Here is a 121,896-nt window from a genome sequence, read left to right on the forward strand (position 1 = left end):
AATGTTTCACACAATTTTCTATTTCTGCTTTGATTGGTGCTTTTTTTAAAAATACAAATGTTTTTAGGTCTCAGAGGACTCCAGTCAAACAATTCCACCTTTACAGTTTTAATAAATGGGACTTATTAACTGTATTCTGAATTTATTCAGTTGCAGCTGGTCCTAAATTAAAGTAACACACAGTATCTAGTATCTGTCAGTGTTTATAAAGAAGAAAGACTCAGATGCCATCACTGCCTTCATCGTCTGGATGGGGAACTTTCCAGACTAGAAGTTATCAGAATGTTGGAGACGTAGCTGCATCTACTGTACCTGAGAGAGCTGGAGTTCTCTGGTCACGCAACCCATATCAAGGAAGCATGTAACAGACACGCATGTGCAGCACGCTTTGGAGAGACCAAGCGCTTCATGGAGTTGGTAAAGGGTGGAGTGCTCACTCCAGGTCACGGACGAGTTCCCCCATTTGGAGGACTTTAAGTATCTAAGGGTGTCGTTTACAGGGGAAGGGAGAGTGGAGCAGAAGATTGACAGATAGATTAGTGCTGTGTTTGCAGTGATGTGGATGCTCTGCTGATCTGCCCTGGTGAGGAGAGAGCGGGCCCTGATGTTTTAGATTTGTAGGTGGAGCTATGTTCCTGCCCATGCATATGGTCACAAGCTCTGAGGAGTGACTGAAAGAATGAGATTATGGATACAAACAGAAATGAGTTTCCTTTAAGTCTATCTGGGAATGTCCTACCAGGAGGAGGCTGCTGGACAGATCTAGACATGTCTGGCTGATCCTCTGAGTCTTATCCAGTAGATAATGCAGGGTTCTGGAGCCGATGTAGGTGGGGGGACTGGTCCAGCCTCACTGCCTTGACATGCAAGTGTCTGCCCTACTTTCCCTGATATGAAGAAACCTGAGTAGCCTTGCAGGTCAAATCGCTCTAATCTCTGGTCCAAAGGGCCAGCTCTGTCCAGGACTGTCCGCTGAAGTCCATCGAGGATGTTTTGAGGAGAGGATGTTGTCTAACCTAACTGTAACACCTCTTTCAACACTTGGGATACAGATTTAAATGGTTACCTGTGTGTTGAGCCAATAGCTGAGGTTCGACTACTGGAGCAGAGTGGATGACTAATTAAATGCTCTGAGAACTTGGTTTGATCAATTTGTATTCACAATTAAAGAATCTCACATACATACAATGAAAACAATAACAATACATGAAAGGAAAAATTGGGCCCAAGTCACGGAAAATAATAAACAAAACACACACACCCCCGGGGGATTTGACTCAGTCTCTCTCTCGTGTCAGCCGACACCCTTAAGTGTGAGTCCAGCAATGAGGATTCTCCTTGCAGGATGTGCAAAGGAGGAATGAAGTGCAAATCTGTCCTACCACTTAAGTAGAGTTTGTACAGTTCACGGTTCGTCCAAAGAATTTAGTTCTCTTCTTAAAACAATCATCTCAAGGATCCTGGAGGGGTGGCTCGCCATCTTTGGACTGGATCATCACTGAACTGTACTCCCAAGTAAAAAAAACCTGACCTGTATAACACAGTCAGAATAACATTCAAAAATCTATATTTAGTCATTTATACATATATCCTTTCTTATGTGTTGTTCATACATACTAACAAATCATACATACTCCTTGGTTTGAGAGTTCTACTGCTTAGGTTTGGGTCCCTGTACCCCCATGTTCTGTGTAGTTCACTTCTGTCCTCGTGTTTGCCTTCTCGTTCCCCAGTCAGTAGTGTCTCATGTTGCTCTTGTCCCTGTACTCAGTGTTCCCTCTGTTCAGTGTCTAGTCTGGGTCTCTGTGTCTGTCGTGTACTTCCTGTTTTACTTTGACAGTCTCTCGTCAGTGTACGTCATGTTGTGTTTGCTCTTTCCCTGTCTCATTGTTACTATTAGTGTCAGCTGTGTTCCCTGTGTGCTCCTACGTCCCTCGTTAGCTTTCTATGTATTTATGTCAGAGTCTCCCTTAGATCTGTGTCGCGTCGTCACTCATGGTTGTGTGGAATTCTCCGAGTGTTCGGCTAACTAGTTTTTCCCAGGTTAGTTTTGTATTGTTTATTTCCCCTTTCTGTAAACAAAGCCATTTTTTGAGTTACGTCTTGTTTCTGTGAGTCTGCATCTGGGTCCTCTCCTGCCAGCACACAGCCGCTCCTTGACACCCACCCCCTGCATGAGACTGTAGGAGCACTTTTACACTCACAGCGTAGGAAGGAGTGCTACGGCAGGTCATTCTCAGCAGGTTATCTTACTCATCAGCTTGTTTGTTCACTGTGCATTTCACCAGCATCACACACACACGCAACACACACACACACACACACACACACACACACACACACACACACACACACACACACACACACACACACACAGTTTTGGAGTTTTAATCTTTTAAAAGGTTATTTATTGTTTTTGAGGAGGACTCAAGCGCAGGACTCCGGTTCTGATGCTCACAAGAAGGGTTTATTTACAATTCACCAGGTGTATATACAAGAATGTGCGGGAGGTGCTATATACAGCTGAGTGGGGGGAAGTGGTCTCCAGGGAAGTCCAGGGGAAAGCACACGTTCTTCAGATTATCCACTCACACGATCACAGGCTCACACTCCGACACTGCCACAGGGGAATCACACGGGGGAAAATCCAGGAAGCTCTGTAGACAGGGAGACAGGGTTAAGTACGACGCACAAAGGAAAACACTCTTAACTAAACTTGCTGTAGCTTGACTTCACTAACGCGTGGTAGACAACAATCCAGTGACGAACAGCAGTCACCTCCTGGCTTAAATGCTGCTCACCTTAATGAGACCCAGGTGTCTCATCTCCCGAGGGCGTGAACCCACAGTGAGTTCCGCCCCGGCGAGAGAGAAGAGGAAGAGAGAGAGAAACAGAGAGAGTGCTGATCATCGTGCAGCTGATCCGCCTGGCCGTGAAACTTATATTTTATACAGGGCTGGACTGGGACAAAAAAAATTGGCCCAGGTATTGACTAGAGACCGGCCCACCAGGTATTATAGGAAAAACCATAAAGCCTTTGAATGAAAACAAACACTGTTGTGACAGTGATGTACACAGTCTTGTTGGTATATGTATGATTTCTATACAGTTTACATCAGATGACCACTTAAAGAGATCTCCTGGTTTCATCTTCATGTTGCCCTCTCACCAGGATATCCAAACCGACATCATGACCAGCAGCTTTTACAGCTGTGGCTCCAGCAAACATCAGCTGATACTAGAAATTAATATTAAATAAATTCGAACAACAGCTGATCAAGCTTAAACGTGTTGCTGTTGTTTAGCGCGACATCCGCTGGTTTCTTCTTTCTGGCTCAAAGTGGGCAATAAACAAACGAGAGAGATGGGACTTGCGTCAGAAAAGCCGATTAGCTGATCATTGATCAGTTTAATGATTGTAGTAGCAACAGGACACGGAGGGGGAGAGAATGAGAGGAGAAGAGGCAGAATAACTCCAGCTTTGTGGTTTTTTTCATTCTAGCTGAAGTACGGGACAAACTATGTTCCTTTTCACCTCAATATGGATGTATTATTGTAATAAGTCCAGCCCAGAATCAATCATGACCAATTGGCCAATCCACCACCTTTCATTGTTTATACCGTTACAAAAACAAACAAACAAATATAAAAATAAAAAATTACTCAGCTGTTATTTTATAGTAAAATAAATATAAAACGTCAAAGGTTGATGTTACAGAATGATACTGTTCATTTTCACAGCATCACTGATCTTTAAATGTTTCTCACCTTCTCTCTGATGTTCTCAATAGTTTCATTATGAAATGATACATTTGTTGATTCAGCCTACACAGTTGGTTCTTATGTCTGGGGTCGTTTGGTTATCCAGAGGCAGGAGTGTTTCACCTCTGACCCGGTCCTTGACACAATAATGTTTCAATGTCTGGATGAAAAAAGTGAAAGACATCATTTATGTTCTGAAAGCTGAGAAAAAAGTAAATACAAATTTCACGTGATAAACAACCCTAAACTTTTATTGTATTTCTTTCCCTTTTTTTCTCCAGGAGAGGATTTTGTGGACAAACACAGAGTCCAGCTGATCAAGAGAGTGAGCAACATCGCACCTATTTTGGATGAGCTCCTAGACAAGAAAGTTATTGACCAAGAACAATATGACAAAATTAGAGCTCTGCCTACCACTCAGGACAAGATGAGGGAGCTCTACAGTGGTCCCCTGAAAGCCAGTGCAGCCTGCAAAAAGATCTTCTATGACAGCCTTTTGGCACATGAGAAATTTCTCATTGAAAACCTTTCAAAGGAAAGGAGCCCTGCAAGGGACAGTGGAGAAAAAAATAATAAAGCTCAAGTTTTGCAAGATCTAGCAAAACTTTTGGAAAGATTTTTTCAAGGTATCGCAAATGTTTTGAGAGCTCTCTCAAATGTTTTGAAAGCTCTCTCAAAACTTTTCACAAATCTTTTGGAAAATCTCGCAAAAGTTTTTGAAAGTATTGCAGCATTCTTTCGCCCGAAGTGCCAGAGGTACGTTGTTTCCCCCGGCTGTAGTGGGCTTTGGCCTCCGGTTAGCTTTGAGATTGCAGGCAACAGTTTGAGATTGTAGGTAACAGATATCTCCAAAAATATCCATAGTGTTTCCATTTTACAGGAAACACTATGGATATTTGACATTTTTATATTAATAATGTACATGTGTATCAGTTAAAAATGAATCAGCAGGAGGGCGTGGTTATGGGAGGGCGTGGTTATGGCGCTGAACTAGGCACACGTATTTTTGTGAGCTCCTGGCGATATTTTAGTAAGTTCCTGAAAACTGTCCTTTAACTGCGTGAACAGTGAAAACTATTGCTTGTAACGAGTTATTATCGTATATCCGCGACATTATGCCGGCTAAGAAAGCACAAAATAAATCTAAGGCACACTCTTCTCTGAGTGAGGAAGACGACATCTCTGATGCTAGCAGTCAAGCTAACTCTGCAGGTGATGCTAGCCCTGGGAGTCTCCTGGACGTGAGTACTGGAATGGTCCATAACATGGATGTTATTCAAATACTCGACGGAATCAGAAATGACTTTTCCACAAAACTTGATGTGGTCCTGTCAGCGATCCAAGATGTTAAAAGAGACGTGCAGGACTTTTCGGTGCGCATGGATGGGGCAGAGATGCGCATTAGCAGCGTGGAGGACGCCGTTAACTCAGAGAAAGGCAAGACAGATGCGCTAGTTAAACAAGTGGCTCTCCTCACAAACAAACTCGAGGACCTCGAAAATCGCTCTCGTCATTCCAACCTACGACTAGTTAAAGTACCGGAGAAAATAGAAGGAAATGACGCGGTGGCTTTCCTAGAGAAGTGGCTCCTCGAAGCGCTGGGACCAGCAACTTTCCCGAGACAACCTCTCATCGAAAGAGCTCACCGGTTGCCCGGCCGGACGCAACCCAACCGACCACCCTCACCGAGAGTCCTCATCGTGAAGTTTTTAAACTTCCAAGACAAGGTTCGGGTGATGCGGGCGGCTATGGCCAAAGGGAAAGTTATTTGCGGGGGTCAAGAGGTCATGTTCTTCCCGGATCTTTCTACAGATCTCCACCGACGGAGGAGGGGCTTCGACCGGGTGAAACAGCAGTTCAGGGCGATGAACGTACGTTACGGATTAATTTACCCGGCGAAGCTACGAGTGTCATCTGGTGGACATACGCATGTCTTTGAGACCCCAGCAGATGCGGAAAAGTTCATCCGAGGTTTGCAGAATACAGAGGACTAACAGATTATCTAATGGGAACTGCCGAATCCTTCACTATCTGCCCATAACAACTGTAGTTTGAAATTGTTGGATTTAATGGTCAATATCACTCATCCTTACTGTTGAATTTTTGGGGGAGAGTATTTTTCTTTTTTGTGTTTAATTTGGTTTACCGTTCCTTCATTCTCCTCAGTTGTATTGGGCATTTTATTTATCCCTTATAGATAACTAGCCACGCCCACTCGTTGATTGGGCTTTCATTTGTGTCTTGGAGTGCTGGTTGTTCGACATACAGTCGGCTCTCCGGGATGAGAGTTATGCTACAAGAAAGTTTGTAATGATCATTGTATACATACTTGTTCATGTAGGATATACATTTTTGTCAGGAGACGCAATTGTCCAGGTGGTTTGGTTTTGTTTGACCATAATGTCAGCTCGGTTTGGTCTAGCTGCTCCCTTGTTTACATTGGATCAGCGTGTGCACTTAACTGCACCCCAAGGTCAGGGGGAGGGCGGGGAAGGGCAAGGGGCTGTCCGGTTCAGGTTGACAGCTAAGGGGGTTCATTTATGGCAGATTTTGTGTTATTTGTTTGTGTTTTTGTATTTTTCACAACGTGTTGCTTTTTACTGGTTTACTCCCAGCACAACAGTTAGAGATACTGAAAGGTTTACCAACAACCAAATGAAGATACTATGTTGCACAATCTGTTGTATTAATAAGAATAGATGACTTCATATAAGAATTTTAAATTTACTTTTTGGAATGTGAGAGGAATGGTAAAAGTGGTTAAACTAAAACAGGTTATTACCAGGCTTAAACAACTTGAGTCATCAATAGCGTTTATCCAAGAGACCCATTTACTCAGAGAGGATCTGGTGAAAGTACGTAGGAGATGGCCAGGCAAAGTGCTAGCATCCTGTTGCCCTTCGCACGCGAGAGGGGTTATGGTGTTAATTCATAATTCAGTGCCTTTCCAACTAAATAACACTATTTATGATAAAGCTGGCAGATTTTTGGTGGTTCAAGGAACTCTCTTGAAAGAGAATTTCAATTTAGTTAATGTTTATGGCCCTAATGATGATAACCCTTCCTTTTTTGAGAATTTATTTCTATTGATAGCTACCCTTCCTGGTAGGATAATATTGGCAGGTGACTTAAATTGTACTCTGGACCCGAAGCTTGACCACTCATCAGGGATAGACACTTCACACTCTCAAACAAGAAAAAAAATACAACAATATTTGAAAGATTTGAACCTCTGTGATCCATGGAGAATTCAAAACCCCAATAAAAGGGAATTCTCATGCTATTCAGCAGTATTTAAATCCCACTCCCGAATAGATTATTTTTTAATTTCCTCATCTTTGCTACTCAATATAACTAAGTGTATATATGACAGCATTGTGTTGTCAGATCATGCCCCAACCTCACTATTTTATGAGGTGGAACAAGTGAATAGCCGCTCAAACAAGTGGCGCTTGCACCCTAAATGGATACATGATTCTGACTTTATGAAATTTGTAGGAGAACACATTGATCTCTACTTCTCAATTAATACAATTCAAACAACTGCAGCCGTTAGGTGGAAAGCTTTTAAAGCATATATTAGAGGACAAATGATAAGTTTCACCAGCTCTAAATTTAACAAATTCAAACAGACAATGAACGAATTAGACAATAAAATTAGAGAATTAGAGAGAGAAGTTAACATAGATGATTCAACACAGAAAAAACAGGAATTATTGACCCTTAAAGCTAAATACGAGGAGCTGTCTATGCTTAAAGCTGAAGATGGTTTAATAAGATTGAAACAGACGTTTTATGATCAGGGTGAAAAGCCAGGTAGACTACTAGCTTGGCAGATAAAGAAACTTGAATCTGACAGAGCCATTAATATAATTAGGAACGATCAAGGGGAATTATCTACAGATCCCACAGAAATTAATAACACCTTTGTCTCGTATTATAAAACCCTATAAACAGCCCACTGGACCTGGTAAGCCAAAATACTTTCTTGGATAGATTGATCTTTCCCTGTATTTCTGAGGATATGAAAAATGAATTGGAGAGAGAAATAAATTTCAATGACGTTTCTGATGCCATTACGAACATGAGAGGTGGTAAGGCTTCGGGTCCTGACGGGCTTCCGATAGATATTTACAAGCTATTTAAAGCAAAATTAATTCCCCCATTATTAGATGTTTATTTGGAATCCTATGAAACAGGTCGCCTCCCTGCTACATTTCGTAGTGCCCTGATCACTCTCATTCTAAAACCGAGCAAAGCGCCAGCCGAAAGCGGTTCTTACAGACCCATATCGCTGTTAAATTCTGACTCCAAAATCATAGCTAAGGCTCTGGCTATGAGGCTGGAGAGGGCTCTTCCAGCCATTATACACGGAGATCAAAATGGTTTCGTTCAAAATCGCCAGGGGTTCCACAACGTGAGGAGAGTTCTCAATATAATCCACGAATGTGAAGAGTCACCTGATACTGCAATACTATCACTCGACGCGGAGAAGGCGTTCGATCGAGTTGAATGGCCCTATCTAATTGAGGTGCTTAAGCGTTTTGGATTTGGTGATCACTTCCGCCGATGGATTGAAATTTTACTTGCTGATTCGGTTGCAATGGTTTCTACCAATAATCTCATCTCTAGTCCTTTTGAGCTATCTCGAGGCACCAGGCAAGGGTCTCCGATTTCACCTCTGCTTTTTGTACTAGCCATGGAACCTTTAGCAATAGCAATTAGATCACATCCCTCGATCCATGGTATTAAAATCGGGGAGATGCTACACAAAATTGCAATGTACGCTGACGATACTATTGTGTTTCTATCACACCTTGCAGAATCAATACCATCTCTCCTGAAGCTATTCGATCAATTTAGCAGTTTCTCTGGGTTCAAAGTGAACGAAGAAAAATCATCCATTATGTTTTTAAATATGAACGAGAGGTTGAAACCAGTTGTATCCCACCCATTTGTGAATGCCGCAGAGGGATTTAAATATTTAGGCATCAGAGTAACCCCAACGATAAGCAATCTTAGTTCAGCCAATTATGAGCCCTTGGTGGTAGGGTTGTCGGATGAGATCACTTGATTAATATCATTGCCTCTTTCTTTACTGGGAAGAATAAACATAGTAAAGATGACTATATTACCTAAATTCCTATATATCTTTCAGTCAATTCCACTGGCCCCTCCTCCTTCTTTTTTTTCCAAGACCAGAAAGCTTCTTTCTAATTTCATCTGGAACAATAGGAAGCCAAGACTCAGACTCTCCCTCTTGTATTTACCATATGATAGGGGAGGACTGCAGTTTCCAAATTTAAAATGGTACTATTGGGCTGCTCAGCTGAGGACAACTATGTTTTGGTTTTCAAACGATATCTCCCTTCCCTGGTTAGCAACTGAAAGAATGTCCTCAAAGGGTCTGTCGTTAAATAGCTATTTATACTCAGCACCCTTTAAAACTTTAAAGAAAATTACTACTAATCCCTTTGTAAAAAACACTGTTGTTGTTTGGCATGAAGTACAAAAAATGTTGAATGACTCTCCTGGGTTGTCCTGTTTCTCCCCAATTTGGGGTAATGAACTCTTTGCCCCGGCTAAGAATGACATGGGCTTTAAAGCTTGGCTGAACAAGGGCATTGCGAAACTACAGGACATATATGAGGAATATTCTCTAATGTCATTCAGTGAATTAAGGGCAAAGTTTGATTTACCGCAGAAACACTTTTTTAAGTATCTACAACTTAAAAGTTTTATTCTGGCACACTTAAACAATTCAGTGCACCAACCCCCACTCTCCATCCTAGAAACTCATGTTACAAAAAACTGTGAGTGAATAAGACAACTAGATAATGAATAATGTCTGACTTGCTGTTGGGAATATACTGTGTAACCTATATTATGATTTATTTTATTTTTTTTAAATTGTATTTCTTTATTTATATGGTTTGCTATCTTAATTTATTTAACTATGCATTTATTTGGAATATTTTAGGATTAACACTTCAATTATCGTTATTACTATTAATATTATTATTATTATTATTATTAATATTATTATTAGTGTTGTTGTTATTATTATTTTAATGACTGCCATACGTTCATTTTATGTTGGTGTTGATACTGTTGAAAAAACAAATAAACATACGTTTTAAAAAAAAAAAAAAAAAAAAAAAAAAAAGAATCAGCAATGTCATCAGCCATGTTTTTATCCATTAATTATCCAAACTTTAAATTTTTTTCTTGTTCTAAGAATTTGTTTTGGTGATTAAGTAAAGGTGTTTTATCATTTTACCTTTGAAGTAAGATCTTGGTTTTGATCAAAATATTTATTGAATTAATAATGCATTATGTACATTATGGTGTAACGGTGAGGTAGAAGATCAGAATATTTATTCAGAAATAAATATAGTAACATAAATCAAAAGTAATCTACATAACTTCACCTAAAGTGGCTAAAATGAAATACTGATGATTCAGAATCATAACATGATGTCACTGGCCTTAATTACTGATTCATTGATGTGTGCAGCTGATTTGAATTTGTTAAATACTGTTAGGTGACTATATCTATATTCAAACTGTACATATTTTTTAATTTGCATTTTTAAAATGTACCAACCCTCAGGACTATTCTCTGCCATCAAGTAAAATATCAGATTTTAAATTCTAGTGTATTGAGTATTGCACTGTGCCTGTTTGCAGTAAAATGTGTGTGAATGATGAGCTGATAATACACCTACCTGAGCTTCCCAAAACAAGATATCAAACATGGTTTAGAAATTAAACATAACTCTACTTTTCCTCAGTTCTCCTTCCTCTTCTTTGAACCTGTTTTCAAGCTTTTCTAGAAGAAAAGTCTTTTATTATATCAGTACAAGAAATATGATGACCACTCAGCGTCTCCTGTGTGTAAGACTGCTTTCTTCCATTTGTGCAACATCTCTAAAGTTAGAAATATCCTGTCTCAGAGAGACGCTGAAAAACTAGTTCATGCATTTATTACTTCCAGGCTGGACGACTGTAATTCATTATTATCAGGAAGTCCTAAAAACTCCCTGAAAAGCCTTCAGCTAATCCAAAATGCTGCAGCAAGAGTCCTGACAGGGACTAGAAAGAGAGAGCAGATTTCTCCTGTTTTGGCTTCCCTTCATTGGCTTCCTGTTAAATCCAGAATTCAAAATCCTGCTCCTCACATACAAGGTCTTAAATAATCAGGCCCCATCTTATCTTAATGACCTTGTAGTACCATATCACCCTATTAGAGCACTTCGCTCTCGCTCTGCAGGCCTACTTGTTGTTCCTAGAGTATTTAAAAGTAGAATGGGAGGCAGAGCCTTCAGTTTTCAGGCCCCTCTTCTGTGGAACCAGATTCCAGTTTGGATTCGGGAGACAGACACTATCTCTACTTTCAAGATTAGGCTTCAAACTTTCCTTTTTGCTAAAGCATATAGTTAGGGCTGGACCAGGTGACCCTGAATCCTCCCTTAGTTATGCTGCAATAGACGTAGGCTGCTGGGGGATTCCCATGATGCATTGAGTTTTTCCTTTCCAGTCACCTTTCTCACTCACTATGTGTTAATAGACCTCTCTGCATTGAATCATATCTGTTATTAACCTCTGTCTCTCTTCCACAGCATGTCTTTATCCTGTCTTCCTTCTCTCACCCCAACCAATCACAGCAGATGGCCCCGCCCCTCCCTCAGCCTGGTTCTGCCGGAGGTTTCTTCCTGTTAAAAGGGAGTTTTTCCTTCCCACTGTCGCCAAAGTGCTTGGTCATAGGGGTTCATATGATTGTTGGGTTTTTCTCTGTATCTATTATTGTGCGATCTACTGTACATTATGAAGCGCCTTGAGGCGACTTTTGTTGTGATTTGGCGCTATATAAATAAAATTGAATTGAATTGAATTGATGGAAGATATCAAGTAGTTATTTATTTATTCGAGCTTGGAACTCTGTTATGTGGATACAATGGAGTCATAATTGCTTTGGGGAATTCTGGAAGGGTCTCCATCTCTGTAGCCAGTGCATTTCCATCAATATCAGCCTCTTCTAAAAGGTGAGTTTGGCTTTGAGAAGTTAACACTGGTCCCTACTTGTCTGTGCATCAAGTTGACCAAAGTTTAAAGGCATCCCAAAATTGCTTCCAACTTCCCTTATAGGGACCAAAATATTACCAAAGTATTAAAAAATGCCACATCCAGCCTCTCAGCAGATTGCCCTTCGCATCGAGGGACAATTTCGAGGATCTCTGCAAGGCCATATCAGATCAACCGGGGCTCTCCCCTGAGGAGCAACCAACTGTTGCTGGTTCTGGGGTGGCTGCATGGAAGGCAGAGGATCAGCCCTCCACTTTTGCCTAGCAGCCTGGGATGGGGCACAGAGGTGGCTGCATCGCAAATCAATATAGGGGGAAGCGTGGCTGCTGGACATTATTGTCCTGGAGCAATTTTCAGAGGGGCTCCTGGAAGGAACAGCAGATTTGGTCAGATGTCACCGGCCAGCAAATTTGGAGGTGGCAGTGGCTCTGGCTGAGGACCACCAGGCAGCTAGAGGCCCTGGGGGAAAGTCAGCCAGTCCCTGCCCCAAGGAGGAGGCTTCTCGGCTTTGTCCCAGCCACACTAACAATTGCAGAACGCCAGCTGCGATCTAATAGCCAGCCCACTGGGGGCTGCACAGGCTTTGGGGCAGGAGTTCCGTGTTACCTGGGCTTCAATGATCAACCCTGGTCTGGGAGAAATGTACAGCGTTCCAATGAGAGGGAATACACCAGGCTATGGCTGGTGACCAGGGTCTGCATGTAGAATCTTCGTGCTGCTGGATTAAAATGGAGGTGATGGAGTCGACGCTGGATCAGCCTTTGTAGAGCTGAACGCTCCAGAAAGGCTGGAGTTTAAATGAACGAACGAACCAGAAAACAAGGGTAAAAAGGAGTCTTTAATAGCAATTAAACCATATAAAAATTTCTATGTACAAGTAAAAATATAAGGACACATTTAGGAACAGTTTGAGTTTCTTCCTTAGACGAATAAAGTCCTCAGAGTCAGGAAACATCCAGTTCTGTGTAAATAAAGCCGTCCGATCCCGGTCTGACATTTCTGATGTTTGTAATGTTTCTTATTGACTGCTTCCATCATTTCATTCATTTAACTATTCCTCATTCTTACTGTTATTTATGTGTTGATCTTTCTCATTTTGTGATATTTCAGTTTTACTGACTGATGCTGATAATCAAAATGATCCTGTAGGAAAATAAAGACTGACCTGAACATCTCATCTCTTAAAATACAAAAGCACAGTAATCATCTTACTGAGTGATCTTCATTGTACATTGTTTCATTGTTTTTAGGCTGCTTCATTCCAGCAAAAGTTTCAACGTGCGTATAAACATGAAAGACGTGTCTTTACAGATTTTAAAATTTTAAAAAATGAACGAGTTTTTGACAGTAAATAGTTAATAGACACAAATGTTGCTCCCTGATGTATCCGAAAAAATATTTAATTGATAAAGAACAATTGTATTTATGTGGCTATATTTAGTAGAAAGCCAATATAAAATGTTTAGTGACGTGCTTAAAAGGGAATTTAAAAAAAACAAAACACAAAACAATGATTAAAGCAGGACATTAAAGATTAAAAAGTATAAAATTCTCCAGTTTATCTTCAAAGCAGTCGTCAAAACTTCTTAAAATGTGAGAAACATGGCAGTAATAGATCCAGGTCATGATGTTCCTCAGTAACTTCTAACCTTGGAAACTTTTCTCATTCAGGCTTCACTCCAAACCAGACTGAGCATCGACCACAAGAACAAAAGACAGAAGATAACAGAGTTCATATGGTGTTAATGTAAAATTATTCTGGAAGACTTTTCTTTATGTGGCACATTTATACTGTGATATGGATTTATCGTCTTCAACAAAATGAGAATCATAAAGCTGTTCATGATATTTTTGTATGTAATTATACATATAATGCTCATTTTCAGGTTAATATTTTTAATTCTGGACTGTACTCGAGTAGCTTTGTCTGAGTCACAGTTCAAAATCATCCTCATTTGTCTTATACTTGGTTTGGTTGTAGCTCCTCATCCTCTCTGAAACAAGCTTCTTTTTTCACTCCTCTCCCTTTAAGGCAACTTTGTTCTTATTGGCTGTTCCCCACAAACAGAAGGTTTGAGGGACAAGTGGGTGGAGCTTCTGTGATAAGGGCCAGAATTGGAGATCACCAATATTAGGATATCCCCCCTCAATGACATCACACATTACACAAGTTTAAAAAAAAAAACATAAACCTGAGTGTTTGTCTCACAGTGAATATCTGTAAACATGATGATCTCATTATCGTAAAAGTGTATAAATGAAAGCAAAGAAAAGCACAACAAATGCAGTCTTTTTACAAACTGTGCTGCTAGAAACAAACAGAATGTGTTTCTATGAAAGAAGGAAATGAAATCACTGTCAGATCATTTCTACACGTTTAAACCTGAAATAATTCTGCAGAAAATAAAAACATAACAGAAAATTAAAAAGAAAAAGTTAAAATACAATGACAAGATTAAATATTAAAATAAAAAAATGCTTCAAAAATCTTGATCTCATCCTCATGTTTGCATCAACCTGAGAACACACATAAACACACACACACACACACACACACACACACACACACACACACACACACAGTAATTTTCAAATAGATGTTATTTCCTGTATTTTAACCTCAAATCTGCTCCTACATTATAAACTCTCCCTCATGTCAGAGTCAATTGGACAGTCAGTCAGACTCTCTGCTACTTTCCATACTACAATCATGTAGTGCACTGAAAAGAAATTCAGAAGCTACAAATCTGCACCAGATCATTCCTGTTAATTTTCTTTAAAACCTTCGTGGTCACCTCCACAGACTTTTCTGTGTAGATCTGCACCATCAGGTCCACCAGGTCACAGGTGCTGGCCTTCTCCAGTCGGCTCTTTGGGATGGGTTGGAGCTCCACCAAAACATCACGGTCCTGCAGGAACCACTTGAACTTTTCAAGTTCCTCCTTTTTCAGATCTTCCAACATTCCCAAAAGCTTCTGTCTGTCTGATTGGACTGTTAATGCCTGAGAACAAATGAGGAGATATAATTTGATATCAATCAGTTATCCAAAAATAAAATCATGCATAACAACCATCAGTAGTAATACAATGGCACTTTTTTTGCCCCCCCCCCCCCCCCCCCCCCCCCCCCCCGTTTGGTCGGATTCGTGCGTATGCGCATGCGCGTTCAGGGGTGCTCGGCGCATGCGCGTTCAGGTGTGAAAACACACCCTCTGGGCGGTAACGACTCCTCCTAGTGGGATGGCTTAGGTTATATAGGTATAAAAGTGATCCTTTCACATTCTAAGACCATCACCGCCACGGCCTAAGGAGCACACACACATCGCGCTAAGGACCCCACCGACTCATTGACCTAAGGAGCACAGAATACCATCTGTATCAACCATGACACCCAGCCAGGACATCGCCCATGCCACAGGCGTTCTAGGTATGTCTACAGGAGTATGCAGCCGGGGTCCTCAACGTAAAAAGCAACGCAGTGAAAACGCCGTAGATGGGACTGTATTTAAGTTAGAATATCGCGGCGCTGAAGGGTATGTGTATACCCTTAAATATACCGAAGGGACAGTTGTGCTTGGTGTAGATTGTGGCGAGGGATTGTTTTGGGGGGAACCCCAAAGCATCTCTACCAAAAACTGGAAGCTCTTCCGGACCGTAGTGTGTGCGGACCTGGACAATGTGGGCTTCCCAGAGGTGCTGTATGTTTCCCAGTGGAACAGTGCATCAGGCCCTGAGCTTTACAGGGTTGAGGCTGATCGTTTCAATCGCAGCCCTGAAGACTTTATTTTTCTCAGTGTATGTGATGACAGGGATAGTCTTATTGCTTCCAGAGGGCTTGAAAACTGGAGGTTAAATCCTTACCCTCTAAACCTTGAAGAGCGCACAAGATGGTTTAAGGACTTGTTTTTTATACAGTGGTGCGACTGGAGAGGTTTGTCGCGTCTGTTTAGCCAGATTGACGACGCGATCAAGAGGGACAGACTCAACACTGCGTACGAGAGTATTAGAAAACGCCTTGTTTTTGACGATCTGGCGAGTTGTCCGAAGACTGGTTTGCCTGCTACCCTGTGCAAACCTAAAATCATAAGGCCTTCCGACAACTAAACAATAAACTGGTAGGTTTAATGTGCGGGGTGTGTGTGGGGTTGCGTGTGTATCTATGTGACAAATTAAGAGCTTGTGGTTTTCATTTTACAGAGAATGACACGCCGTCGTGGGACCTGTCAGAGTCACCATCAATAGGGCTGCTAATCCCGACCCCCCAGACTCCACCACCCTCACCATCATGCTCGCAGGACCCCCTCATATCAGACCTGTGGGAGGAAACTGTAATCGACATCAAACTCGCAACTCTCCACCTGTTGATGTTGGCGCTGAATGAGTTTCTACAAGAGACATGTTACGGATGCCAAACAGGCCACCCCAGTCAGGTGCAACACAGCTGCTTGCAGGAATTGTCTGAGTATTTCTTCGACACCTACTATGACGATGTGATGATAAGGCTCAAGACTGACCGATTCATCCCAGCCATCCGGCTGTTTGTACGCTCAAACACCACAGATGGGACTGGAACACAAATCCGCAGAGTTGCAGAACACCTCATGTGTGAACTGAGATCAGAGCGAAATATAGTATGCGCCATTAATGACAACATTGTGGACCTGCTAGAAGCAAGTACTTGCGCCCGACGTGTTAAACCTGCCATGCTCCGCATGATTGGAAACTACTGGGGTGGGAGACACCTGGTTTAATGTGTGGTGTTCAAGTATCCATCGTCTGTGATTGTGTCTGTGTGAAAATTAAATAAAAAGACGTGTTAACACTAACTTCTTAGTCATTTGTGGTTTGCACAGTCATGGAAAGCACATTGCATAAAATATATCATGATCCAGCCCATCCTGCGGGGTTGGCCAGTTTAAATAAGCTACGTATAGCGGCAGGGGAGGCATCAGGTGTAACACCTCCAATATCTCAGGTCAAACATTATTTAGAACAAGACGACACTTACACACTCCATAAACCTGTGAGGATCCATTTCCCCAGAAATAGAGTATTGGTGACAGGGATCGACAAACAGTTTCAAGCCGATCTGGTTGACATGTGTGAATATGTGGCAGATAATGATAATGTGAGATATCTGCTAACATGTATAGATGTATTCTCAAAATACGCATGGGTTAGATGCCTAACAAACAAGACAGCGAATGTTGTATCAGCTGCTTTTGAGGATATACTTAGTGAGGGTAGGATCCCTGTGAAACTACAAACAGATGAAGGCAAAGAGTTTTATAATACAACCTTTAAACAGCTAATGAAGCGATATAATATCAAGCATTTCTCAACAGCTAGCGAGGTTAAATGCAGTATTGTCGAGAGATTCAATCGTAGCTTCAAGGGTAGAATGTGGAAGTACTTAACATCAGCCAACTCCCGGAGATATGTAGATGTCATACCAGATCTCACACAAGCATATAACAATGCTTATCACAGATCTATCCAAATGGCTCCGGCAGAGGTGAATAAGGATAATGAGAAGTTGGTCTTTAACGCGCTGTACAAAACGAGGCCTCAGAGGGAACTGCGCTTTAAATTTAATATTGGCGACACTGTACGAATATCAAAACTGAGAGGAAAGTTTCGAAAAGGATACGAGCAGACCTACACCGATGAGATTTTCACAGTCAAGGAACGTATAGGGAGACAGCCCCCAGTGTACAGACTAGCGGATCTAGCAGGAGAGGTATTGAAAGGGTCATTTTATGAGCCTGAGATACAACGTGTGGTTGTTGATGAAAACAAAACATTTAAAATTGAAAACATATTGGCTAGAAAAAAAGTGGGTCGGAAAAAGCATGTGCTAGTGAAATGGCTAGGATGGCCCGACAGCTTTAATTCGTGGATTCCAGAAAAAGACATCGTTGAGGCGTAATTAACTCAGATGACGCAGCTCTACACACATTCATTTAACACTGAGCATAGACTGAGAAAGCATGAATAAAAAGAACAACAACAATGCAGGCTTCTATGTAAGCCTCTTCTCGAATGCTTCGGCGCATGTTTACCCGGGTAATAAGATATCTAATTTTAGAACAAAGTTAGCAAAACCTATTGTTTTGGATCAGCCGTATGAGGTTGCTGTTATAGAGATACAGTACCCACGCATATGGATGTCTTTTCCACAATCAGATTCGCAAGTGGAAATTCATGACCCAGTCAAAGATGGAACCATCGCCGTAACCATGATCGAACTGTCTGTGGGTCATTATGCATCTGTGGAACAGATAATAAAAGAATTTAATTTTAAATGTCAGCAGTACCAAACCACTGGAGACCTTAAAATGCAATACAACACAGTTACTAACCATGCCTGTGTTATGGGACCTAGGGGCACTATTCTCACATTTAGAGGGAGACTGGCGGAAATCCTAGGATTCGAAACAGGAGAGCCGTTTGTACTTCATTATAAAAACACATATGCCCCGCACCCCGCAGACATATACGGGGGAAAATATAACATCTTTATTTATGCAGATATCGTTGATTACCAGCTTGTGGGTGACGCCCACGCGAGGCTATTAAGAGCTATAAATATCACGGACGATGACCGCCGCCTGCCTATTCTACAATTTGACAGCCCACACTACACACCTGTGTCAAAGACACTGATCGACGACATAGAAATTGATTTGAAAGACGATCGAAATCAACACATACCCTTTTTATACGGCAAGGTGTTTGTCAAGTTACACTTCCGACCGATAACCCACCATTTTTGAAAAAAAAGGATGGCCGTCTACAGCACTGATGACTCAAAATATGTAAAATACTACTTATCACAGGCTGGTGGAGAGCTCGGAGGGTATGTTGGGACCAGTACGCAATATGGGTCAGGGCTGGGTGGGTTGTTCCGCAGCTTGTTTAGATTTGCTGTACCACTGTTTAAAAAAGGAGTTAGCATAGTCAAACCACACCTAAAAACAGCCGCATCGGGCATAGTGTCTGATGTCATAACCAACATAACCAGACCCTCAACCACTAAGCAGGACGGTAGCGGATTGTATGTGTATACGCCCAGACCATCTAAGACCCCACCCCCAGGGCAGCTGTTGTCTAAAAAGCGTAAAACCACAAAACCTAACAGGAGAGCTAACAAACGGACACCGCCACGCAGAGTGAAAAGACCCAGAACCAGTCGTTCTAAAACTGCAGCGTTTGACATATTCTAAATGGCACTGTTACACAGTCATTCTGGAGAATGTGTAAAAACAGAGCTGGACCTGTTTACTGTTCCCTACACACAGACTAGCATTGAGAAAAGTACATTTATCGAAATCCCACCTGTATCTGCAATCACTGATGGAGGGCCGATCGAGTTTTACATCTCATCGTCCGGTGAAGATTACCTGGATCTAAATGACTCATATATCTACACACGTGTGAGAATCACAAACGCTGATGGCTCAAACCTGGCTAGGGACGCTAATGTAGGATTTATTAATTATCCTGGATGCAGCATATTTAGTCAAGTTGATGTTAATTTGGGAGACCGACTCATTAGTCAATCATCCAACACATATCCATACAGAGGTGTGATAGAATGTCTTATCAATTATAATAAGGACACTTTAGACACACAGTTCAGCACCGGGTTATTCTGTAAGGATACATCATCACACATGAATGACACATCTATAGAAGGAGAGAACCAGGGCCTGGTGACCAGAGGCGGCTACACAGCAAATAGCAGTATTGTTGAATTGATTGCACCAGTACATGCAGACCTGTTTTTTCAAGAAAAACTGTTACTTAATGGAATCGACCTGTCACTGAAATTTGTGCGCTCTAAAGACGAATTTGCTCTCATGACAGCGGATGCCAATGCATACAGAGTTAAAATTGTCTCAGCCAGTCTCTTTGTCAAGAAAGTTAGTGTATCACCGACCGTCAGACTTGCACACAGCAAGGCATTGCACCATGCAAACGCAAAATACACGGTAGACAGAGTGTCTTTAAAGACCTTCTCCATACCTGCAGGGGCTAGAATATCAACAAATGACAATTTATTTATGGGTAGGATACCTAAATTTGTGATCATTGCATTTATAGACAATGAAGCATACACTGGCTCCTACCAGCGTAATCCATTTCATTTTGAAAACTGTGATATAGAATTTATGTCTTTATATGCTGATAGTCAGGCTTATCCTGCTAAACCATTCCAGCCAAATTTCCAGAGAAAACACTATACCAGAGAATTTTACCAGCTGATACAAACCACAGGAAGACATTTAAAGGACAGATCCTTAGCTATTACACGTGCTGACTTTGGTAACGGCTACACTTTATTCTGTTTCAATCTGGAAGCTGACGAAGGACATTCAGGGAATGTGTCGTTAATTAAAACTGGGAACGTGAGATTGGAAACCCGTTTCAGAAATCCACTACCCTGTACAGTGAACCTCTTGTGTTATTCGGTATTTGATTCAGTCATTGAAATATCCAACATGAGACAGGTGCTCTTGGACTACTATTGAGACAAAAACGGTCATGAACACTATAGAACTATCAGCCGTGATCGGCAGCATTATCAATAAAAACACACATTTCCTAGGCGTGTTAGCCTATGATCAGCTAACCACTGAACGGCTTCAAAGACTCCCTGCTATGGGTATTGTAAACACCCACCCTTCTACGATGCCCGGGGAACATTGGCTTGCTGTTTATATTTCGAGAGACAGACGCGGTTATTTTTTTGATAGTTTTGGTCACTCGTTAGACAGTTTTCCCCCAGCAATAAAGATGTTTCTTCTAAAAAACTGTTCCACTGTTTTATATTCAGGAAAACAAGTGCAGAACGACTTCTCCATCACATGCGGTCAACATTGTGTATTTTTTTTATATCATGTGCAAAATGGTGTATCTTATGAGCGTCTGCTTAACATGTATGGGTCTGATTTAATTTGTAATGATGCTATGGTGTGTCGATTTGTCAACAACATACAACCTGTTGCTGTATGCAGTGATTACGTGTGTGTGCAATGCGGATACTGACATGTACTAATGAGAATAATAAAAACAACATGAGAGCATGATAATCGAGTCAATGGTATTTATTATCAAATCTCGTATATATATATATATATATATATATATAGATTCACAACATACATTGTTTAAACATAAATAAAAGAAATCAAACATTAAACAGTAATAAAAAAGAAAAACATATATTTAACAGTAATAAAGACATAATATATTTAACAGTAATAAAATAAAACAAAACAAAACAATTTAGCAGCAATAAGTGAAAAAAAAACATTACAGTAGAAAAACATCAAACAGCAAATATTTTTAGCAGAAAAACAATTTCAGGTGCAATAAGAAAAAACCTGAATTCAAAAATCCAACCACTCTACAGGACCCCCCTTTAATTTGTTTTTTTTATTCTTTATTTTTTTTAGTGTACTATGTCGCAGCGGTCCACCAGGGGTGATCTTTTTTGGTGTGTGTTTTAAAAAACCAGGGTCTTCAGACAGTGTGTGATCGGTTTTATACATGGCGACGGTCTTACGTATGCCTGTGTTAGATATGGCTGATAACGGTACGTTTAAATCTGAGACAGCTTTTAAAAACTCTGTCCAGCCGATAGGTCTCAAACCCTCAGAGGGTGTGTGTGTGGTTGTGACGCCTTTAATTAGATCATAAATGTGTGAACCAGGGATGGTGTGTTTATCAACAACAATTTCGCCTTTGTCGTTGTAAGAGATCAAGTGTGGCGAACGGCTCACCGCTGATAGAATAAGTTCTGCATTCCTCCTACTCCTTTTAGGTATGTGTGTTAAAACATTCTCCGCAACAAGATCCCTCACCCCTGCATCACCATGAACAGGCGATGTGTCCGCCGACTGGGGTTGCACATCCCTGTTAAATTGTTCAGGTAATGATAAAGACAATACATTCTTTTCACGGGCACCTTGTCTCACAAGGGTAAGGTATCTTTGGAGAATATCGCTGTATTTTTTAGCCTTCTCATACACATCTATGTCAGAATCTTGTAACACTTGTAACATCTCCTTGTCCAACTCGTTCTGAGACTGTTGTCTGATGCTGCCTGTTTGCTGCTGCTGCTGCTGCTGCTGTTGCTTTATTAAGTCCAACTGGTGTTGGGGTACCAAAAACATCTTTTGCACATGTTCCATTTTCACCTGTTTGCTATCAGACTGGTTATGAAAGGGATTGCAGCCCCTAATAGCGGTAGTAAAAACCCTCCAGATTGGTTGATTGTCTTTCTCTTTTTCAAAGTTTTTATTTTTTTGTCTGCAATCAGTCTGATTATTGATTTTTTCTTTTTCAGCTGTCTGTACTGCTGATTGGTCAGTGGAATGTTACCATGCAAAGTTTGAATTACTAATAATAACTCTGCGTAGAGTAGGAGGAGCCCTGTATATCATCTCCAACAGAGACAGATTCCTCCGCATGCGTGATGACATCCTTTCACCTCTTTGCTGATTTTTGTTTTGGAATGTAAACAACCGGACGCTCTGATAGTAAATTTGTTCTGAGTCTTAAATAGTCCGGGGTCTTAGCTTTATAGTCTATTAAAAGATACCCGTATGTTGTGGATGTGGCATCATTAAATGCTTCTATAAAATATTTAGTATTACCCGGAAACATTTGCCTACCTAAAAGCATAACCTGATATTTATCTCTCGGATTTTTAAACAATATTAGGTAGTTAGTGTTCAAGGAAATGGTTCTACTGGATTTTCCTTGAATAAACAAATTCTGAACCAGATATATACAACTCAAATTCCTATGATGCACATACTTTGTGAACACATTTTGTACTTCTAAATTGTTGGCTGCATCGTTCATTACATCGTCTATAATTAACAAATTGTTCTTTTCTGCAGGAAGAAGGGTGTCATCAGCAAGAGATTCGGGTATACCGTTAACAAAGTTTATGTCTCTTATCTTAAGAAGCTGGTCATATAATGGCTGCCAGCATGAGTATATATATACAATATTGTCAATGCTGCATGATATAATCCTGGAAGAATTTTCAATTATGCTTTTAACAAAAAAAGTCTTGCCGCAGTTACTGGGACCGCTGACCACCATACTGAACGGGTGCTGCAACCGCGCGTCAAACCCCTGTTCTAATTTAAAATCCATAAGGTACGGTTGTATAGTCTGGGAGCACACGGCGCTTATTGTAAACAACTTTAACTTTTTTCACAATGGTTTTATTCTTCAAATGAAGTTTCTTTTTATCGCGTCTGATGCTATCAGACACGGCAACTAGGTGTGCGTCTGATGTCTGATTGGTTACAAACTTGTGGACTAAACCTTTCAAGGAGTCGTGGGTGACAACTTTTGAGTTTAATGCATTCAGTGTCACGCCTTTACATTTGACCTGGGTCTTGCCCAGCGATGTGTGATACGCGTAGCATTTTGGCCCACCAGAAACAAATTCCGCTATGTAATCCTCCACACCACCCTCTCCACAGGCTAATTCGCTTGTGAGATCCCCCAGAAACGGACCTAGAAGAGGCATCCACTCGCCAGGGCGTGCCGTGAAAATGACACTGTCCGTGTCACAATACAGCACGCGCTGCTGCAAGTTGTCTAGCAAATCATACAGCATGAGTCTGGCGTGTGCAGTGGTCATGGCCCCGACAAAGACATTAACGTCCTTCACACGGGAAGCTCTACCATCAGCATGCCGCCACTGCACCATTGCGACGTCGTCAGAGATGAAACAAAACTGACGCACGTCGTACTGGTCGCTAAACATTAGCTGGCTAAATCTGGAAGGGTCTGTAATGAGCTCAGATGATGCCATATTTGACCTCATGCTGAAACGACCCCATAACGAGTTTAGCAACAGCTTGTTACAGTTACGAACAGCTTTATTTACACAAATCTTGGATGGGTCTAGCATTATTCCCTCCTTCTCATAATACTCGTCTATGTACTTCTTCTGTTCGTCAGGTGTCTTGACGTGTTCAGGATACCCCGAGGCCTCCTGTTTGAGTTTTAGGAAGGCTTTCACATAATCTTTAAACAATGTGTCGGTCTTATTGGGGAAATGCCACACCTCATCAATAGCAAGAACCTTGTATCCCTTCTCAACAGCTTTTTCAAGCTCAAATGAGACCCAAGTGCCTTTCAACACCCGCTCACTGTCCCTGTGCCCACATGCAGTATGCTGGTTTTGGTCTTCAGCACACATGCTGCAGAGTGGAAACATCAGTTTTCCGTGGCACCTGTAGGGAAGGACGGGGTGAAAAAGACCCTTAGGGGGGAGCACTGTGCATTTAACAAAGCCGAAATAATTTTCTAGCTTGTCAAAGTTGGTGTAAATGACTTGAGGGTGTCCTACAGGATAGTCTTTTTTAGACTGTACTGTGGGATAGAGACTGGTGAAGTCGTAGTAAAATATTTTTTCATCACAACCAGCCTTGTGGTACAGCTTTATAGCATTTGTGCGACCTCCAAAAAGGGCGTCTCGGGGATTCATGCATTCTGGCTTTCTGTATGTGTGCATGAAAGCCACAACTGCAGGGTCTGTCTGCTTCAAGGCAGCCCATTCACATTCCCACATCACTATTACGCTCACACTGTGTTGTGATCTCAGTGCATCAACTTTGTCACAAAACATGCGATGCAGCAGTCCATAGGATGCTTTGCTGACAGGATTAACTTCACTCTCGGGGTAACATTTAACACAGCCGTGGTGAAAACATCCTGCAAATTCATAAGCTGTATTACTTGTGGGGTCAAAACCGTCCACAAAATACGGTCCAACCCTCTGTTCGCCTCCTCTGAGAGCATGTTTTACCACTTTGTTGGTGGTGTGGGACACGTATTGAAGCCATTCGATAGAGACGTTAGAAAACGTCTTATTCTGCTCAACGTATGCCCCGTCATACGTGAGAGCGAGCGTGTCTCTAGGCAGAAACAGCGTTTTATACACACCCATACTAAATGCAGCCAAGGTGGTATACATGAATGGATCAACTTGTGTACAACCCAGTAACGTGTCACGATAAATGCTGCATGCTTTACGCAGGACATCAACATCGTTAACACAGTAACGCCTGAGTTCAGCCTGAAAATCAAAGGGATTCTGTGAGGCAACCTGGTACCATTCCATGAATCGCACCTTATCGCTTTCAGACATGTGCTCATAGCCGTAGAAGGAGGGGTCTGGGTACGGTCCCACATAATGCTCATTATCCCTCGTATTAAACCTGTGTGGGAAATGGCCCTTCTGCAGGTCTTGAAAACCTAAAGCAGAGGGTATTTTGGCAAGGCCCATGGGCAAAAAGCTGAACGAATCAATCCATCGCTGGTCATAGTCCCTGTCATACATCAAAATCACACGGCTGCCGCTCATTATGACACTAGGTGTTATGCACTGTCTGACAAAGTACTCGAGGAGTATGTAGTTGTCAAAGCCAGATGCATTATGTGCTATGAAAGTGTACCCACGAAACCTTGGGCGTCTGTAATGTTGCACAAACGCCTCCACACACTTTAATGTGTTAAATGTGAACTTATTGCCCTTCAGATCAGACGCACACACAAAGTTAGCCTCGTGTTTACCATTGTGGTACCTAGTCTCGAAATCATATAAAATGTATTTATCGCTAGGCTTCTGTTTTTCAACAGGCTGTATGAAACACTGATGGTCGGAGTCTCCGGGTAATTTAGGCTCGCGGCAGTGTTCGCATCTAGGCTGGGCACATCTGTGTGGCGATTTCTTGGATTCTCTATATGGGGTGCCACAGTGCATGCAATGTTTCATATTATCACAGGGGATCATGTTGTGTTTTAATTCAGGTAATTTGTGTTGCTGGTAACAGTGTTGTGATTTGCAGATGCGGTTACAGTCGCTGCATTTCACTGTGGGACCCCTGTGGTGTTGACAGAGTGTATAACATGTGTTACATCTATGTTTACAGCTATGGTGTAATGCTGTATTATATGTACTGTAACAGAAATTACACACATAGGATGCACCAAGAAAAGCGGTTGGGTTTAAAATCATGTGGTAATGTTGATTATGGAGATACATCATCAACGTGTTTGTGTTTGGCGCTTCATGTGTGAAAAAACATTCCAGGCGTTTACGCCCTTCTGTGTGGTAATAGATTACAATCTTAATGTTGAAGCGCTTCTCAAATTTACTGACGTCGGTGAATGATACTTGCTGTGTGTCACATAGACCTACTTCAGCATGCATCCGTTTAGCTGTAGCGAGTTTTTCTAACTCAGAGGCTGATGAGTTTAATGAATGTGCTATACATAGGGAGAAGCACAAATTGTTGTGTGTGTTGTTTGGTGTGTATAAATGTCTGCCTTTCTTTGAGAGAATCTCATCATAAGGGATTTGTGCCAGTCTTAAGCGAGCCCCACCACTACTGTTCTGAGCTACCGTGACAATAAACTCTAATTCATCATCACCGATAGATTCATCATTACTCTGCATAACTTGTGCAATTCGATCGAGAAACAGCTCTGGATCATACCGATCATCAGCGTTTAAAACAGCCTGAACATCTGAAGCCAGCGAGGGGCCACGCAGGACCACGTTTAGAACACTGCCCTGTTGAGATCCAGCCACAGCTCGGTCTACCACATTGGCTAAGCACTCGCGCACTCGCTCAGGTACTTGTTCTGGATGATCAAGACTTATACCCCTAAAATCAAGGCGCTCACGCAATTCGCGAGCATTAAAATTAGGTATCTCTCTAATGTGTGGCTGGGAGCGCCTGCCAGATCCAGATTGCACAACGGGCTCAATCACGATAGTATCACTTTGTGAGAAATTTACAATGACTGAGGGGGTGTGTGGTGTTGCAGCGGTGCCCGGACACGCATGTGTGTCTGTAGTACTAGTAGAAGTGGTAACAGACTCAATAACACCAGCAGCAGCAGCAGCAATACGGTTAGCATCAGTAACAACAGTGGTCCGAGCAACACCTGATGTACTATCACTATTATTAACAACAACAATAGCCCCATCATCAATAGCAGGCGTAGGAACAGTCTGACGAGGATGTGCATCAGATGAGGCTGATGCAGGCACACTATTAAGTCTAGCTATAATATCGTCTAATTTGTTATCTGTTTCTTCAACCCACTGCATAAAAGTCTCTAAGTCAAAACATCTAACAGGAGTGGAGGTTCCGTTATTATGCTTAAATAATTTATTTGGAGGGTCCATGGTCTGGAGTTTAAAAGTCAGGGACTTGAAATTTTGCTGCAGATGATGTCTAATGTACTACACACTTTTTTTATGAATTTGATAAACTGTTGGTTTTGTATCTGTGCTTCTTGGTGATATTGATTGAGTCTAGCTTCAATCAAACATAATTTATCAACTAATGAAGCTATATGACTCTGTTCAACAGGTTGAGCGTCTGAAACCTTCATGTAAGCATCATACGCCGCTGATATTTGAGAGTCTGTTATACCGTCGTCTTCAAAATCTACGTGTGAATCAATGCTATTTCTGACACATTCTGGTGGGGTGAGTATATGAACAAGATCGAAATCTGATATACTGTATTCAAAAACATCAGAGAAATCACGAGGCAAGCACTCACTCGGGGGTGTTGCAGGACCGCTGATGAAGATCGCTTCTGACTCTCCACTGTTGCACAAAGCTCCAGGTTTTTGTTGTTCTGGGAGGTCGATACTGTTTAAACATTCCAAAAACGTCTGGAGTACGGTGTCCTGATCATTATGAGGAGGGGTACTGTGCTGCAGTCTGTGAAGATAGATATGTGTTAAAACATTTATACATGTACCCATTTCAAACAGAATAAGCGTGTCTCCCTCTCTATCTCTTTTTATCTAATTTATATATACCTATGCTTACCTTGTAGTGTGTGCTATTCCTGACGGCCCTGGTTCTCCGCACATAAGGTTCTCTGGCGTGGCTCTGTATGTGTAAAACGGTCGGTTTTAGAACATTTGGAATTGTTTAAACCCATTTGCTGTTTTTTTAAAAATACACAATTATACACCCCGTTGTATACATACCTTTTGTAAGGATGGGCTCTGTGGTCACGGTGTCTGAATGTTTTCCTGCTCAGTTTGTTAACCCTGGAACAAATCAAAGAAAAACTCTGTCATTATATAATTTAAAAGAATCGCAAGCTTAAAACATACATACATACGCTTAAAAATCGCGTAATTCTGTACACACCTTGTGCCTGTTAGAGTAGTTGTTCCATCTGTGAAAGCCCCCGTTTCTAAAGAAAAGGGTGCTGTGCCGTTCTCCCGAACTCCTGAAAATTAAGCTTTTGTTTTAGGAAAAAGATAGTTTGAATATCCTATAATATGTTAACATAACACTTTTAAAAATACAATAATAGGTTTTGTTTTACTTACCGTTTAAGATGTCCATGTTATAAAGAACGATGATAGTTTTGATGATCTCAAAGAAAGTGGTGTTGTCGCGACGAATGCAGAGTTCACCCTGAGCCTAGCATAGGTCTCAGTTAAATACCTTCTCCAGGAACAATGCCAGTACACAACTGTTTCACACCTTAAGGTTCACACTCCCTTGCTACTTCCCAGAGTTCTCGAAGAGACAAAAGACACATGCTCTGGAGGTCCTGTTTCCTGCCATCAACCTTACTACACCCCCCTACCTTTATAAAATTAGTCTAGCCTCAGTACACAACTGTTTCACACCTTAAGGTTCACACTCCCTTGCTACTTCCCAGAGTTCTCGAAGAGACAAAAGACACATGCTCTGGAGGTCCTGTTTCCCACCATCAACATCCTTTCTACCATTTGCCTAAGTGGCTTTGCCTCATTCTTAGTTCAACATTGCGAAATCCCGATTTTTAAATAAAATGATCGCATCAACCCTGGAAAGAAACCCAGTATATGTGTGAAAAAACTAGTTAAATTAAAACTAGGGGGCAAAAAAAGTGCATTTGTATTACTACTACCATCCAATTCAATCACGAGGGGGTTTTATTCAGTTTTACATTCTGAATTATGTTTAACCTGCATTTTAATGACTTAAAGCTTTTGTGTGTAAAGTCAGGCGTTACTCACCTTTGGCATCTGTGCTGCAGCATCACTGTCCCACTGTAACTTTAGCTTTTTAAGCTCTTCTTCTTCTTCTGGATCCTCATCGTACCTCTTTTTGTTGGATTTGACCAATGACTGGTAAAGTTAAAGCAAAGAAAGGAATATGATTAGATCAGTGATTAGTTAGTTAAGTGTAAGAACCATCACATTTAAACATTTTTAACACAGCATTTAAAATATTGCTTTTAAAAATTTAAATCTTATGAATGAAGCTGTGTTGTGTAAAGTCAGAATAAGTTTATCTTACTCACTTTCCTTCCCCGTGCAGGAGGATGTTTATCCACCGAGTGTTTCTCTGAGAGAGAAGAAAGATGAAACATAAATATTGATTGATTTGATTCATGAAGAGTTTTCCGATGGAGTGGAGTGTGTTTAATGTGCCAGGTTAAATATGCTATGAAAACATCAGAATCAGACTAGCAGCAGATATCTAACATTAATGGACTCATATAAAGTGACCAGGCTTTAAATTAAGGATTAAAGGATGAATCGTGGTCAGCAGGTTCCTCTGTCTTTGGCTGCATCCACACATGCAAGGATCATTATTGTAAACTTTGCATATCGTTTCTTAATGGTTTGTTTTATATCACCACCTTTTGTTATGGCAATGCTCTTTTAAAATGCATTTGATGCACATTTTAGTGTGGAGGGAGATATTTTTTGAAATGAACTCAGAAAAATCCCCGTTTTGGAAAACAAAGGGTAAATGGGCGGTTCTTATTTAGTACTTTTCTACCAGATGTCTCATTCATCCATTCATACAAACACTTTTTCTGGGCTTTCTATCTCAAATTCACACTCCAGTGAGCCGGGTTCAGTGTCCTGCCAAAGGATACTGAATCCAGACTGCAGCAGCCCTGAATTAAACCACCAACCTTCTTGATAACCATGTGCACATCCTTTGTCCCATTTTCAGTTAACTTCCTGTTTTATTTTCAAAGCTGGGTTGTTCCTTTTCCTGCCTGCATTCATGTCTATGATTAAGTTACAAGTGCTTTAGTATCCTTCTCCACGGCGTGCATTTAGTCTGTGCATTTTCACTCTCCCTGGTCATTTTCTCATTGGCTTTAACTCCTGTTGTCTCCCTGTATCAGCTTTTCCTTCTTGTTTTGGATTCTGTGGTCACTTTTTTTTTTTGCTTCTTTCGCAGTGGTTTTCATTCCAGTTTCACTCTATTTTTAGTTTTGAGTAAAGTCTAAGTGTGTGCAGTTCATCTTCAGTAAGGCAACAACTATGACAGTTTTTTCTTGAATACTAAAAGTAATTTACTGAAAAGATAGAACAGTTAATATCCGTGAACCTACCAGCTGCCAACGTGCCGACACCAGCTGCTCCCCTTGAGGATCCTGCAGCTGTGAAACATTGAGGAAATTTTACTGTAAGAAGTTAATTGGTCTGATTATCTGCCATCATAACAGGAAACTAATATAAATGTTTAATAGAAACACAGACTGTAGTTCCTCTGCTTTCCTACATTTTTACTTTTTAATGATTGCACTAGTGATAATTTCATTTGTTGGGCTAGTCAGTTAGTTATATTGCCAGAGACAGAAAGGCAGGCACTCAGACAAAGGCAGTTACAGGGAGGCGAGTCTCCCCACCAGCAGCTTAAACTGATTTCTGGTGATTACTACTAGGGTAATACTCTACAGTAAAAGAGAGCCCAAACCTTTCAACCAGTCCAGTATCTCCTGTATAAGGGTTCATCTCAGCTCTAACACAACATAAATACTTTTATATATATATATATATATATATATATATATATATATATATATATATATATATATATATATATATATATACACATATGTATGTGTGTGTGTGTGTGTGTGTAATATATGTAATTCTCTAACCTGCAGCGTGGCCAGAAACTGGATGACCACGTTTAATGTAAGGAAAAAATTGGAATATGGACGCTTGATGTCATTGTTTAATGTATCAGAGTTTAATAATGAAGGTTATGGTCAAACCATAATCATGTAAAAAGCAACATATCCAGTAATAGGTCATATGAGAGGGCATGGAAAGAGATGTACAACACACTTTGACATCATCACAATGATGCCATAAAGTTTTGACAGCTTATAGAAGCCAAAGTTTTCAGCCAATTCTGCTCCAATCACATGGGTAAAGATAATTGAATACACCATCTTAGTATGTAATACCTCAAGGTCAAAGGTCAGGGTCCCACGATATAGGAAAAAGCTTTAGTTTCTATTTAATCATCTCAAAAATTTAAAGCAACATATTAGTCATTGTGGAACATCAGCACTTTCTTCGTTTGAGCTCTTTAACACATTATGTTTTCATGACTTCACAAAGACACAAAAAGGTTAATAAACTAGACTAGATTTCCATATTAACAATGCTGACATAAGCATGTTGTAATAACAGCCAGCTAAAGTAGATATGTTTAATAAAAACAGGCTGATGTCATCATGTTGTGATAAAAACATCATAAACATCAAACTTTTAGTACAGCCCTTGCTCTTAGGGGGAGTTGTGCTCTCTGAGTGCGCCTGCTTACTGTGCAGTGTCTACACTTGGGTCCTCTTGTCAACAACAGCAACAAAATCCTCTAATAAGAAAATATGTTGATATATGTTACCATTACCTGAAGTACTGACACCAGTTGCTCCCCTTGAAGTTCCTGAAGCTGTAAAGACATTTTTTAATTGTGTATTAAATGCACCAATTTAATTAATTTTCATTACAAACAAAGAAACAGATAAAATTGTCTAATATAGACACATTTGTCCTTAACTCACTCTTCTTCGTTTTAAATGACTCACTGCTGATCTGTTTAATTCACTCAGTGTCTGAAAAGTCTGTTTATCATTACAGATGAGCTTCTAAAGTGAACAGTCACTGATGCCAGGAATGTTTTAGCAGTACCAACACAGTACAAACTATTATGTTAAACAGCATTCGACTTAACTCTACTAGTTAAAGGTACAGCAACACATTTTATCTTATAATATGAGTGAAAGTAAAGAATTAGTTTGAATACTCTTTAAGTGTATTTTCTTACCTTCAACATAACCAGACATGGGATAGTCATCTGAAATTTAAGGAAAATCAAAGTATGAATGTTTGATATTGGGGTTTGATGTGCTTCATTCAGGGACCAAAAATTATGAAATAGCAGAGAAATAACACGTTCACATTGCTGTTGCTCTTCAATATGCAGTCGTCAAATAAAAGGATGAAAGTTTATATTGGAAGGAACAGACTTTATCTCGTTTGACAGACTAGTTACACAATATGGGATCAACAAGAAACGATTTTTGGAATATCAACAAATTAAATCCATAGTAAAAAAGAAATTTAATCCCAGTGAAGCTGAATTACAAACACCACCAAGTGTGGTACTATTTTTTAGTCTAAAACGCCCCAAATTATTGTCTAAAATATACAGAACACTTTCTAAAATTGATGAATCAATATCCCTTCCTATTGCAAAATGGGAAGCAGATTTATCGATCAGCTTAGACCAAAACCTTTGGTCTCAGATATGCTTAAAAACCTTTCAATGGATCAGAAATCCCAGTTTGCAATTAATACAATACAAAATATTGCATAGAGTGCACTATACTAGTCATAGGATGTTCAAGATGGGCTATACGCCTTCCAACAACTGCTCACACTGCACAGCAAATACGCCGGACAATTACATCCACACTCTTTGGTTCTGTCCACCAGTTCAGAAGTTTTGGCGTGAGATATGTGAAGACTTATCAAAGAGTCTGAAATGTAACATTCCAGCCTCCCCTTTAGTATGCTTGCTGGGCAACTTGGATGAGGTCACTGCAGAAATAAACACAGCCCACGTTGTTTTTACGGCCCTATGCATTGCCATGAAAATGGTCCTCATTAACTGGAAAAATAAAAATAATCTTAATTCTAACCAATATAAAAACCATATAATAGATCACATTAGTCTTGATACAGCCTCTGCCATCACATTTGATCAATCCCTTTGGGCTCCTTTGATCGGCTTCATCACCTAGTGTGTGTGTGTGGGGGGGGGGGGGGGGGGGGGGGTCATGGTTTGGTCCTGCCTTTGCTATTCTGGTTGATATGGGGGTAGGGACGGCCTTAGGGCGTCTGGGGAGTCCCTAGGGACGTTTTCCCTGGAGGGCCTAACCCGGGGGATGTGGCCATGACCTGGTTAGGGGCTCTGGTGGCTCTTAGATGGTGTTTTCCTTGTGGCTGCGTACAGTGGAGATGGGGGAGGGTCTGTGCTGGCGGACGTTGGTTACTGGCCTGGTAGCCTGGCTGCCCCTGGGTGGGTCCGGGACGGGCGTGGAGGCTTGGGGGTCTGGGGGTGCTCCGCCCCCGGTCTGGGGTGCTGGCTGGGCCTTGGGGGCTTGGGTCCTGGCTGTTGTGTCACCGGAGCTGTGGGCGGGTGGGTGCAGGGGGGCTCAGCCCCGGGGACCTCTGGTGCATCGGCCCAACTAGGGGGCTCTCTAACTGGTGGGGAGGTTGTTATATCTTTGCAGGTGGTCTCCTCTCTACAGGAGCTCACTCTGCAGGTGGGGGAGAGATATAGGAGAGGTAGAGAATGAACTCAACCTGGGTGTCTATTGTCTTGTGTAGTTTGGGAGATGATTGGATGATGGGGTGGGTGCAGTTTTCTCTGGGGTGGACTCTGTGGGGCTGGGCGGTGCTGCTGCTGCGGGCCCCGGTCCGGATGGGCCTGGGCCCCCTTGCCCTGGTGGGTTCCAGAGTGTGGGGATGCCTACTGGGGTCAGCGGGGGAGCTGGCCCCAGGGAGGGGCCGCTTGCCCCTCCCTTTCTTCCCTCCCCATCCTCAGCTGCTTCCCTCTTCCTGCTCTACCACACCCACCCACACACGCAGGGCTTGGGGTGCAGGTATGTCACCAGGGTGCAGGGGAGGCACTCCCCCTGTCCCCTTCTGGCCGCATGTGCCTCAATTTTATTCTGCAACCTAGACATCCACATTACTCACACTCTCACATAACACATACATATAGGGCCTTGGGGGTGGGCACGTTCTACAGCATCCAGAAGATGGTCGGTGTATTCCAACCCACCTCTGGCGCTGGTGCCCTACCCTCAATTTTAAATGCATATAGACACTAAGGGTTTTTGGGAGGAGCCGTGCTGCTCTCTGATGTTTTAAATGCACTTTAGAACAGCACACAGCAACACTACATATGAGCGGGTGGAGGGAGGTTTGGGGTCTTCACTCACCCCGGTTCTGTTAGCCGTCAGGGCTCAGGTGCTGGGAGGAGGTGCTGGCCGTCAGATTCGGGTCTGGGATGCGGGGCCTCCCTGCTACTGCAGATAAGGAGGTGGTCCGCTTGCCTCCACCCCAGAGAGAAGGGTAACTCCTGGGTCTAGGTGCGGCTTGCCCCTCTGGGGGCGGGGGTACCTGGACCTGGGATATAGAGTATGTTTGGGGAGTGTGACTGTCTGTGCAGTGTCTATTTGTGTCTGTCTACACGTTGGGTGAGTGCTTGGTATAGTATTTGGTTGTGTATATGGGGGTGGGAATGCACGTTTGTGTCTGCGTGCACCTGTTCGTCTGTGTCTATATGTCAGGTTGGGTCTTAGACTCGACCTCTCTGGGAACATCTCAGGCCCTCCAAAGTACGGAGGCCTATCTCCCCTCACCACACTCCCTGCCGGTGGCTGATGCCCTCAGACGTTGGTGTGTTGGTGGTCCTTGTCGACTGGGGCTGGGCACTCATGTATGTACCGGCTCACTCCTGGTGGCCGATTGGCGGAGCCTGACGCCTGTGGCCCGGCTGGGCCCCTTCTGGGGGATGGGATGCCCTCAGGCCTCTGGCCTCTGGCACAGCTGGCTGCCAGCAGAGCCCGCGGGCACGCCACTGCAACCCCCTCTGGCCTCTGCTCCGTAGCTGCTGGGTGACCTCTCGTTTGGGGCTCTACTCAGCTCTTCCCAGGAGGGTGGCACGGTTCCCCCCCTTTTGGTGGTCCTCCTCGGGTCCTCGTACTCTGGGGCCTCTGGATGTCTGGGGCCTGGATCTCCTCCATACCTGCTTCATGCCCTGGGGGACGGGGCTATGGCCCCCCACACTCCCTAGCAGATTGTTACATGGAGAAACCTTTGGAATACAAACATGCTGATCCACACAGGTGTGCACACAGGTGTACACACGGGTGTTCACAGACGCGGACTACACCTTTCTTGGCTGCTGCCTCAAAGCACATTGTGCGCTGTCTATCTTGCGTGCTGCACAATAGCGTTTAATATTTAGTATCTACTGTTATCTACTGCTAGCTAGTTTATTGTGATGGTGCTGTATTTATTATGTTGCTCTTTTTTTGTTTGCTTTCTCTTCTGTTTTTTTTTCTCCATACAGGTGATCCAGGTGTTTTGTTTGTTTTTCTTTCTTTCTTCCCCCCTTTCTCACCATCTCTTCTCCCCTCTGGTTTTCTTTCTCTCCCTCTCTTTCTTTCATTCTTTCTCCCTGTCCTATCCCCCAGTCATGTCTGTCCTGTTTGTAGCAACCGAAAATAAAATAAATGCATAATTATAATAAAGGTCAATCAAATGGACCAATATGGCAAGGCCATGATGATCCACTTGGTAAAATAAATCCGCTTGGCATCTTTCTTGGCCTTAAGACAACAATTCTGATGCTAAAGATCCAAACGGGACAAAAAAAAAAAAAAGGAAGAAAGTTTTCCATTACACTTTGCGTACATTGTATTATTTAACAGAATAACTAACCTTGATAAACATCACATGTCCAGACTGGTTCATCATTACTTGAGTGCAGGAGTGTAAGCCTGAGTTTTCTGTCTGGATTCTCAATGAACACTTCATAGAAGTTTATCCTGTTATATCTGAAGGTTAACTCCTGTGGGGAAAAGTGTAAAACACACACACACAAACACACACACACACACACACACACACACACACACACACACACGTAAGTAAGGAGTAATTTCAAACATTATGTTCAAAGGTTTGCAATATTTCAAACAGCTCAACAAACACGTCCATATTGTTTCTGTGCAGAGTGAATTACAATCTGTCTGCTCGTCCTTTTTAGATTTTTATTCATCACTGACTCTGTACATGATGTGTTGCTGAAGCTATCCAGTTATTTCATATTCCAGAAAGCTCATCACTGTTCATCACACTGCTGCCCTTCTGACCCGGCCCCAGATAAGTAGAAGAAAAAGCATGGATAGATAGATGTATGTAAAATACATATTTTGTGCAGCTTTTAACCCACTAAACAATTTTCTATGGTTTAGTGGGTTAAAAATACATGCTTTGGTTATAAAAGTGTTTGAAGATTGTGGTGATAATGTTAGAAAAGCAGAGAGCAGAAAGTGTTCTTAAAAACAAGCTTCAGACATGACTGAAATGTTTCTGAGTAGAGGTATATCTACACATACAATGAGGGGCTAGATCTCCTCAGCAGAGCTTTTTACAAACTGTACCTGTGGTTGAATTTCTGCTGTTTCCATGTCGGCTCTGAGGCTGAAAGTACGCTCAGTTTGCAGGTACTTGTCTGGGTGTGGTTTTTTGATTCTTTTGTATCCATCTGAGGATTCTTCCTTGTCTATTCCCTGTTATCAGATGATATCAGTCATCAGCAGCTGAAGATTTTAAAATTCAGTTTGGATTTAAAATCGCAAAATAAATTCATGATGAACTCTTAGGATAATGATCATTTTAGCTTATTACACTTTTATCATTGAGTTTGCAGTCAGTATGATGTCATATTTAAAAAATAATGGTCAGTGTGCCCAGATAATATTTTTCACCTTGTGTCTAGTATAAAATATAAAAGCAATCGTACTGTGACTTTCTTTGCCTGCACTGATCCTAATACATTGAATCTATTCAGTTACCTGTTCCAGAGCAGGATCCTGTCGGATTGGATAGACGTGGAGTTTGAGGAATGACGTGTTGGGTTTATAGTACATCAATGTGTAACAGCTGATTTTTGGACAAAATATGGAAGGTATATACGTAAATAAACGTATCAGAGCCGCTTTTAATGAGAAATGTGGTTCGGTTAACTTGACATGTGTTGGTGTGACCTCAGACACTTTTTCCACAACATCTCCACAGTCATCTATGTGAACGACTGCAAACTTGTCCAATATGTCAGGGATGTCATCTGCAGGAGAACACAACAACACAAACATGGTGAGAAGAACAGTTTATAACAGTTTGTGCGCTCACTGTCAGAAATGTCAAACATCTGAAATTCTTCCTTCATGTCCTCTTACCGATGCAGATCCAGTGTGGCAGGTGAACTTCATTTAACTTCCCAGCAGTGACTGTGACGTCCATCAGAGGACCTGCAGGCATGTATTGTCTGCTCTCCATCCTCTCCATGTGTCCCTCCCAAGATCTGAACTGGTACTGAAAGCTGGTCTTTCCCTTACAGACCCAGCGCAAGCCCGAGACTCTGCATTCAAAGTGTCCTGCTGCAGACTGAAGGCTGAAACAGGAATTAAATACACACTCATGAAGGAACAACAGAGTGAATGGAAACACAGAGAGTAGTCGTGTGAATTGGATGCAAAATGAAGAATTTCCTCTGGGAATAAATCCAAAGCTGAACTGTTTCCTGTAGTTCCAGTTTGCTGTGCTGCAGCATTCAGGAAGTTGATTTACCTGTAAGTTGGAGCCTCGTCTGCATCTGTACTGTTCACCTCAGGTTCAAGTTTAGTCCAATCACTGCAGTCCTGCTGCAGAGGACAGTCACTTTAGTCAATAAGTACACATGTTTCTAAAGAAAGAAACTTTAGGAATAAATGGATGAATGGAAGGGATTACCATCAGGCTCTGACAACCTCCAAGCTCTGAACTTCTTTCAGTTTTTCGTCCTTGTTGAGACACAAAGAATTCAAATGAATGATGTTATGCTGACATATAAAATCATCCTCTAACTGTCCACATGTTTGCTGTTTGATCACTTTATGCTGTGCAGTGCTGCTTCAACATCAGAACAACATGTTCAGCAGGACGTGCAGCTGAGTGACGTCTAAGATGATCAAAAGCTGATGAATTCAAATATTCTCACCAGTGATGTCAGAACAAGACAGAGACAGAGAGAAAGGTTGGATTCAGCTCTGATGATTTATGCAAAGTTATTTTTGTACGTCTGTTGTGTTTCCTCTTTATTTTAATGTTTGTTGATTAGAAGTTGTTTAAACAAGTTTATTGTAAATTATGAAAATCTATTTATTCAACTTTGTTTGGTCTCACCTGAGCTGCTCTCTGACAGCCTCAGCATCAGATCAGGTCTGTTCATGTCTGTTAAAACCTCCATGGTCACCTCCAAAGACTGATGACCAAGTTCATCCACCATCAGATTCACAAGTCTCTCTGTACTCTTTGTATACCAGTAACTCTCCATTTGTGGCAGGCCCATCTTAAAACACGTGAACGGCAGCAACTGCTTGAATTTCTTTAGATCCTTTTGACTGAATTCATTCAGCGTTTCCTGAATCTGTGTAACAGCTTCCTGTTCTTTTTCCTGTAAAACCAAAATAATGTATCACGTTACTGTATAATATCTCTGTTGGACGATTTAAAGATATCTTTTTATTTAATTTCCAGAGAAACTGTAGTAGAAATGTCAAATATTAATTAAAAAAAAGATGTCTTCATTAATATTTATATGTTTTAGAATAATCAGTGAAGAGACGGCTGGCGGTTTTGATATTTACTTCACTCTCTTTATGACCTGCAAAACTTCAAGTTTCATAAGAAAACATTATTTCATTTCTATCAATACTAAAAACTATTTTTTTTGTAAAAGCTGAGTTAAAGTCACACTCACTCTCTTCAACAGTGCAGCTCCATGTTCATCCACAGAGTGTTTCTCTGAGGAGGAAAGACATTTACAATCAACTCTGAGGATTCAAACATCATCACACATCCAAATAGAATCAGCCTTCAGACGACACAGATGATTTAAAAGAGAAAATCATGTGAAACTAAATAAAATGACACAAGAACCCAACAAAGAAACCCTCCATCCTGTCCAACCAAAGTAACTGGGGGTTCCCAGCTGTGATAATGAGAGAGGGTACACCTGTCCACCTCAGGTTTTAAACAGACAGACAACCTTTCACACCCACATTTAATTTAGAACCAGCAATAAAGCCAACAAGCATGTGTTTGGACTGGAAACCAGAGCACTCTGAGGAAAAGCATGCAGGCACAGGGAGAACATGCAAACTCCACACAGAAAGGTTCCAGCCAACCAGGAGGCTCAAACACACAACCTTCATGCTGTGAGGACACAGTGCTAACCACTGCACCACCATGACACCACCAACACAAAAACCTGTTGATGACACAGAGTTTACACTCATGCATGTTGGTCTCACCTCTGGATGCTGAGCTGCTCTCTGGTAACTTCTGCACCAGATCAGTTCTGTTCATGCGCATGAAAACTTCTCTGGTCACCTCCACAGACTGATGGCCAAGTTCATCCATCATCAGATTCACTACATCTGCTCTGTTTGATGATCGACTCAACCTACATGAGAAATATGACCGATTCCTCCCAGGAATGATCATCTGCAGGAGCCTCTTGAACTCCTCGAGCTCCTCATCACTCAAATCATTCAAAGTTTCTAAAAGCAGATGTTTAACAGCTGCCATTGTTGCCACCTGGAACAATAAACACAATCACGGGGTCACATATTTATTTAGCCAAACACAAGCGTCTATTTACTAATTGCGGTACATTTATCAAAAAAATGAAGAAAATATAAAACTGTGATCCACTTTTATGGGTTTGAATAGTTTTTCTTTACAGGCTGCAGTTCTTCTCTCACTGTGCAGATAAAAACTGAAATATATCCATCAAGAATCTTTCCCTGATTTCACATTATCTTTCATTCTTTATTAATATTTGTAAGTAGAATAAAGTTTCCTGTTTAATCTGAAAGTGTTTGATGTTTTCAGATTTCTCTGTCCTGTTGAAGAGTCAGGACAAATGTACATGCTGACACTTCCTCAGCTCATCCTCAGTGGTAAAGACATCCTGGTCTAAGGAGCTTGGAAAGAAAAGCGTCTGGACTTCTTTAAGTTGCTTGAAGATGTTTCACCTCTCATCCGAGAAGCTTCTTCAGTTCTAAGGTCAAATGGTGGAGAGTCCCAGATTTAAACCTAGTGGGAGTTTCCCCCCAAAGAGAGACAAAAGGACCCCCTGATGATCCTCTAATCACATGAGCCAAGGTGCGAAACTGGGTGTGGGTCCCAATCAGCCAGAGTTTCGAGGATGCCAGTGTTCACATTTTGGACAGACAGGACAGATGGTTTGAAAGAGGAGTGAAAGAAGCATCTATGTCCACTGTGAGCGACCATCTTTGAACAGAGGCGGTGGTTTACAACAGCAACTTTCTGCCATCTATAATCCAGTTTTGAGATTCCTCCCCAGACGCCTTAACGCCCACTCACATCCTGGGCCATCTGACCTCAGGAAATCACATGATAAGGTGGGGCCAGGTTTCACAATGAGCTCACCCAAAACCCTGGCTGATTGTGACCCACACCCATTTTCACACCTTGGCTCATGTGATTAGAGGATCATCAGGGGGTCCTTTTGTCCCTCTTTGGAGGGAAACTCCCACTAGGTTTAAATCTGGGACTCTCCACCATTTGACTTTAGAACTGAAGAAGCTTCTCGGATGAGAGGTGAAACGTCTTCAAGCAACTTAAAGAAGTCCAGACGCTTTTCTTTGCAAGCTCCTTAGACTACGATGACCTGGATGACTGAGAACCTTCACAGTCAAACTGAATGAAGCTTCAGTTTGTCACAAACATCCAGCAGAAATCATGAGAAAAATGACTCAACATGAGAACTGATGATACTTTAGTCCTCTGACTTTCAGCCTGCTGTCTTGTACTGAATCAGAGATGTGACATGACTCACTTTGTGGATCAGTGCAGAGCGTCGTTCATCCACAGAGTGTTTCTCTGAGGAGAAAAGTGCTCAAGGTCACTCATGACAAACACATTTAACAACTAACTGACAATTATTCAGGAAATATGACTTTGGAAAAATGGACAATATGCAGAATTACACTGAAACCTCCTCAGCAATAATAAACAGTATGAAGGAGTCATTTTTACTCCTCCTCACAAAGTATTTTTATTTAATCTGGTCTCATTTTTATGTATTTATTGAAGTATAATTTTCCAGAACAGCCATAAAATATGTTTTAAAGATGTGTTTTTTTTGTCTTTATTACAAATATTATTTATAAAGTCAAAGAAGACTTTAGTCAGACGTTTATCAGACATAAAAACAGTTTTATGATGTTAATGAGTTTTGATTTTGTTGTCTTACTTCGAGGCAGTGAGCTGCAGTCTGACAGCCTCTGAGCCAGATCAGTCCTCTTCATCTCCTTTAAGACCTCCATGATCTTCTCCACTGACTGTTGGCCGTAAGTCTGCACCATCAGAAACACTGTGTCCTGCAGGTCTGTCCCCATGTACCACATCCATGAGAAGTCTGATGAATATTTGTGAAGATGAATTTGTCGCAGGTTCAACTTGAACTCATGTAGCTCTCGATCATTGAGACCATCCAGAGTTTCCAGTAGCAGCTCAATAACAGACTCCATCGTTTCTACCTGGAAAATTCAAAGAAAATGTTCATGAGATAAATGTGACATTTCTCACTTTCAGGTTTGTTTGTTTGTTTGTCAAAGAGCGATTCAGAAGACCTTTATGAAAAAAACACCGAGGGAACAGTTTACCCTGCCCGGGATAGGGTTACCGGGGCCCCGCCCTGGAGCCAGGCCCGGGGAGGGTACCCGAGGGCGAGCGTCCGGTGGCCGGGCCTTAGTCCATGGGGCCCGGCCGGGCACAGCCCGAAGAGGAGACATGGGCCCATTCTCCCGCAGGCCCACCACCCGCAGGAGGCGCCATAGGGGTCGGGTGCATTGTGTGCCGGGTGGCGGCCAGGAGCGGAGGCCCTGGCAGACTGACCCCCGGCTGCCAAGACTGGCAATAGGGACATGGAATGTCACCTCTCTGGTGGGGAAGGAGCCTGAGTTAGTGCGTGAGGTTGAGAGGTACCGGCTAGATATAGTCGGGCTCACCTCTACGCATGGCTTGGGCTCTGGAACCAGTCTCCTGGAGAGGGGCTGGACTCTGTCTCAGTCTGGAGTTGCCCCTGGTGAGAGGTGGCGGGCTGGGGTGGGTATTCTAATATCCCCTCGGCTTGCTGCCAGTACGTTGGGGTTTTTCCCGGTGGACGAGAGGGTTTGTTCCCTGCGCCTTAGGGTCGGGGAATGGGTCCTGACTGTCATCTGCGCTTATGCGCCGAGTGGCAGTTCGGAGTACCCAGCCTTCTTGGAGTCCCGGTGGGGGGGGGGGGGGGGGGGGGGGGGGGGTGCTGGAAGGTGCTCCACCTGGAGACTCTGTTATCCTGCTAGGAGACTTCAATGCTCATGTGGGTAACGACAGCGAGACCTGGAGGGGCGTGATTGGGAGGAACGGCCTCCCTGATCTGAACCCGAGCGGTGCTTTGTTATTGGACTTCTGTGCTAATCACAGTTTGGCCATAACGAACACCTTGTTCGAACATAAGAGTGTCCATAAGTGCACGTGGCACCAGGACGCTCTAGGCCGTAGGTCGATGATCGATTTTGTAGTCGTATCACCAGACCTGCGACCATATGTTCTGGACACTCGGGTAAAGAGAGGGGCTGAGCGGTCAACTGATCACCACCTGGTGGTGAGTTGGATCAGGTGGCGGGGGAGGACGCTGGACAGACCTGGTGCACCTAAACGCGTAGTGAGGGTGTGCTAGGAACGACTAGCAGAGGCCCCAGTCCGCGAGATCTTCAACGCACACCTCCGGCAGAGCTTCAACAGCATTCCGAGGGAGGCGGGGGACATTGAGTCCGAATGGACCATGTTCAGCGCCTCCATTGCCGAAGCTGCTGCATTGAGCTGCGGCCGCAAGGTGGTTGGTGCCTGCCGTGGTGGTAATCCCCGAACCAAATGGTGGACACCAGAGGTGAAGGGAGCCACCAGGCTGAAGAAGGAGTCCTATCGGGCTTGGTTAGCCTGTGGGACTCCGGAGGCAGCCGACAGGTATCGACAGGCCAAGCAGAATGCGGCTCGGGCAGTGGCTGAAGCAAAAACTCGGGTGTGGGAGGAGTTCGGAGAGGCCATGGAAAAAGACTTTCGGACTGCATCGAAGAGGTTCTGGCAAACCGTCAGGCGTCTCAGGAGGGGAAAGTGGTGCTCTACCTACACTGTGTATAGTGCTGGCGGAGCGCTGCTGACGTCGACTGAGAAAATTGTCAGGCGGTGGAAGGAATACTTCGAGGACCTCCTTAATCCCACTGACGCGTCTTCCGAGGAGGAAGCAGAGTCTGGGGATGAGGGGAATGACCCGCCAATTTCCAGGGGCGAGGTCACTGAGGCAGTTAAACAACTCCTTGGTGGCAGAGCCCCTGGTGTTGATGAGGTCCGCCCCGAGTTCCTGAAGGCTCTGGACGTTGTAGGGCTGTCCTGGTTGACACGCCTCTGCAATGTTGCGTGGAGATCAGGGGCAGTACCCGTGGATTGGCAGACCGGGGTGGTGGTCCCCATCTTTAAGAAGGGGGACCGGAGGGTGTGTTCCAACTACAGGGGGATCACACTCCTCAGCCTCCCCGGGAAAGTCTATGCCAGGGTGCTGGAAAGGAGAGTTCGTCCGCTAGTCGAACCTCGGATGCAGGAGGAACAATGCGGTTTTCGTCCTGGTCGCGGAACACTGGACCAGCTCTTCATCCTCTCGAGGATACTTGAGGGTGCATGGGAGTTTGCCCAACCAGTCTACATGTGTTTTGTGGACTTGGAGAAGGCATTCGACCGTGTCCCTCGGGGTGTCCTGTGGGAGGTGTTGCGGGAGTATGGGGTGTCTGGCCCATTGCTACGGGCCATTTGATCCCTATACAACCGTTGCAAGAGCTTGGTTCGCATTGCCGGCAATAAGTCGGACTCGTTCCCGGTGGGTGATGGGCTCCGCCAGGGCTGCCCTTTGTCACCGGTTCTGTTCATAATTTTTATGGACAGGATTTCTAGGCGCAGCCAAGTGGCGGAGGGCTTTCGCTTTGGTGGCCTCAGAATCTCATCTCTGATCTTTGCGGATGATGTGGTTCTGTTGGCTTCATCGGGTGAGGGCCTCCAGCTCGCACTGGAGCGGTTCGCAGCCGAGTGTGAAGCAGCGGGAATGAGGATCAGCACCTCCAAATCTGAGGCCGTGGTTCTCAGTCGGAAAAGGGTGGAGTGCCCACTCCGGGTCGGGGATGAGTTCCTGCCCCAAGTGGAGGAGTTCAAGTATCTCGGGGTCTTGTTCGCGAGTGATGGGAGAAGGGAGCCGGAGATCGACAGACGGATTGGGGCTGCAGCTGCAGTAATGCAGACGCTGCACCGGTCCGTCGTGGTGAAGAGGGAGCTGAGTGTAAAAGCGAAGCTCTCAATTTACCGGTCGATCTACGTCCCTACCCTCACCTATGGCCACGAGCTGTGGGTAGTGACCGAAAGGACGAGATCGCGGATACAAGCGGCGGAAATGAGCTTCCTCCGAAGGGTGGCTGGCCTCTCCCTTAGAGATAGGGTGAGAAGTTCGGCCATCCGGGAGGGGCTCAGAGTAGAGCCGCTGCTGCTCCACATCAAAAGGAGCTAGCTGAGGTGGTTCGGGCATCTGACAAGAATGCCCCCTGGGCGCCTCCTGGGTGAGGTGTTCCAGGCATGTCCCACCGGGAGGAGGCCCCGGGGCAGACCCAAGACACGCTGGAGAGATTATATCTCTCGGCTGGCCTGGGAACGCCTTGGTGTTCCCCCGGATAAGCTGGAGGAGGTGGCTGGGGAGAGGGAGGTCTGGGCCTCTTTGCTTAGGCTGCTGCCCCCGCGACCCGGCCCCATAAAGCGGATGAAGATGGATGGATGGATGGATGGATGGATGGATTGTTTTCTCATCAACACTTTACAAATGTAGATGTGTTTAGATGACATCATCCATCACATAAGGTGATGATGTCATTGGTCATATTTGTCACAATGATCACAAACAGCTGATTAACAATTATTCTGCTTCTGTTAACAAGTTCAGGACTTTTCTGACCTGCTGCAGACCTACCTCACTGCACACGCTCAACTTATCAAACTTTGACTTTTCCAATCAAATCATTTGTTTCTATTGAAGATTTCTATCCTGTATTTATGAAATGAAAGCTGGATGATCTGAAGTCAGACAGATGTGACATGACTCACTTTGTGGATCAGTGCAGGCCAACGTTCATCCTCAGAGTGTTTCTCTGACAGAAAAGAAATATTAAAAGGTTCATTCATGACTGATTTAACATCAGTGTTAATAATCAGACACTTTGAAATAACTGATGCTTTGATTTCATTCTGATGATCCTTGTAAGTTGGATTAATAACAACATTAAACTTGTTAACATGAAGTCATATTTGATGGGAAACTATCAAAGTGTGAGGAAATGATCCAGTTCTGTTTCATTCAGGAATTCTTCTTCTTCTTCATCTTCATATCAATGAGTGTATTTATTGATTCATGTGTTTTCTGGACACTGACCTTTCTCTGTTTCCTCCACATCAAATCCTTCAGCTGATGATCCTGCAGCTGCAACACATTGAATACAAACTGTAACTACATGATACAGACACTGTGTGTGTCCTTTATGTGTGCTCATCCTGAGTATAACACTGAGTCCTGACAATAAAAAGCTTTAATGTTTCACTTTCAGCTGTGCTGACTGAAGGCAGGAGGAGGCCATAGTTACACAATCACAGAGAAATCAATGAAAACACTTTGGAATCATTTACCTCATACAGGTCGTCTGTCTCCATAGTGGAGTTTAAATCAAAGCTAACATGAAGATCTATTTACAATACAAGACTGATATTAATGAGCTCAAAATGCAAGAATTTTATGAAACAAACAAAGAAAAAATATTTTCAAAGGAAAGAAGTTCAAAGAGCTTTAAAACAACATTTACTAAAGAAAGTCACTGATTCAATAACCTGAATATTTTTACTTTAAAACATTGAAATATGAAAACAAATCTGATTAATTTTACTGTGTTTGTACAACCTGAATGTGTTAATTTATCAACGTGTGTCCAAAATAAATCAGAGGAAACAAATTCTTTCATTTTAAGATAATAAAGTTTATATTATGCAGTTCTTGTTGTGAGTTTCTCTGATTTAATTCTTTTAATTTTGTTTTCAGTTTGTAAGCTGTAATATTATGATTTTAATACTTTTACACTCAGTTAAAAACCATATTTATTGACATTATTACAGACACTCTGACAGATTATTTCCTCTTACCTTTGAGTCCTGAGCTGCTCTTTGACAGCCTCTGCCCCAGATCAGTTCTCTGCATGTCTGTTAAAACCTCCCTGATCACCTCCACAGACTGATGACCACATTTATCAATGATATTATTCACTGTTTCTCTTCTGTCATCACTCAGTTTGATTTGTGGAAGACTTTTCTGAAACCGAGTGAACTGCAGGAACAACATGAATTTGTTGAGATCCTGATCACTCAAATCCTCCAGTGTTTCTAGAAGCAGATCTGTAACAGCTGCCATTGTTGCAACCTGGAAAATTCAAAGCAAACATTCATAAAGAAAACATGTTTCCTCACTGAGAAAATTACAGATTTATGTTTTTGTAGCTGTTTTAAACTTTGAATGTTGTCAATGTTTTCTCTGAAACACTTTGTTTTCTTTTATTATCTTATTTATTAAGATGTATTTATGTAAACACACTTTTTATAAATGTTTGATTTTTAATCTAAAAACATTTCTGTGACAACTGTTTAATCTAAATGATGAAATTATGATTTTCAAACTGCATCTTATTGAATCAAAGCTGAACTCTGCAGAGTCAGACAGATGAGACGTTACTCACTTTATGGATCAGTGCAGACAGATGTTCATCCAGATGTTTGTCTGAAAAAAGAGAAATTAACAGAAATAGAAATAAGTGTTTAATAAAAGCTAATCGAGCTTTAAAAAAATACACAGAGATCAACAAAAAAAAGTTACATTTAAACCTGCTGAACATCATTTTCTGCTCGTCAACAATGCTCTCTTTTCTCTGTAAATCTGACTGTTTCTAATATGAACTGAAGCAGAAACACTTTTATGATTTTAACATGTTTTGTCTTTATCTTACTTTGAGCTTCTGAGCTGCTGTCTGTCAGCCTCTGAGCCAGATCAGTCCTCTTCATCTCCTTTAAAACCTCCACGATCTTCTTCACTGACTGTTGGCCAAAAGTCCTCATCATCAAAAACACCTCGTCCTGCACGTCGTGCAGGTGTGACATGAACAACAGATTCCTTAGGACCAGTGAGCCACCTTCTCTTTCCAGGATCTCGATGAAGTTCTCGGGCTCGCTGCCTCTCAGATCAGCCAGTGTCTCCAAAAGCAGCTCAATAAGAGACTCCATCGTTTCCACCTGGTAAAAATAGAGGTCACATGACAGCGATGCACCATTCAAATGTCTGTTTGATTTTTAATCAACAGAAACATTTTAGTGTGCTAAAAATAAATTCATGTTTGAATCCAATTCTTTCTAAAAACCTGAAAAGATGACCTTTGACCTTCAGACATAAAGCTGCGTCTTTTTAAGGTCATGACCCGTCGACCAGATGTAGAGCAGAAAATAACCTCCATGAACATCTGGTGCTCGGTGGGTACCTGCTTGGATTCGTTTTTTATTTCTTGGCTCATTTTTTCCTCTTTTTGAAGGATTTAATTTTCATGAACAGGTTTGTGACTCTGTTTCACTGCCTGACTGTAACTCTGTCAAAGACTGAGCTACAAAAACTGCAGTGAGTCTCCTGATTTTACAAACAGAGGGGAGCTTTAACTGCTCACATCTTTACTGATAAACAGAAAGACTTGAATTTAATCTGCTTTTAAAATGTAAATAAGGTTTAATATTTCTATACCAATCATGTACAAAACTCATGTGTACATGACATAGCTGCAGCTTGAATTTCATGTGTATGATTTCTGTTTAAGATGAAGATCATTTTCAGTCTTCATCTACTGACTCAAAGCTGAACTGTGTGAAGTCGACTGATGTGACGTTACTCACTCTCTGGCTCAGTGGAGGAAACTGTTTGTCTGAGGAGAAAAGAAAGAGAAAAAGTCAGATTAGAAACTGTTTGATCATCAGGCTTTATGAGGATTTAGAACACAAAAGATTTCACATCAAAGTGACACTTAAACCTCGTTAACTCTCATCACACCCACATGTTTAACATACATGAACTACTGACTGCAGTCTCTGAGAACTCCAAGAACAATTTACTGTGAGAAGCAAACATAACAGTAAAATGTATTTCTATGAAAGCAGGACATCACATATGTAGTTAATGTCCTCAAGAAACAATTATTTTTTCAAAGTTATAATTAATTTTAATATTTTTAAAAAATATTGAAATAAAAATCTACTTTTTTTCTTTAACCCCATTTTATCCAAACTACGTGATTGAGATTCTGATATCAAATCAAATCTATTTATTTATATAGCACTTTTCACAGGATAAAAACCACAAAGTGCTTCACAGTAATATAAAACAGAAATACATAAAATACATTAATAATAAAACACAGCACAAATCTAATTAAAAGCCAATCTAAATAAATGAGTCTTAAGCTGCTTTTTAAAAGAATAAATACAATCAAGGCAACGTAATGATGTAGGGAGAGCATTCCACAGCCTGGGGGCCACCGCTCTAAAAGATCTATCACCTCTGGTCTGATAACTTCTAGTCTGGAAAGTTCCCCATCCAGACGATGAAGGCAGTGATGGCATCTGAGTCTTTCTTCTTTATAAACACTGACAGATACTAGATACTGTGTGTTACTTTAATTTAGGACCAGCTGCAACTGAATAAATTCAGAATACAGTTAATAAGTCCCATTTATTAAAACTGTAAAGGTGGAATTGTTTGACTGGAGTCCTCTGAGACCTAAAAACATTTGTATTTTTAAAGAAGCACCAATCAAAGCAGAAATAGAAAATTGTGTGAAACATTAGCAACAAACTGACAAATTCATTAAAAATTTAAATGACAGAAAAAAACATCTGTGAGGTATGACAAAAATCTACCACAGACTTCAGTCAGTGTGATGAGGGTTAATAGTGACATAATTATAACCTGTAGAGCTGCTTGAAGACTTTTCAACCATGTTGAATGATGTTGGATGTTTTTGTTCTGATCAAAATACTGTAACTGAGCTTGTGTAACAGTGTTTATGTTGTATGTGATTCCATAATAACCACAATGGATTAGTGATGTTTATTGGCTCAGTGGCGCCCTCTCTCAGAGGCAGTGGATCACTGCACTGTGTGGGATCATTAGGTGCATGTGTGTGACCACTATACAGAGCATGTGACCTCTGTAACTGTCTAACTGTTAATAAGAAGAGTTTCAGTGGTTTGTTGTAATTGTGAAGTCCTGAAACAGTCACATAATATCACTGCACACCGGCTAGAAGCTGCTATTATTTTGTAGTGTGCTGTGTTTGAGCCTCCTGTAATGAGCCAACCTGCCTGACCTGCACATATTCTGCTCTAATCCACGTTATAAAAAGCAGCACTAAAATATAAACGTCTTTGTTCATCATTCACTACACAACACAGAGTCAAGAGATTTTTCTATCAGTCAGCACCTGGTTTCATATGAATGTGATAAACTATGTGCAGTATTCTCACATATTTAAGTCTTTGTTCTCTTATTTGCGTTTCATGAGGTGATACCTGATAATCTCTGCACCAGATCAGTCCTGTTCATCTTCATTAAAGCCTTTCTGGTCTCCTCCACACTCTCTCCTCTGTACGTCTCGTCCATCAGCTCCACTACATCCTGTGTGTTTGCTGTTTCCAGTCGGCCCCTTGGCTTGGATGATAGATCTTTCTCCAGTTCAATGAGGGACTTGAACTCAGCAAAGTCCTCTGGACTCAACTGGTTCAGTGTTTCAATGAGCAGCTTCTTAGTCGTCATAGTTACCACCTGGAAAATGAAGAAATCATATTATACATGAAGGACAGCATGTCTGCTGTTTGTTCATTTGATGGATGGAAACTGACTGCTTTGTATTTCACTAATGACAACATTACTGACATGGACGTTTGTTACTTTTCATGAAAAACTGTGATTGGACGTGAACGTCAAACATCAGCTTGAAACTTGAATAAAATTGTGTAATAAAAACATGCAACCCACAGCAGCGTGTGAGTGTGTGAGTGTGAGTTCAGCTTGTTGGAAAGGCCCTCCACAACAGTCTCGTTTTCTTTTTTTCTTTTTATGTTTTCTTTTGTCCCGTTTGGATCTTTAGCATCAGAATTGTTGTCTTAAGGCCAAGAAAGATGCCAATTGGATTTATTTTACCAAGTGGATCATCGTGGCCTTGCCATATTGGTCCATTTGATTGACCTTTATTATAATTATGTATTTATTTTATTTTCGGTTGCTACAAACAGGACAGACATGACTGGGGGATAGGACAGGGAGAAAGAATGAAAGAAAGAGAGGGAGAGAAAGAAAACCAGAGGGGAGAAGAGACGGTGAGAAAGGGGGGAAGAAAGAAAGAAAAACAAACAAAACACCTGGATCACCTGTATGGAGAAAAAAAAACAGAAGAGAAAGCAAACAAAAAAAGAGCAACATAATAAAAACAGCACCATCACAATAAACTAGCTAACAGTAGATAACAGTAGATACTAAATATTAAACGCTATTGTGCAGCACGCAAGAAAGACAGCGCACAATGTGCTTTGAGGCAGCAGCCAAGAAAGGTGTAGTCCGCGACTGTGAACACCCGTGTGAACACCTGTGTGTACACCTGTGTGAACACCTGTGTGAACACCTGTGTGCACACCTGTGTGGATCAGCATGCTTGTATTCCAAAGGTTTCTCCATGTAACGATCTGCTAGGGAGTGTGGGGGGCCATAGCCCCGTCCCCCAGGGCATGAAGCAGGTATGGAGGAGATCCAGGCCCCAGACATCCAAAGGCCCCAGAGTACGAGGACCCGAGGAGGACCACGAAAGGGGGGGAACCGTGCCACCCTCCTGGGAAGAGCTGAGTAGAGCCCCAAACGAGAGGTCACCCAGCAGCTACGGAGCAGAGGCCAGAGGGGGTTGCAGTGGCGTGCCCGCGGGCTCTGCTGGCAGCCAGCTGTGCCAGAGAGGACCGAGCTTCAGGCCCAGAGGCCAGAGGGCAGAGGGCACCCCACTCCCCGGAAGGGGCCCAGCCTGGCCACAGATCGATCTTACGTGCTGCACAATAATGTTTAACATTTAGTATTTACTGTTATATTCCCATAGATCATCATGATGTTGTTTATTCTATTGCTCTCGTCTTCTTCTGCTTGTTTTCTTTTGTCTTTCTCAACAGGTGATCCAGGTAAAAAAAAAAAAAAATTCTTTCTCTCCCTCTCTTTCTTTCATTCTTTCTCCCTGTCCTATCCCCCAGTCATGTCTGTCCCGTCTGTAAAGACCAAAAATAAAATAAATACATAATTATAATAAAGGTCAATCAAATGGACAAATATGGCAAGGCCATGATGATCTAATTGGTAAAGTAAAGCATCTTTCTTGGCCTTCAGGCAACAATTCTGATGCTAAAGATCCAAACGGGACAGGCAAAAAAAAAAAAAAAAATTCTGTCCTGAGGAAATTTGAGGTTGCAGATGTCACCCATCACTATACTGTACCCCAAAGTGTAAAACATGACATTTCCTGTTCCCACTAGGTGGCGCTGTCCCTGATGTCAAATGTGACAGTTGAAATTTGTTCAGGGCTGAAGTCTTGTCATATGTGTGCTCTTTGGTCCACAGTGGCGGTCCTAGCCTGTTTGGCGCCCTGGGCGAACACTCCCTCTGCCCCCCCCCCCCCCCCCCCCCACACACACACACACACTCCCTCTGAACCCCCCCCCCCCCCCTCCCGCACACACACAGACAAAACATATTAAGGATTGTACATTAACATAAAACTGTTGTACACACACACATATGAAGACAGAGAGAGTATGCATAGTATGCAAACGGCTCCCAAACAGCCATCATAATTTGTCATACAATGAGAACAGGACAAATCAACAATTAACAATGACTAATTAATATTAAAATCTGTAACATAATGTATTGTTTGGAGTTTAGTCTGTTACTGTTACTATTTTTACCATTTCTTTTTGGAGCAACTGTAACGCACATAATTTCCTTAGAGATTAATAAAGTATTCTGATTCTGATAGTTTCAGGATGACCTGCCATTATCCAATCACACATCTGCTTACCTGCATCTTTTGCTCGTTTCTCCTCCTCTTCTTTTCTCTTTTTTCTAAACTGAGCACCTGATGGCTTTGAACTTTTCTTGTTCATCTTCCATTGGTTTTAATTTTGCACTCCAGTATGAACACAAATCCCCCAACTCGAGGATCACCACAACATAACCTAACACACCTACACCTTAGTTCACAGATTCACTTTGTCTAAGGTGCATTTCTGAGATTTCACACAGCCCAGGACTCAAATCATGAATCCATAATGAGCTTGGATTTACAACATTATGAATGAAATGTGCTCTATTTGGAAGCAGCAGGCCCCCCCTCCCCTTTCGACGGGTTGTGTGTGAGACTTTAAATCATCAAACTGTAAATTATAAATTATAAATTGTTATTGATCCCTTTACCCCGAGTCCTAAAGTGTATATTTATTTTCTTACTCTTCTTATATTTATTGTTTGTTTACTTGCACTGCTGTAACTGGAGCCTCGTCGTCTCGTCTCTATATACTGGACTGTATGTAGTGGAGATGACAATAAAGTTTACTTTGACTTCAGCAGCGAGCATGCGCACCGAGGGCTCTCGCGCTCACTTTTCGTGTATAGAATTTCGAAAAAACATCGGTGAAAATTATAAGTCTGTATCATGATGTCTGGTGTTTTTGTGATTGTTGGTTTGTTTTTTATTTTGTTTTACTTTGCGAGTTGGTTATTAGATGCTGCTCCAGCCAGCCAGAGAATCCCCCGTCGCCCCGCCCTCTCCTCCCTGTGTCACAAGCAGCAGGCGCACCTCGCAAACGGAGGGCGTCCTTACTCCCAGCAAAGATAGAAAACCGATCGGTGCCTGTGACATTCCCAATATGCGCTGGCTGACGTCGGGGCAGCATGAGTACGAGCATTTTTTTTTTGCCGATGCCGGTGATGCCGCCCCGGGCAACCGCCCGCGTCGCCCGTATCTAAAACCGCTACTGTTGGTCCCGGTCGGACAATGTATGACAGAGTGAGAGGCAATAAGATTTTCATGGCGAATCATCGAAATTCGCCGCGGCGCCACGGCCTCACCGTGTCCCGAAAACTCAAAAGCTCCGCAATTTAACATGGCCCAGGTGTGTAGTTGACACTGACCAAATATGAAGGTTATGCAATCAAACCCCAAATAGGTGGCGCTACGGAGCCATTTTCCAATGCTCATATGTAAAACCAAGGGCGTAGATTTGGCATGGACGGAAGGGACGTGTCCCCACCAATAATTTGATCTATTCGAGTAAAGAAAATCAAACTCGATAGAAAGAAAGAAAAAAGATCTGTCAGCGTCTCATTCACCCAGCGGTGCAGAAAGAGTTAAATTACTTCTCTACTGGAGTCCTACCTCATGTGACAAATATGGCCAATGTGATTGGCTGAGCCTTTCAGGGAGCTCTGTTTAGTTTTAGCAGCGGCAAACCTGCGCTGCGAGGAGGAGAGGAGGACGGCAGCAAAGAGGAAGAACCTGGATATAAGAAAATGTTTTTCAAAGAAACCTGCAAGTCACTTAAAGTCAAGTTCACTCATAAAATCTGTCCATCATAATAACGTTACAGGCTATGCTAGGCAATACATGCCCCTCTTATTACTCTTTCTGGGTTGCAAAATAAACTTTTAAAACATTTTCAGGCGAGAATGTAGCTGTGCAAACTTCAAATATCTGAACCGGGGAGAACAGCAAACTCCCGGTACATCGTTTTAGGCTTTGGCCCACATCAGTCAAACATTGTATGTAACCATGAATAACGTGTTACCATGGCCACCAGCAGAGACCGGACAGTATAGATGTAAAACAAACATGCCAGCAGTTTATCTCAGTTAACGAGAGGAGCAGGCCTGTGTTTGGCTGCTTCACATAGTGGACATTGAGTTGTTGTGTGGGACACCAGTAGTCCATGTTGCTGTAACAGTAGTTCATGTTTAGAATAGAAAATCCCAGCTCACTGAGTTGATCGGGGCAACAGTGCCTAAAATGTTGCATAATGTTGCTGAGAGATCTTTTACTTTGTGGTAATCTTAGTTTTATGGACAAAACCCACCAGGTCATTCAGTGTTCCCTTAGTGCTAATGTACAAGAGATGTTGGTGTACTATAACTGAACTAATGTTGTTAAGTCCTTAAAGTCATATTCTTTTATTGTCATGACTGTATTTGAAGCTATTTTTATGTTTGTATGATACCTGATTTATATGAAATATGGCTGAAGTAAACTAAACTCTAAAATACTTAGTCAGTCATTTGTTTAATAGTAATTTAACATTATATAATTCACATATAAAACTATGAATTGTGATTTTAAATGGTTGAAAAGCATGTAGAATAGCATATGTAGGCAAGTATATTTCTCCTTTTATCAAGAAGCAAAAACAAAAAGGAAAAAAAAAGAAACCGGGCAGGGTTCGGTGGTTGAATCATCCGTCCCCACCAATGCCAAAACCAAATATACGCCCATATGTAAAACCATTAAAATACGAAATGTTTCACCAGACCTGATGCGTGTGCAAAACGTCATGAGTTTTTGAGCATGTTTAGGCCCTCAAACAGGCACTTGTTTTGCCTGAATAATAATAATAAGAAGAAACAGAGCAGATACTAGAGGGCCTTCGCACTCCCCCAACAAGGAAGCAGAACTACGAATGTGAACTTCCAGGAGGAAGCAGAACTTAATGCCGCGCTTACCTTCAATACTTCATGTAAAATGTGAACACCTGGAATCACTGCTGATGGAAAATCATTCTTCAGTGTTTGTGAAGCAGCTTAGTGTGAGGCACTGTTCTCCCGCTGCTTTCTCTCACTTTCTGTAAACGCTGAGGCGGAAAAACTTCCGCTTTTCTGCGTCTCTCTCCTCCCAGCTGTCAGCCCGCCTGAATAACGGAGGCGCCTTGATGCGACTGTTGTTCTCATTTTGCGCCATAGAAATAAACCGAGTTGAAATAGATGTTACCGCCTTTCCATCAACGTTACCTTTGGCTCAGGTATGAGTAGAAAGAGTGACGTCGTGTCTCTTTAATCAGTCTCTGCATCTCCAAAGCAACAACGGATACACCGAGTTTAATAAATACTGAATCCGTTAATAATAATAAAAAGTTCCATAATCCAAAGTAAACATCACATTCACATGCTAACTAGAGCTACTTATGTCTGACTGAACACGCAAGTTTTTAAGCTGTAATTTACCACAGACGGTATAAATCTTTAATACTGTGTGTTTCTGTTATTCACTAAACATTTGTCAACGACCAGGAAGACCTGCAGTTTCCTGGAGAGCCAACAGGGGGCGAAACCAACCCACTGAATTAACAATGGTACAGGGAGGAAGGCCGGTTTGAGGGCAGAGTCCTTCACTCTGTCATCAGTGGAAACATTATTGCTGCGGACTCCACATTAACACTGTGAGAAGCATCCAGTTTCAAAGATGCTTTGTCTGTTTCATCGTGTATAATGTTCAAGATGAGGATGATTTACAGCCTGAATCTACTGAATGAAAGCTGAGTTAAAGTCACACTCACTCTCTTCAACAGTGCAGCTCCATGTTCATCCACAGTCAGGACCATGAAAAACACCGTGTCCTGCAGGTCTGTCCTCATGTAGATGATTCTTTGGATGTCTGACTAATGTTTGTAATGAATTTTACACAGGACGTCCTTGAAAACCTCAAGTTCCCAGTAATTCAGACCAGCCAGGGTTTCCAAAATCAGCTTATAACGTCCTTAATGACAAACCAGAGCATCAGTGTCACAGTACCTGCTGAAATCTATCAGAATTCATATGCTCCCCATAATTTATGTAAAATATTTGTGAAAACGTTTTCTCAGTCTAGAAAAATTGTGGAAAATTTGGGTGAAAATGCATTAGCCATGGCATAAGCACGTCTGACCTAAATATAGTTTTTCTTCCATCACATTTTGTATCCTAGTCTGAAAAGCAGGCCCCAGAAAGTCTGTTCATCGGCACAAAGCTTCAACTAAATGAAAGATGAGGGCTGCTTCCTCTCAAATGGACTGTCACTAAAAAAAACCTGACCTCTGACTGTGTGGTAACCAAGCAGCAAGAAACCAAAAATATTTGTATTTGTAATGTACTCTGCTCTAATTATTAATTAAAACATGCTCTCCACGTGAAAAACAACAAGAGAGAAGGTGAGGAGTGAGTGAAACTACACAAAGTCCAACAGTGGATAAATAAGCCTCATCGGTCGATCTTTAATTTATAATTATGTCCCAATAACATCAGCAATACAAGAACACAAGAACACTCATGCTCTGACCTAACATGAACCTAAAACCAGCAGCTCTTTATATAACTTATAATTATAAACTATTATCAATTACATTAGTTTAAAAATGACTTAATCCTTGCTAACCTTTGAGGACTCATCTAAAATTTGTCCACCTGGTAAATCATTCTTGCTGCGTGAGCAGGAGCTTGTCTGTGGTTTAATGCAACTTATTTTTTCTCAGTGTGAGAAACTAGTTCCATCTCTCTCTCTCTCTCGCTCTCTCTGATCTTTCTGGGGTTTATTTTAAGGTTTGTAAAAAAAAGTGCCTATAGCGGTGCCCCTTGGCCTCTTTTGGCACTGTTATTTAGGGCTGATCCTCAAATCTGATGTCTCCTTTTAATCAACATTTTCACTCCCCAAAACAGCAGCTAAACAGAATTTAAATAATAGGCTTTTTCATTAACTTTCAGTAAAACGCTTCACATCACATTCTCAGATATGCATTCACAAACTAACCAGATGTATATTTCTTTCTGGTTGTAACTCATTAAAGATATTGTAAATCATATGCAGTGTGTGTCTTCCTTTACTAATTGTTTGTCATTAGACAGGAAGACCTGTGGTTTGCTGGAGCAGCAACGAGAAGCAGAAATGTAGCACATAATGTTTAACAACTAAGAACAGGAAACATAAGGGGACTATCCAAACCCAATGAACTCAATTTATTGGGTTAACTTTATTCGTTTGATAAATTTCATCATGTTTTTGATAGAATGCTTCACTGTAATTAAAAATAAATGCATTTTAATTCTGACACATTATAGTGTGTGAGTGTTTTGTTTTTTTTCTTAAAGCAGGGCAGGTCGTTTAGTTCCACAGCCTTTCATGGAGAAGTGTCCCGTGCGCCCCCTGCTGGCCGCTGGCTGAACTGCAGCCACTTACTGTACAATAACACGAAGCCGCTGCTGGTCGTCTCTGGGTCGACAGAGGGCGCTATCGCAGGGAGGAATACAGAGATATCGCAACCTTTGAGGAAGCAGAAGAAGAAGAAGAAGAAGAAGAAGAAGAAGATCCACTACTAACAACAAACGGGTGACCTGTCTTCTCTCTGTGCGAGGCCGTGGGTCATGCAGTGTTATAACGTGTTCTGGTGAATAAACAGGTCTGGTTTTCGTTCAGTTTTGGGGTCTAAATGTTTTAAATCAGTCTCCATTAACGCGATGTTTAGTTGTAAAATAGCTGCTAGCAGTTATTCTGGCTGGTAGCCTCTCCTCCTCCGCACACTGATCTCAGCTGTTGGCTGACAGAAGACTTCGAGCTGCTCTAAACTATTAAATAACGGCTAATTTGCATTTTATGCTCACTTGGTTATTGTGTGAGGACCTCCCTTTCTCGTTAACACCTCCAACACTGTTATAAGGATTCAGAGGCTGCAGTGGAAGTGCTAAGACCAGTGCATGCTGTCTTTGTTTGTTTAATTATGAATATATGCAGAGTTAGGAAGTTTTACAGCACTCTTTGTATTTATGCATGTATATTGTATAAAGTATGTTAGAGTTATATGAATGGCCTCATTTATCATCCAACATCCGTCAGTTTCACTGTATCATTTCTGCATATGTGGCCTTTATATTATTTCTCTGCCAGATTTAAATAGACAATCTTAATAAAATAAACTCATACAACCAATGCAATAAACGCAACATCGAGCCCTTCTTTCAGGTGAAGCTGTGATGTTATTTCCTGTTACAGCTGTTTTCAGACACAGTAAAGATCTTGTTCACAAACATTAGTGAAGTGCGGCTTTGAAACAAACTCCATGTAGACTTTCAACGTTTGTGGCAGGCTTGTCTTTGGGTAAAAACGCATCTATAACTGAGTAACTCATTGCCTCACCAGAAGTCTGAAATATGAAGCAGGACTGTGGCTCGTCCAGGTAACTTCAGCGTTTAGCTCGGTTGTCAGTGTTACAAAGGTGGTTCATTTGTTTCTCATGTGCATCACCATAACTTGTAGATCTGCTCCAGACAAGGTGGTGATCCAGGTGAACAAGCACAAAATCACTGAAACATGGCGTCAGCCATGTAACCCAAATCCAAATATATGCGGAAATAAATAAATGTTTTTTAATTGAATTGAACTAATTGAATTATATCATTATTAATTAAACAGTTCCTACCGATTTGAATCAATTGGCATTTTTAGGTAATTATTTAAAACTCACTTTTTCAACAACACTTTCAGCTTCTAGAGTTCTTTTGTAAAGTGTCTCTGAGTTTCTTGAAAGGTGCTTTACAAATCTAAATTATTATGACTCATTATTCTTCACACTGAACCCTGGTGACAGTACACAGCCACAACATGCTCAACATGTAACTGAATCTTTTCCTTCTGTGTCAGCAGGAGTGTGCTGGAGATGAGTTTCACTCTCCGCCTCCTGGTTTCCTGCGGCGCCTGCTATCATCGACGCCTTCTGCTCATCTGGTCTCAGTCGGTCCGATCGCTGAGCTCTGGTCCTCGAATCAGCCGCAGCCTGCGGGAGAGCTACCGGCTTCTGCAGCTGCCTGACGAGGGCAGCAGCAGTCCTGTGCAGGTGAAAGAGGCCTACCTGCGTCTCGCCAAGCTCTACCACCCTGACTCAGGGGCGCCAACCGCAGACGCGGTGCTGTTTGCTCGGGTCGAGGAGGCATACCGTGCCGTGCTGGCGCATCAGAGCAAAGTCAAGCAGCTGAGCGGAGAGAAGGAAGCTGAAGATGAAGATGAGGATAAGTCCAGAGGTGCAGCACTCCAGCACAGACACTACCTCAGCTACGAGGGCGTGGGCACAGGCACGCCCAGCCAGCGTGAGCGTCAGTACCGTCAGATTCGTGTCGACCGGGCATCTGAGCAGGTTTTAAACTACCGACAGCTGGAGCACGAGAGGGCGGCGGCGGGCGAGGGGGCGCTGGTGGAACGAGACATGCGCCAGCGCAGCCGCAAAATCAAGATCACCCAGGCGGTGGAGCGGCTCGTGGAGGATCTGATTCAGGAGTCGATGGCCCGCGGAGACTTCAGGAACCTGAGCGGCGCCGGAAAGCCCCTCAACAAGTTTGAGCACAATCCCTACGCCGACCCCATGACCCACAACCTGAACCGCATCCTCATAGACAACGGTTACCAGCCCCCTTGGGTTGTCACGCAGCGCGACATCAGAGAGGCCACCGCTCAGATCCGAAACAGGCTGCTGGACGGGCGGGCCCGGCTCAGTGACCCCGTGACTCCCAGAGAAAGCCGGGAGTGGGAGGAGCTGTGTGCGTCAGTGGAGGAGGAGCTAGTCAAACTGAACAAGCTGGTAGACAATTATAACCTGATCGTGCCGATGCTCAGCATGCAGATGGTTCACTTCAGTTTGTCCCGAGAGATCGAGTGTGCCGTGAAAGGAGCTCGCCAACGCCGACTGCAGCAGCAAACGGAGAGAGAGAGGGAGCGCGAGAGGAGGAAGGAGGAGAAGAAACGAGCCAACGCCGCTGCGATGACGAAGAACAGAAAACACGGACTCGTGTCGTGGATGCAGAATTTGCTCCGATAAAAAAACAACAACAACAATTGTGTTTTTTAATTTAACCAGCACCAAAGGTCTGCCTGAAGGCACTGAAGCTACATCTGAGTTATTAAATTATTACAGTAATTTCAGTGGTCACCAGGACATAAACACTGAATGTGCACAATCACAGGTCAAATCAGCTGACTCTGCCCAAAAGAAGCATTTAAAATCTTTAATTTTCCCTGGAAGTTATGTTTCTAACATCAGCTTTGCTGTTGGGAATGTTTCTCATAGATTTCTGTTCAGAGGCCTGAAGTACAAAGCATCTTCAGGTAGAACGTCACATCAGGTCATGGTTATACTGGTTATACTGGTAAAAACAGAACATAAAAACCCTCATTCACTGACCAATCAGATACTTTGGTTTGAAGGATTTTAAACTGTTTCTGAATTAAAAAGTTCACCATGAGTACTTTAAGTGCCCAGCTTCATCCAGCTGAATAACAAAAAGATTAAACGGTCCATTCTTGACTTGATGCTTTTCCCTCCTCGTGGTGAGGAGGTGAAAGCATCTTCCAGTCCAAAGGTGGTGGACACCTGGTATAGCTAATAGCTAATAGATAGGTGGTATGTAAGGTGATGTAGGGAAAGTTAAGGTTTTAAACTTTAATAAAGGCTCATCATTGTGGATTGGTCCTTGGTTTGGTTGATCGTGTACCACACTAGGGCTGCCACAAACGATTATTTTGATAGTCGACTAATCACCGATTATTTTTGCGATTAGTCGACTAATCAGATCATCATCCATTGGACATAAAACGTACAGCTTATTGCACCAGCAGCATCTGCTCTTATATAACTATCATTAGCTTACAGCTTTAAGTGTTTAAGGTATGTGCTAACTAAAAATAAAGACAAGATGATAGTTTATTAAATTTTAATGAAGTTTGCAGATTGTTTCGGTGAAGTTTAATAAACTCCTTGCTATCTAAAATATAACAGGACACCGGAGTAAATTCTCGAGCATCTCACACTTCTGATAATCAGCTGTCTGCTTGACGTTTATTCAGCTGTGTAAAAACTATAACTTTAATCTCAGCCAAACCGATTTACTCAGGAACAAATAAAATACTAAAAAAAAGCCAAACAATAACATTTTTAAGTTATCTAAGTGACTTATATATCATGTTTAACCTGAGTAGCGAAACACGACAGTGGGTTTGAAAACGATTTGCCGGGAGTCCGGTGTTCTCACGGCTCTAGTGAGCCTAGCGCCCGGCTAGCTATCGAGCTAGTTGGTAACAGACGTCTCCAAAAACGTCGGAGCGCTTTTGAAAATATGTGGCGTCTTGATAAACTGAGCAGATATTTGAGGTTTACACAGCTACATTCTCGCCTGAAAATATGTTAAACGTTTATTTTGTGACCCAGAAAGAATAATAAGAGTAATTTTAAAACTAACTAGCTGCCGCCATTGTTGACAACTGAGCTGGGCCGCGCTATGAATTCTGGGACACAGCTTCTTCTTCTTCTTCGGGGTTTAACGGCAGCTGGCATCCTTGTACATGCAGTGCTGCCATCTTCTGTTTCAGTCCGTTATTACACTCCTAAATCCTACTACTTATTCCTGCGTCTTTTGGGATCTTACAAAGTTTCAAATGACGCATCGACTATTAAATCAGTCGTCGACGATTTTGATAGTCGACGTAATCGTGACTAGTCGACTTATCGTGGCAGCCGTATACCACACCATGTCCTTGTTTGTTGCATTAAGCTGCAGAGCTGATAGATTGATCCAGACTTTCATGTTTGTTTAGTGCTCAGCCAATCAGAGCCCAGCTCAGAGCTGCAGGTGTTTCCTGTCAGATAAAAGTTTAAAAGAAATCAGAATCAGAGTGCAAAGTGTGAGGAACTGTTGGAGTTATTTCTGTGAAATCACTTAAATGCAAACCTGACACTGTAACATTTGGTTAATGTGATCAAATTAAATGTGGAGAGTGTTGCGATTTAAATTATTTGAGTCATTGAATGTCTTCGTTTAGTCCGTCAGCTGCTCCTGCATCGCAGGATTGCAGATGATGACGGGCTCCTTGCTGCCCGCTCCATCACCCGTGGCCACCCTGCGCAGAGCCTGAGCGACAGCCCTGGACGGCGCCGTGGCCGCGTTCCAGTCGTGGGCGATGTACTGGTGGTACGGGTCGTGAGAGCTCTCCAGCTTCTTTGAGCGAATGTAGCTGAGCATGATACCGAACGTGAAGAAGCTGAACATGCCCACCAGCAGCAGGATGTACATGATTCCCTGAGACTCAGTGTGGGCTCTGCCTGCAGCCGCGTGCTGCACGGCCTGCTGGGTAGTGAAGTTCTCAGCAGGCCCTGCAGGAGACAGAAAGCTCGTGCTGTTGAGGCAGTGCTGCAGGACGGAGAGAAGGAGAGACTGCAGCTCGGTACTGTTGATGTGGGACATGGCTGACCTCTGCTGGGCACTCAGCAAACTGCAACTAGGATAAAAGATAAATTTATAGAGAAATGCAGTTATTTAGAAATGCGATATATGCCTCTGGTACACGACAAATGAACTTCAGGAGAGCTTAGTCTCTCACATGCGGTTAATTTTTGCTTTGAAACCATGTCATCTTTCAGAGATGTACAAAAACATTTACATACATTAGTCCACTTGGAATGTGTGCAAATCAGAAGATTTAACTATATATACTTTTTTATAATGTTATATATATCACTGTATGTAATTTCAATACAAAAGAGCTTCCTTAGTCTAAGTGCAGAATCTGTTTTATGTCATTTTTTACACGTACAGTCATTATTTGATTTCCACAGTACAAATCTATGACGGCCTTTTCATCATTTTTGTTTGAGAACCATGAATTTTACAACATTGTATCCTAATAACACAGTGAGATTGTTTGGGAGTAATTTTTCATTTGTGGAGTGATTTTAAAAACTCATGTTTAAAAATTCTGAGTGAGTCGTTCAGAGGAGTCGTGATTCCCACAGCGATTTTTCAGTTTTCAAGTCTTTACAACCAATCAATATATTTCTAAAAAGCTTTTAATTTTGTACAATTTTTCACTTGATTTTTCAGATTTTGAACAGTAGATTTATTCAAGTAAAAGTACATTTTAATATACTTTTACTTTATATAAGTATTTGCATGTTTTGCAGAGACTGTATATTACTTGCACTCCATCCATCTATTTTCTGTTGCTTCTCTGGTCGGGGTCATGCAGAGACGCTCAGGCCTTCCGCTCCCCGCCACCTTCTCCAGCTCTTCCAGAGGGACACCGCAGAGACACAACCTCTGCAGGATGTCTCTGTGGGTTGTCGTCCCAGTGGGGCCTCACATACGAGGAGCCGTTCAGCTTTACTTGCTTATTATTTGGCAGATTTGAAAACATAAATCTATTATTATATGATGATGTATTATTAAAATGATTATTAAATATACATATATATATAATATATATTATAAAATTATTATTATTATAAATAAATAAATTATTATTATTATTATAAAGTAAAACTTGTCCCAATGTTTCTGCACGACTCTCCAATCTTTCAGCCCCTCAGCTTAGTTCTTGTTCCCTTGTGCAGCAGCCCATCAAAAACACTCACTTCAATGTGACTTTATGCAGTATGAAGAAATATGTTGTGAAAAGATTTAAATACTCAATGGCTCATTTACATATTTAATCATCAGAAGAAAATTTGTGATAAAAAAAACTGATCATCTTAACCTGAGAGGTCTAGTTACAGTTTTTAGCCCGTTCACCTGAGATTGGTGTAATCAGGTGTAATCTGAGAGGCAGCTCACATTTTTCAAATCAATATCAGGGTTCTCGCATTCTCGGGGGATGATGATCGAGTTTGTCTTATCGTTACTGATGTTTAGAGATTTCATCGTGCACACACATCCTGACTGAATCTTCATGCATTAGAGAGAAAAACTTACCTGAGAAGGACGCGGACTCACATCAACCCGTGCGTCTCCAGCGAGGAAAGAAGCAGCTCGTCGCTGAACCCTGAGTATTAATGCTCAGTCCTCACCCATAAACATGCTCGACATGTCAACACGTTTAATGAAACCAGGAGGTCACAGGGCAAGGTCAAAGGCAGCAGGGGTGTCCTCATTTCACTCCCCTGTGCTGGTCCAAGCAGCAGCTTTGCAGGAAGATTATTGTCTTTACATCAGGCCTTGTTTAGGCAGCGTTACCCAGTACAACGTCACTACTTTCATTATGTATCATGAGTCAGATATGAACATTTCAGTGCTCATAGGATCGTCATCCATGCTACTCTGAGCATCCGGACAGCAGCTTGTCTGATGTGTATGTGCTCGGCCGGGTTGTGTTGCAGAGGAGTGTGTGTTGCTGCAGGGACGGCGCCGGGCTGCGAGCAGGAAGAACAAAGCTGCTTTCAGACCGGAGGCAGTTTGGATCGTCTGCAGCACAGCTCAGACTAGATTGAGTTACAGCACAGTCACCTCCAAATGTCCCCTCACCACTGTGTGTGTGTGGACGGGTTTTAACATCTTCATGGGGACCAAAGATGGATAGTTTACTATACTTGTGGGGACAAACAGCCATCGTGGGGACCAAAATCCCAGTCCTCGAGTTTGAAGGCATTTTTAGACTCAAAATGTGGTTTTAGTGTCAGGGTTACAATTAGGTTATGGTCAGGTTTAGGGTCAGGGTAAGCGGCTAGGGAAAGCATTATCAATGAGACGATACAAGGATATAAATACACACATGTGTGTGTGTTTAGAAACAGTAAGTGTAGCAAAAACAGTGGACAAATATTAACAAAAATATGATCGTACAACCTTTGTCTACTTTGTCTAATTAGTTCCCTGAGGTGTCTTATCACTTCTATGCTGATGATATTCAGCTCTATTGCTCTTTTAAGCCGATGGAAGTCCATAAACTGTCCTCTTTAATTACATGTTTAGCTTCCATTGAACAGTGGCTTGGTGACAACTACTTACAGTTGAACTCTGAGAAGTCAGAAACATTAATTATTGCCCCCGACAACCAGATATCTCTAATCAAACAGCATCTTGGTTCTCTTGGCTCATCTGTTCACCTGAGCCTCAGGTACCTTGGTGTGATCTTTGATTCTGCCATGTCCCTAGAACAACACTCTCGCCAGTTAATTAGGAACTGCCTTTTTCAGCTAAGAAACATCTCCAAACTGCGAAGTTTGCTGTCTAAGTCTGAGTTAGAAATGGTTATTCATGCTTTTATTTCTTCTCGCTTAGATTATTGTAACAGCCTTTTTCTTTGTTTGAGCAAAAGGAATCTTGACCGTCTCCAGTTAGTCCAGAATGCTGCTGCAAGGCTTTTAACTAAGACACGAAAAAGAGAGCACATTACACCAGTGTTGCGTTCATTACACTGGCTTCCAGTACATTTTAGAATTCATTTTAAAATCTTGGTACTGACTTTTAAAGCTTTGAATTGTGATGCCCCTGCCTACATTTCTGATCTTTTAGAACCCTGCGCTCCCTCTCGCAGCCTGAGATCATCTAATCAAAGGCTGTTGGTAGTCCCACGAACTCGTTTTAAAACCAGAGGAGACAGATCTTTTAGAGCGGTGGCCCCCAGGTTGTGGAAGTCTCTCCCTCCATCATTACGTTGCCTTGATTGTATTTATTCTTTTAAAAAACAACTTAAGACTCATTTATTTAGATTGGCTTTTAATTAGATTTGTGCTGTGTTTTATTATTAATGTATTTTATGTATTTCTGTTTTCTATTACTGTGAAGCACTTTGTGGTTTTTATCCTGTGAAAAGTGCTATATAAATAAATTGATTTGATTTGGATGTTACTGTGTGTGCTTTTAAACCAGAGTTAACACAAAGAGTATTTAATGGCGTCGTTTTGCTTTTGCTGGTCTCTGCTGTCTTCCCTCCACCAGTCCAGCCTCCACCTCCTCACTGTTCTTCACACTGCACAGTGTTAGCTGACTAGCTAGCATTACCCAGAATGCTGTTCTGCAGTGTAATTTTGTAAACATCCTCTTAAAATTCAATTATTTGCTTCCAATCATCAGAACTGTGAATAGGCTGAAATAAAGTTCCCCACAAGGCTCTTGGTGGGAAAATTAACAATAATTAGTGATAACAGAAAAATTTATATTAAATACAAAACTATACCCATAAATAGTTGAAATAAAGAAAAAATGCTCTCGTCTCATTTTGTTCTAATGTTTCATACATTCTGACTTGAATTGCAGATGAATGGAGGTAAAGTGTGCTCTCTCCTACTCCCTACTGTGAGCCGTTACAAGATGTTCAGCTCTGAGTCAGCGGGCCTCACTTTGAGAACCTGCACTTTAAAACAACTAATGGGCTAATAACCAACAGTCTCCTTTCCAATGCTTCCTATTTACTCCTCCAAGACTGTGAAATTACGACTGAATCAGTTACAAGACTGATTCACCTTAGCTTGTGCCATCTTAGCATGTGACACAAGACTCGGGCCTACACCACACTGGCAGCGACGTGGTGACCAGAAAACATCAAATGCATTCGGCTAGCTGATCATCAGCTCCTCTAGCCTGCACTTATCCTCAGGCAAGACACTGAACCTTGAGTTTATCCCAAATCATTCATCAGAGTGTGTGTGAAAGTAGGCAAAGTGCCAATCAAAGAATGAGCTTGTTTTCAGCTAAATTTATTTATACAGCGCCAAATCACAACAACAGTCGCCCCAAGGCACTTTATATTGTACCATAAAAACCAATAATCCAGGGAAAACCCAACAATCACATGACCCCCTATGAACAAGCACTTTGGCGACAGTGGGAAGGAAAAACTCTTTTAACAGGAAGAAACCTCCGGCAGAACCAGGCTCAGGGAGGGGCGGGGCCATCTGAGCAAGGGGAGGACTACAGAACAAAGACACGCTTTAAGGAGGGCGAGTGACCAATGAGTATAAATTTGGACCTGTCCGGACCGGCAGCTCCGCCTACTTCCTGTTTCCAAGCTGTGTGTTTAGCCCCGTGTGTGGTGTGACTGAGGTTTCTTAGATAAGAAGAGCTAGGCTGCAGATATTGTAAATAGTGTAAAAAGATCTCTATTGTTGACCTGGTAGCTGTAGGGGCGGGAAGCCGTTTTCTTTGAGTATCTTTTCTCCTGTTTTAGTTAAGGAGACAGGTGGGAGGCCTGTATTTTCTTTTGGGTTTTCTCATTAAGTCAGTTCTGTTTAATGCCCACCCTGACGCTCGCTACCTTTTGAGTTTAATAAAACCACTAGTCACTGTAAAACCGAGGCCGTGTTGTCCTACTTCCTTGGGAGCAGGGAGTGTGGCTTTTCTTGTGTATTGCTCCAGCTCGTGCTAGGCCGGGGTGTAAGAATGCACACAGGGAGAACAGACCACATTCATCTGGAATTATTGATGGAGAAGGAATATTCTCGAGTCACTGCTAATTTGTAAGTCTCTAATGAGTATAGTGGGTAACTTGTGTACAGCTCACCTGTGGCAAATAAGCAGTAATTTAATCGAACACTTTCATAGTTCGGAGATTGCTGACCGCAAACTCTTCATTGAAGGCTTAGTGTTTTTAAAGTAATGCAGGATGAGGAATTAATAGATGCTTTGTAAATATGAGATAATAAACATTAGTCATTTAAAGGTGTTACTCACACCTTTAAGGCCTTTAAGCCTTAACTTAAAGAAGCTCTACACTCACCTCCACTCAAAGTGGAGGTTTTCCTTTTCCCCTGTCATTTATGCGATGTTACAGTGGAAGATGTTTGCATTACAAATTACAGCACAGGCATCAGACTGCCCACACTCAGATTTATCTACTCTTGGGTTTGTATGACACAAGAGAGAGGGGATATCCCTAATAAGGTCATCTCAGGTGCAAAGGCTCCACCCACATTTTCAAATCTGTTGCATATGAGGGGCAGCCAATCAGAAGAAAAATGCCTTAAAAGGGAAATAAACAGCTTGTTTAACATAGAGGACAATCTGAGAGGCTTCATCGAGGTCCAGCATGAGATAAATAAGGATTATTTTGAATTGTAATCATGCAAAGCCGCTCTAGCAGAGTCCACAAAAGAAAAAGAAACATGAAGGTGTAAATGAGCAGGTCCATCTCAAAGAACAAAATGCTCTGATCTTCTGCCTGAGCTCCATTTCATCAGAATCGTGGTGTAGCAATCTGATGGATATAAAAAATGAAAGATACAATCACAAAAATCAAAGTGGAAGACATTCTTCCGTGTACAGAGAATTTATACAGCAACTCACCGCTGATGTTAGTCCAGCTGCACCCCGTCACAGTTATCTTTAGATTCTCCCTGTCTGCAAGTGCACGAAGGAGACACAACAATGTTTTTAGATATAAAACCAACACAACCAAAATGACCTGTTTCCTGTGAACAGATCACCTGATCAACAGACGTGACTTACCCAGCCTGAGCCTTTTTAGCTTGACGTGCTTCGTGCTCGTCCCAGATTTTCTTGTAACAGTAGATCAGAACCACAATGAGCCACAGCTGCAGGAACGTGATCAGCACGTACATCATTATCTCCGAGATCACATCAGTCAGCTCGCGATTGGCTGGGAAACAGGAACTGACAATGAAGCTTCAGAGAGAAGCCTAACAGGGGCGTATTTCTCCCATATTAGCTTCTCTTCTATCCGCCCAGCATGCATAGAGAAGAAGATCTTTTGTAACACTGCTTGGAACAACAATATTTTGTATAACTGAAGGATTTAAATCCATCCTCCTTACCTACAGCCACCACACTAAGCTCCACCTCCTTCTCCACAGTGACAAGCTCAGGAGACAGCGGCAGGAAGAGGGTACGGTGGAAGGTGCAGCGATACGTCCCAGTGTCATTGAAGGTGACGTTATTAACATACACGGTTCCCATCTGAAGGTCATCATTTAGTGTCCCGCGCCATACCAGGCGCTCGCTGAAGTCTTCATGGAGGATGTCAGCTACAGGATGGTCATAGTGGAAAATCTGAGATAGGGAAAGAATTAAAAACTGGGAATTTAGTTATACTTGTTCCCTCACTTATATTTGAATAGAACATAATGAAATAGACACATATAAGTTGATCGGTAATAAGGTAGGCCTGCTCTATAACATCCCCTCCTTTATTGTCCTTTTGAGCAAATAAATATCACCATGTATTCAGTAGGACTTTAAACAAATGACTGAGACCAAAAACTCGTCAGAGATGTGTCAGGGTGTGGGGATTAGAGAAATATTTTGCTGCTATTGTTCATGGTCATCATCATTACCACTGCAGTAATAACATTAATAACACAATCTACAGCATTGATATTGTTTTCAGATGTTTAAACATATTGGCACCCAGTCAGCCTTTATTACAGGTGCAGTTATAACCACGTTAAACTGTTGAGTTAAATCTATAATCTTAAATGTTTATATGTAGATTATATTGCGTTATAAAAGAAAGGCCTAACTCTGAGTACACTCTGTGCAAAGTAGACAGGAAGCGCAGGCTTTTACAGAGCGTGCTTGTGAAAGTTACTTTGAGGAGCTGTTCTTGATTAAAACATTTATTCAACATATTACAGATATAGTTTCAGTTAGGTTATTATGCACAGGAGAATTGGCCTCTCTTCTCATAAGACAAAGTTTGTGTGAGGTCGAGACACACACCTGCACACACTGTAGGTAGGCTTATGTTCTAGGTGAGAGTTCAGATATATTTGCTTGCAACTGCATTTTTGTGCGGGCAGAATTGCTAAGCGAGGGTCAGAAGATGGACAGGAAGCAGCTGCCGTGGAGACGGAGACAATGTTCTTTTCAAACTGTGTTAAAAGTCATTGTGGTTTTGATTTGACGAATGCATGTATTGTATCTGATGACGCACGAGGGGGCGTTAACCCTGATGAATCAAAAGCAATCTGAAGTGTCTTTTTGGGTGGAGATCTACAGCTGGTGTTTTGGATTGTACATCTCCCCACGCTGCGTGTGGTCATTAAAATCAGTTGTTTGACCGAGCACTTCTGGACCATGGTTGTTTTTACTCTCCTCCTCAATATTTGAACCCTTAACAAGGGGTACACTTCATAATAAAAAAGTTTGAAGGGATACATGTGAGCTTACATGTACGGACCCTCACACGCTCCACCAATCAGTGATCAGTCATCTAAGGCAGCGGTTCCCGACACGCCGCCAATGGACTGGTACTGGGCCGTGAGTCGTTTAGTAGCGGGCCGTGAGAGTTGAGGCTCAGGTGTGAAATGTATGTTTTTCATGGTTTTTTATCGTTTTTATCATTAACTCGGTTTCTCTGGGTCTTTTCCTGTGTGTTATGAAGAAATCTTCTTTTTTTTGGTACCGCTAATCGTTTTATTTTGTTGTGTTCATCTGCGACACCTTAAAGGCCGTGGTGCAAAAAGAGTTGGGGATTGCTGATCTAAGATGAACAAAGGAGAAACACACACAAATAAAACAGTTCATCTTCCCTCCCTCCATCCCTCATATATCCACCCATCCATCCCTCATCCCTCCATCCACTCATCCATCTATCCCTCCATCCATTTTCCAACACGTATCCATGGTGGCAGCAGTTTACTGTGTAATTTATGCCATGGTGTTTGTGTCTGTGGAGTTATTTGCCCACACAGAGTGGTGCAGGTGTTTTCCCCGCACTGGGTTCTCCGGTGCAAACTCCATCCACACTGTGCTGGATGTGAGTGATGCTGTTATTCTGTAGAAAGTGGTCCAGAACAGTGTTGCTCTTTTTATGTTTGTGTCAAGAAACAAGAAAAAACATCAACGATAAAAAGAGTCACTAGAGAACTTTGTAAAACTTACATGCCTGAACTCCTCCTCTCCCAGAGGCTTGAAATGCCAGTCTACGGTGGCTCGTGCAGGGACCTCCTCTCGTCTCTTACAGGAGATGCAGCCCAGCAGGAATCCTCGTCCCGCCACAGCCTCAGTCAGAGAATCCACCTCAGAACAGCCGGCGTGGCACTGAGACACTGCAGAGAGAGGACGAGGGGAAGAAGAAGTAGGAGAAGAAATATAAAATAGAAGCAGACAGAGAAAAAAAATACAAGAGAAGAAATAAATCAGAACTTTGTGAATGAATCTGTCGGCAGTCACAATTATCAAGCAAGCAAAACTTTACTTAAACAAGAAGTAGAGAGACAAAGAACAAAACTAAAGGCAAAAATACCCAAAATAAAAGAGCTCGTGTATTTCCAGTTACACACACATATCACATCATTTAGCACACAGGCTGCAATAAGAAGAAAAAGCGACATAAATCATGTCATAACAGACCAGAATAGTTTTAATCGCCCTGCACATGAAGATTACAGTCACACACGTATCAATAAAACACCTGCATACACTCTGTTACAGTGGGGCAAAAAAGTATTTAGTCAGCCACCGATTGTGCAAGTTCCCCCACTTAAAATGATGACAGAGGTCAGTAATTTGCACCAGAGGTACACTTCAACTGTGAGAGACAGAATGTGAAAAAAAAAATCCATGAATTCACATGGTAGGATTTGTAAAGAATTTATTCGTAAATCAGGGTGGAAAATAAGTATTTGGTCACCTCAAACAAGGAAAATCCCTGGCTCTCACAGACCTGTAACGTCTTCTGTAAGAAGCTTTTCTGTCCCCCACTCGTTACCTGTATGAATGGCACCTGTTTGACCTCATCATCTGTACAAAAGACACCTGTCCACAGCCTCAACCAGTCAGACTCCAAACTCCGCCATGGCCAAGACCAAAGAGCTTTCGAAGGACACCAGGAAAAGAATTGTAGACCTGCACCAGACTGGGAAGAGTGAATCTACAATAGGCAAGCAGCTTGGTGTGAAAAAATCAACTGTGGGAGCAATCATCAGAAAATGGAAGACATACAAGACCACTGATAATCTCCCTCGATCTGGGGCTCCACGCAAGATCTCATCCCGTGGGGTCAAAATGATCATGAGAACGGTGAGCAAAGATCCCAGAACCACACGGGGGGACCTGGTGAATGACCTGCAGAGAGCTGGGACCAAAGTAACAAAGGTCACCATCAGTAACACACTACAACGGCAGGGAATCAAATCCCGCAGTGCCAGACGTGTTCCGCTGCTGAAGCCAGTGCATGTCCAGGCCCGTCTGAAGTTTGCCAGAGAGCACATGGATGATACAGCAGAGGATTGGGAGAATGTCATGTGGTCAGATGAAACCAAAGTAGAACTTTTTGGTATAAACTCAACTCGTCGTGTTTGGAGGAAGAAGAATACTGAGTTGCATCCCAAGAACACCATACCTACTGTGAAGCATGGGGGTGGAAACATCATGCTATGGGGCTGTTTTTCTGCCAAGGGGACAGGACGACTGATCCGTGTTAAGGACAGAATGAATGGGGCCAAGTATCGTGAGATTTTGAGCCAAAACCTCCTTCCATCAGTGAGAACTTTGAAGATGAAACGAGGCTGGGTCTTCCAACATGACAATGATCCAAAACACACCGCCCGGGCAACAAAGGAGTGGCTCCGTAAGAAGCATTTGAAAGTCCTGGAGTGGCCTAGCCAGTCTCCAGACCTCAACCCCATAGAAAATCTGTGGCGGGAGTTGAAAGTCCGTGTTGCTCGGCGACAGCCCCAAAACATCACTGCTCTTGAGAAGATCTGCATGGAGGAATGGGCCAAAATACCAGCTACTGTGTGTGCAAACCTGGTAAAGACCTATAGTAAACGTTTGACCTCTGTTATTGCCAACAAAGGTTATGTTACAAAGTATTGAGTTGTATTTTTGTTATTGACCAAATACTTATTTTCCACCCTGATTTACGAATAAATTCTTTACAAATCCTACCATGTGAATTCATGGATTTTTTTTTTTTCACATTCTGTCTCTCACAGTTGAAGTGTACCTCTGGTGCAAATTACTGACCTCTGTCATCATTTTAAGTGGGGGAACTTGCACAATCGGTGGCTGACTAAATACTTTTTTGCCCCACTGTAGGTAGACCTACTGAACTGCTCGCTAATACAAATATCTAATCATCCAATCATGTGGCAGGAACTAAATGCATTTACCATGTATGAAGACATGTTTGAGGCGACCTGCTGAATCTCAGCATCAGAATGAAGACCAAAAAAGTGGATTAATCTCTCAGATTTACAGAGAAACAGGAAATATCCAGGAGCCGCAGGAGGAGCCAGACCAGAGCAACAAACTCAAATAACCACTTGTTGGAACCAAGGTTTGCAGAAGAGCATCTCTAAGTACAAAAGCAGACGAGCTACAGCAGCAGAAGTCCACACCGGCTGTTAATCCTGTCAGCTAAGAACAGGAAGCTGAAGCTACAATTCACACAATCTCCCCAAAACTGCACAACAGAAGACTGGAAAAATGTTGCCTGGTCTAATAACCAACCTACAGCAAATGTGTTATGCTGTCATTTTAATTTGGCCCCAAATCTCTGAGGAATGTTTTCAGTACCTTGTTGAATCAGTGCCATAAAGAGTTACTGCAGTTCTGAAGCCAAAAGTACTAACAAAATGTACCTAATGATGTGTCCAGTCAGTGTTCATTTAGGCAAAAACAAACAGTGTAATCATCAGACAGACAGTCGTAAAAGCTGAAAACTCTGGAAGTTAGACATGTTTTGCATGTAGCATTAACTGTATGTGAGTAAAGCCCTCACGTACACGAGTCAGCAGACTGATTCAGCTCCAGGAAATTTTCATGCTGCACGTTGTCGCTCTAAAAAACACATCTGTCTGTGTTTCTTCTCTTCTTATCATCAAATCTAGAAATGTGTGCAAACGTCATTGAACACATCATTGTTTGTATTCAGAAAAACAAAACAGACGCATCATTCAGTCCTTCCGGATGCAAATGATGCATCGAACAGGAACAGGCGTCTCTTTGAGGAAGCGTCCGGTCTGTTTCTGTCGTCCCCGCCCCAACTTCAACAACACACAGACGGAAAACGCAGGTGTGCAGGTGTGACGGCTACTGCAAACAGCAATAAGTGAGTATTTTTATTTCTAATTAAACTCTACATGTCAACACCACGAAAAACACAGTGACTGCAGTTGGAGAAAAATGAGAGGCTGAAAAGAAGGACAGCGGGCTACAGATAGATGCAGATATTCTTATATCATCTTTTGTAAATAAAGACAATAGAAATGAAATACAATGCAATGCAAAAAATAAAAAAAATAAAACAGGATTTGTTTATTTGTAAAATACAATAAACAAAAAAAGAAGAAACTAAAGAATAAATGTAACCAGTCACAGACAGTTATGAAGACAGTTATGCAACATTGTATCGAAAAGGCCGCCGTGAATGTCAGATCACTGTTTTGGTGCAAATATCATCAGGAATCTGATGATATTTGTCCAACAAACTAAATTCGTAAACTTTTTTAGTTTTATTGCGTTTATAGTCATTTTCAACTTTCCAGAATAAGAGAACTTTACGGTCAAAGTAAAGGGTTTTCATGTATTAGAGCTAAACTTCAGCCACCAGCATTGATCGTTTCTCAGAGTCAAAAGTTAAAGTTGAAGAACAGGAAGGATTTTTTTGGACTTACCAAAAAGACTGAAGACAACTAACAAAGAAAAGTAGAGTCTCATCTCTGCGGGAGCCTCGGTCAAGCCTGCAGAGAAATATCGGTGTTGTCTGAGATTACATGTCTGCCTCTTGATTCCCAATGAATTTCATTTTCCATGTGAATCCACACTTTGATTTTCCCATTGGTCCAACAGCTCAACAATCTTTAATTTCACTGAGGCCAAAAGAGAGCTTCAGAGCACAGGAAATGCTTCATTTATATCAAAAAGTTGAGTCTCTGTGTTTCAGGAGTTTTAAGTCTCCCGTGCTGTCCTGTCTGACTTTAAGGCAGCTAAATTTAGAGCGTGTGAATCCAGGAGAGTTGGGCATTTCGAACGCTGAGAGCCAGCACGAAACCTGAGAAGATGAGACCTGAACCACAACCACAACGTGACCGCCGCAGCAACACTACAGCCAACACTGACGAATCACAAGCCTGCAAAAGAGGAAAACTTTACATATAACTTCATATACAGGGAAATTTGTTGTGGCCAAACAGACGTATATTCTTTCTCAGTGTGTACTACTATACACACAGTTTACTGTTCTGTGTTTCGTGTTCGTTCTTTCCTGAAAGGAGCTGCAGGGCTGACATGCAAAATAACCACCATAGGATTTGTTAAACAAACAAAGTGAAAACAAAAGCAGCTCAGAGATTAAAGGATAGCTCACAATCAGCTGCTTTCATTCATACAATAACTTCAGTAAAAAGTTCAACATTTTCCTTCATGGTTCAATATTTGTACAGACATAAACATTTACAAATGTTAAACATGACCAGATTGGGAAGGCTTTTTGAGCCAAAAGGAACCACTGCACCAAAACTTTAACTGAGCATCTCCCACAATATGACCGTCAGCATTCACTCAAAGTGCAGTTTTCAAATTTTCTCCAGTAAAATATCAAAATCATCCAGGGGACCAGTGCTTGTTGCTGTTCTCATGTGCCATCAACATTAAAATGATGCTGTCTCTGAATTATAGACAGACTTTGCTAGTTTGATTGCAGGTTTTACCAGAACTTAAATGTGTTTTCCAGCTGTACTCACAGAAATCCATAAGGACGCCTCAGCAGAGATACAAAAACAACAACAACACGTTTGTGGCAACTTTAAGAAAAGAACTGCAGTGTCTATCAAAACTTAGTAATCAGAAGTGTTGCACATTTAAAATAAATTCAGTGAGACAATGTATGTTAAAAGAAGACAAAAGTAAAAGTTTCACATTTAAAAAGTGAAATATTTAATGGGGGTCGGGGTAAACTCTACAATATATAACGGTTTTACTGATCGGACTTGTTACAAGGTTAAAGATGTATTAAATGCATGAATAAAATACACAGGTGTGCTCATAAGACAGCAGGCAAATAGGAAATAAAGAAAAAGTGAGAAAAGATCAAAAAGGAACCAAGGAACAGCAAAGGGAGAGAGAAAACTGGGAGTGTTGAAAGAAAGATGGAGGAACAGGAAAAGAAAAGAAATAAACAACAAAGGAGGAAAGTCAAGAAGAAAGATGAGTGAAAACTAAATAAGGAAACCAGGGAAATGTTAAAAATGAAGAAAATATCAAAAGGGAGAAGAACAAAAAAGATTTTTAAAAAAAATAAAATGAAAGCAAGACGAGCGACAAAAGAGGGAAGAAGAAAGAATAACAAAATAAGGAAAGATGGACAAGAAGAAAGGAGGAAGGCAAATTCAGCAGAAAAGGAAGAAAGAAACAACAAAGGAAGCTAGGCCAGAGGAAGGAATGAAGGAAAGGAATGAATGAAAACAAGGACAGAGAGAAGAAAGGACCAAAGAAAGGAAAGTTTGGCGTGAAGATAACCCATGAACCGAAATAAATCTGACAGCCGCGGAAAATTATTAGTTTTTATTAAACATCATGTCCCAGCTCCTTTAAAAACGTGTTTCCTCTCCTCTTTTAGACACCACATGTCTTGTTCCTGCTTTAAATCCATCTGAATATTCCACACTGACTCTGACATCTTTCACACTTCCTGCCTGTCCTGCTGTAAACTGCACTCATCAGCCTCTTTAAACCTGATTCCAAACCCGGCACTTCCCTCGTGTCCAGCCACTAAATGTAATATTCGGTTTGTCTTGATTTCTGCCATTGGAGAGTCTGACAGTGGGTCAATGCCTGCCACAGAAACAAGGCCACTCAAGTCAAGGCTGCCAAAACAGACATCGACTGAAGGCCTCAACTTGCGTGCTGACAAAGACATTCACGTGGAGGATGCAGGCGGTGAGGTGGCGTGATGAATGTAGCGGGCTGGATTGTTTTTAAAGGGGAATGGCTCGTGATGCGTGAGGTGAACCTGAACACGTCCCTCTGTGAGGTCGTACAAATATTTGGAGAAAATAATTCAAATGTGAGCAGGCGGTGGGATACACGCCGTGTTTGTGTGCGTTTGTGTGCGTTTGTGTATTTTAGTTGATTTGGAGGTTAAGGATGTGGTCGTGTGATGTAACTAGAGCGATAAGCGTCCTTACCTCTTTGCTCTTTTTTTGGCCTTGTGTGTGTCTGTGAATGATAATGGCAGCAAAAATCAGGAGGGTTACAGAAATTCCCAGAGCAGAACATACGGGAGGGGGGACTTCAAGGAAATGTTGACACATGATAAACCCCCCATGTGTGTGTGTGAGTGAGTGTGTGTGTGTGTGAGTGTGTGTGTGTGTGTGCACCTCTGTGACCCAACACATGCGTACACACAGTGAGTGACACACCTCCTATCTCACTATGCTGGTGATGATTCTTTATTTTTAGCTCAGATCGAGTTTCCAGCCCCTCCTGCTCCGCATGGTTCAGCAGCCAGAAGTGCTCAACAACACAACTCCCTGTAACCTGGAGCGCAGCAGTTCCCGCATATGCTCAGCAGCGGCAGCGGCAGCGCCCAGCGAGGCGTTGATTGCAGGAGGCGGAGGAACAAACACTCGAGATGCCTTGCAGACGCTACGGAGAATCCGAAATTGCCAAGTCACTGTGATGCTTTGTCATCAGTTTGAGAGGATGCAGAGGCAGCTGCTGGCTCGGGATCAAAACTGACGGGTACGTTAAAGACAATTCAAAAGTGGTTGTGTAGTTAAAGACTAAAAAACTTCTTTATATGAGTTTTTCTCCTCAAAGAACTACAAATGTCTCTGTTTCATAACGTGGTTGAGCTGCTGAAGTGCAAGAACAGCTATGGAAATATGGACTTTTAGAAAGTGCGGTATAGTGACAGATCAATAAAATCTCAAATATAGGTTGTAAATATGATAAAGTTAAACTTTGCATGCAAAACACCTAAAACTGTAAAAACCTTGAGAGACACACAAATTGTTTCCACACAAACCACAACACACAGAGATTGATCTTATTTAGATGATCACTGAGCTCCTTTATTTGATTTTGGTTCACTTTTCCAGTTTAAATGTGTTGTTTTTGTCTTGTATTTGTGACCTTGTTAAATTAGTTTGTCTGAGCATCATATTTTTTATTTCATGGAGCTATTTGATAACTATTTAGCTGCTATTTAACACAGAAACTTCAAAACTTGGGGGATCAATAAAGTATATTGCATCTTCTTGTGACCCAATGATGTCACAATAATTAAAGCTTCTCTGTATGTCTGTACATGCCTGTACATTAACAGGTGCAGATTTCAATGGTGATTCTTGGGAAACATTCCCACCAAAAAAACATTAAAGATGTAATTAACTATGACAGGTTGATTTTTCTTCAACAACAAATTCTTTTATTACTACCAAAAATGAGAATTATGATTTCATGCCACCTCTGAATCTCTTTTTGCCTACATGAATACCTCTGCCTGATGGAGGAGGCAGAAAAAAAACCCACTGCAACTATGAGGATTTTTTTCTTCTCATGTGTAAGATTGCAAACTGATCGTAAACATTCTGCATTAGTCTTTTCATAAAATAATTTAAAACCTTACAGAATTCACTAAAACGATGAACAGAATAAGAAGAAACATCTACAGCTATGACTTCATCGCCATCAACTGAACTTGAACTGGGGCCGAGCTGTACTTTAATGCAATACCACTTTGTACCACAAGATGGAGCACAAAGTTGATGTACCCCGTTATTTAACCTAACAAATAAAAAGGAATTTATTCTAATTCACAGGAAACGAGTTCAGGGCTATTTTCTTTTGAAATCCATCCATTCTCATCCCAGAGCATTCTCATTCCCAACACGTAACATACCGATGATTTGTTACATCCTGAGGCGTATCGTAGTAACGCGAAATGTAACATTCCACATCCCTATGGTACGCTCCGGATTGTGGATGGAATCCAACAGAACGGCGTTCGCAGCGGTAACACACGCTCCAGCCGTCTATTCCAGCGCTAACACTAACCTTAACCATATCAGATAGTGTTTTCCAAAGCGATTCAAATGAATGTACATGTCTAGATTCATTCCAAACGGCTCTCATACCTCCAAAAGCGTACTATCCCGATGATTTGTCACATAGCGTTGATATGTTATGTTTTAGGATGAGAACATGTTGCTTCTGAAAACGTTTCAAAATGCTGCCCCTTCTGGTGAAAGGTTTAGTTCATATTTGCAGATCTTAATTACACCAATTCTCATTAAGACATTACAGTCAAAATAAAGATTATGAGCATAAAAAATATGAATGAATCCACATTTAAACTGTTACTTTGTTTAAACGTTTAAACAATATGAGCACAGACTGATAAATCCTGTCTCAGTAGTGATAATATTACACGGGAAAATGGAAAATAATTATTTCTTTCGAAAATGATACAGAATACCCGAGATTCTCACTGAATTTTGTTTTTTCTGTTACATAAATAATGTCCTGCGTGAGGTGTACGTACGCCACCACTTACTTTATAATGTGGCTTCTTGACCTTTATTAAGATTATATAAAAACTGTATTTTTTTAATTCTGTAACTGTAAAGCGTGAAACTGCTATGCCGTTCCTTTAAAATGGCATTTTAATATATTAAATGAATTTCAAACAAAACCTCGTCTACAGTTATGCATTTGCATTATTTGTGTTTGCTTTTATTCTCCACTGCAGACCAGGTGACCTGGTATACCTATCGCCCAAAGACTGCATCCTTCCTACAAATGATGCTTCTGCAAGCGGAAGCAGGTGAGATGTCAATCACACTCTTATTTCTTAAAGGACTGTGATTCACTTAATAGGGACTCACAGACACGCAGTATTTCCAGCGCGTGGGGTTACTAGTTGTTGCAGTAGGCCTCTTTAAACACAAGAGGTCGCTATGCTCCTTTGCATCAGCGGTGGTTAACATTTGCTCCCTTCAAACAAACTCTGAAATTAAGCCAAATCTTTGGATTTCCCACCGGGTCAGATACCTGCTGCCCAGAATCTCTGCTGTTGTGACATCACCGAATTTATTTTTACTTTATTTTTTTTCTTGTCCTGGAAGTAAAAGAGCCTCCGCGTCATAGAGACCCAGGTGGAGGTGACAGAAGTATAATATATAATATAATAATGCGAAGGTTAAAGCTGATGGAAGCTAAACTGAAAACCAGTTCTCAGCAGGTTTCGTTTGTTTGATGTAAACACTCTTCTTCTCGCCACACATCCTCAGGACAGTTATTTTCCTCGGATCGTACCACAAAGTTTGTCCGTGGGGGGTTCGTTTCGTTTGGCTGTTAGATGTGTGTGTATGTGCACATACATCGAAAAATTAATTTAATCATAACATATAGACTTAAACATTTTTGTGTGTGTTTTGTGTGTTTATTTATGAAAAAGACAGCAGGAGTTGTGTTTTATTGGTGAGGTTTAGCACAGCTCCCCCCCGCGCACTAAGCTAGTCGCCCTGGTCTCGTCCTTTTCACTTTTCGACAAAAAACGCTTTGTCTGTTACTTCAATAGCGAGTTAGTTTGGTTCCAGTGCTGAGCTAACTTTGGTCTTTATCTTTAAATTCAGTTTAAGAACAGGGTGAGGGAGGGTATGTTTTTAAAAAAGTGAAATGGAGGAGGCGTAAGAAGAACTTTCTGTGCTGCGAATAAAGTCTGAGCGGCATCATTGTCGTGGCCTTCAGAGCTCGGGTCTGTGTTTAAGGTTAGCTGGCTAAAGGGGCTAACAGTTAGCTGGAGCCGGCCGGCTGATGCCTCTCTGTGCATCCGAAGCATGTTGATGTGTTCCTGTGAGAAAGTGGATTTTAACATCACGTCCCGCACCGTGGCCCGGCTGGTTTTCGAGGCCGAACAGGATAACAGAAACGGAGGAAACTCGTCCAATGGGAGGTAGGACTTCTACTGACTTTTGAGGAGTTTTAAGGCTCTAAAAGTTTGTTGTTCTTCTTTCTTGGTCTTTCTTTGCGCTGCGGCTGTTTAACGGTTGGCAGGAGGTCGGAAATCTTTCAGGTGGTTATTTTCTGCACCGCGACGAACCGAGCAGCAGACTTTTGCACAGTTTAAACCGCAGAGCTAGTGCGTCTGACTCGGCTGTAGTCGGTGTGTTTGTTGGTGCAGTCGGAGGAGCTTCGTTTCACGACGAGGACAGATAAGGCTCGCTCGTGTGTGCACGGGGATCACGGTGGCTGGATTACTCTGGGCAAACAAGTCAGTGCCAAGATTGTTCTTGTTCAAACAGATCACATCAAATACTGTCAGACGTGCCGGGGCCCTAGCCTTGGAAGTTCACGCTTTGAAGGCAAACAATGGAGACACACACACACACACACAGGTTATCGTAACACACGGAGTTATCAGAGTTATCGTAGCTTCGCGTTTGCTAATATCATTTTATTTTGCAGAGTGGATTTCCTCGTTTCACTGTTTGAAAATGTTATGATTATGTTTCATTGGTGTCAGTGTAGCTTTAGTGTTTTTGCTCTAATGCAGAGAGTATTTATGAGGATCATGATTTTAAGAAGTTCACAATAGTTATTACAAAAACATACACACAGCAGTTTTGAAGGCAGGGGTGTTGACCTCCAAAATCTCTATAAACATCTGCACCAAAGCCTCATCAGGTGGGCTGTGATAACAAATTTAACCAAAGACTGAAGCTAACACACATTCTGGGTTTTGCACAATGTTGTTTCAGTTTGTAAACACAAGAAACTTTAACAAAAAATGATGCACAAGCAATTACAAAGTGATTCTCTGTTGGAGGACCCGTCTGCACTGTGTTTTCAGATAGTGTTGGCCTTGGCAGTGCCAGCTGGGCCTTGATACCAGCCACAGATTTTCCAAAGTTTGTGTTTGTGTCTCATACTGAAAAGAAGTGTGGGGTGGTTGCTGTTATTTTTGCCCATTTGGTAAACATAATTCAGCTTGAGGTTTAAGTCAATTGAACCATATCGAAAAAAAGCTAGTTGAAAATGTTCCCTGGTGTATAACTTTTCTGACAAAAAAATTAAAAAAAATTTTTCTCAATCTACAAGCTATCTTAGAAAACTGAAAGTTTACTATGAGTTGAGGCGTCTTTGAGGTATATAGGTGGTAGCTGTTATTAACTATTTATTTTATGTTTCCACAGGATATAAAACTCCAGCATCTCTTAATGTTTCAAACCTAAAGCAAATAAAACTGAGCAGGGAGGGGGAATTATTGCGCTTGAAATCAACCCTTTTAAATCAACAGAGGCTCTTTCGGGGTTTTTGGATCTCTTGTTAATTCACAAATAAAACAACATTTACACCAATCAGTAATGTCTATCGGCTAATTTACCCCTATTTGGCTTGTTTGATCATAAAGGTTGCATATCTGTTCAGGAGCAGCTGCGTTTTAAAAATTGGTCTCTTGAGGTTTTAATTAGTGGCTGTTATCTAAACATTCACATTCACCCAGTTTTGGCTATTTCAGAGTTTCTTGAAGGGAGAATTTCTTTAAAAATAGTCAAACATAAATTAGCTCATTACAGATGAATTCTATTGATCAGTCTTCTGATAATCATTGCCGTCTGACGGAAATGTCTCTAATCAGTTAAACCATTACTTTAACAACTTGTATGTGAGGAAGCAGATTTATGATAGCTGTGGTCAGGTCCAGGCAGGCCAGCGTTTTGAACGCCAGGTTTCTGCTCTTGTTGCTCCTCAGGTGGCTCCTTCCAGACAGTGCTATGTTTTTCTCTGAGGCTCCCTTTCTCAGGAAAGTCTGCCTAAACTCGAAAGAGTGAGACTTCTAAGCTGAACACAGAAGTGGGAGGATCGCAGGGCGTTCTAGCCTCTTGTTGCCAGCATATATGTACAGACTGGACAGCGGGAAGTGGATTGGTTGAAGAACTGAAACTGAGACTGCCAACAAGTTTCCTGCTGCGTATTTTTTCTGTGCAAGAAACCCTCAAACCTGTTCACTTGAAAGCTGTTTTGCCTTTTTTACCACTTCAGGAGAAGTTAACCAGCACCTTCAGAAGAAAATCTGTTAAATTCACAGGAAACATGGTGCGTAATCAGTAAGTCGCTGTCTGTGGCCGACATAATGACTGAAACGCCGTGGTCGGTTTTAAATGCTCGTCCTTCTTGATGGCCTTGACTGAAAAGCTCAAAAGATGACGATGTCCCCTCCTGCAAGACCAGAGGGCATGACTCTGGCTCAGCCCATCCCCGTCCCAATGCTGACCGTCCTCCCGCCGTCCTCGGACACAGAGTCCTGGTCTTGTTCGCCTAGTCCCAGACCCCTGCGCTCCGACCGACCCCGTGGCTCCCACCGTAGTAGGACAAGAACCAAAAGGCGGAAACAGGAAGAGCAAGGCTGTGCTTATAAGCCGCAATGGGGCAAAACTCCACAAATCGTGATAGAGTCGTCCACAGAGAGGGGAGCTGTTCAACATCGGAGTCCCTCACCCTCTTTGGTTACTGAGATGGAGACAGCGAAGCAAGGTCGGGACAGTCCGTCACATGACCTCCTCGTACCGCCGTCTCGCTCCTGGTCTCGTAGTCCGTCACCCAGCCGCCGCTCTCGCTGGTCCCTCAGGAGCCTGCTCGGCAGGGACTCTGACGGAGACCGCTGCAGGTTAGTGTGCTGGATTCAGTCAGTGATTTATTTGTTTTTATCTACAGTTTATCTGCTCCTCATGGCACAGGCCAAGCTCAAGCTTGTCTTTTTACCTTCAGTGATTCAAGTGAAGGTTCTTTCTTATCTCGCAGCACATAAAGTTCAGGAGGTCAGAACAGAGCGTCCGCACCGTGTTCAGCAGCCTCCTGGGTATTCTGTGCTTACATCTGTGTAAAAACATCAGCCGATTTGCATTCAGGCCCGCTGAGACGGCGGTGACTCACACGAGCTGTGCAGCCTCTCATCTGTGCACATTTGGTGAGAGATAAAAAAGCACATGACGCTCTCAGTCATATTTTTCTCTCTGAAACTACACGAGAGCAGCTATTATGGATTAGGGTGAAGGTAATTACCTAAAGCTAGTGAGGACAGGATGAAAAGGTTTTCTTTCTCTTTTTATTTGTTTGACATATAGTTCGTACAGTTAAGGAGGTGGAAAAAGAGAAGAACTGAGCTGTATATCCAGGGTTTTTCCTTTATATGTAAAAATAGGTGTGGGCCTTCTCATAAAGCTTATTCTCCTTTGGGGGAAGGCCAAAACATAAATAAAGAACTAAAGTGAAGGAAAAATGTAATATAAATGTAATCCATCCATCCATTCGGCTCCGTTTATCCTTTTCAGGGTCGCGGGGGGCGCTGGAACCAATCCCAGCTGTCACAGGGCGAGAGGCGGGGTACACCCTGGACAGGTCACCAATCTGTCGCAGGGCCAACACACAGGGACAGACAACCATCCTCGCTCACATTCACACCTATGGGCAATTGGAATTAATCAATTAACCTATCCCCCACAGTGGGGATATAAATGTAATATAAATATAAAATATAAACTTCTTGGTTTAGCATTTTAGCGATATGCACACAATTTGATATTGTTTGATTTACATAAAAGAACATAGAGGAAACACAATGTTCATTTCTAAATCAACATCCAGTAACACTTAGGAAAAAAAATGATATTCCAGTTTTAGCTTATCTCATCGTTCCACACAAACAGGGCGCCTTGTACCACAGAAAAAGTAACAAGTTTAGTGAGTAGATCCAGCAGCATAGAAAGGAGACAACGCGTAAAGCCTGCGCACACACACGGCTGTGCTGCACGTTCAAAAGTCAGAATAACTCCTGTAGATGAGTCTGTATGTGGTTTGTGGTGTTTTTATGTGATACCTGTAGCTGCTGTTACTGGTGGGCTGTTCTCTAATGCTCTCACAGATCCTCAGCGATGTGCTTAGATTGGTAAAATTGCCGTTACTGCCTCTGTACATATAGTAACTTTTCACCTAGATGTGTCTTATGGTGTTGAAAAGTTTTGTGGTTAAATGGGCAACATAAAAATAATGTACAGGGTGGGCCATTTATATGGATACAGCGTAATAACATGGGAATGGTTGGTGATATTAAAGTCCTGTTTGTGGCACATTAGTATATGTGAGGGGCAAACTCCTCAAGATAGGTGGTGACCATGGTGGCCATTTAGAAGTCGGCCATCTTGGATACAACTTTTGTTTTTTCAATAGGAAGAGGGTCATGTGACACATCAGACTTATTGGTAATGTCACAAGAAAAGCAATGGTGTGCTCGGTTTCAACGTAACGTTTTTCTCTGAAGAGATGAAGAGATTATGTTCACAAGTAAACCCGAGGATGCGTTATCTTGTGATGGTGGCATTAGATTTCGTGTCAGTGAAACTGTTTCGTCAGGGTTTGGAGTCGGCCTCTGCGTGCAGCTGTGCAGCTCATTTCAACATCTGTGCATTAACTCTGTATAACTATTTTTTTGAACAGTAATAGAATATATATATTGCACATCATCTTATATATTAAGCCAGCATATTCTGCTTTCGCTCTTTTGCACACATCTGTTTCAATCTCCATATTTTTGCCTCCTTTTCTGTCATCATTTATTTATTTGTACTATTTGTATTTATATGTTTTATTCTATATATTAAGCGGCATCTGTGGGTGGACAGCACAAGAATTTCATTGCACAGAGAAATGCCTTTTTCTCTTGTGATGCATGACAATAAACACTTTGAATCTTGAATCTTGAATCTCTAACCTGTCAGAAACCAGCTGCAGCACATTCGACTGAAGCAAGTCGGGTCAGGTGTGCTTCTGCAAAGCTTGATAATACTTAGACAAGCTCCTTTTTCATGATTCTGTATTTAAATGTTCAATCAAAATATATTTAAAGCTATGATTAAAGAGTTGTCATCTCACCTTTCTACAATTTTAAAAAAAGGAAAGTTTGTGTTTAAGCTGAAAGTAAATGAAGTTTCCTTTTTTATTCTTTAAGAAAAGGACAATTTTGTGTCTCCAGGCAAATAAACATTTCATAACTGCAGGGTTGTTTTTTTTAATTGTTTTTACCTTTACTGCATTACAAAGGATTTTGTGTGTAACAGCGTCTGAACCCCACCTAAAGAAAGCTGTGTCCTGGGTGTGATTGTGCTTTATGTTTTAACATGTTTAATAGTTTGATTCCATGCAGAAGCTCATTAGTCCACCACTGCTCTCTGCATGTGGCTGCTGAGGTGTGCCTCTGTGCCCGCGGAGTTTCCCACTGGTTGTTTTTCCTCTTCTCTGCGTAAAAACCATAATCAGTGCTGTGGCGATGGCTCTAACAAAATGCTATAAATGATTGTTCAGAGTTTAAACAGAATTATGCGGGTGGGGGTTAAAGTTCACAGCCTCTTCTTCCTGGAATCTCCCAGAGGAGCAGAAAGGGTCAGATCTGGTTACTCCAGGTTCAAGTAAAATTTAAACCGTTTATAAAGGGATGAGCTTGTTTTGGCAGCGTGATTGATTAAGGATGTATTTGTAATTTAGTTACAGGACAACTTTAAAATGATGAATTATGAGAGGAAATGTACTTTTCACCTTTATAGACGAACAACACTATAGCCTTATGATGCCAAAATAACTGGAGATATGATTCCTGTACCTCGTGACAGAATCTACATAATCCCCTGTTTATTTTCCTCCTAATTTCTAATTATATGGATTTATTTATATCTGAAAAGCTTTTATGCGACACATGTCTAAGCAATCCTCCCGTTTTGACTAAAAACTCATTACAACAAAACTTATTTTATTAACATGGGAGTGTTTTTATCTTAGCTTTTCTTTCCTCCCACATACCATACCAGTCATTTGTTTTTGCAGATTACCTGTTAAAATCCTGATTGAGTCCAAATATGCTATGATGTCAGATTTTAAAAAACAAAAACCTAGAAGCAGTCAGATGGCAGGATCGCAGTGATCAAGCAAAGACTGTACCCTGTATTTAAACACATCAACATCACTGCTCCAGATGACCTGAGAGGATGGTGTGACTTTGAGGACAGAACCCGGGTTATGTAAACTGTAAACAAAGAAAATGAGACCACCTCTGAAGGAAAAGCGGAGCTGAGTCAGGCACAAGGACCAGAGGCGGGGTTCCTGCACTCTTTATCCGTTCCTCGGAATGATGATATCACCTCCAGCCAATGGGAGCGAGTTCCTGGTCTGATGATGTCATGTGAGCCCAATCAGATGAGGGATGTGTGGATCACTGCAGTGGGCTTCTGAGGGCATGCACATGAACAGCTGTGCCCTTGTCCTCTTCATCGGTGCCTCCTTTTATTGACCCACTTATATTGTTGTGCTGCATATTAATGATTTTTAATGTTCACAGCTGACCCGGCCAGCGAGGATTAGGGAGGGTTTTTTAATGGTGAAAGCAAATGTTTGTGGAGCTTAAATGGAAAAGAAAAGATTTGGTTTAAATAATGTTTGGTGAAACTGGGGCTGCACAGGTTTCAGAGTTGTCACAACATTTGCATGTTTCCCACAGATTTGTAGTTTATTCAGGTTGGGATGTGTCTGCAGTGAGTTGTCAAATATCACGTCGAATTATCAAATCGGCATCACATGTTGGTAGTCACATGTGTCCATGTATAGATTGAGTGAACATGTCTGTGTAGAGAAGTAGGTCGTGTGATTGATAATGGAGCACTATGATGTGAACTGACACTGAGGAAAAACAGCAGCATGACTGAGAACAGTTTTCTTGGACTAAACTGTGACTCGGCTGTTTGAGATGTAAGATTCAATAATAGAATAGAATCATAAATGTAAATTAAATACATTTAAAATATGAAATATCTAAAATAATACGTATAATGTCTAATAATAACACAAAAAAGATGCTCTATATTGTGAAGTGGATCCTTCAGTAATGCAACAGAAAAAAACCAACAATCATATGACCCCCTATGAGCAAGCACTTTGGCGACAGTGGGAAGGAAAAACTCCCTTTTAACAGGAAGAAACCTCCGGCAGAACCAGGCTCAGGGAGGGGCGGGTCTGATGGACCACCACTTTAAAGCTGTTCTTGTCTTCTGGTGTTGTTTTGCAGAGGACACAGTCTGAGCTTTGTTGTGTCAATGTTTTATGTGTAGAGTAATCAGTACAAGAGTGCACGCCATCAGTTTCATTTCATGGTGTAGGTTAAAGTTCAGCAGCTCTGTTTCCTCTTCGTAAAAGTACGTACATGCTCGTTCTAAGAGAGGAGTCATATACTAACATGATGTTCAGCCCTATAATGTGAGCATAATCACTCGCTGCATGGTGTTAACTGATAATAACACGTGACCCATGTTAGTCACCGTATGAGTGCAGCTCTTCTGGATCACACTGCGTATATTCATTTGTTGCTGTTTTTAGGAATTGTTTTAGAGTTACTCACTTTTACTGGGCAGGACCTCATGTCAACTTGAACCAGCATTAGTAGTAATCAGTGAGGCTGCTGACTGACATTTGGAATAAAACAATACATGTGTGGTGTCTTTGAGCAAGAGGAATCTTTGCTTCTGTAATTGACATTTATTTAAACAGGAAAGGGGAGCAGAACTCATTCATAAGCAATGCTGCTTCAGTGCTGATGATTTATATATCTGACTGTGTCGTCATATGAAGTAATAACTGTCATTGTTCTAATATTTTTCCATGCAGATGTATTAGAAATGTTTTCTTTAATGTTTTTAATGACATGTCAGAATCTTTTATTTGCTCTATGCTTTATTTTATTTTATTATTTTATTTTTGCTAATTTCCCACCACGAGGCATAGTGGGCTTCATCTTTTAGACCCAGAAGCCACTTCTGTGTTTTATTCGGTCTGTGTTGTTAACTACTAGCATGCCTGCCGTTTTGCCATTAGCGTAGCTTTAGCCACTATTAGGGCTGCCACAAACGATTATTTTGATAGTCGACTAGTCACCGATTATTTTTGCGATTAGTCGACTAATCAGATCATCATCCACTGGATGTAAAACGTACAGCTTATTGAACCAGCAGCATCTGCTCTCATATAACTATCATTAGCTTACAGCTTTAAGTGTTTAAGGTATGTGCTAACTAAAAATAAAGACAAGATGATAGTTTATTAAATTTTAATGAAATTTGCAGATTGTTTTGGTGGAGTTTAATAAACTCACCGGAGTAAATTCTCGAGCATCTCACACTTCTGATAATCAGCTGTCTGCTTGACGTTTATTCAGCTGTGTAAAAACTATAACTTTAATCTCAGCCAAACCGATTTACTCAGGAACAAATAAAACACTGAAAAAAGCCAAACAATAACATTTTTAAGTTATCTAAGTGACTTATATATCATGTTTAACCTGAGTAGTGAAAGACGGCGGTGGGTTTGAAAACGATTTGCGGGAGTCCGGTGTTCTCACGGCTCTAGTTAGCCTAGCCCCCGGCTAGCTATCGAGCTAGTGGGTAACAGACGTCTCCGAAAACGTCGGAGCGCTTTTGAAAATATGTGGTGTCTTGATAAACTGAGCAGATATTTGAGGTTTACACAGCTACATTCTCGCCTGAAAATATCTTAAACGTTTATTTTGTGACCCAGAAAGAATAATAAGAGTAATATTAAAACTAACTAGCTACCGCCATTGTTGACAACTGAGCTGGGCTGCCCTATGAATTCTGGGACAGCTTCTTCTTCTTCGTGGTTTAACGGCAGCTGGCATCATTGTACATGCAGTGCTGCCATCTTCTGTTTCAGTCCGTTATTACACTCTTAAATCCTACTACTTATTCCTGCGTCTTTTGGGATCTTACAAAGCTTCAAACGACGCGTCGACTATTAAATCAGTCGTCGACGATTTTGATAGTCGACGTAATCGTGACTAGTCGACTAATCGTGGCAGCCCTAGCCACTATCAAGCTTCCTCCCCATTTGCGTTGATGGGTCGGGCTTCTTGTTTACTTAGAAACTGACATTTAAAGACCTGCATGTTGAATCCATAATTCTAGATTTATCCTGAATGTCAGCTGCATGGAGGGCTTAATGTATATAGGTTAAGTGCTCTGTGAATGTGGTTTGTAGTCTAAAGTGCTGTGAGTGGTCAGTAAGAAGAGCAGTATGAAAATGCCAGTCTTCTTGCAGCTTGACTGAAAGGCTTTTAACCATAGCTGTAGCCTCATTATAACTGTATGTGGCTGCAGTATAGCGGGGGAAATACTGCATGCATGTCAGTGAAATGAAGTCATGCACAATCATGGTGCTAATACTTCAGCAGAGAGGATTGTGATGTTTACCTGTTACTATACCTTCACTGCATGAAACAAAGGAAATAACATCACTGATGGGGAAAAAAATGCTGACCTGATAATCGCACTGTCGCTGCTTTAACCTGGAGTTTTTAATTAGCTTTTGCAGTTGTATTCTTTGGTTTGTGTTACAGCGTGTACCCTCACAGGCTCTGAGGTTTAAAGTAAGCAGCTCTTTGTTTGGCTGCTCTTTTACGGTGCATTCATCTGGCCTTACACATTACCCGCTTGGTGCATGAGACTCTGACATGAGTATGAGCCATCTGTGGGTGAACCTCAGAAAAGCAGATTACACACAGGGAGACAGAATAGTGGAAATGTGGGCCTAGCTCAGGCCAGTGTGGATTATGATGTGGACTGTAATCCAGAGGGATGGACAGAGAGCCTGAGGGTTAAAGGATTGGGTGGGCTCTGGACTTTGGCCAGGTGGACTCACTACAGGCAGACGTGGCCTCTGTACTGTCAAAGCTAGCCACGTTGGAGTCGTGTTTGTAGCTTTACAAGATGCTATACTTGAACACATTAATAGGTAATGACCCACAAACTAACAAACCTTGAGGTTAGCTCCAAAAGTGACCATCCACATGGATTCATGTGTGAAAATACAGCACAGCCTGCTACAGAGCAAAGCAGGTTTTCTCTTTGTGAATAGTTTCCCTCCTCATATAACTGGACACAAGGTGAGTTATTAACCTGCACAAAGTCAGCGCGCCTGTTTTGCTGAGCGAGATCCTAGGGCTTTAGCAGTCTGTGACTTGGTACTAATTTGCAGATATATTTGCTCGTGTGATGCACGCGTGCACTTTATGCATGGCGCTTGTTAACAAAGCTTGCTCATATGAGCTGAAATCAGAATATTTAATCTGTGTTCTATATGCAGAACAAAGCCCTTATTACAGATTTTTTAAAATTGATTTATAAACGTGTATTAACTTAAATGTTAAATCACTTATATTTTAAAATCTGCAAAACAATAAATTGCAACGTAATTGGGTATAAAGTAGAGTATTTGAATCCAACATAAAGTAGAGTAGAAGTAGAACCTAGTCGTATTTTAGTGGGGACCATGCGACACGCCCCTGGTTATCCATCATGGATGCTTGTAGAAGTCAATAATTCACCTGAGTTAGTAAATGTTCAAACTTAACGAGCTGCTGACTGTGAGGAACCACTTCGTCCTCATCAAGATGAAGCATGTTAGATTTTCACCCTTTTCATTGTAAAGAAGCGCTCAGAGGGGGTTATATCATGACACCGATCCTCCCACCACTGCCTTTGGACTCGAGTGCTGTTAAACTTAAGATTCCCATTGGCTGAGAGCTCTGATTGGTCTCGTAGTGGAATTAAGCAAATACTTTACTAAACTACGACTTTTAATACACTTTTACTTGAAGTATCCTCACGTACTTGTCCATTTGCATGTTTCTTTATACTTGTACTTCACTATATTCTGCATTTATTCTGAATACGTTTTATTGATTATTTTTAAGATTTTAATTCAGACAAATCCAGTTAAGTTTGTTTCTTTGGTTTTTCTCCCTTTCGCTGATATCCTCTGTAATACTGGACGAGCTTTGTGCTGTGTATTTACTGCTGATTCCTGTGGGGCCCCATGCCTTGTCCTTGCCCCGTGTGCCACCCTACACCCGGGAACGCCCCTGCCCACTTCATTAAGGTAGAAACGGCTCAGTCGGACTCTTTTCATTCTTGTCGATGCCATTAGTTGAGCGGTTTACAAAAAAAATACACACGGAGCCTCCTCCCTCCCTCCTTCTCTCACTCCCTTACTCCTCCTCCTCCTCCTGCTCTTCCTTCCCCCACCCTCCCCCTATAGTTGCAAAGGGATTACGGATGGACGCAGACACGGCAGCCCGTTACCGGGTCTTGCAGTCGGCATAGGGAGTAGCGGTGTGTGTCCGGTACCGGCGAGGTGCAGGGGCGTCGGCCCCGGTGGGAAATTAATTCGGATTTATTGAAGGAAACGCGGCAGAAGAAAAACCCTGATAGCGGCCGTGCTTCATCTGCACACTCCGAGCAGGAACACCGGTGCCATATTCCTGCTGCGAGGGTTTGTGAGCATCAGCTGGACCACAAACGCCTCATGACATGTTCGAGTAAGTGGCATAAAGGCTACTGTGCAATGCTCCGCTTTACGTACCCACACAGGTCGCATCCTGCAGAGCCCGCCGGTAGCACGGAGGTGCAGCAACAGCCTGCTGATAGCTTCATCCCGCAGGTCCCCCACCCTCCCTCCATCCGCCCAGCCTCCATCCTGTGCACAGGCTGCTGCTTTAGCTGAAAACGTCTCGCATATTTCCCCTCTCCTTGGACTTTGCTTCTCTGGCAGGTTATTAGGTCGTAAACGGGCTCAGCAGACCGATTGTTTTCCATGTGCTAGCTGCACATTAGCTGATCATCTGTCGGATTTAATGGGTGACAGGATAGAGGACAATATTTAAGCTAATCCCTCCTCCTGGGTACAAGCCCTGCCCAGTGACTGCATATCATTTCTTGGTTTCTTTGAATGGACTGAGGTCCGGACAGAAGAGCTGTCCATTTCTCATCTAATCAGTTTTTTAGTTTTTCACTGTTTGTGTCTTTGTGTGCGTGTGTATATCTGTCTAGATAGATGGATATAAATATTTTTTTTTAGTCCGTTTGTTTGTTTAGCACTGTAAAAAGTGCCATAACTTTATAATATGTGCTATATATGTAGATATAAAATGTATCTGTTGCATATTTTGAAGCATAATTACAATCAAAGGAGGGTAGGGATGGACTGATTTATATACATACATACGTTTCACTTATTGACCATATTGCAAATATTATTTTATAATACCAGAGTTTTACTTAACTTGGTATAAATGGAAATATTTCAGTCTTTTTTTCTGTGTCAGTATTGAAAAGCAGGGCAATCTTTTTAAAATATTTGGATATGAAGAATGTTGCTAAAATGATTAGTGCTTTAACAGTGTGCATATGTATACACAGTTAATATGGAATAACTCACGTTCCTGTATGACGTCCTGACCTTAAGAAATCCATCTTAAAGCAGGCATATGTACACAGTGACTGGTTAAAGTAAGAGTCTCAGAAATGTTATCCAGCTGATAATACATGACTTAAAGTACATATTATATTATTTTAGAGGAAGCAGTTCTCTAGTAAATTCTCACATAGATATAGAAACTCTTCCTTTCTGGTAAAACGTAGTACTAATCATCAAAGATGACGATGGTGTAAAAGAGGCACAGATTTCCTCAGGTGCTCTGAGCCAAAACATCCTTTTAAAAGCCAATTCTGCCCACTCAGCAACCACCTCGAGCCTTTTTTAGGGCACTTATTTGGAAGCTTTAACATATGACCGCTAATTTCAGTCTTTGCTTAAACATAAGAACAGTCAATTTTTACTTTTTTTATCTTGGAAGTTTCAATTGTACAGCAATCTTCGCCAGTTGTGGATCCTCTCACAGATTTCGGTTTGAGACAGATTTATCAAATTTGAATGACTCAGTTCCTTTGAACTATTCTGGAGTCAGCATCGTTTAGCCTGTGCATACAGAGTTGTTTCTGGCTCAGAGTGGGGCTTTTTGGCTGTTGAATATCTGTTGAATTTAAAACACGCAGCAGATAAAAAAAGAAAACACACGTATGTAGCATTTAGTTGCCTGATCTAATTGGACTGTATGTCCTGTTAGATTGGACAACTTTATTCTTCAGTAACTGAAACTCCTCCAGTTAATACAACTGGCTGAAAAAAAGAGTTATTTGGAAATGTGATTATTGTCTTTGGTTATAACTAAAACCTTTGTTCTACAGATAGCATTTGTTTGTCCCCACAGGGAATATCCCTCTACCAACATGTGTGTTATTTGGGATTTTTATTGACTTATCAGATGATCAGAAGTGACATAAATCTGTTGATTTCCAGCTAACAGTCTCATGTTCTTTACTGTATACGATGACCATGCTTACTGGCTGTCTTAGTCACCCCCGGAGGTGGATTCTGGAAAATCAGTTAACTATTATTATGATAGGAAATAAGTTATGTTATGAGTGTTTATGTGACAATAGTTGGTGGTGCTTGTTGTTAAATATGTTGTCGGGATGAGGGTTGCTTACGTCACAGAGAGTTGTGAAAACCTCAAGTATTGTTTTCCTTTTACACTCGAGCTGCCGGCGGATTTAAACCCGGGTTGTAAACGCGTGCTGACACAGGCTCACATCATTCAGTGTCCTCACACTCCGCCAGCTGACCGGCTGCACAGCAAGCCTATTTAGAGGCTCTGCTGCCCTGCGTACGTTACCTAAAGATAGCTTAATGCTACTTGACATAATGCTCCCGTGATTAGCATCACTGCTAATATTTTAAGGATTATTTCCCTGTAAAAACAAACCCGGTCATGTTTACGGGTGACTCCCTCAGCTTCAGTTCTCCTTGTGGTTGTTTTTGGAGGTCATATCATTCTGACTAACCTCCTCCTCCTGTTTCCTCATGAACTCCTGACACTGAGTTTTTAAGCTAAGCCTTTGTGTTAATCTCAGCCTTTGTTTTTTCCCTAAGTTTCCCAAACTAGTTAAGAGCACAATCACTTGAAGGAAGTGATGTTGGCATCATATGACCAATCATAAACAAGGACAGGTCTACTAGTGGCAGAGCAGTGTACTTTACAAACAGGAAAACTATATTTTAAATATCCGAAGAGGTTGAACACTGTGTATCCTGTTGTACAGTATGTATAGTAGGGTTTGAAGTAGGTAAACCTACAAAAGCCATTAATTTATTAATAAAGCCAGGAGAGAAAGCTGACATAAAACAGGTGATTTGCTTTAATGAAAGTAGTGTGTTGTGTTTGTCGTGTAAGTCTTGATTCTCTCACTTTGGGGTCCATAGGGACTAAGTAAAGCGCTATACAAATACAGACCATTTACTTTCAGTCACAAAGACGTGACGTTAAATGGTGTAACAATTTATAGTACTTGAAATTGAGTACATTCAATGTCAGCAAGGTCTCAATTAAAGATTTTCTTATATGAAAACTTAAAATTACTTCAATATAAACTTGCTTTCAGCCAGCAGGGAGATAATTCCTCCTATATTATCGGTTTCTTATTGATCCTCGTCAGGGAAAGATGAAGACTTCAAATGGTTTTCAGACTCTGTTACTTACAATGTCTTTGTTTTTCACTAAACTCCACTAACATGCCTCAAAACCTTTATCAGACATTTTAAAAAATCCAGCATTAATCTAACGATCTAAGAGGTTTCTGCCTCAGGTTCAGATGTCATGTGATATTTGGTTTCCAGGTGTCTCTTTAGCTTGCTTACTACCAATGTTCCCTCTAATTTTTCATGTGTCTGAGCGAACGCACAAACTCCCTGAGCGGCCCCTTGGACCACAGTGAGCAACAGCAGACGTGTGCGTGCCAGCATCGAATCCATCCAAGTTACATGTTTATTAAAATAATCAAATTACAGCATTTACATTTATGTTAGACTACTTCTAATTAACTGCTTTAGCCCACTTACAATGAAAATTTAAAAAAATCTTGTTCATGACCTGTGTAGCATGTTAACACTATTGGAAGGAAAAATAACTTTTAACTCCAATTTTGAAAACACAACTTTCTTTTTAAAAAATTTTTAAAATATAAAGATCTGACTTGTATTATGAGTCTGTGGTCTGGGAGAGAGTCTGTAACTCTGTCTGCAAAATACAGGATATAATGACCAATGTTGGGCAATTAATTATATAGTTACTTCTCCAAAAAAGTTACTGAGTTTTGCAAACAACAAAGTTTTTTTGCAGCTGTTTACCTAAAAATGCAGCCAAGGGTTTTTTTTTTTAAACAAACATTTCAAACTATTTACAGAACAATCAGCTGTTCTGCATCAAATCTGATGTCACACAAATTATTTGTGCCACTCCAAAAAATAATTTCTGTCCACTCTGAGATGAAGGAGAACAACAGCCTGATACCTGCAGGCCTGACAGCAGCAGATGTATCACTGCTGTAACACCTGTAACACTCAGCAGTCGCCTCATTGTTCAGACACACACAACAAAACTACTGACTACACTACACACTAACTACACACTAACTACACAAACGTCGGAAATCTCTCACATCTCAAAACCGCCGTCACTCCTAAAACTTCCCCTTTCCTAAACAACTAAATGCCATGTTGCCATATAATTTTTTGATTGGTCCACATGGTGCATTTTTCCACCAATAGGAAAGGCTGGGGGAGGTTTGTTTTTGCTCACAGGCGTTCAAGCGTTATCCTTATAAAACACCCTTTTTACCGTTTCTTCCTGCAGTAAATATAAACAACGACAGTATTCAGGGAAAAAACAAACACTGCAGATATTTTTATCATAACTGGTTTTACGTGTCCGATCAACAGAATTTAAAAACTGGTATAAAGTCCACACTTTCTCCGTCAGTTGTTCCATCTGTCCTGCTCACATCTCCAATGGTTGTACACGTTGTCATTAACGTGGCTTCACTCCTCATCAGCCACGCCGCTTTGCTCGCTAAAACACCAGTGTCGGTACATAAGGACGCTGTCATAGCCTGTCAGCGACGTTGATTAGCTGCGTTTATACGAATGTGAATCGCATCATTGGCTGGACAGTGGGATAATGTGGCATCGTTCTAATCAGCCAGTCACTTACTGACTAACACTGTAAAACAGAATTGTTGGAAGTTTTAATTTTAATTTAAATTCAGGTTAGATTTTTTATTTGTTTCGTGAGCAACACAGATTTTGTGTGTGCAGAGACGTGGCCGCAGTGCGCAATTGCACACGCAGCTTAGAGGGAACATTGCTTGCTACTATATTTTTGTTTAGGAAACTGCTAACAAATGGCAAAGTTTTTGTTTGTGTTTTCTCTTTAGTTCATTTTTTGTGGTATTTTAAAGACAAAGTGATCAGTTTTATCTTCTCACAGATGTTTTCTTTATGTCATTCGTCACATTTTGTGCAGTAGAACTTCGAATCAATCAAACATTATTCTGAGCTCTCTAAAGACGTCTGACCTCCGTACTCCCTGTGCTCGGAGGCCTGAGGGATCTCCTGGGAATGGTGGTGCCACTTTTCAGAGACGTGATTGGTCAGTAGGCGATGGTCTTTGTAATCACGAGGGCAGCGTGAAAATATTAGTTTACTGATTAAAAGCAAACCGAATGCATGTTTTGAGTGTGACTGCCTCACACTGCAGACACAGTGAGGTTAAAGCTGTGAGTGTATCAGCAGTTCTTCCTGCTTTGGTTTCTTGTATTACATTTGTAACTGTAGCCCAAAAGGAGCTTCTTTTAAATCCAATCCAGGGATTAAAATGTGCCTCATACCATTTTATATTTGGAGCTCATTGATTCTTAAAGCTACATCTGAACATTTTAAATGCTAATGAATGAATAATCATTTTATTTGTAAACGTTTGAACATTTATTGAAGACTGTTATCAACTCGCTTTAGTCATATCTTGAGTATAATTAATTTGCCAAGAGGAGATAAAAGAACCAATAATATTTGAGCAGGAGCACTTAAACATCAAGTAAATAAAAAAACGTGTTTAAATAATGCTGATTATTCAAACAAGCTATCATGCTGATCGCCGCATGCCACGACAATAATGCTTTAGCAATTTTAATCTGAAAACCAAAAGCAGGTTAAAATAAGCCAAACAAAAAACCACCTTGCAGCAGACGCTCTAACATATAGTTGATAAGTGATGGGCTCACAGTTAATGACTTTTTATGAGGGGAAAAAACATAAACAAAGCTAAAGATGAGATTTACTGATGTTAAAGGTATTGACATTCAGATTCTCCATGGAGATGATGTAATATTGTTATCCTGAAATCATTCGGCTGTGATAATGGGGCAATAAAAGCTAGTGTGACAGCGCTAAGCCTGAAATACATTGTGTGTCTTTTGAAAGACGGGAATATCTGTGATTGCATTTGCATCCAGCTTGATGACATCATCAACATGTGCTATCGCGGTAGAGCGGTATAGTATCTCTATCGTTGGCTAAATTTATATTGTTTCTATCGCCCACCCCTACTACTGCGTTGTGGCATTAATTCACAAAGCTAATGACAGTGGATGTTTAAATCTTTTTACTCTACTAGTTTTCTTCTTGTGCTGTAAAGATGTAAAATACAGTAAGATCATGATTCCATTTTTTACCGTCAAATAAAACTAAATGAGAGAAGCTTGTGGGAAAGTTGTTGTCGCCTTTGACCTTCTTATGTTCTCATCTAAATTTGTGTGTGACTTTTCACTTGTTTACTTAAAGAACTGAGTCAGAGACAAACTGAAGCTCGTACGCCGTCGTTCTGACCTGCTGGTGTTTAATTCGTGGCTCTTGGGCTTCAAAGTTGCACGTCTTGATTGGATGGTCTTAACACCCTTTACTAACTGGATTTAAATGCCCCCCCGGTCTATCTGTACCAGTCAAAATGACTTAAGCTGATAGGTCTGGCCTTGCGTGGCCCCTCGTTGGTCCTCAGTAGGCACTTTGTGATGGCGTTTTATCATCAAATGAGAAACGCCTGCAGCTTTTCTTCATAGCACGACATGAAAGACTCACTGGGCGTGTGAAGCGGTTTCCTCTCTTCTCCCCTCAGCTGAACGTTTTGTTTTTTTCCTCTCTTTTTATCTCCAGTACGGCCAGTAACTCTCCACGCAGCACCCCCGGCAGCTCTCCCTCCCTGCGGCGCAGGGTCCTCGGGGGAGGCAGGGCCAGTGAGAATGAGGCTGGAGGAGAGAAGAGCAGCAGTGGAGGTGGAGGAGGTGCTGGTTCGGACGGTGCGCTCCCCTCCATACCCTCTGCCTCCTCCCTCTCATCTGCCTACCCAATCGCCTCTCGCCACTTCAGCCGCAATGCCAAGGTAAGTGAAAATATCTGCTCAGGTGAATCGTAGACTGATTGACACAGCAACTGTGACCTCACAAATGTTTCACCGCTGCCATCTTGGTGTTTTGAAACTGGACTAACAAACTGTCATAGACACGTTGTTATGCAACAATCTTCCATTTTTACTCTAATAATGACCATAATTTACAAAGTGAGCTTCATATTTTATTTAATATGAGCTGAAGCTACTGACATGACCCATAAAGTCATCGGGAAAGTGTTTAATGAGGTCACAGAGCAAGTGTGGAGTAGCATCGGTTTCCCATAGACTCCTATAACCAGAGGTTTTTGTGCAAATAAAGCAGTCGCCTCTTTGCTGCTCGCCACATGCAGCTTGGAGGCTGTGTCCGTGTTCAGTTTGCAGAAATAAAAACGCAATAAACACTTTGCATTTGCATCCAGATTTTCTGCATTGATTGCTAAAAACAGTGGTTCGATCTTCTAATTAGCTTTATCTAATCAGACTAAAGTAGCTACATTAAACACTCGATGGTATGCAGAGCAGTTCCTCTCCTTATAAATGCAGCGAGGCTCATGGCAATTTGACTTGAGACTGTCCTTTTTTAAGTCACGTATGTCAGCCTCAACCTGTCCATTCAATTTCAATCAAATGGTAAATGGTAAATGGACTGGTTCTTATATAGCGCTTTTCTACTCTTCTGAGCACTCAAAGCGCTTTACACAACTTGTGCATTCACCCATTCACACCCATTCGCACAAGCACATTTCTCTAGGTGCTTTCTAGATAACATTCACACTCCGATGGATGCATCGGAGAGCAATTTGGGGTTAGTATCTTGCCCAAGGATATTTGGCATGCAGACTAGGGGAAGCCAGGAATCGAACCACCAACCTTCCGATCAGTAGATGACCTGCTCTACCACCTGAGCTACAGCCACCCCTAGTAACCCTTAGTAAAATTCTAGCTGTGCAAGCGCCAACCTAAACAGACAGGCACGTACCTGCCGGCTGAGAAACTACAGAACAGAATGCAACAAGAAGGAAAGTTGATGCTGAAAGTAGACCGTTTAAATGAAAGTGTTAGACGTGGGAGGTCGCCCACGTCTTTAATGAATGTAGCGAGAAAGCCGGGTGTCCATCTGCCGTGACACCTTTTCTGTTTCCAACGAGCAAACGGCAGCAAAGACGAGGAGCTGTAGTCAGGGAGGCTTCAGAGCTGAGCTGAAGGAGACGTGACGCTACAGCACTGTGTTTCTGAGTTTTATTTTCATGGCAAACAGCTGCTCTGTGTGTTAGAGATAAACTACATGATTAAAAAAATGTTTTGATAAACGTTGTCATATTCAAGCGTGTGAAAATGCTAAATGAGACATTTGTTTGTGACTAAATTAAATATGTTATTAAATTATACGTCTAGCCCTTAACTTGATTATCGTTGTTTGTAGTGGGGCCCGTAATGAAACTGAATCTGACAGTTTTGTTTAAACAGGAAGCCTTACAAAGTTTCCTAAAGATAAGCAGTTGTGACCCACAGCACTGTCACGGCATATTCACACCTGGAGGAGATGGAGGATACAACAGCATTTCTAAAGACACATAGTTTCACGTCAAATAACAGCAAAATAAACATATATATAGATATAGAGATAGATAGATATAGAGATATAGATATAGATAGATCTAGAGATATATAGATAGATCTAGAGATATATAGATATAGATATATAGAGATATAGATATAGATATATATATAGATAGATAGCGAGATATAGATATATAGATATATAGATATAGATATATAGAGATAGAGATAGAGATAGATATAGATATATAGATAGATAGATATATATAGAGATAGATTGATAGATATATATATAGAGATAGATAGATCTCTATAGAGATATCTATCTATATATCTATATATCTATATAGATAGATAGATAGATAGATATAGAGATAGAGAGATAGAGATAGAGAGATAGATATAGAGATAGAGAGATAGAGATAGAGAGATAGATATAGAGATAGAGAGATAGATATCTAGAGATAGATAGATAGATATAGAGATAGAGAGATAGATATCTAGAGATAGATATCTAGAGATAGAGATAGATAGAGATAGATATCTAGAGATAGAGATAGATCTAGATATCTATCTATATATCTATATCTATCTATCTCTCTAGATAGAGATAGATCTAGATATCTAGATCTAAACCAGTCTGACATTTTAACATAAATAAAATCAGTTTGAGGGGAAACGAGAACCAACTTTCTTTGGCTGTTTTTTAGAATAAAAAAAGTCATTCAAGTCTTCTAGAGTCCAGCTCCCCAAAGGTTTTATGAGAGACAGACTGTTCAATGAGCTGCTAGCACCCTGAACATAAAAGGACCATTCATCCTCACCACGTGCCACCAGGAAGCATCCAGTAGTTTTAACTGTATGTAGAATTTATCCACAGCTGGGGAGAGACGGGGAGAGACGGCAGGCATTTAACAAAATGAGACTTGCTCACAGGTTTAGTTATAGCCCAGCTACAGCTGTGTTTCATGCCTATGACATGCTCCTGGCATGTTTTGTATTTACGGCTACTTTTAATTAAGCTTGCAACATGGTATAAAACATCGATACATTAAAAAAACAAAACGCACACAAACGGTGACAGGCAGAACGTTTCATCAGCTCATGTACCCTGCGATCACAGTGTGTATATCCAGCTATGTGCCACGCCTCGTTTATGCTGCAGGAAAAAACACATCCAACAAAGGATTAACCTCCATCTAATCCCCCGTCCTCCAGATACATTTTAGGAACTGAGGCGTGCTTCCACATGATGTACTGACACAGTCAGAGGCAGGAGGACAGAGGAGACGAGGAGGCACAAGTTAGAGAAATGAGAACAGCCTGCTGGTGCTAGCACTGCTGCTCATCACCGTCACTCGTCTCATAGCTGCAGGCCTGCTTTGATTTCAGGCTAGCATTAGCAGTGTAGCATACCTCCAGTACTGTGAAAGTGAAATGTTTTGCGTTATGGGCCCCTGAACTTTTGAAATTTGACTGATCATCGGTTCTCAATCAGATTAAGATTTAAGACGTTTTCTGGACCTCAATCGAAAATGTTAATTTGATGATTTCCAAGCTGCTTGGCTATCACTTCCTCTGTGACATGGTGCTTTAGTGGAAGCAGCCGACTATCCTTCAGGATTGTATCCCAGAAGCTGACAGTTAGTCAAGTTTTATTATCAACACAACAACATACACTCAAGTATACAGTCAGACAAAATATCGTCCTCTCGGATCAAAGCTGCAAACTGTAAAAGCAAAAATTCAACTATACAGAAACTAAGATAAACTAAGGATGAGTACAACAGTTTTGTACTTGAATAGAAATGTAATAAGAGTAGAAAACAATGAGAATAATAAATACAGTGGTACATAGATGGACTCAAACAGTGTAATACAGAATAGTGCAAGTACTGGAAGTGAGAGGAGAGTGTTATGTAGTCCAAGAAGTGTGTGGAGAAGTGAGTCCAGTGTGGAGGAGGGCAGTGATGCATGGAAATGATTTTTCTTCTTCTAATACACAAAACTCCAGAATTACTTCACTGAGAAGAGACAGGAAATGCCCAATGGAGGTGTTGCTGAAAAGGAGCTTGTACACGTTACTAAACTGTAGAGGTTGCTGTCTTAGCCTGCATTGTGAGTGTGTTCAGTAAGGTCATAAAACATACAGCTGATTGTGTGTTATGTTAGTGCGATTGTGTTTGTGTAAATTTGATTTGGATAAAGATCTGACCGCATTTCATAAGCAATCAAAGCAGAAATTCCAAAGTGCTGCAGAAGTCTCGTGGTGCTCATCATGACTCTGTAAAATTCGATCCAACGCGGCGTTTAGTAACCAGTTAGGAAACGGTTCTGCTTCAATCTGGTCACTTAAATATTAACTCTGTTTGCCAGACGTTGATTGAACACGCTCGTGTTACGTAATGTCAATAAAAACGGTCGTCAGTGAGTTCACACCATACAATAAGTGAAAGTAAATGTTTATTTTTAGCAGCTCTCACTTCAGCCGTGTCAGCTCTTCCAGTGTTGTCTCGTTCTTTCAGGAGACTGTAAAACGTTAGCGTGTTTGCCCTGAGTAAATTTACCTAATGGCACACGTAACCCGAAGGCTCTGGGTTCACCTCGCTGCAGACTCATCGCTTTGAAGGGAGCAGCCTGTTGCAGCCAAGACGGTTTGTTGCAGCTGCTCAGTGACAATTACCTTTTTTTAAAATAGGGAAGTGGTGAACGTTTGGACATCCCTTTAAAGCTGCACAACCTCAGCGTTGCATAAAACGCAGTCAAAATGTTCTGTTTCTGCTGTAACTGATTTTCTTTGTGTACTAAATGTTTTCCTTTTTGTCTTTGCAGAAAATGCAGAGCTGGTACAACGTAAGTACACGCCCTCTTCTTCTTTAACCGCTTTTTACTTCCAGTAGATGAAACTGGTTGACAGTAAAATGATTGGTTTAGTGTGATATTTAAAAATGTGTTAAGTGTTTTTTCTTCTTCTTGATTAAACAAATGCAAGTGTTACCCAAGATGTTTACTGCTGGGATGGTTGTGAGGTAGAATAACATGTTCTGTTTTTTCTTTCCTGTCGTCACTCACAGGTTCTCAGCCCCACGTACAAACAGCGGAACGAAGATTTTCGTAAAATCTTCAAGAAACTTCCTGACTCAGAGCGACTTATAGTGGGTGAGTGAAGCATGTGACAAAGTGTGCAGTACCACCAGCGCACCATGATTTTATAATCGGCCACGCCGGCCGTGAATAGTCCACTTTCTGAGAGGTTAAAATGATTCCTAGCACATAGGAATGGGAAGGTCATAAGGAAAGGAAGGATAGAAGATTTAAGGACGTGTGACTCTAAGATGTACAATACAAGGAATGGTTTGCAGTTGCAACAGGTTCATGGTGCTCAGCTTAGAGCTGCTGCTCGAGTTGAGGTGGTTTTGGGCATCAGAATAGGATGCGTGCTGCAGAACGTGTCTTAATTGGATTGGGGACAAGAGCTGGAAGAGGCGGCTGGGTGGGGAGGTGGAGTAAACGTTGCCCCCACTAACATACCCAGATAAACAGCAGACGTTTACAGGTGCTTGACAAACGCCATCTGTGGTTCCACACTGGTTTCTTTTTGGCTCTGAGAGGAGAACGATGCAGATTTAGTAGATTCAACACACGGAGACGCTCTCGAATGCAGGCCTGCGAAAGCCAGCAGCACATAGCAGCGACAGTTAAAGCCCTTTTTGTAGGTTGCATGCCAATTGGTTGAAAGGTCTGTTTGAGCAGAAAGGAAGTGACATTAGTTCACCACAAAGAGGAAGGCTGCGATTAAACCATCAAGGATCAAAAAGCTCCGTGTGAGAAGCAAAGGCGTAGGCTGCGAAGTGAAACTCGCCTTCACTTCACTTCAAAGAATTTCTTTGTGTTGTATGACTTCTTCTCTGACGACCAACAGCACGACAGACAGGAACAGCAGTTCGTCACTGATGCTGTACAAATGTTTCCCAGGTGTCAGTGCTGGACGCTTTAGCCCCTTTTTCCATTAGCGCTTACTTCGATCGACTGGGTTTCCCCTGCAAACCAGTACTACCTAACATGTGTTTGTTGTCATAGCAACGTGTGTCCCGCAAAAAGGTGGACGTCGAGGCAACAGCATACCTGCTGCTCAGTCTGTGGCTTTTCGTCTGCGTTGGTTTTGTAACCATTTCCCTCGTTGCTGAGATGCTCTCATGACTCATCGAGTGATGCTACTGGCCAGCCAATCGGTGGCATGCAATCTGATGATGTCATAATTTAGTACCTGCTCGCTTGGAATCCCGGGCAAGCAGATACTAAAGGTCACAGGACCCGGTACCTAATGGGAGAACCGTGAAAACTGTGGCGAGTCGAGCCGTGTAGGTACTAATGGAAAAGGGCTTGTGAGTATGTTTGCTGCATCATCGCTCCTGCTGGGCCGCAGGCTGATGCCATAATGATGCCGTAGACTCTCTGTAAGAGTTTCAGTCATTTTTCTCTGCCCACCAGCCCCACTGCTAAAAGCCAAGTGGTGTTTACAACCTGTCTGACATTCATCTGTGGCAGCGATGTCTGTTTTTGACATTTATTTCCGTCTGTCTTTTCTCAGACTACTCCTGCGCTCTGCAGAAGGATATTCTGCTTCAGGGACGCCTTTATCTGTCAGAGAATTGGCTGTGTTTCTACAGTAACATCTTCCGCTGGGAAACCACTGTAAGCTACACTGCGTACACTGGCGCACACCTTCTGCAAACTAATTAATTAATGTCACACCTGCAATCTGATAAGAGTGAAGTTTGCAGATCAATAAAGACGGTCTCTGCGAGATAAGAGCGGCGCACGCTGTAACGCTTTCTCCTCTCTGCTCGTTGGTTCAGATCACCATCCTGCTGAAGGACGTTACCTCTATGACCAAGGAGAAGACTGCCAAGCTCATCCCAAATGCCATCCAGATCAGCACTGACAACGAGAAGGTCAGAGTCAAAGACGAATAATAAAAGAGACGCTTTGATTTACGAGTGCATTCTGCAGCGGTTTAACCGTTGATAGTGTCAGCTGTTGATACGGTTCACTTCAATCTGTTAGAGAAGCGTTATGAAACGAGCTGACTCGGCTCGATCTTCACCGGCCGTGACGAGGCAAACGGGGGGAAACCGTCCGTCAAACCTGGTCTCACATTTTTGTTCTCTCTCCCTCCTTTTCTTCCTCCCCTCCTTCCTGTTCCGTTCATAATCACCCTCTCAGCATTTCTTCACATCTTTTGGCGCAAGAGATCGCAGCTACATGATGATTTTCCGCCTGTGGCAGAACGCACTGCTGGACAAGGTACCGCCTCCTCTCCCACCCTCCTGCTGGTTTGTGCTGCTATTAGTTATCGTGTCAGAATAGACCAGGGTGTCAGGAAGCGTGGTCGTAAATGCAGGGCTGAGAGAGCAGTTTCAATTACTGTTATCTGCTGACTTTTCTGCTCTGAGCGTCTGTGCAGAAACACAGCTTACTATTAACTCACATGGTAGAGAAAATAATGGCTGATTTCCCTGGAAAAAACCAAACGAATCTTTTAGTGTAGTTTGGACCTCTGGTTTCATGAGATGATCGAGAATGAACGGCCCTCTGACACAAAATATTAAGGATGTCATGTCAACATAAACCACTTCACGACAAGAATGCAGCTGCTTATTGTGCATACATGTTTCTGTTGTGGTGTAGCTGCGCTCACAGCATCTAGTTATTGTTCGGAAACAATTCCTGTAATAAATCCTTAACAGACCAATCAGCATTCAGCAGGATACTGGGCTTTTATGCTTTGAATTAGCTCCAAGTTTATTAAATTAAAAAAAAAACAAGATTATTTTTTTCTTCCAGCGGTTTAACCCTTTAAAGCCGGCACGCTCTGTTTTGCATAACTATTTTTAAATCCCGGTAGCTATGCAACCACGTGAGCTAGAGCAATAATTTTTTTTGCACATGAAACCTGAGGAGTTGTACTTACATCTTATGCCATCAGCTTGTCCTCGGTCACAGTTTCCTTCCACATATAGCTTTGCAAAAACTGCATAAAAAGCACTTGCAGCAACACAAACATAATATTCCAGAAACACGCTTTGCTGATCCGATCAGTTGTTCATAACACTTCCTACGTTGGAATAGACGTCAGCGCGAACTTTTGCATGTCCGCCATGACCTGCCCAAAACCGGAAGTGACGTCATTTTCGCAGAAATTTAGTTTTTTTTTTTACCATCAGGGCCTCATGAGCCTATACTGGTGTTTTTAAAAGTTATGTTTGACTTTATAACTTTCTGTGTGGTTTCTGGGATGCTTAGGACTCATATTGCACTGCTGGAAATAGTTTATTTTGATGCATATGCTGCTTTTTTGCAAATTTGCACTATAATATTTATTTTTGTTTTTCCTGCAGTGTATAAAAATTGGTGTATTTCAAAAATAAAACTATGAAGACACTTAAAATAAATTTCCTGTGGTGGGAAACTATTTTGTGCAACTTTTTTGTATTTACAGTTTTGAGGGATAAGCCTCTTAAATTTCTCTAACTAGAAATATATGTTAAAAAAACAAAAATGATTTTCAATTTTTTTGTAGTTTATTGCACTTTTTTGCAATTTATGTAATTACTATGCACTTAATGCAGACATATTATTAAAATCTGGGCTATAATGGTTGTATTGATGTATATCAACTTGAAATGCTCCCAAAAATGGCTCCACAGCATGTAAACATATAATATAAGCTCTGGCGGACTTGGTTCTATGGTCGGTCTTAAAGGGTTAAGATAAACTAAGAAAGTGTGTAAATAATTTGAGCCGTTTAGTTTCATTGACATCCTTCATTAACAACGGTTTGCTGTCGGCTGAGTTGCCAACATGCCAGTGTCTGTTAGGCTGAATATCACCGTTTTGTAATGCTGACTACTGTTGGCTCCCTTTTAGTGAATCAACACTTGATTCCACTTTGACCTTTCAGCAGTGTTGACATCCTGGTCTTAACTTGAACAGTTTGCTTTTATTTACGCTCCTCTGGGCAGAAAATGCAGACGCTTCTGTTTTTAGAGATTTACAAGCCTGCACAGGTGTTTACACATCTTGTTTTTAACTTCAGTTTAAGATTTCATCTCGATATTTGCAGCATGAACCAGATGGAAAAATAAAACGCTGCACGCTGCTCACACAACTAAAACTCATAAAACACAAAACTGAAAATGTTACAGCAAGGTGGGATAAAAGTGGTTTTCTTTATTGTCATTTTCCCCTGAGGTGAGCCCCGGTGTGTTCATTTATAATAACTGTGGTGTTTTTCAGTAAAACAGCAGCTGTGCTCTGAATGGGCCACATGGCGCTATATTTACCGTCGCCTCAGACGGAGTCGTAAAGTGTCCAACATGTTTGCACAATTGATTTTGATTCAAGGCTCATTGAGAATCAATAAATGTCCCACACTCGGTTGCACAGTGAACATCCCAGACTAATGCACGCACACAGATAGATTTCAGCTGTCACACAAATCAAAGCCTGCAGCTGCTGTTTCTACACTTGCAGTTTGACAAGACGAAGAGCTGCAGAGTGAACCGCGCAGGAACCTGCATGATTAAATATCTGTATTTTCTGCAGTCTCTGTCCCCCAAAGAGCTGTGGCACATCGTGCACCAGTGCTACGGCACTGAGCTGGGCCTCACCAGCGAAGACGACGACTACGTCTCCCCCACCGCTGAACACATGAACGGCCTGCTGTGAGTGTCTATATGTAACCACCTCTAGTTATAGATGTGCGACTTATTTGAGTCTTAACCACGTTAAAGCTGAAAACCTGCTTTTATTTTTTCCTCGTGTCACATTTTTATTGTTGGGTAAAGTTCTGCACCTCAGCAGAAATGGTCTTTTTTTTTTATTGCATGTTTTAGAAAACACGACTTTCTAACGCTGTGGTGGTTTGTCACAATCACATAACTGATGTATTTGTAGACAAACACAATTTGCATCCCTGTCAGTGAGATTTAAGCTTATTTGTTACGTCTATAGTTAATTGGCAGTGACAGAGGCTATGATAGTCATTTTATTGTGGTTAATGGCTTAAACAGAAGAAGGCATGACAGACATGCTTATCAGCGATCATTTAAACATACATGTAGCTTTAGGGGTCACTTTTCCATCTTTTTAAGCAAACAAGAAAACTCTGGCTTCTCTAACAGATGTTTTTCCCTTTCCCTCGCTGCGACATTCCTGTTGCCCTGTTCTCCAGGCCGGGAGAGGAGTCGGGGTCGGTCACAGACCTGTTGGACCTGAGCTCAGTATCCGTTCCCTCCGCGGGCAGCTCTCCGCCTCCGCTGGTGCCATGCAGTTTAAGCAGTCCTCCTTCAGCTGCCAGCCTCGGCGGATCCTCTCCGCCCTCCTCTGCCTCCTGTCTGCCCGTGGAGGTGCCCTCCTTGTCGGGAAGCAGGCTCGGCTCCGAGCCCCTCGAACCCAGCCCACCCAGCTCACACAGCTCGCTGCCATCCACCACCACCACCACCAACGCCTCTGCCTCTATCTCCGCCTCCACCCCGGCCTCTGCTGCTGCCTCTTTTGTGAGTGTTCTTCACATTCAGACTATTTAATATGCAAGACGTGGCTGTCTGTTTGTTATACCTGGAGGGCTGGGAAGCAGAGCCAGCTGACCTTTGCTCTGCATGTTGAAACTGAATCTTTTGAATCTGTATTTGATGAAACGCACCTGAAGCTAAAAGCGGCTTATTTAAATCTCACTGCCAACGCTTGATCACAGTTTTGGACCCTTTTATTCCCACGTTTGATTCATTACGATTATTTGGTCTAATTTTTCAGCTGTTCATTGAATGAGCAAATCCAATCAGACACACTTACGTATCTGGATCCAGGATCTAAACAACGATTAACGGGACCAGATTATTGTGGATTAACCTGCTGGGTTTCTGTCTTATTACCGTATTTCCCGGACTACAAAGCGCACCTGAACATGAGCCGCACAAGCTAAAATCAGGGGAAAATCCTGTTTTGTACATACATTAGCCGCACCTGACTAAAAGCCGCAGGTGTTTCAATGTTGACTTATCATATGTAAGAGAATATGCACAAAGGGAATTGTTAGGAAAGAGATGGCTGTTTGGAGACACATCACTTTTATTAATATTCTGAAAAACAAGTTATGGGGACATATTTGTATAACTTTTTAGGTATATGTACAAATATCGGTAATTACAAGTACGAAACATGTACTGTGCTTCATAAATGAGTAACAAATGTAGTACATAACAATAACCTACAGCACACCAGAAAAATAGATTGGCCTACCTTTTAGGCTCAGGTACCGACAATTACGGTAATTGGCATCCATCATTGAGCTGTTTTATTTTGTATTGTGCTTATTTTATCTACTGTTATCTATGTTGTTTTCAATGACTTGAATACTTGATCTTAAGTTTTATTACGTTTGCTCTTGTTCTCTACTCCTCTGTAAGCACTTTGAACTCTGCCAGCCGGCATGAAGGTGCTATACAAATAACAGGCTAGAGGGGAGTAAACATGATGGGGATGGTTCCCAATAGATGTGAGAATTTCTATTTTCTATTATAGCAATTAAAAAAAAAAAAGCAAATAATTAGTCGATTGAAAGAATTACATCTACATTTATGAGCACATTCAGGAGGAAAATTAATAACGAGGCCTCCAGTCAAGAAGGAATTGATGGGAAATATCTGTGCAGTCTGCATTCGTCTGTGTCCAATCAGCCAAAAGCTGCTGCTGCGGTCGTTTCTCTGCAGCCGTTATCTCGACGCTGACAGAGTGAATAAATGCAGCGCTGTGTCAACTCTGTGCCGGTTTCACATTAATTGGATGGCTACAGCGGTATGCCTGCCGAGGCCACATCAGCACGAGGCCAGCCTCGCTGCAAGGCCTCTCAAGTCATATGACAATGGGGTGATCTCCCTCAGACCCCTCACTAACTGCCCTCCCATGTGCTCTTTCTCTCTCCCCCGCCTCCTCTGCATCAGACTCTGGAAGAAGGCGGAGACAGCCTGTCCGAGTCAGCCAATCACATGCTGCCCCCACCAACTGCCAGTCTGGGAAACCTCTCGTCATTGGACATCACCAACGATGAGGACCTGCCCACAGACCCCAGCAACTCGTCTGACACACAGGAAGAGAGTGAGTGTCGTTTGGGCAAAGAGACCACAAGAAAAGAGATTTAATTTGAATCTGTCGGCATAAATTTCATCTAAAAACTAATTCTGATAACATCTTAGAGCTTCAATAAGACTCAGAGGTACCTTTATGTAGGTAATAAATGATATTAAAGTGGTTTCCTGCCCTCCTGATCTCAGAACAATAACTCTCTGCTTGGCTGCACGTCAGCAGTGAATGCAGGTTTTGTAAACATGAACATGCTGTACTTTGTCTCACTTCAGTTAAATCTGACCTGAACCAAACTGAAACGGTTCCCCGATCAGCTGACGCATCTACAATCACCTCCAAGCTGCGCGTGTTATATGGTGCTGTAGACGTTTACTTCACATTTGTTTGTTCTTGGACTCGGCTAGAGTGGCTTTGCATGATTCACTGTTCAAAATAATCCTTGTTATACTTACACTGGGCCTTACTGTGAGTTTAAGCTAATGTTTTTGCGATTGGCTGTCGCTCATTAACAGGTTTAACAGCAGGTGGGTGTGGCTTAAGTGCCTGAGATGGTCATATTAATATCCTACTTATTGAGAACATCCAAAAACTGTCCTATGAAGATGCAAAGATGTAAAAACCCAAAGTTAACCGTGTTTGGTCGAGCTCTGCCTTTAGCGACACTGTGACGCGCCTGCTCATGAACAAAGCAAACTCCGTGGTGGAGGCGAATATTTTGTAGAAACATCAAAACAAACTTTTCTTTGGCCCTGCAGGTGAGGTGGAAGCGTTCTGCGCCGACCTTAGCGGGCGGCTGCTCATCAACACGGCGGTCCGCATGAGCGTGGACAAACTGCATGACCTGCTCTTCTCTGCTGACACGCACTTCATCCAGCACCTCTTCTCCCAGCGACACTTCACCGGTAGGTTAGAAACACTCCTGAGAGTCAGGCCTGATGACTCACTCGTTTCATTTCGGTGGATTTCCATGATGTTTAATTACTTCTTCTTTTTTTTTTAACTAAATAAATAGATAAAGGTGAACTGGGCTGAATCTGCCGCAGTCATGCAGACACACGGTTTCATCTCAGCTGTTGTGTTTTAATTGTAGTTTGAAGCTAAAGCTAATAGCTTAGCCATACTGAGTCCCTTCTCCTGCTGTTAACTGTGTAGCTTTGCTGGATGATGTCATGCTCTAATGTTGCCCACAGTTAACTTCACTAACCTCCACAGTGCTTGTGTGAACTTGTTGCAGGAAGTTAAGTGTGACAGAGCGAGTTTTTCCTGTTGAGACACTAACAGTTAAGGTTTGCTCATCTGCTGGTAGCTGTAAATAAGTTCATTCACTCTTATTCTCAGTTTGCTGATACCTGATCTGCCAGCGTCCATTTTTGTAGCTCCAGTGTTTGAAATGAAAATAAATCAGATTCCCCTGGAAATCAGATTTTGGGGATGTGATTACTGCTGTGACGCTGCTGAAGCTCACCGTGTGTCCCGCTGACGAGCTGCTGAAAAACCTGCTCCTCTTCTTTTTGCTGCGTCACTTTTTCTTTAGAATAGGATTCAACTTTGTTGTCATTGCACATGTTACAGGTACAAGGCAACGAAATGCAGTTTGCCTCCATCCAGAAAGTGTTTTAGCCGCAATATAGATATATTACAGCGATACAGATATATTCTATTATGGGTATGTGACAACGTACACGGTATGAAGGTATGTTGTGAACATGCTTTAACTATAAACCGTGTAGCTTTGCTGGATGATGTCAGAAATTATCCACATATCTCACTTATCTTAACTGCACTGTATAGCTCTGTGTAAATAATCATTCTGTACATACGATAATTTTTAATCCTACAACTGTTTATAACCTGCATAGTTCACATTTCTGTATAACTGTATATCTCTGATTTCTGTATAGTTTTTATTTCATATTTATATCCTGTTCACAGCCTGTACATACTTATAGTTATAGAATATTCATAACATACTTCATACCGTGTACATTATAACATACCATAATAGACCCATTTCTGTAACATACTTGCATATCTATATTATTGCTAATATATATTGTAATTTATCTATATCACTAAAGCACTTCTGGATGGATGCAAACTGCATTTCGTTGCCCTGTACCTGTGCATGTGCAATGACAATAAAGTTGAATTCTATTCTATTCTATTCTGTTCTATTCTATAAGTATGTACAGGCTGTAGTGAGTGTACAAGCTGTGTACAGGATATAAATATGAAAACTACACAGAAATATGAACTATGCACGTTATAAACAGTTGTAAAATGATAATGTTTGATAAGCTGGCACTCAGAGTTGCCTTTGCTTTCATTTGTTGTATATTTTAGTGTTTCTCTGTGAAGCTGAGATGAAAGTGAAGCTGTGAGGCTGATCCAGCCGCTGGTTGGAGGCCCAGCTCGCTCAGGGACATTCTGTAGCTCTAACTGGGCCTTCCTTTCTTTCTTTCTTTCTTCCTTTCTTTCTTTGTGTAAAGGAGCGTGCATTGACTCTCTCTCCTCGCTCTCGCACTCTTTCCTTTTCATTCATAAATTCGGAGCCTGGCGTGTTCTCCTTTTTGTCGCGCTCCCATTTTCACTGAGTCTCTCGGGCCCTCTCGTTACTCTTGTTCTCCCTCCCCTTCAGACCTGTCGGTGGGTGAATGGCAGCAGGACGGCAGCAGTGGGAACACCAGCCGTGTGCTCAGCTACACCATCGCCCTCAACAACCCCCTCGGGCCCAAGACCGCCCCTGTGGTGGAGACGCAGGTCAGTCGTCAGGGCGAACGTTTCTAGCTTCATTGTGTAGAAACTAGAGCGCAGGTTTTATTTTGTATTGATGCTTCAACTAGCTCTAATTTGAGATATGAGAGAAGATGTTAGTACTCTGTTATTACGCTTCAATAATTTTGAGTCAGTTTAACTTTTTAGTTGAATTTGGAGACGTGTTCTGTCGGACATTAGCATTTGTAGCATTCTGAGCTGTTGACCCATCACTCGAACACATTTAGACATGTTTAATATAAAAATCCTCTATTTTGAGAAGCTGTGCGAGTGGAACGAGGAGGATAAAGAGCAGCCAGGTGCTGCTGGTGCACTCGATTCACTGACCATCTGCAGAGGTTTTGACAGTTTGGAACAATGTTTGGATAGATGAGGCCAAACTGGAGATGTTTAAAGCATCAGATGATACTTGTTCAAATGTTCTGCAGTCAGATATGAGCCATGCAACAGGACAATGATCCTTAGCAGAGAAGCAGCACTGTGGCAGGACCTGAGAGCTGCACACAGCGGCTCACAAACCTCAAAGAACTGAAGTTTTTCACTGCAGAGTCTTTATTTTCCACATGACCGTGTAATACGAGCACAAAGGAAGCAGAATAGGTGGGCTTCAATATTATCACCAATGATGATGGTGTGATTATTATATTTAAGGAGCGTATTAACTGACAGTTTAACTACTGTGAGAGCAGTTTGGATTGCTAGCTCTGTAGCATGTTTGATGCAGGTATTGCATCAAAAGTGGGAAACTTGCAGCAGCTTTAGTCAACAAACCGCAGCTAGCTAGAGAAGAGCACGATAGATTTGCTGATAAATCAGAGTGGGGCCTCAGAGGGAACCACAGAGTGCATATAACGGATGCAGCCACCATGATTACTAGTGTTGTTTTGTGGCTTTGCATGTTTAACATGAAGCACTGACTCAGAAAGGTTTTGACATACAACTGTGATGTTTAGGTTTTTTGGGGCGGGGCTCTGTGTTGGATTCACTTCCTGCCTGTAGTTTCTACGTGGAGTGAAAAACATGGATCCTGCGTTGCACTAAAACTCCACCTTCTGCCTGCTTACAGACGCTGCAGAAAAGCAGCGCCCGGGGCGAGTGCTACGTGGTGGACTCGGAGGTCATCACCTCAGGCATCCCATACCAGGACTACTTCTACACCGTCCACAGATACTGCCTCACCTCCATCAACAAACACAAGAGCCGACTCAGGTTTGTGCGCTCGTGGAGGTCGCCCGGCTTACTCTTCACGCTCACACGGTGTCACTTAGAGCCACGGCCGAGCGAACAAATGAAGAACTGAAAAAACACTCGAGTTTATTTATGCATCAGACGGGCTCCACTGAAAACACTGTTGGACTCGGCGCTGCTTTACTTGATGATACTGTGACTGATAACGATCGTGATTAGATAATAATCCAGTCGAGTACACTTCACTTTGTAAATTCATAACTTAAAAGCAACGGGCAAGTCGCAGAATATCCAGTTTAAAAAAATAAAATAAAAGCAGTTATTAAAGGAAATAAGATTTCAACAGAGCTCTGCGCCGCCTGTCCGTCCCTGATAAATGAGGACATCCAAACACGACAGCAGACGAGCAGTAGAAGTCATGATTACATAAGTGGCTACAGGCTAATATTCTGTTAGCTTCCATCAGAATCAGTCCTTATTATGAAAATGCTGTTAGAGTAATAAGCAGCTGACTCGGCTGACGTACCGGAGACGCTGCTTAGCACGGCTAAAATGAACCACAGGACGTAGGTGAAGCCACCGTGACATCATCACCCACTGGTGTCGAATGCTGTCAGTCAGATAATCTGTTAAAGAGCTCAAAGAGGCACCACCAGCACACGGTGAAGCGCGAGGTCCACTTTAATGATTAAAAGCAGTGGAAAAGCTCCAAAAGTCTGAAAACACAGACGGACAGAAGCCTCGTCAGGCCGGCTGTTTTCACCAAAGTCTTAATACACATTTTATTTTTTAATAAAATAATAATATTGTGTTTAATTGCTGCTCAGCCTGTGAGCATGACTGTGATAGAAATGGCACTCCACATGTCTGAAGTCTCGACTGTAGCATTCCCAGACTGAAGAGCATTCTTCAGCATTTTCCACCAAAAGCAGCAGACGGTAGTTTCTCAATAGACCGTTACGCAACACGGCCTGAAGACAGCTTCGCTGAAGTAAGAGCGGTGGCTCTCCTGTTCCCAGTTATCTTCATCTCTAGCCCAAATGCAGCCAAGTTCATTCTGCTTTAGGCTGTAAATACTCCTGGTAGTCGCTTTCTGTCTGATTACATCAGGGGTGTCAAACTCCAGGCCTCGAGGGCCGGTGTCCTGCAGGTTTTAGATCTCACCCTGGGTCAACACACCTGAAACAAATGATTAGTTCATTACCAGGCCTCTGGAGAACTTCAAAACATGTTGAGGAGGTAATTTAGTGATTTAAATCAGCTGTGTTGGATCAAGGACACATCTAAAACCTGCAGGACACCGGCACTCGAGGCCTGGAGTTCGACACCTGTGGATTACATGAACCTAAATATGAGATGTCGGTTGTTTTGACAGATGTCTTTCCCAAGAAATTGTGTGAGAAGTTCCCACCTGGAGCGCAGTAACACTAAATATGCTCTCTGGATCATTCATAACCAACTTCAAGCCTTAATATTCTGACATCGAAGTTTGACGTCTGTGACGTAGAGTAACAGGAACATGCGTGGGTACCTGCATGTTTCCTCCATTTTCTGCCAATGCTCTTTAAAAAAAAAGCATTCTGGGTGAAATATCGAATCATATCACCATGGTTTGTAGGTTTGTGCTTTAAAACATATACACAAAGCCACACATTGTCATTTAACCGGAAAACAGTATCAAAATCGCCCTCAGCCCTCCGATTCAGAGCTCGACTCTTTAGTCATAGTTGTACTTCCATAATTCTCTGAACTTGATGCAGTTCTTTGGTAGACTGAAACATGCTAGCTTGCTAATTTTGTGAAATGCTCTTATACGAACGGAAGTTTGAGTCTGAATTATCAGATCAGACTGTAGAAAATGTAAGAGGCCCTATGTGAAGTTACCAACTGAGAAAAGTCCTGATTAACACCAAAGTGATGCAGCGCAGGTTCAACTAAAGACTTTTTCTTTCCAGAGAATAAAAGTGATGCTTAAAAATGTTGTGCATGCTTTAAAAGTTCCTTTGCGTCTCCTCTGGCAGAGTTTCCTCAGACATCTGCTACAGGAAGCAGCCGTGGAGCCTGGTGAAGGCGCTGATCGAAAAAAACACCTGGAGCGGCATCGAAGAGTACTACAAACACATGGGTGAGTCAGGGCAGCCGAGCCGCCGCGTTCAACAGAGGCTGAGAGAGACAAACAGGAAATGCTTCATTTAAAAGAAAAAAGGATGCTTCCTGCTGCAGATCAGAGAGATGGAGGATTGATGTGGTTTGTAATGTGGCCGCGAGCTGTTTATCTACAACTTCAGGTTCTTTGAACAGAGAAAGCTTTGAGAGCTGATAGTGTTTGATAGTTTGCTCTAAATATAAGTTCACTGTGTTCAGTGTGGTGCAGTGTGAGACAACAGAAGCAAAGTGCATTACATTTATATTCAGATGTCTCAAATGTCAACAAATCTTTAGGTAATCCATTTCATGTAGGCCCTGTTTACCTGCGTCCACGCAGCCCCCTGGGGGCCTGTGATGGTACTGCAAAGAGACCACAAGCAGTCAATTAATATTCTTAAGTCTAATTTAAATAAAGAAAAAGGAAAAAAAATCTAATTTCTTGCATTAAAAAGTGTGAAGATGATGCAAGGAGCAGAGATGTTGAAGGTAGAAGCTGTGACGAAGAGGGTGGAGTGGGCGGAGATGAGCGTCAGGAGTGATTTGTGACAGGATGGCAGGAAGAGAGAAAGGGAAGTTTTGTGAGTCAAAGGAGGTTGCAAAGAAAAGCGTCTGGACTTCTTTAAGTTACTTGAAGACGTTTCACCTCTCATCCGAGAAGCTTCTTCAGTTCTGAAGAACTGAAGATGAAACGTCTTCAAGTAACTTAAAGAAGTCCAGACGCTTTTCTTTGCAAGCTCCTTTGACTACGATGACCTGGATGACTGAGAACCTTCACAGACGAAGTTTTGTGAGATGACAGTGGGACGGCTGTGATGTATGGTTGGGAGACGTGGCACTGACAGGGACAGGAGGCGGAGCTTGAGGAAAAGGGGAGGAGACTCCTGCAGTGACTCCAAAACCAAATGTTATTTCAGGTTTTATGGTTTTGAATTTAAATATTTACATTTTCTAAAGAAGCTGAACTGATGAGGAAGCTTCACTAAACCTGATCTTGAGTCTGAGCTGCAGCTCTGTTAATAACTATAAATGTCTTAATATGGAGAATAAAACTGTTGACGGGGAATTAAATTACGTGAATCGTTAGAAGCTGAATGAGAGAGCATAATATCACTGTAATGATATTATGATAACTCGTTTTCTGCTTGTGCGCTGAGTGTAGTGGATGTTTAGGTGGGCCTCACGCTGTCCACAGATAAACAAGACATGGGCGCTGACAGAGAGCATATCAGATATCAGAGATATCAGCGCTTACATTCTGTCACGCCGTCACAAGCTCCGGCCTGTAATCAGGCAGACGTACACATTTTTCTATACGTGTCTGGTCGCGGTCGTGGTCGGCGCTACCAGTCTCACTATCCAAGGTTTCAAATATAGTTTTTATTTTGGATAACGTTCTTGAAACTGCATCAAATTTGAACTTGGCCGGACTCGTGTTGTGACACCTCATGGAGGTATTTTCCTTCCAGTCTGGGTTTTAAATCTCTTCTTTTAAATCTCACGCAGAGAGCGAGGTGTGCAAGCTGGAGACACTCCTGCAGACTGAGGTTACCGTGGTGACCACAGGCGAAGCGGTGGGAACCGACGCCGCCAAGACCCCGCCGGGCTTGCGCCGCAGGAAACGCGCGTGCTCGCGGCGGCAGGGCGAGAGGGAGCGAGAGAGGGAAGGAGGAGGAGCGGGTGCTGGAGACCGAGGGGACAGAGGAGTGGGAGAGGAGAGGGACGCGAGAGAAGCCGGTGAGTCCGCCCGGATACAGACGCAACCGGCGAATCCTGCCTCTGTGCAGTAGCGCCCTCTGGTGGTTGTGTTTGGTTTTACAACCTCATTGATTTGTAATTGATTCAGTAACAAAGTGTTCACTGTTGTGTCCTTTAGGCTCTCAGTTTATGAAGCTGGGGGAGCGATCGCGTGGCGGCGGGCACAACAGCATATCCACCATCCTCCTCATCGTCAGCTTCATGTAAGTGTTTGTGGAGTCGAGCGTGTGGGTGGATCTGTGGGTGAGCGTCGCTCTGTCTGTCCAGCATGTGTGGTCTTATTTAATCAGCGGCAGCGGAGACAGAGTTGTACCGTTGCACGGCGGCGTCAGGACCGGTGCACGACGTGCGCTTCCTATACTGTGAGCTGATCACACCCCTGCTTTGATTGTATGTCTCTGGTTAAACTAGCTCGCTGCTGCTCAGTGCGCTGCTGAACGTTGCTCATTCAGACACTTTGGAAATCGATCCTTCTGCTTACTAACGGCCTCACGATGCCTTTCTCGCCATCTCTCTTTTTCCCTCCTTTCTGCATTACTTCTTGTGCGTAGGATCTGTATCAGGTTCGTATGAGAGGCTTTAAACGTTACACCACTGGCTGTTTAAATATGACCTCTGAGCACAAACGTACAGGAAAAATCCACCGTTCAGGCTAAACGTGAAGCAAATTCAAATGAAATGTGATAAACGAGGTTCATTTCTCTTCGGTCTAAAAGCACAGCTGCTGATTATTTTAAGCTGCTCTCATAAACGTACGATTATCTGTCCCCAAAGAGGAGGATTATTTAAACGAGGATTCATAACCAGATTTTAAGTCATATAAAAAAAAAAGATGAAATCTGTCTGAAGAAATGTGACACCACATTATATTAGATCATTTTGGGGCCTTTTAGCCTTGATTGGATAGAGACGAAGCCGTCGCCCTCAAGTCTGATTTATTTGTAAAATAAGAAGTTTTAAACTGAGGTCGGTGCAACAAAGTTACAAAATTACAATCAATCAAATAATTGTTTCAGAAGTTTTTAATCTGAACCTGCTGGTCATACGTCCTCAGCATGTTTGACACACATGTACACGTGCTGCAGTGAGACCAGCTTAAAGGCCACCGTCTGTGTCGTTTGTATCGTTGCTGGGATGAATTCTAGTTAAAGGTTTCCAGTAAGACGGAAAATTGAACAAAAATTTAAAAAAGCTTTAAAATTAAAAAACTGTGTGTGTTAGCTGACGGTGGATTCTTCCTGTAACAGCTCAGACTCGAACAAACCCACAAATATTTGTGTTCTTTTGTTCTTTGGTTTTTCGACCTCCCTGCTGTCCGTGTGGTTCAGTGTGAAACATTTTCAGATTGCGGTTGGCGCCGAGTGACTCTGACCTCTGTGCGCTCTCTGTCTGTCCCCGTCAGCCTGGTGGTGCTGGTGGCGCTCAACATGCTGCTGTTCTACAAGCTGTACGCTCTGGAAAGAGCCGCACATACACTGGAGACGTGGCACTCCTACTCTGTTGCTGACAGGTAAAAGACACCGCCCTGTTTTCCTTAAACACACACACACACACACACACACACACACACACACACACACACACACACACACACACACACGTTCCTCTGGGAAGGACAATTGGTGTTTGGTGTGAGTTGCTCCTGTGGGGGACCACAGCTCTGTCACTGCATAGCAACACATCAGAACAAGAAGTTTTAAAGGGGTTAAATCAGTAAAAATAAGACGAGGATCATTTAAATAATAAAAAAAATCTACCAAACGGCAAAAAAAATAAAAACCTGGCTTTCAGCAGGAAGGAAGTCCCGTCTTGTCTTATTCTCTGTGACGCAGGGACTATTTTCTTTCTACCGTCTACATCCGCCAGTTACAGAAGTGTGAAGCGAGCTAACGTTGCAGGTGGACGTCACTGTTTCCATCCCGTGAGGAGCGAAAGGTTTAATCCTCGGGTTTGTGCGGCCGCCTCCTGCACGCTGTGACACGCTCGGTTTGGTTGGAAGAAAATAGTTCCTCCATGAAACCGCTCACGGACGGGTTTGTGGATGTTTTTAATAACCTGCTGAGGTTTCAAACATGTTTCGGTGCTTTGGACGGCACGCAGGACAGGAAGTGCACTTTCAAACTAAAAGTTTGAGTTCCTGCTCACACACTAACGCACATGTGTATTGAACCTTCTGACAAGTCTGTGTTTATGAGTTTTCATTTGTATTACTTTTGCTTTTTTGTCTAATTTATTGCTCCGTTTGTTTCTTAGACAAAAACATAAAAGGTGGTCAGCGTTACTAAATCACACTCGTATTAAATGTGATTCACTTTGTGCTGTTGACTCTGGGTTAAAGAGCTCTTCTTCTTCCTCTTGCTTCTCCTTCCTCCTCCTCACCCCTCAGTCCTTTGCCTCAGACAGCTGGGGAGTGGGCTCAGGTCCTGCAGCTGCAGAGGCAGTTTCATCAGGCTCAGCTCAGCAAGTGGCAGCAGATCCTGCAGTCCTCCGTCTCGCTGCTCGACCAGGTTGGCGTCCCGCTTCAGTTTGCGTTGGCGGCTGGCTTCAGCTCACAGATTATAACCCAGCGTGTGCGTCTCTCTGTCTGCAGATGAAGCAGTCTTTAGAGAAGCTCCACCAGGGCATCGTGGTCCCAGAGGTCAAGCAGGACCCCCCTGCTGACGCGGAGTCCCTGACCGAGGCCTGAACCTCGCCTGCTCCGACTGCCCCCCTCCCAACCTCCGAACCCGCAGAGATTCGGATCGTTTCCTGTTTGAACCCCGGTGAGAGAGGACGCCGCTCAGAACTCTTCTCGCCCGACTGACTTGAAACAGCGACGTTCACCTCGAGTGAACTCAGACTGGAAGCTTTCAGGACCACAGCAATAATTTCCCTGCAGCTGCAAGTTGACCGTGCGTGCGTGTGTGTGCGTGTGTGTGTGTGTGCGTGTGTGTGAGTGTGTGTGTGTGCGTGTGTGTGAGTGTGCGACGAGGCCACAGGTGGGCCCGTTCAGACCATCTGGTCAGCTGCAATCTCCTTTAATTCAGACCTCAACTATCACAGACCGAACTTCCTCTTCTGACCTGCAACATTTCAGAGGTTCACGATTCGGGAAAGCGGGAACGTCGATCGACTCTCAGCGGACGAGAAAAAAGAG

At 42.2% G+C, this 121,896-nt stretch overlaps 7 protein-coding genes across 12 annotated transcripts; 3 read left to right on the plus strand and 4 right to left on the minus strand.

The window, feature by feature from the left end:
- Positions 1–13,037: 13,037 nt before the first annotated feature.
- LOC148100712 (uncharacterized) lies at positions 13,038–55,331 on the minus strand. The gene is made up of 25 exons (XM_087848530.1): positions 54,995–55,331; positions 49,765–50,017; positions 48,094–48,122; positions 47,166–47,448; positions 46,899–46,939; positions 46,312–46,585; positions 45,554–45,601; positions 45,229–45,272; positions 41,303–41,588; positions 40,886–40,929; positions 39,333–39,618; positions 38,780–38,823; positions 38,203–38,473; positions 37,771–37,820; positions 37,609–37,682; positions 37,218–37,432; positions 36,834–37,105; positions 36,420–36,548; positions 35,695–35,824; positions 32,003–32,032; positions 31,586–31,627; positions 30,273–30,320; positions 29,220–29,263; positions 28,933–29,043; positions 13,038–14,849 (listed from the first exon to the last, which is right to left on the minus strand). Exons 2-25 carry the CDS (start codon positions 50,006–50,008, stop codon positions 14,580–14,582), a joined length of 3,309 nt encoding a protein of 1,102 aa, XP_087704656.1. The 5' UTR covers positions 50,009–50,017; positions 54,995–55,331; the 3' UTR covers positions 13,038–14,579.
- LOC148100713 (uncharacterized) lies at positions 15,166–16,609 on the plus strand. Of its 2 annotated transcripts, none has more exons than XM_087847863.1 (2): positions 15,166–15,274; positions 16,045–16,609. In XM_087847863.1, the coding sequence occupies exons 1-2, from the start codon at positions 15,232–15,234 to the stop codon at positions 16,596–16,598; spliced, it is 597 nt and encodes a 198-aa protein (XP_087703989.1). In that variant the 5' UTR covers positions 15,166–15,231; the 3' UTR covers positions 16,599–16,609. The 2 variants fall into 2 exon arrangements, with proteins under 2 accessions (XP_087703989.1, XP_087703988.1); XM_087847862.1 differs by having other exon boundaries at positions 15,166–15,962; positions 16,045–16,098.
- On the minus strand, positions 27,100–28,270 carry LOC148100714 (uncharacterized). Its single transcript, XM_087847897.1, has 5 exons — positions 28,255–28,270; positions 28,070–28,151; positions 27,904–27,966; positions 27,740–27,802; positions 27,100–27,628 (listed from the first exon to the last, which is right to left on the minus strand). The coding sequence occupies exons 1-5, from the start codon at positions 28,268–28,270 to the stop codon at positions 27,100–27,102; spliced, it is 753 nt and encodes a 250-aa protein (XP_087704023.1).
- Positions 55,332–57,574: 2,243 nt separating the features above from the next.
- dnajc28 (DnaJ (Hsp40) homolog, subfamily C, member 28) lies at positions 57,575–62,069 on the plus strand. The gene is made up of 2 exons (XM_087848531.1): positions 57,575–57,696; positions 58,938–62,069. The coding sequence occupies exon 2, from the start codon at positions 58,951–58,953 to the stop codon at positions 60,100–60,102; it is 1,152 nt and encodes a 383-aa protein (XP_087704657.1). The 5' UTR covers positions 57,575–57,696; positions 58,938–58,950; the 3' UTR covers positions 60,103–62,069.
- On the minus strand, positions 61,556–64,084 carry LOC148100715 (uncharacterized). Its single transcript, XM_087848532.1, has 2 exons — positions 64,025–64,084; positions 61,556–62,555 (listed from the first exon to the last, which is right to left on the minus strand). Exon 2 carries the CDS (start codon positions 62,519–62,521, stop codon positions 62,096–62,098), a length of 426 nt encoding a protein of 141 aa, XP_087704658.1. The 5' UTR covers positions 62,522–62,555; positions 64,025–64,084; the 3' UTR covers positions 61,556–62,095.
- A 3,592-nt stretch (positions 64,085–67,676) lies between these two features.
- On the minus strand, positions 67,677–74,969 carry si:ch211-225p5.8 (sodium channel regulatory subunit beta-1). The gene is made up of 6 exons (XM_006809254.3): positions 74,629–74,969; positions 70,889–71,055; positions 68,821–69,055; positions 68,495–68,645; positions 68,333–68,386; positions 67,677–68,243 (listed from the first exon to the last, which is right to left on the minus strand). The coding sequence occupies exons 1-5, from the start codon at positions 74,669–74,671 to the stop codon at positions 68,341–68,343; spliced, it is 642 nt and encodes a 213-aa protein (XP_006809317.2). The 5' UTR covers positions 74,672–74,969; the 3' UTR covers positions 67,677–68,243; positions 68,333–68,340.
- A 2,447-nt stretch (positions 74,970–77,416) lies between these two features.
- Positions 77,417–121,689, plus strand: gramd1a (GRAM domain containing 1A). 5 transcript variants are annotated; one of them, XM_087848533.1, is made up of 22 exons: positions 77,417–77,695; positions 79,707–79,781; positions 82,713–83,627; positions 98,954–99,179; positions 103,581–103,601; positions 103,823–103,907; positions 105,340–105,443; positions 105,608–105,703; positions 105,975–106,055; positions 108,357–108,475; positions 108,985–109,309; positions 110,753–110,906; positions 111,167–111,250; positions 111,650–111,796; positions 113,533–113,654; positions 114,736–114,878; positions 116,879–116,982; positions 118,509–118,739; positions 118,879–118,963; positions 120,163–120,270; positions 121,147–121,267; positions 121,351–121,689. In XM_087848533.1, exons 3-22 carry the CDS (start codon positions 83,164–83,166, stop codon positions 121,444–121,446), a joined length of 2,916 nt encoding a protein of 971 aa, XP_087704659.1. In that variant the 5' UTR covers positions 77,417–77,695; positions 79,707–79,781; positions 82,713–83,163; the 3' UTR covers positions 121,447–121,689. The 5 variants fall into 5 exon arrangements, with proteins under 5 accessions (XP_087704659.1, XP_087704661.1, XP_087704662.1 ...); XM_087848535.1 differs by lacking the exon at positions 111,167–111,250 and having other exon boundaries at positions 77,418–77,695; XM_087848534.1 differs by lacking the exons at positions 77,417–77,695; positions 79,707–79,781 and adding an exon at positions 80,837–80,912.
- Positions 121,690–121,896: the final 207 nt, after the last annotated feature.

Source organism: Neolamprologus brichardi, chromosome 11 (assembly GCF_056152115.1).
Source record: "Neolamprologus brichardi isolate AB-2024 chromosome 11, ASM5615211v1, whole genome shotgun sequence".
NCBI classification, from domain to species: Eukaryota; Metazoa; Chordata; class Actinopteri; order Cichliformes; family Cichlidae; genus Neolamprologus; species Neolamprologus brichardi.

Coding starts and splice junctions, on each gene's coding strand:
- LOC148100715 (XM_087848532.1), bottom strand. CDS start 62,521: ATGTCCCACATCAACAGTACCGAGCTGCAGTCTCTCCTTCTCTCCGTC.
- si:ch211-225p5.8 (XM_006809254.3), bottom strand. CDS start 74,671: ATGAGACTCTACTTTTCTTTGTTAGTTGTCTTCAGTCTTTTTG. Junction 69,056..70,888: donor GAGAGGAGGAGTTCAGGCAT/GTAAGTTTTACA, acceptor TCCCTATCTCAG/ATTTTCCACTATGACCATCC. Junction 68,646..68,820: donor GCTTAGTGTGGTGGCTGTAG/GTAAGGAGGATG, acceptor CCTGTTTCCCAG/CCAATCGCGAGCTGACTGAT.
- LOC148100714 (XM_087847897.1), bottom strand. Junction 27,967..28,069: donor ACTACTCTAACAGGCACAAG/GTGTGTACAGAA, acceptor GATTTGTTCCAG/GGTTAACAAACTGAGCAGGA. Junction 27,629..27,739: donor GGAATAGCACACACTACAAG/GTAAGCATAGGT, acceptor CTATCTTCACAG/ACTGCAGCACAGTACCCCTC.
- LOC148100713 (XM_087847862.1), top strand. CDS start 15,232: ATGACACCCAGCCAGGACATCGCCCATGCCACAGGCGTTCTAGGTATG.
- LOC148100712 (XM_087848530.1), bottom strand. CDS start 50,008: ATGACGACTAAGAAGCTGCTCATTGAAACACTGAACCAGTTGAGTCCA. Junction 47,449..48,093: donor TTCCTCCACTGAGCCAGAGA/GTGAGTAACGTC, acceptor TATTTTTACCAG/GTGGAAACGATGGAGTCTCT. Junction 38,824..39,332: donor GAGCAGCTCAGCATCCAGAG/GTGAGACCAACA, acceptor TTTCCTCCTCAG/AGAAACACTCTGTGGATGAA.
- dnajc28 (XM_087848531.1), top strand. CDS start 58,951: ATGAGTTTCACTCTCCGCCTCCTGGTTTCCTGCGGCGCCTGCTATCAT.
- gramd1a (XM_087848533.1), top strand. CDS start 83,164: ATGACGATGTCCCCTCCTGCAAGACCAGAGGGCATGACTCTGGCTCAG. Junction 103,602..103,822: donor AAATGCAGAGCTGGTACAAC/GTAAGTACACGC, acceptor CGTCACTCACAG/GTTCTCAGCCCCACGTACAA. Junction 105,444..105,607: donor TCTTCCGCTGGGAAACCACT/GTAAGCTACACT, acceptor TCGTTGGTTCAG/ATCACCATCCTGCTGAAGGA.